General features: G+C 43.8%; 1 protein-coding gene across 1 annotated transcript; it reads left to right on the top strand.

Annotated features, from left to right (window-relative positions):
- The first annotated feature begins 35,257 nt into the window (after positions 1-35,257).
- PRICKLE2 (prickle planar cell polarity protein 2) lies at positions 35,258-143,737 on the top strand. Its single transcript, XM_069473778.1, has 8 exons — positions 35,258-35,314; positions 59,901-60,084; positions 90,734-90,847; positions 93,708-93,845; positions 96,373-96,576; positions 99,789-99,975; positions 105,184-106,056; positions 142,860-143,737. Exons 2-8 carry the CDS (start codon positions 59,941-59,943, stop codon positions 143,735-143,737), a joined length of 2,538 nt encoding a protein of 845 aa, XP_069329879.1. The 5' UTR covers positions 35,258-35,314; positions 59,901-59,940.
- Positions 143,738-144,179: the final 442 nt, after the last annotated feature.

Below are 144,179 nucleotides of genomic sequence, written 5' to 3'. Positions count from 1 at the left end.
TATACCTTGACAAAAAAAAGGATAGAAAAGATATATATCACAAACGGGACCACTGCTTCCCATCTCTACAGCTATAACATTAGTCCACGCTACCATCTCTTCCCACCTTGATTACTTGATAACCTTCCCAATCACCTGGTGTTTCTACAGTTTAAATCAGATCGTAGTCCTACCCTGTCTAACACCTCCAGATAGCTTCCCATTGCAATAAGGACAAAACCCAAACACCTTGCCATGACCTGTGATATGCTCTCGCCCCAAGAAGGTCTGGCCCTTGCCCAGTCCTGCAAGTGCATCTCCCTCTGCAGCCATCAGTACCTGTGTTCCAGCCACTCTGGCCAGTGAACCCCACAACTCCCCGCCTACCTCTGGGCCTTTGTATGTGCTATTCTTTCTGCTTGGAATGCTCTCCCCCTAGAACTTGCTTGGCTGGCAGCTTCCCATCATCAAAGTCTTAGCTTAAATGTCATTCTGTCAAGAGGACTTCTGTCCTAGCCTTGCTCCACCATCACTCCCCAGATCCTGCATTTTTCTTGGCCACGTTACCTTATTCCCTTTTCTCCAAAGCACTTCTCAACATCTGACATATTTCTTTTTAATATGACAACTCTCCGCCTGTCCCTCCTAATCCCTTAAAGGCAGGGACTGTGTCATTTAAATCCCATCTTCAGCGACAGTACCTGCCTCCTAGTAGGAGCTCCCTAAATAGTTTTGACTGGCTGACTAGTACCTGGGTCAGGGTCTGATACAGCTATTGCAAGAAAATTACTAGCTAATTACAATCTTTAAAATTATTCTTAATTACTCATTCTCCTATTCTCATCTCCCTCTTCCTTCCTGGAGGTTGCTTCTGAAACCCAGTAATTCCATGCACTTCAAACTTCTGAGCCTCAGGGTTTTTTAATTGTAAACGAGGTCAGTGATAGTTTCCACTGTGGAGGTCTCTAAACCCCATGGAGGGAGGTGTTATTGCAGTCCTCAGTACCAGTGAGGCATTAGTGTTTCATCACCTTTTAACAATTACACCCCCAGCTAATGGTTTTCTTTGAAGACTCCAAGCTTCTGAACTCTCTTGCCTAGGAGCCCTGATCAGACGCAGCTGTTCTGGGAATTGACTTGGGATCCAAATTTTTTTAAGATCAACTACAACTCCCACAAATGGCTTTGGAACTCATAGAGCAGTAAACACATGTATATATTTTAATCTGTCAGAGAAAAGCTTTCCTAGACGGTAAAGGTTGAACTGTATGTATAGTGCCCCAAACCTCTCACTCAATGTTATTGTTGGAGTCCTCATTTAAAAATCAGAGCAAAGGATTGCATGTTCTAGAAGTGGCAAAAGAATCAACTGATATCGATGGGGATGAGGATGTCCTTCCCTGGGCAAGGAGAGAATAGTAGAGGCATTTCTGAAAACCCACATGCCATGGTTTATTTATTTGGACTGTTCGTGGAGTTACTAGGATGGGAATGGTACAGAGGTTTTCCTTGCCTGCAGCTCTGGTTAAAAAGGAGTAGGGGACCCTTTCAGAGCTCAGGAGGACAGTGCTGTGGTTGATTAGCAATGTCTGCCATCGGCAAGTCCCACTGAACATAAAGAATTAGAAAATGCTAGAAAATGCTGGAAGGGCCTGTGGAGATCATCTAGTCCAACTCTTGCCCTGATAGCTACTGCACTGTGTTTTGGGGGCTTTAGAAAAATAATCATGAACTTGGCAAAGTGTTAACCCTTAACTTTTCAGGACTTTGTTCCCTCTCGAGTGTCTGTGCGTTTGGCATGACGCACTGTGGCTCTTTCTGTTGCCATTTGTAGAACACTTTTTAGATGATGCTGTAGGAGTCTTAGGTAATGGGGAGTATGTCCATTTCCTAGGGCTGCTGTGCCAAATTACCACAAACTTGGTGGCTTAAACCTACAGACATTTATTCTCTTGTGGTTCTGGACGCTGAAGTTTGAAAGTCAGGGAGTCAGCAGGGCTGTGCCCCTGCCAGAGGCTCTGGAAGAGAATCTGTTCCAACTTGGCTTCTGGTGGCTGCCAGCAAGCCTTGGCATTCCTTGGTTGTGGCTGCATCACTCCAATATCTGCCGCCGTCTTCATGTTACCTTCTTCTCTGTGCATGTGTCAAATGTCCCTCTGCCTTTCTCTCATGAGGATATTTGCAATGACATATAGGGCACACTTGGATAATCAATGATAATCTCTTCATTTTGAAACCCTTAATTATATCTGCAAGGACCTTTCCCCAACTATGTTAAGATTGACAGGTTCTAGGGATGAGGACATGAACTTATCTTTGGGAGGCCATTTTTCAACCTACCACAGGGCCATATTGACTCCAGAGTCAGGGGACCTGGATCATGTTCTGACTTTGCCAAGAGCCCCCGGTCACATGAAGAGGCAATGAGAGAATTTAAATCAGGGGTCAGGCCCATTTCTCCCTCCACCCCAGAACCTCAGGGTCTTCAGCTATCAAATGGGATATAATTATTCATCCCACATACTTCATGGGGTTATTATAAAGATTAAATGAGATAAAACTTACAACATGCTAGCACAGGTACATACTGAGTAAATATTGACTTATGATAATTGCATATTTTTACTATTGCTATGTTACTATCACATTCCTTTTCTTTGAATCTCATTGTCAAAGGAAGTGGTTAAAGCTTCTCAGGCCCAAGAGTGTCCAGGGTTCCTTTCACAGCTAGCACACTGTGGTTCCACATCTCTCAAAGGCTACATTGTATCTTTGAGATCTTTTCACTGAAGTACAATATATGCACGTAGGAGAGTGCACATATCTAGGTGTTCAGCTCAAGGAATTTTCATAAACGAAACACACCCTTGTTACCAGCACACAGAGTCAAGAAATAAAATATTACCAAAGCCCCAGAAGCTTCTCGTGGGCCACCCCCGTTCCGTCTCCTTAATGTTAACTGCTATCCTTATTTTTGACACCATAGACTTTTACCTGTTTTTATACTTTACATAAATGGAATCATACACTATGTACTCTTATGTATCTGGCTTCTTTCACTCAACATTCTTTTGTGAGTTTCAATCATTTTGTTGTGTATAGTTGTAGATCCTTCATTTTAGTTGTATAGTGTTTCATTGTTACACAGACTGTAATTTGTCCATTCAATCATCACTAGGAGTTTGGTTAGTTTCCAGTTAGAAGCTATTACAAAAAGTTCTGTTGTGAACATTCTAGTACATATCCTTTGGGAGTGCGTACAATGATGGGATGAAATTCACAATACTTTTAATCAAGAACTCTTCCCACCCCCAACCCCCAGTTGCTTGCTTTAGATGCTTTGCAACATGCGCAACTTCTCACAACCAAGGGTGCCTTAGTCCATTCAGGCTGCTGTAACAAAATACCGCAAACTGGGTGGCTTATAAACAACAAATTTCTCACAGTCGTGGAGGCTGAGAAGTCCAAGATCAAGGTGCCTGCAGATGCAGTGTCTGGTGAGGGCTCCCTTTCTGGTTCATAGATGGTGCCTTCTTGCTATGTCCCCACATGGCAGAAGGGAAGAGTTAGCTGTCTGGGGTCTCTTTTATAAGGGCGTTAATCCCTTCATGAGGGCTCTGTCCTCATGACTTAATCATCTTCCCAAATGGCCCACCTTCTAATACTATCACCTTGGGGGTTACGATTTCAACATATGAATTGCGGGGGGGATGCAAACATTCAGACCATAGTAAAGGTTTGTAGCTGATTTACAGGAACCATTCTCATTCCCTGGCCCACCCACCATCCGGCCAAGCCATTGGCCATGCCTGCATTTTCTTGATATGTTGAAATCTTTTTAACTACCACTCTTTCCAAAAGGCTTTCCTCTTGGCCTGCCTTCCAGCGGGTTGGGACTGGATGTGGTAATTTCGACAAAGTCAACGCCCAGTGAGAGACACAACTCCACCTCCCTGCATCCCACTCAGGGCCACCTCATTCATTTACTCACGCCCCCACTGCCAGTGCCAAGTCAGCCCTTTCTTCCACGGCTGCCGTAAGGACAGACACAATGGGCCACAAATATCCCTTTCCTTCTGCATCTGGGGCCTCCACTGAACTGGTCCTATACTCTCATTTCATAATCCCAAACCTGGTATTTGGAACAGCCCAAACTGTCTTATAGATTAGAGTGTGTCCATATGAGGGTTGGAAGCAGGAGGGTGGAGGGAAGAGTTGGCAGAGACCAACAGAACGATGTGGGCATGAGCCAGACACTTGGCACCATTGCCCAAAAAGGTTGCGAGCTGCTGGTTTAACTCAGCCATATAATTTTTCTTATCTTGGGAAAGGCTGGGACTCATACTACAACTGCTCCTGGTATTACACGCATGAAAGACTCTTCCAGGATCCCAGAATTGAGTTTGGTCATAGATGAAGCATTGCTACAATGTGGCAAATGATAGAATCATATGTATGTATATAGCTTTGCTCAGGGTTCTATTACTTTGTGATAGGTTGGCAATTCATACATGTCAATTCTGGATTAGCTGGGGAAATATATGATGGATAGTAGGCTGAGTTACCAAAACATTCTAGAGAGAGCTAAATGAAATTAGACTTGATGCCCCAAACCCTTTTGTCTTATTGATTTTGTCCCTTTTTTTGTTAGGTGAGCTTAAAAATATATCTATGACAGATGGGGTGGGGAGGGAGGCATGGGTGCAATACGTTCTAAGTGTCTTTGTTATGCTCTCATGGTTTTTTGTTGTTATTTTTTTTTATTATTATTATTATTTTTGCCTGATAACCAAGAATTAAGAAAGTGGAGATGCTTGGGAAGGGTGAGGTTGAGGAAGGAAAATTTTTATCTCTTCAAGTCAACAAAGAATGAAGCCATCCTTTTCTATAGGATTATGCTATCTCACAAAAATGAACAAATAATTGGGTAACTTCTGTGCTAGGCTCTTCTGGAGATTTAATTATAATAATAGCTGTCACTTACTGAGTATTTTCTTTATGACAAGCAGTGTATTGGGGACTTTTCTACATCATGAATCAACAAACTTGTTTTTCTGGCCAGTGAGTAAATATTTTAGGTTTTGCAAGCCAAGAGGCAAAATCAAGGCTAGTATTATATGTAGGTGCTCATATAATGAGAAAACAAATTTCCACAGGATTTTGATGGAAAAAATTCAAAATATAATGATAATCATTGAGTATAACTTCTTTGATGTGCAGGTCTACTAATGCAAAGAATGGAATCATTACAGTTATCATTCCCTGTCATCAAACTGATTGCAAATGTTCATGTGTAAAAGTCTCTCCGCACTCACGGGCCATCCAGAAACAGGTGGTGAGATGGTTTGGCCTGCAGGCTAGGGTTTTATTTACGTTGTCGCTGAGCCTTAAACATCAGTAATGGTTAAGCTGGGCTGCACAGAACAGTGAGAAACTCAACAGTGGCATGAATGAGTTAGGCCTTTATTTCTCTCTCTGTAAAAGAAGTTTGACGGTGGCTGCGCAGGGCTGGTCTGGCAGCTTCACTGAGTCACAGAGGCCCACGTTTCCTTTTCCCTGCCCTGCCAACCTCAGCATATGGCTTCCTTACTCCAAGCCACTCTGTGATCCCAGCTGCTGCCACTACGTCTGCACGCCAGGCAGCGAGAAGGAAGAAAAGGGGGAAGAAGCACTCATCTACTCTCTTTTAAGGAGACTTCCTGACATCCCACCCAATACCACTCCCATCTCCTTGGCCGGAACTTGGACACGTGACCACACATCTCTGCAAGAGAGGCTGAGAAATGCAATTGCTAACTCCCGCTGTGAGTGTCCTTAGATAGAAATTTGAATCCTGGTACTGAGAAGGAAGAGATGTTGGGATAAGTAACTAAAGTTCTTTGTTATTTGCAACAAGGTCAGAAGATGAGCCCCAGAGAGATTCCCATCTTCCCCAAGGCCTTTTGGTGGCAGACCGGGATTTGAACCAAGGTCTGCTCAACTCCAGTCTCCTCCCCCTCCCTCCCCCCCTCCCTGTGTCTGCCCTCAAGCATTGTGGCAGGTACACAGAATACTAGAAATGAGGTGTGGCCTTGATTTGTACGCACCCTTGCTCCCTCCAAAGACATTCCCAAGAAACCTCTCAGGATGACAACCAGCATCCTTCAGTGGAGAGTTCTATAAAAGCTGGATCAGGACATGTGGATGAGGTTGCAGCCTACATGGGGCCTCCTAATCCACCCCCCCCAACATAAATGCAAATCTTGAAAGCCTACCAAATCTTTCCAGTCGCATGGAACAAGAAACAAGTGCAGTGACCAACAAGCTCAGGCACGCACACAGAGAAAGCTGGCAGGCCTTGTTGTAAGCCCACTTACCTACGCCACGTGGAAGGGAGGACCTGGGAGTTAGAAAACAGTGCCTTGGCCTGCGACCTTTTAAAGTGATCCTAGTTGATCAACACAGGTCACAACATTTTATCCTAAATGGGAAGCTGGGGAAAGGTAGAATTGAGGTTTCCGGTTCCTTCTACATACACACATGTAGGTATATATCTAGCTATTAGGGAGGATATTTGAGTGCTTGCTAAGTACCAAAGCACTCATCTCACAAACTCTCACAACAATCCTGTGGAGTCCCATCATCATCCCATTTTAAAGATTAGTAAATACAGGTTGAGAGGTTAAGTGACCTGCCCAAGACCACACAGCTGGTAAGTGGCAAACCCAGGTAGTTGGACTCAAGTCTTCATTTTCAGCTGTGCCAGACCTGACTGTAATGCTGAAGGCACCCTGTGAGATAAAAGCTGTAACGGCAGGATCAAGAAAACCCACATGGGATTACAACAGAAGGAATGATTAATTTGGACCTGGGAGGAGGGATGGGAAAAGCTTCCAAGAGATGGTGACATTTGAGCTGGGTTCAAAGAATGACTAGGGCTGTGTGGGTGGGAAGAATTAAATTCCATGGAGACAAATTATTGTTGGTCAAATATATGATGTGCTATAATGATAAACAGTCCTGGCCGGTGAGGCGGTGAGACATGGATGCAGGGGGCTCTGTCTTTTGGCTCACCCTCCTCTGACTATCCCCCCATCACCATGAAGACAGCCGCTCCCTACCCGTTGATGCTGCTTCTCCACTGTCTAGCTCCGTTTCAGTTTTGTCTTGTCATGTTGGGAGACAGGAGCAAAACTCTTCCTGCCAGAAGATGACTTGCATTGAGTTCTGATGGTCGGGTATTGAGTTGTTTGTTCTTCTTCCCAGTGTGTTCATGACTTCAGTTTGTCTAAACCTGGCTGTGTGTTGGTGTGAAGGAATAAAGCTCATAAATAAAAGAGGAGGTGAAAGTAGGTTTTAGTAATGAGATTCCTGCTTAATCACATCGGCAAGCTAAGGAAGGGGCCATGAAATATTTATCGAATTGTTGCATTAACATTTTCACTGTGCTTGCTGTGGACACTAGAACTTTCTGGAGAATGCAGGAGAAGGGGACTGTGGCTGAACTGAAACACATACCTGTGTTATTACAAACCTCCAGCCATTTGAAGGCCCCAGGAGACTGCGTTAATAATCAGCAGTCACAAGAAGAGACTTTGTTGAGGTTAGAGAGAGTGGGACCGTCCACAGGCGTCGATGGAACACCAGCAGCGCCTCACCTTGAGAAGCCTCTCCTGAGATCGGCCAGCAGACCCCATGCACATTCCAGGCTGCCCTTTGATTTTTTCCAAAGTCACTGTTTCTTGAGAGTTTTATTTATGATTGGTTTAACTGTGATAAACTGTGGTAAGATGTAGGTCTTTGATTTTTTTTTTCCTTCTTAGTTTAAAAGAATTCTTTAAATGGGGCTGTGTTTGCCTGGATGAGAGATTGCAGATTACATCAGCAGATCCAGGGCTTGTCTTGTGGTTGCCTTCCAAATAAGGCATGCTGTAGGTACTCCAGCCACCGTAAGGTCTTGAGCTGGTCAGGGAATCAATTATTATGCATTAAAAAGCAATTTGTCTGGAGTGGTGAACTCCTGTGTTATTTTTAGGCCAACCTTTTAATGTATGAGGCATGCAAGAACAGGGTTTTCACGTAAACTTCTTGGGTATTCCTGGGAGAGTAGCTGGTGTGGGGTGCAGTAACCAGTGGAGGCAGGTGTCTGAACAACTTTGTGGTGGTTCCAGAGTTCTATAGTTTTGAATAAGGACTCTGGAGTCAGACAACCATTCAGATTCCAGCTCTGCCACTTATCAGCCGTGTGATGTTGAATGGATTCCCTAGGCTGCTGAAGTCTCAGTTTCTTTACCTACAAAATAGATTAATTATGATATCTACCTCAACAAATTGCTCTGAGGATAAAGTGAGATAAGGCACATAAAGCTATTAGCACAATACTTGATGCACAGCAATCAGTAAATGGTAGCTGTTGTTATTTACTGAACTTTGCATTTCAACCTGGAACTTTCTAGCCTTTAAGACTTTCTGTAAGGCCAGATGGGAGGTGAATCTTAAATAATCAAGTTATAGAAAATCAGAACTGGAAGGTACCAATAGGTCATCTAATCCAGAGGTCTGCAAATTATGGCTCTCTGGCTGAATCCAGCCTGCATCCTGTTTTTGCAAAGTTTGATTGGAATACATGCATGCCCATCCGTTTATGTGTTGTCTATGGCTGTTGTTGCACGAGGGGAGAGTTGAATAGTCATGACAGATACTACATGGCTCACAAAGCCTAAAATATTTACTGTCTGATCCTTAATAGTATAAAGTTTGTTGACCCCTGATCTAATCCAGTGTTAAGAAAACTGAGCCCCAGAAAAGGGAAATGACTTGCCAAATTGCACAACCAAGTCTTTAATGAAAGGTCCCTGACTCCCATGCCAGTGTTCCCACCATTGTGCATACCATGTCCTGGTTTAGTGGGAAGGGTTATGCAAACCATGGGGAAAAGCTCATGCCAGCTGTATGTTGAAAAGTGCTCTCAACCGGCAAATAAACCAATTTTGCCATGGAAGAAAACCACTTTGTAAAGGTAAAGGATCAAAGTGGAATGATGTAGGAGCATGCCAACAACTCTGTTACTACATCAGCTGAGAGCGTCTTGTCTCATGCTCAGTTTTCTCCAACCATTCACCCAGTGGGGAGGGAAGGGCTACACTTCCAACTGGCCCTTTTGGCATATAGTTGACCTGAGTGGCTCTGTTTAATGGTGACCAAGTTTGAACTTTCCTGGGAGAGAAAGCTGATGGGGGAGGTGATTTGCATAAACCTTTTTGCTTCCAAGTATCTCTCACCATGTTGATTGCCTCAAACTTTTAATTTTGTTAAGTTTCTTATTTGAAACACCTCATTTAACCCTCCCTGGATAACCTTATCAGGTAGGAAACTATGAGTGTAAGTTACGCCTAGTTCTTAATTTTTTTAAACCATCTTGGGTTGATTGGAATGTGTTCTTAATCACTTTGCTAAAATGTCTCCAGTGAGTCCCATTAAAATGTGAATTCAGCCATAGAAAAGTCTGACCAAACAGGCGGTAAATCGTGTCTATGGGCACAGTAGCAAGAGGCCCCCATCCTCAGATGGCACATCAGAGCAGAGGGCTGTGTCTCTTATGTTCACTGATGTGTCCTCAAAGCCTAGAACAGAGCCTGGCACAGAGTAGGAACTTAGTAAATATTTGTTGAGTATTTGATGAACTAGAGTTGAAGACATGAACTGTTCTTAGCGGAAGTCACCCGATGTAACTGGATTGCTCTGCAGCAAGGGAGTGCCCCGTGTAGGCCCAGACACGGAGTTAGTGATGGAAGACTCGAGACTTGCAAATCAGGGTGAAAGGCGTTGAGTGAGAGGCACGCAGAGGTGAGCAAGCCCCCGGGCTCTGATGTCTGTCTACATGTCTTCCCCGCCCTGGGTACAAAATAAACTCTCTGCTTCTCAACAAATACGTGAAGGAGACTCTCGGGACTGCTCCTCTTTCCCCACACTGAAATTTCCCCTTTCCTGTCAAAGTCTTGTGGTGTCAGGATTCGTCATTTCCTGCTCACTGATTTGGTGTAACGCGATTGTTTGGTAAGAACTTGGGCTTCTTGCCTCCGGGTCCCTCTGATGGAGGACCAGGGAGGAGACTGACGTGGTGGGAGATGGAAGGGGACATGTAGAAGTGGTGGCAGAGCAGGAACTGCTGGCTCCTGAGATTGTTTCTGCCCGAGTCAGATGCGCTCCTGATTTGAAGTGGGCTGTGATCGTTCCGTGTTTGCCTCGAGGAGGGACAACCTACAGCAGAGATGGTTCTGAGTCATTTTTAAATGTTTGAAATGGCCACCACCTGCAAGCCTTGTACTCACGGAAGACAACCAGCCTCCTTCAGACTGGGCACCACATCTTAGATTGATTCACTTATTCGTTCAATGTAAAGGTCTTCGCTGTGGTGTGCCCAGCACGTGAGCAATAGAGACAGAGTCCCTGCCCTTGCGAACTGCTCTGTCTGATGGGTGAAGACAGACTATAGGTAAATATATAGTAAATGTATCTATATATGGTGGCTGCCATGGTGCTGCAGGGCTAGGGGTGTCCAACAAAGAGGGTGTCCAGAGAAGGCTGCACTGAGTTTAGAGTGGGAGGAAGCAAGGCATGCTGGTATCTGGGCACGCCAAGCAGAGGGAGCAGCACGTATGTTAGCACACACAGAGTGTGCCTGGTGTGTCGAGAAAGGGAAGGCGGGAGATGCCAGAGGACATAAGACCTTGCTGACCTGGAAGAGGACATGGGCTTTCACTGTGTGCTGGGAAGCGAAGCCCACACTGAGCATCATACATTATAGTAGCCCAGTGGATGGGTTAATCAGGCCTGTCTGGGTTGCAATTTATTGGCTCATGGAACTGGGAATTCTGAGGGGTGAAGCTGGTTTCCAGCACCACTGGACAAATGTCCGTACATAGTCTCAGAGGGGCTCTCATCCTTCTCTTACATCTGCACTGCTTTGAACTGGCTTTGTTTCCAGGCAGGCTCTCTCTGCCCACCACCAAAGATGAGTATTGACAGCTCCAGACCTACAAAGTGCCAAGATCTTGTGAGTGAGGCTTTCTCACTCTTCCAGTGTCCTTATTAATGCCCTCCCCACCAAAAAGAAAAAAAAAACCTACTAATAAACCCTGCCTTGATGGCATGCACAGTCATGGACTGATCAAGGAGGGAGGGGCGATGTAGGATGCTCTGGCTGGGCAGTTGGGTCACGTGCTCACCTTCAGGATAAGTAAACCTGGCCTCTGTATAGCGAACTGGTGCAAACTCCCCTCACCCTCACCCAGACATGTGGCAATGTCTGGAGACATTTTTGATTGTCACAATTTGGGAGGTGGGGCTGCTACTTGCATCTAATGCGTAGAAGCCAGAGATACTGCTAAATATCCTACAGTACACAGGACAGCCCCCACAACAAGAATTATCCACCCAAAATGTCAATGGTGTTGAGGTTGAAAAACCCCAGTCTTACCCCATATGGTTATAACTCCACAAGGAGGGTGTGTTGTGCAGACCCAATAACAGGCTGACTCTCAGAGCCTTCTGTAGAACTTGCTAATTGGTGACACTGTGCTTGCAAGGTAAGACCAGTGCTTGCTTTGATGGTAAAGGGAAGGGGAGCAGATGTGGCATTTGATGTCCTAGGTTCCATTCTACCTCTGCTCCTTAAGAGTTTTCAGGCCTTGAGCAAGTTGTTAAGCTTCTGTCAAACCATCTCACAAAGTCTTTGGGAGGGTTGAATTAGAAGCTCCATGTGAAAGCAATTTATAAACTGACACGATGCACAAGGAATGCTTTCTAGTGAATCCAGTGAATAACCTGTTGTGTTCAGGATAATGTGCTAGGCACTATTTGTTCCATAAAACAGAGTCTCTCCTCTCAAGAAGCATCCATTGTAGTTTGGGAGACAGGAAGATACTTGAACAATAAAACAGCAAGTAGAAAAGTAGCCCTTGAAAGGTGGGAGGGATTCAGATCTGGGCAGCAGAATGTCTGGGAGTTCTGGAATAGAACATATGATCTGTCGAGTTCAAGGACAAGGGCTGTGCAATCCTCAAGGCATTGTAACTTTCCTCCATTTGGGGGGTGAGCCCTGCGGTAAGGAATGGTTGGCTGTGTGATTCACTGTTGCGTAATCTTTTCCACTGAACATAATCTTTTGCACTGAACCTCCATTTGACAAGACAATGACTGTTACTCTCTGGCAAGTCTACTACAGTTAATGTAGCTGCTATTTTTTTTTTTTTTTGGATTGTTAATGTATATATCTTACTTTATGGAATGGGAGAAGATTGTCAGAGTTTTAAAGGTAGTAAATCGTAGTGAAAATAATAAATCAGAGGTATTTACTTTAAAATACAGCCTTAAATTATGGCTTAGGGTGAAGAATCAAAAGGGAATTTCCCTTAAGAGTTAAATGATCAACTCATTTTTCAGCTTCATTTAAGTTCCATTACTAGCCAGGGTAGTGTGTTATCATGGTTTCTATAGAATCTGAAATTGCTTGATTTGGTTGCCTAAGAGTGTTCATTAGGATAAAAGATTTGCTACATTTTGCAATATGGAATGGTGGGAGGGGGTAAGTAATTTTTTTTTTTTTTTTAAAGGGCTGATACCTTATCAAATGAGGGGACAAGGTTTTCCAGCTGATTTTGTCGTACTAAGTTTCACCTCTTACTCCTTTGATGTGAATGGTGATTGATCTGTGGTTGAAGTCACCACCTTCTTGACAGCTAGAAAGGTTGACCTTTTTCAGTTTATGTAGTGGACTTTAATCATTAACCTGCAACTTACTGAATGTGTGGGCCTCCCGGCATCCACAAGCCTGTTGCACATTAATTAATTCCCTGATCCTTTCTGATTGGAAGCTTATTGAGGAAGCGAGGCAATTTCCTTTTGGAGTTGACTGGCAAGTTTTTGGTTTTTGCCTAATTATTTGCCATTTGCCCATTATTAAATGCCTTCCTTAAAATGAATAAGGAGGATTGAAGAGGAGTTAGATGAAACCGTTTTCTGCCAAGACAGATCATTAACAAGAAGTTAGTGGGAATGACTCACAAAAATTAGCTGATGTTAAGTGAATTATTACTAATGTGCATTTTAATTTTCATCTGGTGAGATAGTGGGCTGCCTTTTTTAAAAAAGAGATCTTATGTGTTCAACTTTCTACTGCAAAAATTTTCAGCGAGTAAAGTTTTGGTTATGTAAGTTTCATAGAGGGTGGCTGGGTTTTAAAGTTTTACAGATTGGGATGTGCCCAGTATGGGAAGAATGTCAGTTTTCTCACCCATCAAAGGAATGAATGGCTGATTTCATAGTTGGTGACAAGCTGGTTAAAACCATTCCAGACCCAAAGTCACTTTGATCTCTAAATGACTTTATATGGCCACTTGTGTCTGAGGCCCATTAAAAAATGAAATTTCATGCTGTAATTCCTAATTAAATTAATTTTCTTTATTAAGAATCAATTGAAGTTGTCAGCCCCATGGTATCCCCCATCAGAAAGCCTATTTCTTGTGAAGTCTTTATATCTCAGTGCATTGCTAAAGAAACTTCAGGCATGAGGGGTTTAATTTTCTCATATATCATGGCTATAGCCCAGGTTATTAGGTTATTTAAGGGATGACCTACAGTATTGGTCTTTGTACTCCTTCTTTTGAAATAATGTCTTATGAAGTAAAAGGAAGGAACTTTTTGCTTTGCTCCTAATTGCTGCACAATTTTGCATAGCTAAACAATGGATTCAAAAGAATCCACCTACAATTAAAGCCTGATTCAGTAAGATACAGGAGGTTATGTATGATGCAAGACAAAAAGATTGCAAAATAAAATGTCTTCATCCCCTGAGAATAATAGTCATTTTAGAGTGCTAGTTACTCTTTTAAGATCAGAATTCTTAAATGTAATCTGTAGCCTATAAATACATGGAAAGGTAATATAAATAGGATGGTGCTGCTTAAAAAAAAACAAAAAACACCTCACTTGTATCTTTTGTGCACATTAAAATGCATGCATAGTAATAGGTGCAATTATCAAACGATATTTTAGGAGGTTTCTGTTCAAATGAGAAAAAAGAATGATACAAATCATTAAAATGTATCATCTGATCTGGGAGCCTGGCCTGCTAGAGAAGGACTCTATTCTGGAAGCTGATCGGTCAAGAAGCCTAGATTCTACATGCAGCTCTGACAGTTTTTCCAGCATTGTGGCTTCAGACAAGTCACACAACCTGTTTTGGTTTCAGGATTTTCATCTAACAAAATGAGATGCTCAACTTTTTCATCCCAAATATGTGACTTTTACAAAAAGGACTTGGAATTGAACCATGAAGGCTGTGTTTTGGAGCGTCCTGTGTATGAGTATTGCTGAGGCCTGGAATGATGAGTATGGCTAGATCATGCGCCCTCCTCTGGGATTCCTCACTGTATTGGAGGGTAGGATAGTCTGGTGGACCAGAGAACTTGCTGGGGGTACTTTCTACCAGGAACTTTGTCAGAATGAAGGCAGAGGGGGAGCATTAGAAAGTCAAAGCTTTGACTGTGAACTGGACCGAACTCTCTAAGAGTGTCTTAACTTCTCATGCTTAAACATCTAATTTATTTGTCCTCAGAGTACGACCCCCAGATCAGCAGCATCACCTGGAGATTCGTTAGAAATGCAAATGCTCAGACCCACTGAAAAGCAGAAACTCTGGGGCTAGGCCGAGCAGTCTCTTCCAGATGATTCTGTTGCACATTAAAATTTTAGAACTCCCGATCTAACTGAACCCAGACCACAGGCATTATCAAGTAGAGAAACAGGAAGTTCAAAAAGAAAGAAAAGAGAATTTCATGCTTATGTTAAAGGGTGGGGGGGTGTGGAGGCTGTGGGTTGGGTCGGGGTTATCTGAGAAGATCACTAAAGTTTTTTCCAACTCCAGAGCTCTGTTTTTAATAGCAGCATCAAGATTCCTCAGACAAAGTTTGAAATGGTAACTATAGCAATGAGGTTTTCTAAGGAAAACGGTGTACACAGGAGGAATTTTGGTTTTTAGTCATATTCAGGAGAGCCCAAACCAACAGGAAAAGTCTCAGTGAATATCATTTAATAAGAAAGAACTCCATCTTTCAGTAAATAACTGGGTTATTGGCAAATGGAGAGCACATAGGTTATGGGTTATCTGGATACCTGGGCCTTTAAAGCCTGGCTTCTTTTAAACCTAAAAGCTCTGAGGCCAAGTTGGATTTTAAACTCTGAATCATCATCTAGACAGTGCTTAGCTGCCAGTCCACACTGGACTGAAAACTTTGTCAAAAATCATCCATTGGTACCAAAAGAGGAATCTCCCCCAAGCCTCTCTGCATTGCCCTAGATAGTAGTTATATTGCCATATTGAAAGCCCTGGCATTGCTCAATGCAACCTCCCCAAAATCTGTTTGAACACACATCACCTCTTGAAGGTTCTCATTTTCCTTTAAGATCTTCTGTTGTTATGAGGATAGACTCCGATTCCACACGGGAGCAGCAATCTTCGTGTAGAACACGGGTTTCTGAGTACTCTGAATGCTCCCTCTAAAACTAGAAGGATGTCGCTGGGAGGTGAGGGCTGCTAGCCTTGACTACAAAAAAGACTTATACTCCAGTATTTCCCACTTTTCCCCGCTTGAGAAACCCAGTTTACCCCCAGAAACAACTTTCCCGTCTTTCTTCATCTACCCATCTAACCCTTTTTGTTGTGAAACAGAATTTTTGGCAGGACATTTTAAGGGATTGGAGATGAACTTCATTTTTTCTTTTTAAAGCAAGCTTTGGAAAATTGGAAAAAAAAAATTCCAACATTATCTATCCAGTGAACACACAATTTTCCTCTTAGGAAAATTGACTTGAAATTATCCTATGCTTTTTACCTCTTACTGTTAATAATTCACCCCATTGACACCAAGTGGCTAAATAACTTAATTCCACATTCTTTAGGCTGGATATCAATGTTATAGTATATATCTATGGTCGCAAACATAATTTATACACATGGATCAAAATTTGGCAGCCCGATTTTGAAGGATTCAGAGTACATTCTTGTATGCTGTGACATAGTGGTTGAGAGCCTTTGATCTACCCACAACCATAATACAATCATACTCATGTATTATATATGAAATTATATATATATATATATTTTTTGAGCTATGAGCCACTTGATTCAAGAACTGTGCTATATTCCTCTTGTATCTTGATGAAGCCTAGATTGTGCTAAGGTGTGGTTTTCATATGAATTTACCCACTCTCATTCGTTCTCTCTGTCTCTCGTTCTCACTCTTGCTCTCTGTCTTATACACACACACACACACACGCACGCACACACACAATTCACTTTTTCTCATCTAGGTTTATCACCATTTTTCCTTTTATCTTCACCACCTACTGACCAACATCAAATTGTCCAACACATGTCCACTAAATCCAGGGTAATTGAATGCCAGCCCTGGCCAGGGAGAGCTCCCTTCTAAATATGACTTGGTAATTATCCCTGACATTTTCAAGTGAGAGACTAATTATTGCATCAGTTACTGTATGACTCCTCCTGCCAGCCAGCTCACCTCATAGCTTCCCTGAAAATGGCAAGGCACAAGTCAGGATACAAATTGGAGCGTATCGAGATGGTGTTTTTCCGTTTGAACTGAGATCCCAGGGTGTTCAGCCTTGGTTACTGGTGGCAGCACAAACATTTTCACTGAGCAAAATCAAGCAACATGAGGCGTTCCAGGACTGTGGTTGATTTCGGAGGAATATCAAGGCCACAGTACTGTAACTCCCCAAATGCTGTAAGGGTTGCCCTAGCCACTGCTGTGACTCCATGCAAGTTAACACCTCTATTCTTCCTGTTAGTTTTTGTGGGATTTTTTTTTTCCTTCTGGTCTTTGATTCATTACCACATCAAATGGGTGGTAGATCTTCCCTAGAAGGCACAGTTTTTCCCATTCCATAATTTGGCTGACAGGAGTTGGAATACTGACAGTCATGAGATGAAAGAACATGGGTGGTGTGTAAATAACATCCTAGGGGGCTCAAAGATACAGTTTTACGGGGGGAAATGATAAAGGGCATTGAGCACAGTGGCCCACTGCGTGTATTTCTTGGAGAAGTAGACTGGGTTCTAATCAAAATTAATACCTCCTCTTTCTGAGCCTCAATTTACTCATCTCTCAGATGAGGTGATTAAATCTGACACCTTCTAACATCTGTTTTTCTTAACAATAATAACTGACATTATTACTGCGCTATTACGGTGTGTCAGGAACTCTGCTAAGGGCTTCATCTGCATTATCTCCTTTAATCCTCAGAATATTATTATCTATCCTCATTTTACGCGGAAAGGCTCAAAGAGGGTGAATAATTCACACAGCTAGTAGGTGACAGAGCTGAGGTTTCTACTCAGGTATGATTGATTCCAGAATCTGTACTCTCATCCTCTACCTCATATGACCCCCAAAGAGGCTTGTTGCAAGGTAGGATTTCTAAACTCATTTTAGAGCAAAGGTTTCCAATGGGGACCATTTTGTCCCCCAAGGGACACTTGACAGTTTCTAGAGATAGTTTTGGTTTTCACAGTTTGCGAGAGGGTTGCTAGTGACTTCTGGTGGGTATAGGCCATGGATGCTGCTGACACCATCCATACAAGGCACAGACCCCAGCAACAAAGAAATTGGCACCAATTGTCCATAGTGCCAAGGTCCAGAAACAGAGCTCTAGGTCCAGCCTAGAAATGAGTAGATCATTGAAACTCCCTGTTTACCACTGTCCACAAACAATAAAAAAAAAAAAGAGGTTGTCTTTAAGGGAATGACATCCCTCTTTTTAGAGTTTTGCACACATGCACATCACAATTCAACCCTCTCAGTACATCGCTGCAACTAAGAGCCACAGGCTTTGGTACAAGACAGACCTAAGTTTAAATCCCTGTTCTAGCACTTTCTGTTTTTCTGTGGGGCCATAACTTAAACTCTGAGCCTCCTGTTTCTTGTCCCTCAGATGGAAATCATCATTCCCCATGGTGGGATGACTGGGACATAGTAAGTGTTCACTTAATCATCACTGCCTTCTCTTGTCAGTGCCTCTCTTTCCTGTTATAAATATCTCAGTCAGACTGTGCTCCCCTTAAACAGATGGCCACGTGTGCTCTCGGCTCTACTGGCAATGCTGGCAGGGGCCACACAGACTGTGGTTCTCAGACTGAGGCTCAGTGTCTTAAACACAGTCTTAAATACACAAGAGCTGGAGTGGGTGAAGTGTACCCAGAGAGAAGCAGCCGTACAGCAGTGACGGCTCAATGCAAGTGCGGGAGGAGGGGCGGTAGAAGCAAAAGAATCCAGGAATCTTGGCCCTTGGCCAAGACATCCACCGAAGTGGACTCTCAGGGTTGGCTAGTTTTATTGTAGAATAAATTGTTGCTCTAGAATGTAAATGGAAAGTTAACTTGTGTAACCAATCAAAGAATCTTTGTGATCGTTTGTGGAGCATGCCACCCAGATAAGCGGAAGATTTATATATTTTCTTTTAAAAGACCTTTTCTGGAGTAGACAGGGTGGGAAAGAGGGTATAAGTTGAAGAAAGGGGGTAGAGGAGTGGTTAGATGGAGGACTTTCCTTTGTGGAAAGACTCCCAAGGAAAATGTGCAGTTGGACGTGCTGCCCGTAGTTCATGCGACGTAAGTCAAAATGCAAGGCTCCAGCTGGACTGCTAAGAAGGTGACATTGAATATGCCCTTTTCCTTCTTTAAGAAAAGATCATTATCGTTATATGCACATTATTTATTTATGTGGGTTAGCGTGGGGTTGGGAAGTAGAAAGAAAACTCAATGAAGGTGGAAGGCTCCAAATAAGACCTCTGATCCCTTAAGCTGCTTATAGAAAGGAGAGATGATTAGAAAGGACACCTGGCACCCTGAGCTTCCCAAAGAACCCTTCAGCTAATCTGAGCACGACAATGTACATGGAGGGCTTTCTCTCCAGGGTCTCTCTCGTTACGTGTGAGATGGGAAATGGGAGGGCTGATGTAGGGGAGTATTACCCCCTTTGAAGGCAATGTTTAGATACCTGGTGTAGGAGGAAAATCAAAAAACAAAACCTTTTACTGTGTGGCCAATGCTGAAGGCATAATTGGGCTGCTGACAACGAGGCCTTTTTTGTGTTTCTTTCCCAGATAGTCCTTCTGGCTCGCTCTCACAGCAAGTCTGCGAAGGAGGCAAGAAAGGGATGATTTCTGCAGTTGGGCACAAGAGGAAACAGCCTGCCTCTAAGAGGGTCAAGGTCTTGCTCAAGTTACAAAGTCAAGGACAGATCAAGGGCTTGGGGCCTCACGCCTGAATTCTAGACTAGGCATCACACTATGGTGGTATTAAGGCACTTTAGAGAAAATTGAGGTGGGAGGAGGGAATCCACATAATACAGAGTACTGAGAGCTGGTGGGTGTAATATACACATACAGGCACATGTACACACATGAATACATGTACATGTTCATGTATATACACACACGTGTACATGCACATGCATTGATGTCAACATAAGTAGATAAATAAGAAAAATGAGCAGGATCATGAATGTGAACTGACTCTCTGCCCTGGTGTTTAGGAGGGAAGAAGTGAGGACTGGAACACTGGAGTGTGTCCCCAGCTAGAAGCGGGCTGCACCAGTCAGCTCCAGCTGATGGCTGCCTCTTGGGAGCTGGAACTCAGTGTAGTCAGATATCATGTTGGTGGTCTTGTTTTAAGAGAAGCTGTTATATAGACATAGAGTCAGCAAACTGCAACCTGCAGGCCAGATTCATCCCAGTGCCTGTATTGATCAATACAGTTTTATTGGAATATAGCCACACCCGTTGTTTTACATACTGTCTGTGAGGCCTTTTACACCATAACAGCAGAGCTGAGTAGTTGTGACAGGGACTGTATGGCCTTCAGAGCCTGACATGTATACTACTTGCCTTTTACAAAGTTTCTCAAGCTCAAGTGTAGCCTCAATAACACATGGCCCAGATTCCAGCTCCGGGCCACCCCCTGGCCATCCTGGGCCCCTCACCCTCGTGCCATTGCTCACCCCTTCCTCTTTTTGGCCTTCAACAGCAGTTATTGGGGATTACTTAGACCATTGGTTCTTAAACTGAAACATGCACGTGGAGCCCCCTGGAGGGCTCGGGAAAGCTCCGATGGGCAGACTCCACCTCCGGAGTCACATATTCACACCCTCCCGTTTCCCGGTGATGCTGAGGCTACAGTCCAGGATCACGCTTGGAGAACCACTGGCTCACACATTCCTTGCTGTTGGGGAGATCTCACAGCACCCGCCCTGTCAAGCAAGTGGCTAAGTTGCCCAAAAGAGAGGAATTAATTTTATAGAACCCCTGGGACCCACTCAATGAGGCATTTCACAGCCCACATGGGGACTTTCAGCAAAGAATTCTATGGATCCCCAGAGTCCTAAAGAGTTCCTGTATTTCCTCAATTTGAAGAGTATCCCTTGGGTTCCATTCAAGTCCAGCTCCATTTAGCGTGCCGGGAGCTCTAGCCGTATATGAAATACTCAGCATATCCCATCATCAGTGTTGCTATGCAGAGGGGCGACTGCTGGTGCATCCTTCATTCACTGACAAGCACAAGACACTTGACGCTTAGTCCTGGAGTACCCTGTTCTCCCGACTGTTTTCTTGGCCTGGTCAATCTCTTGGTGGTATAATGGCCTCCGTCACCTAACTGGCCAAACCCAAGTGTCCCTCATATAAATCAAGATTGACCCAAACCTAGGATAGAATGGGAAGAACAGATTCAGCAGGCTAAAAGGAAATTTTAAGAACACTAACAAAGAGAAGAAAAAGGAAATAGGTTCAGAAGTTAGATGGATGCTTGTACTTAGTAGTTATTTTGATTTCTCTGAGCTTCAGTTTCCTTGTCTGTGATAAAGCACTATGGGTATAACCTTGAAGCGTTGTTGTGAGGGTTGAGTTAGGTGTCCTGTGTGAATAAATGTCACTTACAAATCTGGCTGATAAATCTTCTCTCCTCCGATGCCCCCGTGGCCAGGAGCTCCTGATAGCAGTCACCTTAGTTAGAGGTCCCAGAGGACTGTGGGCCTTCGGAGTGTCTGTGAGTAGCACCTGGTGGCTCGGATTTGGCTCTGCCAGAGGATCCATCCAGGCAGCATCCCTGTTTTCCCTGGGCAGCTGTCTCAGCCCCTGGCGAACCGTAACCGTCTTTCATTCCTGGTGTTTCTCGTTGCCAGTATATGCCGCCCCTCTTCCCAGCTAGCCGAACCCCCTCTGTGTGTCTTCTTTTTGGCCAGGCTCCTAACAGCCCTTCCTTCCCCAGCCGCCTCAGCTGTGATGAGATGAGCAGAGAAGAATCTGCCAGCCCCCGGCCCCCCGGCATGTGCCATTTAAGGGAAGAGGAATGTGGCTCCCGAGACATGAGTCAGAGGCTGCTACCTCGCTGTGTGTGGAGCCGGCTGCGAGGTGCGTGCCTGGCCCCCTCGGAGGAGGGTGCTAAATAATTCACCACGGCAGCCTGCTCTGACATCCATCCAGGCCTGTCCCCTGGTGACCCTGAGGCTGCACCAGTGGGGTTCCTGCTTGCTGTGCCGTGCAGGAAGCATAAACAGGCAGCCTGAAAACTGCCCCGGCTGTTGGCCACTGCGCCCGCCCCGGCGTTGGGTGGACTGATCGGTCTGTGCCGACAGCCTCTCCAGTCTGAGGGCTTCAGATGCCCTTACTATACAGATGGATGATGTGTTTGCACTCAGACTCAATAAACATTTATTAAGCACCTGCTGTGTGCTTGGCAACTTCACCTGCATTATCTCATGTAATCTAGAAAATCCATGTGGCAGACACTATTAGATGAGGCTCAGAGAAGGAAAATGATTTGTCCCAATTCACACAGCTCATAAGAATGGGCCAAGTCAGGATTTGCCCTCAGCCCCCCTCCTGCGTGACATAGTGCTTGGCATCCAGAGGTCTCTGGCAGTAGGGACACTGGCTGTCTTGGTGGTTCAGACTCCTATATGTCAGTCCTAATACTACCAACTTCTCTCAGGGGAGGCATGTCGTGGTGCATAATTAAACCTCTCCTCCTGCTTATTTCAACTGTTGGGAATTCTGATCCCTGCTTTTCATAGTTTGGGCCCTGCTTTGGCCTGGTGCTCTACTGATCAAGATGGTGGCCGGGAGGTCATTTTCAAAATGATAGCCTTATCCAAGAACTTCCTGCCCTGAGGAAAAATGACTGTCTTCAGGCAGAATTCCCAGCCAGCCCCTGCGGGGTGGGATTTAGCCTGGGGGTTGAAAAGTGGGAACACAAACTTGGAGGAGGAGAACAATGAACCAGAAAAGAAATCAACAGAGAGGGGGCTTTTTCTTAGCCCAACAGGCCACAAGGACTTGGTTTTGCAGTTTAAGAAGGTAACTTTTGCACAATACATCACACAGAAATCTACCTTTATAGCCACCCTCTCGTTAGATGCAGAGATCACTCCAGCCTGATGGGTAGGCAGCTCTGTGATTATTACTGTTTTGCAGAAAATAATAGCACCTTACACTTCCTGAGCATCCTAGTGTAGAGTGTGTCCAACACTGTACAAAGTGCTTGTGAAGGTATTACATTTATCAGCATTATTCACATTTTTCAGAGGAGGCTTTTGAAGAGCAGAGAGTTTAAGTAACTTGCCCAGCATCACACAGACAGCAAGAGCCATACATAGCCCAGGATCAAAATACAGGCTTCTTAATTCTAATACTAGGGCTAGTTCCATCATAGCAAGACTGTCTTTCAAAGCAAGATAAATTACATGCCCTTTATAGCAAGCTATTTATAGGTGTTAAGGAATATTTAAGATGAAAAGGAACAGAGGCAGAATCCGGTACGGCAGGTTGAAGGATAATATGCCACAGCTATACTTCTCATTCTTTTTTCTCCATCCATCGCCTGATGACATTCACAGGTGTGACAGTTTCCTTGCACTGTGATCAGCTTTTGAGGAAATTGCAAACAAATGTTAAGTGGAAATAAAGAGTTGAAGTTATTCAGAATTGTCATAAATATGAAGAGAATATCAGCTGTGGTAGTTTATGGCTGGCCGTGGCAAACATAGTCTCTAGGCTATGGAGTCACGGACACTTCTTCATTTATTCATTCAACTCATATTTATTGAGCACCTACTGTGTGCTAGGCCTTTTTCTGGGCTCTAGAGCTGAGTAACACTGACAAAAATCCTGGCTTCACAATGAGACTATAAAGCAGCATGACAAGTAAAACATATAGTGGTTTAAGGATGCTAAGTGTTGGGCATCACCTTCCAAAATGGCAGTGCAAGGAGCATGGTAGACACCTTAATCAGCCAAACAGTCATTTGCTGAAAACTATTTAAAAAAATAAGCAACCATTTAAGGCTTCTGCAAATTGTCCCAAGGGCATGCAGAAAATGGAGAAACATTTAGTTAAGAAAAATCTAAATCTTGGTAAGAACAGTGAAGAGTCTGTGGCATTTGAGCCACCTTCCACTTCCGCCCGCCCCCAACAACACTGTGATGGAAACTCTACTCTGGGAGAGTGCAGCCAAGAAGGCTGGGCTTTCTCCACCTAGTTCCTAGTCCAGGGCTATGGTTTCACCCTGGGAGGGGCAGCCTCAAAGACTGGAAACACCCTGCCATTGCAAAGGAGCCCTGCTTTCATCAGATCAGACTGTGGAGCAATTTTTGCCAAAGGGTATTGTCAAAACAATAGAATAATCAGCTGGCATTAGTGGAAGAACAGCTGGGTGTGATACTAATAGGTATAGACCAGCCCAGTTGCTCGGGGAGACTGTGTTCATGCCCTCGGAGGAGCAGCAGCAGAGGCTGCACACTGCAGGGGAAATAGATTTCCCTCAACTTGCCTCCCCAGTCATTAAACAAATAAAGAGGCAAACAAGAAGCTGGGAGGTGGGGGTGGGGGGAAGGAAAGGCAGTATCCAGAATTGCTGTAATATAGTATCTAAAATGCCCATTTTTGTTTTTCTTTTCTTTTCTTTTTGGACAGGAAAACATGAAGGGTTTATTGCATAGATAAAAAAAAAAAGTATTAACAGATCCAGATGCTCTCATTTCTTTTCATTGTATCTTACATTAGCAAAATCTCTGGGCTAAAGGTACTATTTTAAGTGACACTTTGCAACAAGTTATAAGTATTATTAACTACATTCATGCAAATGCAACACAGAATCGTCAGTTTCGTAACATGCTCAAGTTGAATGATGTATTCAGTGTGGATTTGCCACGTCATTCTAAAGTGTATTGGCTATCGAAGGGACAGGTGTTAGTCAAAATTTTATCTCTGTGAGAACAGATAGTTAAATTTTATGAAGAACAGAATCAGCAGTGTGACTTATTGAAAGAAGGTTTCTATAGGAACGCAGCATTTCTGTGTGATATCATGTCAAATTAAAATGACTTGAATATTTCTTTGCAAGGTAAAACTAAGTCTATATATGATATGTGGCAAAGAAAATTCAAGCATTTCAAAAAAATTTTTGAGACATACAAAGAAACAGAAAAGTGTGACCATACACGGGGGTTGGGAGGAGGAAGTAACTGCGTTTGAGGGGGCCCAACTGTCAGACTTAGCAGACAAAGGCTTCAATGCAGCTATTATAAATATGTTCAAAGATCTACAGGAAACCACGTCTAAAGAATTAAAGGAAGACATGATGACAGTGTCTCATCAAGTAGAGAATACCAATGAAAGGAAATTGTTAGAAAAGAATTATAAAAATGTAAATGTTGGAGTTGAAAAGTATAACTGAAATGAAAAATTCACTAGAGGATTCAACAGTAGGTTAAATCTGGCAGAAGACAGAACTAACAAATTTGAAGGTTGGTTGGTTAAAAATTATGCAGTCTGAAGAACAGAGAAAAAAGAGTGAGGAAAATTGAACAGAGCCCCTGAGAAATGCAGGATACTATTAAGCACACCAACCTATGCATACTGGGACCAGCAAAAACAGAGAGAAAAAAGGAGCTGAAAAAAATATTTGAAGAAATAATGGTAGAAGACTTCCCAAATCTGATGAAAAATAGTAGTCTACACATCCAAGAAGCTGAAGCACTCCACACAGGTAAACTCAAAGAGATTCCGTCCGACCACATCATGATCAAAACGTTGAAAGAGAACATCTTGAAAACAGCAAGAGAAAACAACTTATCACATACAAGGGAACCTCAGTAGAATTCACAGAGGATTTTGCAGTTCTGGCAGAGACCTTGATGAATGTTCTTAAAAAGCAGAACTGAAGCACAAGGAAAAAAGGAAAAATAGGTAAATGAACTTCATCAAAATTAAAAACTTTTCTGTTTCAAAGGATACTATCAAGAAGTGAATACAGCTTACAGGATGGGAGACAACATTTATAAACCATATAGCTGGTAAGAGACTTGTTTCCAGAATATATAAGTAACTCTTGCAACTCAATATTAATAATTTTAAAAATGTATGCCAAATTTTAAAATGAGCAAAATATCTGAATATACATTTCTCCAAAGAAGGTACACAAATGGCCAACACACACACACAAAAAGATGTTCAACATCATCAGTCATTAAGCAAATGCAGATCAAAACCCATGAGATGTCACGTCATACCCCCTAAAATGGCTATAATCAAAAAGACAGATCATAACAAGTTTTGGTGAAGATGTGAATCAATGGGAACCTTCAGACATTGCTGGTGGGAATGTAAAATGGTATAGTCACTTTGGAAAAGTATTTGAGACTTACAGTGATCATATGACCCAGTAATTCCACTGCTAGATACACATCCAATACAATAAAAACATGTACCCTCACAAAAACTTATATATAAATGTTCATTGTGGCATTATTGATAATATTAAAAAAAATGGAAACAACCCAAATGTTCATCAGTTGATGAATGGATGAATAAAATGTGTATCTGTACAATGGAATACTATTCAGCAATAAAAAAGAATAAAGTTCTAATACAAGCTACAACGTGGATGAACCAAAAGTAATATACTAAATGAAAGAAGGCAGGCACAAAAAGCCACATTTTGTATGATTCCACTTGTATGAAATGCCCAGAATAGGCAAATCTATAGAGATAGAAAATAGAATAGTGTTTGCTTTGTTCTCCTGGAACAGTGGAGCAAATGGGGAGTGACCACTTTTTATTTATTAGATGGTTTATTTTGGGGTTGTGGAAAGTTCTAAAATTAGATCGTGGTGGTGGTTGTACAACCCTATGAATAGACTAGAACTATTTAATGGTATACTTTAAGTGGGTGCACTGTATGGTATGTAAATTATATCTCAATAAAACTTTTTAAAAAGTGTGGAGAAAAAGGAGAGGAAAGATCTGGCCATATTAGGAGGATGGGAGGGAGGACAATCTCAAATTGGAGGAGAAGACTTCACTGAGCTGACATTAGACTTGAAAAGGTGAAAGAATGAGCCACACTACTCTCTGTAGGTTAAACATTTCTGACAGAGGGAAGAGCAAGTGCAAAGACTGAGAGGCAGGGATGTGCCTGGTTTGGGTAACAGGAAGGCAAAGAGTAGCAGGAGTAGTAGGAGGTGGTGTCAGAGAAGTAATGAGATCTAGATCTCCAGGGACCTACTCTGAGATGAGCATCATTGGTGAGTCTCGAGCAGAAATGTGTCATGCTCTAATGTGTTTGTTTTCAGAGAATCTCTATGGCTGCAGTTTTGTGAATAGACTGAAAGGGGACAATAGTAGACTAGGTAGGAGGCAAGAATTGATGGTGGCTTAGACCTCCATCCAGGAGAGAGATGGTGGTGGCCTGGACCAGGGTGATGATAGTGAAGGTGAAAAATGTTGGCTTCCGCATACATTTTGAAGATAGAGCCAATGAAATTAGTCAAGGGTTGGAAAATGTTTAGTATCAATAACTAAATAGTAAACATATTAGACTTCGAAGACCATACGTCTCGGTCACAACTACTCAAATCTGCTGCTGTAGCATGAGGGCAGCCACAGACAATGTATAAATGAACAGGCCTGACTGTGTTCCACTAAAACTGTATTTGCAAAAACATGAAGTGAGCCAGCTTTGGCCTGTGGGTTGTAGTTTGCCAGCTTCTGGATTAGATGTCAGGGGTGAGGGGGAAAAAGTTGTGAAAGATGGCTCAAAGGTGTTTGTTCTTATCCACTGGAAGGCTGGAGTTGCCATTACCTGAGACAGCGAAGACTGCAGATGTTAACTGAGAATATTTTAGACATCCAGATGTAGATGTGACATAGTCAGGTTGGATTTGTAAGCCCTGAGTTCATGCAAAAGATATGGCCTGGAGTCATCAGCATAGAGGTGATATTTAAGACCCTCGACCAGATCAGAGAAGTGAATGCAGACAGAAAAGAGTAAAGGTCCCAGGACTGGACTGAGCCCTGTGAGTCTCCAGTGTCAAACTCTCTGGGAGATGAGAGTGAGCCAGCAGAAGAGACTGAGACGGAGCAGCCAGAGGGTAGGAGGGAAACCAGGAGAACGTGACATCCTGGAAGCTAAGCTAAGAAACTGTCCCAGAGAGCTTAACTCCATCTTTTCCTTCCCCACTCACCAAAGAATGTTGAGATGAAAATGAGCAGGGAGATGTTCTTACAGGAATAATCCTGGATTCCCTCTAATTTCTAGAGAAGAAAAATCATAGTCAAACATTCTATTCATTCAACAAATGTTCATCAGATGTCCGGCTAAGTCTAGAGGCTTAGACTAGAATGGTGAGCCAAAAAAGGCATTGTCCCTGCTCTCAGGTGGCATAGAGTCTAGTTAGAGAGGTGTTAGTCACATAAACGTTAACATTGTCCAAGGACGGATCGTAATAACTAACCAAGGATGTAGAACTATGGTCAGAATGAGACTTCTCATCCAAGAGAGCAATACTGTGTACTTTTCCTTCTGAGCTTTTCTCTGTTTTAATAATAAATAAATAAACTTCTGAGCTTTTCTCTGTTTTAATAATAAATTATTTCCAACATTTTACTTCCTGATTGGGACAGACCTGGTTTTTGAGAGGGAGGTTGAGATCCTTTGAATCAGAGGAAGGAATATAAGTTTTGTAATTAAGACTCAGGACCAAATCTCAGCTGTTGGACACTTGGCACCATTCTTTTATTCTCTTTGAACCGCAGTGTCATTATCTGTATGAGAGAGAGTAAAAAAAGGTACATTTTTGGATTATAATGAGAACTAAATGAGGTCAAGTGTGCAAAATACCTGGTACATAGTATCCTTCTTATTCCTTGAGAAAAACAATGTGTCAGTTTGTACATCTGTGACATTTTGTCTTCCAGGATAATTTCCAGGCAGAGAGTTTTTAGTCTTTTTCTACGGTATCTTTCATTTTGCCAATGTTCTCTCCCAAGAGAAACATGTAGGAACCTGAGTGTCTGCATTTAAGAAGTACTGGAAAACCAAAGCATCCCTGTGCAACTCTTGGTGGTTCTCCCAGTCCCCTACATAAAGAAAATTCAGGTTTCTACTTAGCTGTTTAATGAACATGAGTAGTTCCAAAAAGCTGCCATAATAAGTGCAGCTTCCTTTGTCTAAGACAAAAACGTTTGCTAGCACATCATGTCAATCTTCCAATATTTTCATGGAAATGTGCAGTGGTGAGCCTGATGAAATCATTGATGCAATTTTTAATCTTTTTGGGGGAGGGAGCAAAATCTTCATTTTGATTTGCACAGTCTAGCTTGTCCGTATCTCTCATTTTAATTAATGTAATTAAAGGAGGATAAAAGGCTGTGTTGAAATTTTGTGCGTTAGATTATTGGGATCAAGAATAATTAAAATGTATGAAATGTGGCAGATTCCTGAGATGATGGGGAAAAGGAAGGCCCCTTCTCTGGATTTAAAGTGTACCAAATTATTGTTCACAAGATTTAGAAATGTCCATGATCTGAGAAGTGTTTATGTTATGGAATCTTTGCAAATAGACAAGAAAGAAGGCTGTTGGGGGCAACTTATCCTTATGTTTATCATGAACAATTGTGTCATTTATGGTTGCAGCTCTCCTTCCTGCTGCCTTCTTTGAAAACTAAATGGGAAATTATATTGATTTAACACCTACTCTGTGCCAAGTAATCTACAACAGAGTACTTCATACACTTTAGCTCATCTAATCTTACCCAAACCTTTGACAGATAGATGTGTCCATTTTATATATGGCAAAACTGAGACTTAGAGGTGAGGTAGCTGTCATCTCCAAGCCACTAGGAGGTAATAGAGCCAGATGTAAATTCAGGTCTTTTTGTCGAGCTCCTTCAATGACAATACCCTGCCTGTTGCAGGAGGCAGTTTGTAAGTGTATTGGTAAAGTGCCTAGAAACTGCTGAGGTATCTCTTCTGAGTATTTCTTTTTGTGAATGCAACTCCACCTTTGTGGGTGCCTCACACATCCTGCATTCTAGAAGCTTCACACACATGTATTTTCTGTATGGCTACTTGTCTTGGATGTTGTTGCTTGAGAGTTAAATACAAATCTAGAATATTTTCTTTGTTTTCTCCCTTCTGGAGTATAGCAGATGCAACTTTGATCTCCAGTATTCATTTAGGACTACCATCTTTTTTTGATGTTAAACATCCCTTTGCTTGAAGACATTATGGGTTTAACAGACTGTGTTTTGTTTTTTAATGTCTTTACATAGCACAAATAAAAACGGACAGCTGTGGCAGACATTGCTGGGGGGTCCCTATTATCTGTTTTTCCTCTTCTATCTGTGCACACACTTCCCAGCCTCCTTGCAGTTGGGTGGACTGCAAGGAGGGGGCTAGTTTGACTACTACAAATGATACTGTTCATCTCCAAGCTAACACACCTAAAAGCTCTTCAGTTCCCATTTCTTCCTTTGCTGTGACTTGGAAATTATTAGTTGAGATCATAGAGGCACAAGAAGGAAGCAGAGTAGACCCCTGAGTCCCTGCTTGGAACAGAGGTACTTGGAAAGCCTCTGGACCTCCAACCAACTTGGCCTGAGTGAGAAATCAGCCTTTCTTGTGTGAAACAAGTGGCATCTGGGATTGTTTGTCACTGCACCATCACCTAGTCTGACTCAACTTCCGTGACAATTCTTTGTCAGCCTCCTTGCCTGCATTTACTTTGCTGGATTTTGAAATCTAAATGTCAGAGAACCGCTCTTGAGTGGACTATTTAAAACCATACACATACACAAATACACACATTTTTAAAAAATAAAATCAACTTAAATGAACCTTATTAGGTAGGTGGTTTGAGACTTTGGTAATATCTCTTACAGTAGTTAGGATTTCACAGTAGCAGGGCCAGAAGGCACTAATCTAAACCAGCGAGGATGGGGGTGATGTCTTCATATGTCTTTATCTTTTTGAAATTCTCCAAAAACCAGAACACTCTCATTTCTCAGAGTGACTCACGCCAGTCTCGATCATCTCAGTATTCAAAAGTCCCCCTTGGGTCCAAGTGAAATTCCTCTTTAGTTCATTTAAAATCTGCTCCTTCTAATTTGATGCCTATGGAAATGCAGATTTAAAAATTGTTCATTACAACCTTCCTCATTAAAGCCCTTCGTCTCAGAGGCCATGGCTCTGGCCATCACTTACGCTGCTCTTCCCTAACCTGACCAGCAGAGTTGCACTTGACCTTTCCCCCTAATCCTCTAACAAGATCCTGCCTAATGCTGGCTGGAATGGAAAGATGATTTGATTTTCCGGCCTGTATGGAACGACCTCTTTGTCACCACCTGACAGTGTCATGGTGGTGTTGCTTTGCTGCCTTGCGTCCATGCAGACCAGTCTTTTAATTCTGCATTTGTTCTAACACTTTCCCCTCAATCCGTGCTCTCTCTCCTGCCTGGAACACCCTCTCTAACTGCTAAAATTTGACCTTGGCAATTTTAGCAGTCTTTTCATTTATGGCCTCTGGATTTTGTGTCATGTCTAGTAAGACCTTCTCCACTCTAAAATTGTTTTTGGTAGATTCCAAAAAGTAAAGTTGTTTTTGACCTTGGGCCTGGCTCAGATTGTACTTTTTCTGATTCCTGATCCCCTCAGGCACAATTAGTCTTGTCTTCCTCATCCTTCTTCCTATATACAGTATACAGTTATGGTCATTTGTATAAATAACCCGTTGTCTCACCTAAATAGAAAGTTCTGAAGGTCAGCAGTTGTATCCTTGTCTCCCAACAAGAGGGTCCCCCATTTCACAGATCCCTAATCAATACTGGGTTGAGTGCCTCATCTATATTGCCTGTTCTTCCGTGCCCCCACGCCCATGAAGGGTGCTGGCATGAATGTTGAATTTCACTGTGTGTTTGTAAAAACCATGTGACTTTTGTCCCTATTTACCAGGTGTCTGAAATTTCCAAAGTAATTGTTGTCTTACCTTCTCTGATATCTAACAGCATAATTTCTAAAAAGTCTGATTAGAATAATCTCCAGGATGAAAATAACGATCACAGGGAATTAACAATCCGTGGATTTTGTTATGTTAATGATCTGTGCAGGGTGATGCCTAGATCTCCGGCTTCCTTGTCACTGAGCTGGGCTCACAGGGCACAGGCTGTCAGAAGGACTCAGGCAACGTGCTTTGGCTCTGTCCTCCTCCCAACTCAATCAGACTTTCGAGGACTCTGCACGCCCCCGTCATAACACACATCACATTCTACTCTAATTGCTTGCTTAATTGTCTTCCGCTCTCACTGTCAAGCTCTTTTAAGGCAGGGTCTATGTCTGTCCTGGTCACCATGATGTCCCTTAGGCCTAAAACAGTGACTGACAAGTAATGGGAGCTCCATTCACGAGTGAAGGGATATATGAATGAATGAGTGAAGCATCTGTTCATTCCAGAAATAGAGTTGTGTCATCCTGGTGTACAGTTTCAGAAGATGGGGCCCCTTGGTACCTCTTGGTCACTTTTACTGCTTTCTTTCCTGGTTTCATGGCAGGTAAAAGTGTTTGAGTTGTACCGTGTGGAAAAGGACACACCAGTGGTTCACCCACTGTAGATGGAACTTTGAGTTGTGCCCCCGGAGTGGGGATGGTTTTGCAGTCTTCTGTTCACTCACTTTCTCCCCACCTTTTGAGTGTTAATTGGTCAGTTAGCTGTTAATAACACATACCAAAGTTAACAGTGGAGGTATCATTACTTCTATTAATACTCCCAATAGCTGACGTTTATGGAGTGTCTGCTGTGTGCTAGGCTCAGTGCTAAATGTTTCACATTCTCATTTGACTCCCCCCACAGCCCTGCTGAGGGTAGGTACTGTTACTGTCCTCTGTGAAGTGTCAGAGCCAAGGTCTGACCCAGGCAACCCATTCTAGACCCCGTCTATATTGTTAGCTCTTATGAAGTTGGTAGTCACGTATCAAATCTCTTTTAACTTCTGTGTTCCAGCTGTCTTCTTCATTGCTTCGTTGTTGATCACTTATGAACTATTTCTCTTAATTCTTATATGCTCATGCTGATCATAGTAGATCAGAGAGCAGTATGTCCATTTTCAGATGAAGGAAGTGGGGCATAGGAAGTTGAAGGGACTTGTTCATAGCCACACTGGGGCAGGATGTCACTGTTTCCATGGGGACGTAGGTGGTCCCAAAGTGCTAGATTTGTTAATTGACTTTCTGGAAGATATTGAGGTCTCGGGCAACCATCTGCTTCCCGGCACGCTCTGAGTTCTGTGCAATGGAGACCAAAGGCTGAGTGGTTCTCATTTGCTTATATTCCATTTCCCTTAGTGAGAAGTTATTCCAGGCCTCCTGATTTTCACCATGAAAGGTCTCCTGTGAACCAGAGAGAAGCATTCTGAAAGAAGTTATTAAGCATTATTAATATAATTATATGTAACAAAAGACATAATTTAACTTCTCCACCTTCAACAAAGAAATTCATTTGAAGGTTCAAGAACTCCAGCTGGAAGGGCAGAGCTCATCAGAGTGGGTTCTCCAGGCAGGGGAGTGTGGGCAAGGAGCCATGCTGGCTGCTTTGTCCTTGGGGACACTTTATGTGCATGATGAAATACACCTCTCTCCCAGCCTCCCAGCCCTTCCCTCACCCTTCACATCCACCCACAGTGCTTTCTTATCCCAGGCACAGAGTCCACAATATTGCTTGTGCTTGCCTCCACCTGGCCCACCCAGGACACTGCACAGGCAATATTATCCAGAACTTTTTTTTTTTTTTTTAGAGACAGGGTCTTGCTCTCTTGCCCAGCCCAGCCCAGACTGGAGTGCAGTGGCACAATCATAACTCACTGCAGCCTTGGACTCCTGGGCTCAAGCAATCCTCCTCCCTCAGCCTCCTGAGTAGCTAGGGCTATGGGCACAAGCCACCACACCTGGCTAATGTTTTTAAAAATTTTTGTGTAGAGACAGGGGTCTCACTGTGTTACCCTGTCTGGTCTCAAACTCCTGGCCTCTAGCAATCCACCCACCTCAGCCCTGCAAAGTGCTGAGATTACCACCCAGCCTACAACATTTGATTTTAAACAATAAAAGATGGCCATGGAAATACTCAGAGGATAGAAACAATGACCATCCTAGTGAATGGAACACCTGGGTGAATTTTTCTGACTTCATTCAGAATATCTGAAATACTTGTTATTTGTTGAGCATGTGACATTGTGTTAGTTGTCACCATAGTTCTATTCAGTATTTTTACTTTCTTTTATTGCACTACAGCATAAGCTCCACGAAAGCAGAGGCTGTGTTTATACCCAGTTCCTAGAATAGTGCATGGCATAGAGTAGGTAATTTATTGAATGAGTGCGTGATACAGATGAAGTTGTTGAAGATCCCAAAAGTTATGTTACTTGCCCAAGGTCACATTGCTAGCAGGAAGCCAGGTCGGGATTTGAACCCAAGGCTGTCCAACTCTATTAGAGTTCCTTCTTCCTGACTGCTTGTGTAGGCCTCTGTGTGGTATAGTAAAGTGGAGATTAGAGACCGGAAGTTATTCAACAAAGCTCTAGTCTGAGGTCTAAGAAATGTGGATTCTGTCCCATCCTTGCTGAAAACCCAAGTGACCTTGGAAAAGCCCCTTCTCCACCATGCCTCTGTTTTCTTCTCTGTAAAATGAGATGGAAGCAATACTCGCTAAGGCTCTAAGGGCCCTCAGATGCCCCAGAGAGGTTTGTGCTTTGTCATCTCCCGTTGCACTTGGCGTTGGCCAAGGGGTGGGGGTGGGGGGTGACTAATTCACCACCCAAGCGAGGAAAATAGTTGTGTTTTATTGCGAGATACACAAAAACTCAACAGTGACATAGTCCCAGGCCAACAAACAGCTGACACCCTGAAATGAAAGTTGGAGAGGGAAAAGAAAGAAAAACAAAGTAGAGGTATTTGAAGGTTTGACACAGCTTTTGATTAAAAAGAGAGAGAGAGAGAGAGAGAGAGAGGGAGAACTCTAACTCCACTCCTAGGTTGGTGCAGCGTATAATCTGAAACAGGCGCTCAGGTTGATAATTGTGCCCAGATCTGATCCCTGGCACATAAGAGCACAGCTTTTAAAAAGAAAAAAAAAAAAAAAAAAAGTCATGTGCCTTTAAAGCCTCTCTCCTTATATGTGCTTTTTCTGTACTCATTTGGAGGTTGCATAGCCAGGTCTTTGCATCCAGCAACAGCTTTTTCCCCCCTCTCCCTGGCTTGGGGATTATTGATTTGGAAGGCGAGGCTAATTTACATGTAAATAAATCTCAGCGCCGGGCAGCGGGCTGGGACGTCCAGATGCCGTGACTGACTTGCTGACATCACGGCTTCATTAGCATGCGGAGGATGCGAGCACTGCAACAGCGACTTCTCAGGCACCACCGGCAGCACCACCGACAGTTATTATTATTTTTTGACCGAGCAGCACATTTCCTGGTTCGGTGGCTTGGGCTCTGCGAGCAGCTGACTGGTGGCCCCGGATTTGGCTCAGGATCAGTTGGTGACGCGGAGGCTGGGGTCTGTGACTTTTTTCAGACTGTCGTGAAGGAGGGGAGTTAAGAGGAAACTGGGGTTCTCAGGAAGGCGATCGGAGCGCTCAGGCGGATCCAGAGGAAGAGAGGAAGTCTCACTTTTTTCCCTGCTTGGTGGATTCCCCAGCAGGCTCTGGATCCGGCTTGAGCGGTGCTGTTTTCCCCCGAGGGAGTGTGGAGCAGCTAGCGCTTGAGCCTGCTGCCAGCTTCAGGAAGGGCTCAGATTCTGAAAGGGGGTTTGAGAAGAAGATGCTTTGGCTGTCTGAGGTCCTGCTTGCGTTCTTAGAAGTCAGACGCAGGGAGAAAGTGAACTGGGGCAACTGACAAGCTCCAACGGTCTGGCAGAAGCTTCGCCCAAGACTGGACATTCCATCCTCCCTGGAGGTGGGTAAGATATTTGCTCTAATTCACAGATTAAACAGCGGTGTGTTTTCGAGGGAGGATGAGAAAGGCAGATCTAGGCCCTTTACACTGGGGAGGGATGTCGGGGCTCCACTATCTTGGCCAGGTAGCATTTTTGGTGGCCCTCTGGCCCGCTTTGGGTTTTCTAGGCTTATTAGAATGCTCTATTGCAAAGTGATATGTCACAGGTATAGGGAGTCCTGAAGAAATGCTTAAATCTTGGTGGCAGTGTCTCCCTAAAAGTACAGCTTTCTTTAAAAAAAAAAAAAAAAGAAATAATAATACAGGAGGAGACAGTTAAAAAAACAAATCCCTGGTGGTGTTCGTGCCCACTAGTCATTTCAGAACATGATGTCAGACACCATTTGGGGATGTGAGGAATGAGGACTTAGCTGAGACTTCCAGGTAAAGAAATGGCTCTCGAATTATTTAGGTTTAATTTCAGCCACTGCTTTCCGGTTAGAAATGGTGACAGAGCTTCAGAATATGACTGCATAGCCTGGCTGAAACACACGATTTGGTTTGTTCTCTATACTGGGTTTCTCTGAGGAGTGTTCGTGGTTAGTTCTCCTCACTCTCGGTTTCCCGAAAACCAGTCATAGCATTACTCATCTGCCGTGGAGGTCTTGCGATGAAATATAGATTTTTAATCCCATTATTTTTTGTTATGTGGTCTTGGACTATGCTGGGGTCCAGCAGGACGTTTATGAACCATAAATAATCTGGGCTGGACCGAATCACACTGGGGTAAGTGATCCGTGCCAGATGCGATGCCATCCGCTGGTCCAAATGTGGCTGTTGTATAACTTAGGCACATAGATTATTTCCCCAGTGAGCGAGCTCTGCTTGCAATATCAATGCAGGTATGAGCACAGTCAGGGGAGGGCTCCAGTGTGCCGTAGATATGCAGACGCAGGCTGCCGCGTACGGAATCTGCAGCTCGAAGGCTGCGATTTGCTTCGCCTGCACATCTCCTCCCAAAGAGTGTTTTAAACCATCTCAGTGAGACTTAAACTAAATGAAGCAGCCCTGCCTCCTTGCTAGAGGCCGAATGGGCCGCTCTAATCCTGCTCCCCAGAAGGCTTACTGCCTGCTGATGGCTTTCACAGATGGGGCAGGGTGAGTGTCCCCGAGGGCTCCAGGGTAAGTCACAACTTCGACATAATTTCCATATTTTGGAAATTTGGATTTTAATGCCTCCTTGAGTGCGTGTAAAGGTTTTGCCTTTACATCAAATGCTCTTTCCCCTCAGGAGTTCTTTTTTAATGTGAAAATTAAAACAAACTGGCTTCGTCTCTGGCATTGCAGTCTGTAAAGAGTCATGGGACAGCCAGGAAGAATAAAAAGTGTCATTTGAAATGGCACGTTTGTCAAGATTGACCCATGCAATGTGGGGGAAAAAATAGACATGTAAGAATGACGATGCATTCATAGAAGCTTAAGGAATGAGAAGGGAACGCAGAGGCTAGACAATATGAGAGGTTATGTATCCAGGGCTCAGACTCTGGATTCAGAAGGAGCTGAAGATACTCACAGCTGCCTCTCTGAGCGATGATTTTTGTTGGTAAAATGGGGAGAGCAACAGAACGCATAGGCAGGGTGATAGGTCTAAGGATTTAATGAGATGACATATAAAAAGCACCTATCACAGTGCCAGTCATGTAGTAAATGCTCAGTAAATGTGAGCTATTATTGTTGTTGTCATTGTTACCTTTTTGTCATTATCATTATAAGCATTGTTGCTAAAAACAAAACAGTCTATTGAAAAGGCAGTACATTCCCATCCATTTTCCTGCAAAGAGATTTTGCTAGCAGAAAAGATGCCATCTCTAATACTGCTGTATTCAAATCATTCCCACTCAAAGAAACTTTCCCCCCTATGGATGGAGTTGACAGGATAAAGTGTATTATCCAGAACTAGTGTATTTTGCAGAACTAAAAGTGACCGTCTGGTATAATGAAAATCATTTAGTACTAGCTGGGGCTCAGGCACCTTTAAAGAAGGCATCCTGTTTTGGCAGCTGACGAGTCACATGTACAAAGCTGTGGGATTCCAGTTGGAATCGACGCATTTCTGAATTTTTCTTCGGCTCCAGCTATGCATGTGAGAGGCCATCCTTTTCTTTCTTCCTTCTTTTCAGTGCAGACATTTAGCATTTTCTTCTCCATCCAGGGAAGCCATTGAATGTGTGCTTCACCTGCCGGTTGGCTCCTCAGGAGTCCCAAGGCTGAATTTTTGTCCCCATCTGGGTGACTTCAGCTTATGGGTGGGCTGCTGAGGGAAGGGAACAGGCCTCCTCCGCCTGACTGTGACCTGACCCAGTGCTTTCTGCCTTTGTTTTGTGTCCACTGCCGTGATGACATCTTTGCCAGACTTGTGATCTCCCTCCTTCATGCCATGAGCACACTTCAGTCGCACAATTGGGCAGCTGTTTCTCCGTTTCCTGCCAACATCTTTCTTTCTAATTTAGGTGACATGGAACTTTGATACAGGGTCTGAGAGACAAATTTAAAGGAGTCATAGGAGTCTGGCATAAATTTTTTTCTCTCAAGAAACTCAGAATTGGGAGTTGGTGATTCCTGGTTGCCACGGATCTTTAGTAGGTTTGCGTGGAGAATGATATTTATACCTTGATAAATATCATTTATCCCACCTCCACTGCCTCCTAACTGTCTGTGTGATCTTGGGAGGGTTGCCTAACCTCTCTGAACTTTGGTTTTCTCATACGGATATTGGAAATAAATTCCCCTGAACGCATAGGATCGCTGGGAAGATAACAGCTGTGATGCGTTTGCTCAATCCCTGGTGCTGACCTGATGTTGGGCTTTAGTCCCTTCCGGTGCCAGTGACTTTTATATTTCCCATTTAATCCCACCCTGTGTCTGTCGGCATCTATTTGAGTGAAAAACATTTAAAAAATTAAAACAAAAAAATCGCAACCAGTGAACAACAGAGGGCAGTAGTTTTAATACTCGTTTGATAGAGAAACTGAAAGCCAAAGAGGCAAAATAACTTACCCTCAATGACACAGCTGGTGACAAACCCTGGTACCCAGTGTCTGCTTCTACTACAGATCGATTCCAAACGCTCTGAGTTTGGGGACTCTTAACCACCCGACTCCACCACCTGCCTTGAATTAGCAGAAACCTCTCTATTCAGTAACCCCCAAGCTATGGTCTTCTCTGTTTTCTTCAAAAGCATATGCGTCAAAGGCTCTGTCCCTCAGTTAGGAATTCTGGGTGGCATTTGGGTGAGGACATTCTCTAGTTCTTGAAGTCCCCACTGAAACCTTTCTCTGTGCACTCCCTCCATGCTTGTGGTGCTTATAATCAGGTAACCGCTGGTGACCACGAGCTATTTGCAAACTAACAAGGTTGGGGATGAGGCATTGGCAAAATCTGATTTCTGAGTTGATGCTTTTGACTGAGACTTGCCACTTTGTTCTGTCCCAGCCTGTAAACATTTTAAATGAAATGTTCTGGTTTCTATTCCATGTGTACGTGCCTGTGTGTGTGTGTGTGTGTGTGTGTGTGTTTGAATCAAGCAAGGGAGGAAATCTCCACTGGGGACTTGGCCAGTTGAGTTTGGAGACTTGGTTTTTCTTTTTTTCTTTGGCCTATTGTTTGAGCAGTTTGTTATTTGGAGTCTGAAAACCACAGGCTTGCTTGTTCTGTTATTTCCCTGGGGATAAGGCAGAGGGAGAAAAAAAAGCAAGGCTGGAGAGAGAGAGAGAGAGAGAAAGTGTTTGGATGGAGGAGTTGGGAGGAGGGCAGGGGAGGGGAGACAGAATGGGATAGCAGCTGGGAGAACAGCAGAGCGCTCTCCAATCCACCATGAAAGGGCAAAGCTGAAGGTTCTCTTTGGGTGAAGTCACAACTCACAAGGCAAGAGCCTCTCTGTTCTCCTTCAGCTAAAAACTCCTCTCCCCATCTGTCCTACAAAACTCATGGAGAAGCCATTTTTAATCCTAAAACCCTCCTTGTGACTAAACACAGCACATGTTTTCCACTAGAGCACCATGAACCATTTTAAAAAGTACACTCATTAAAAGGAGCACATTTTCAAGTACAGTATGAGCCTGCCTTTCCTTGGTGGGTGCAGAGGGTAGGGTAAACTTCCAGCACACGTTGGGCTGTGAAGTCTATAGCGATCAAGTTGGCCGAACTGAAGACTCAAACATGAGAGCTGGCTTGGAAGATGAAACGTAGCACTCCAGAGAGTGCAGAATCCAGAGACATCACTGGTTGGAAGTGGGGGTATGAAAGAAATGAGGGGTGGCCTCTTTTGAGAAAGTGTTACCAGAACAGCAGAGTGAACCTGCAGGTGGAGGGAACCATAGAGATTTCTGATACCCCCCTTCCTCCTGGTGCTAGTCTTTGAGCTGTGTGTATAAACCATCCTGGGGCCCGGAAGGGAGCACGGGAGCCCTTTATCTCTTAGGATGTGGAGCACAGATCGACACTGGGTTGGTATCTTTTCCACCCCGGCATCCGGCCTGTCGCAGCTGATGGAAGGCTGACTTGAGAAGCCTCCATTGCCACACTGGGAGTACCATTGGCCTCCAGTGCCCCTCCCTACCTTGGCTCCTTAAAATCAAACCTTATAAATATTACCCAGCCCCATCCAGGGTTAAGAGTAACCGGGACAGGAATTCTTAGCATTTCATTTAGACCGGGCAGGATGCCATTTTTCCAGCTCTTTTCTTGGCATCCATTCATCACTTATAAATGTCCTTAGAGATGCCTGTTCATGAAAGTTCCAGGACTCAACTGAGAAACAGCCATACTTTCTATGGTCACAAAATCTGATATGGTTTCAGGGTAGTTGTTTGTGTATATGGCAGTGTATATTTTGGGTGTCTATGTGTCTGTATATGGTCTGCATATTCGTGTGTGTGTGGACGTGTAGACAAAATAATAACTATCATAGACTGAGCACCTACTGAGTGCTAGCTGACTTGCAAGATGCTTTTATGTACCTGGCCTCATTAATGCTTGCACCAATCATACAGCTAAGGGGTATTAGTTCTATTTAATAATTGAAGAACTAAGACTCCTAGAGGTTAAGTAACTGGCTCAGGGTTACTTGGCAGTAAAGAGTAATGCTGGGATTCAAACCCAGGGTAATCCTAGTCCAAAGCCTGAATTATGTCCACTATTCTGTGCTTCCTTATACTTTTTTCTATAATGCCCTCTGGGGATGTTTTTTTTCTCTTCCTTCTAGATTGTCTCTGTGGATCCCTCATTTGAGAAACACCTCATAATTTAGCCGTCAAATTTAAATCTGTCTGGTTGATCTTTTGGTAAAATTGGGAACATCCAAGGGACTATGTCAGGCATAAAATGGAACATAGTGGTTTCTTCACCTACTGCTTCAAATGTGGCTTTAAGAACGGAAATGTGAGGTGCGTTGGAAGGTCAGTAAGATACCCTGAGAGGAGAAGGAGAAGTTGCAAGCCAGAAGAAGATGCCCATTGCTGGACCAGAGGGAGCATGGGGAGTTCTGCTGGGCCCGATTTGTGGCTGTGGGCAAACCAATTGGAGTTGGAGAGATGGGCCAAGCTCGTCACCCTTGATCCCTTGTTGTGTGCACCTCGGGCTCTACCTGAGATGCATGCATGTCCCCTTTCTGAGCCTCAGTTCTTTCCTCTCTCACATGCGGGTCCTGAATCAGAGGATCTGTAAGTTCTCTTCCAGCCGGAACCTTGACGAGTGTGAACTTTCAGAATGCATTCAGCCTTGTCAGGGAAGGGGTGTAATTTGCACTGCCGGCTGCTCTTGGTGGGGAACTAAAAGGTCAGGTTTTATATCAGGCCCTGGCCTCTCTGTGTGGTGAGTATGTGCTGGAATATGAGAAGCGGTAGCCCTCCAGAGAATGACGCGGAGCTTCCTGGAAGAACGTCTGACCTTTGGATGTTTCGCACTAGTGAAGAGGGGGCGGCGAGGGGCCGTGTGTTGGGGGTGCTCGTTTACTGTGGGAAGCTCTCCAGGGCTGTGTTTTTACGCAAGCATCCCACAGAGTGCCAGAGACCACGGCTGCGCAGATTGAATGTGCACGTACCTAGGGCTGTTGCTGAAATGCAGGCTCTCCTCCCTGGTGATGCTGAACCAGCTCCTCCTCCTCCTAAGCCACCTTTATCATAGGCAAAGAGGAAAGAAAATTCGACTAAATTCAGAAGGCCCAGGTTCTAGCCCCAGTTAGTCCTCATTTGAGTAAACCTCAAAGAAATCACTTAGCTGCTCCGTGATTCAGTTTGTCCATCTGCAGAGTAATAAAAATACTTAACAGCTAACATTTAATATTTGCTTAGTGTGTGCCACACTCTGTGCTCACGATTTTATGTGCCATATCTTATTTAATCCTCACCTTATGAGGCAGGTTCTGTTATCATCCACATTCTACAGCCACTAAGCACAGAGACGTTGAATAACTTGGCCAAGATCACACAGCTAGTAAATGACCAAATCATTGTTTGAATTCATACCATCTGACCCTGGAGCCTTCACAACTTAAAGACATAATAGATGTGAAAGATCTTGGGATTTATTGTGTGTATATGTGTGTCATTCATTTGTATGATATGTACTTATAAATATTTTGGGTACCTGAGATTATAAGAAGTAGATGTTTCCTAGCTGAGGTTGTATTGTTTTTAAGTAAAAAATATTTCAGTTTATATAAATTAGAGTCAAATACATTGTGAACTATTTTTGTTTTGTTTTGGTTTGACTTAAACCGTCCTAGCCATTGTGAGGTTTGGAAGAGCACAGGTGTTTGCTCTGTTGTCTTCGGTTCACCTGGGAGAGGGGGGAAGCGTTCTGTAAGAGGAATTCAGAAGAATAGGAGGTTCTGGTGAATTGAGTTTCTGGTTATTTAGAATGAAACCCCAGTTTATTTTCAGTTTTGGTTTTGCAAATTTGTACAGTATATCAGATCCCTTTCCTACCACAATAGGAAGAGCAGGGTTAGTCCAATGAGTATATCTTGTGATTCGGGGTACGGCAGCCATGCAAGTTATTTATCCTGAACATGAATTCCCAGTGATCCTACCTTGTAAGTGGACGTCACAAGAAGTTGGTTGTGACTATCATCTGAGTTGGATACTTGTCACCTCTCGGCACACCAGGCTGTGATCTGGCTGTAGAAACAGCTGCCTGCTTTCTTCCCTCACCCCTCCTTGTTCTTTCCCAGAAGCTTCTGTCCGAATAACAGAGGAAATCTTCTTCAGTTGGGAAAATTTTTCCTATTTGAATGTATATCCATGTTTGGACGCTACTCTTGGATATGTTCTGACTGTAGGATTAATTTGGCAGATACCTGGCACCTGCATCACCATGCCTCAATCTCCCTTGCCCATTGCAGACCTCACAAATGACCAACACATTCTTTCTGTCAAGCCCAGACACAACCTCAGAATCCTTCTCAACACAGCACTCCAGGCAGCCTGTACCCCTGAGTTGTAGTTGGCCCAGGAGACTTAACCAACATGCCATCTCTACTCTTGGATACTCCCTGGAAGTTGATTCTCTTTTCAGTTTAGTAAATATGTATCAAACACCTACCAATTGCCTAGGTGTGCTGAAATGAAATTCTATTTTCCATTTACTCTATATTTTATTCTTTCTGTTGAATGTGGATGATTTACAGGCTTACTGAAAGTTTTAGCTAGTTGAATTTTGGTTACTTAAGGTTTTAATAGGTTTGTTCCTCTTTCTCTAGGATATATATGTGATTAATGTGGTGACTTTTTTTTGAGACAGGGTCTTGCTCTGTCACTCAAGCTGGAGTGCACACAGTGGTGCTAACATAGCTCACTGCAACCTCAACCTCCTGGACTCAAGCGATCCTCCTACCTCAGCCCTCAGCCTCCCAAGTAGCTAGGACCACTGGTGTACACCATCATGCCTGGCTAATTTTTTAAATTATTTTTTGTAGACATGGGATCTTGCTATGTTGCCCAGGCTGGACTCGAATTCCCAACCTCAAACGATCCTCCTGTCTGGATCTCTCAAAATGCTGGGATTACAGGCATGAGGCACTGCACCCAGCCTGGTGACCATTCCTGAAAGTCCTGTCCCTTTTCATTTCCAGTGATGCAGCATCTTTATCCAGCTTTCCTGCTGAGATGCTCCCAGAGGAATCCCTCCTTTACAATAACCTGTTTTCTGTAGACATCCTCTGGGAAGTGCAGACATTGGTTAGGTAGCCAGTGCAGACATTGGTTAGGTGGCCAGTGCACATGGAGTGCCATCTCCTGGCTCAGAAACTACCTAGCCCTCGACTAAAGCCCTCCCTTCCCTGGCAGCTTATCCATCAAGACTCAGAACTTCGTTTAAATAGCTGCCTGAGTCTATTACTTGCTTTTGAGTTCATCATCTCCGAAGTTGTCAGGAAAGCCTGTCAAGACTAGAAGCTTGCCATGGATTGAAATGATGACACCCCCTGCTCCCCTCTTGCTGTGCTTCCTGTGCAGGTTGGGCCACTCTGAAAACACCTGCCTCATTAGAAAGCAGGGTGGAAATGCAAAGCAAAGAATGCAACAACAGGAGCTTCTGTTCTTGCTAGAATGGCTTCTGAAGGGAGACTGGGTGGAAAGCAACATAATCACTGGACATGATTGATCAGAAAGCTTGAACCTGCCTTGCTTTCATTATGTCGATTTGGCTGCCTAACCAACTGCCTAAACACCAATGTCATTTGCCCTTGTAATGCTTAAAAATTGTTTTAAAATCTGCATCACTGAATCACTAAGTTGCAGCATCCTGAACGGGAACTATGATATCATGTGCTATTTTGAATTTTTAAAAGAATGTTGCAGAGAGTGAGAAATAGCAGTTGAGCTTCTGCAAAATACAAGGCACTGACTTTGGCCCTGTGGACAGCTTAAAATTTCAGAGAAGGTCTTTTATACTTAACCGGTTTTCCAAACCAGATGTTTTTAGCTTGGGATCCATGAGCATCAAAGGACCAGAGACGATGGATAAACTTTCTGAAATTTAATGTAAAATTTTCTGTGAATGTATACATGTTCATTTTTTAAGGGAGAGGATCCCAGCTTTCATCAGATTCTTAAAGGCATCAAGTCACCCAAAAGGTTAAGAACTGCCAAATCAGATGGTAGATTGTTGTAAACTCAGCCAGAGAAATCTCCATAGGTTAATGTGTGGGACTGGAAAAAATATTCTTCTGCCATGTGGAAATGCAACATTTGTCTACATGACTACCCAGGATCTAACATGAAGCCCTGTGGAGCTGGAATTACCTGATTTTGTTCCATTTTACAGATGAGTAATTTAGGGGCTGTGGTCTCAGACACCAAGGCCACTGGAGTTCTTCTTTCTTCTGCCTCTCAGATTTTTTTTATTGATCATTTAACAATTTAACACTCCAGGCACAGTAGCTCACACCTGTAATCCCAGCACTTCAGGAGACCAATGCAGGAGGATCGTTTGAGGCCAGGAGTTTGAGACCAGCCTGGACAACATAGTGAGACCCCATCTCTTTAAAAAAATGTTTTTTTAAATTAGCCAGGCATGGTGGTAGTCCTAGCTACTTGGGAGGCCAAGGCAGAAGGATTGTTTGGCCCAGGAGTTTAAGGTTACAGTGAGCTATAATCATGCCTCTGCACTCCAGCCTGGGTGACAGAGCAAGCCCCTGGCTCTAAAAATAAAAAAAATAAAATTAATGATTTTTGAACATTTACTTGGGACTAGAACAGAGTTTTTCAGTCTTTCTAGACTCAAGGCATTCTTTCAAATATTGGTCATTGTGCAGTACAGTAACTGAATTAAATTACACTGTAGTTATAGTAAATTCTCAGCAGTAATACACCTTCCTCTACCTTAGTCTTATTCTTTTGCATACTTTCATTTACTCAAGAACAAAAAGAGTCTTTTTATTTTGTTGTGGTCTTGGTGAAACACTACTCATCATATAGTTGAATCATACTCTACAGTTTTGGCATCATTGTAACTATATATTCTCAGTTATTGTAAAAGTAAATATAAAAAAATAAAAATAAAATTTACACATTGATCATGCCTGTGAAGGGTTTGTAGCCCACTGGTTGAGAACTGCCAAATTAGGTTTTAGACTAGGTATTAGAGATTCAAAATTTCAAAGAGCTGCCTATTGAATGCTTCTTGTTCTAGATACAAGATAAGATCCTTGATCTTATAAACTTACATTACAGTGAGTAAATTATAATGGACACATTAACAAATAAAATGGCTTTTGAGAGTGACAAATGTTAAGAAGAAAAGATTTAAAGGATGATAGAATGGAGAGTGAATGAAAAAGGGAGGTAAGTTTTGTTTTGTTTTTTGAGAGTCTTGGGATAGAGTGGAGTGGCATCATCATAGCTCACTGCGACCTCGGACTCCTGGGCTCAAGTGATCCTCCTGCCTCAGCCTCTGGAGTAGCTGGGACTACAGGTGAGCACCATAATATCCAGCTAATTTTTCTATTTTTAGTAGCGATAGGGTCTCGCTCTTGCTCAGGCTGGTCTTGAGCTCTCAATCTCAAGTGATCCTCCCGCCTGGGCCTCCCAGAGTGCTAGGATTACAGGCGTGAGCCACCATGCCAAGCCAAGATGAGCTGTTTTTTATCAGGTCCTTGGTGGAGGTGCCTTTGGGTGATGACAGGAATAATGAAACACAGGCCAAGTCATGAACTACCGAGGGAAGAGTATTCCAGGCCGAGAAGAACAGCCACTGCAAAGATTCTAAAAGAGGGTTGGCCTTGGCAAATTCATGGGACAAATAAAGGTTGTTAAGGCTGAAGCATGGTAGAGAAGATGAGGAGTAGAGTGGAGCAAAATGAAGTTGGAGAGAGGGGAACAGGCCAGGTTATAGAGGGTCTTGTTGGCCATGGTCAGGGAGTTTGTACTTCATTCTCATTGCAGTGGGAAGTTAAGGGAGCATTTTAGGCAGGAAAGTTGAGTGGTATCATTGTTTACAAAACAGGCAGTGGTGGAAATTAGATTCTAGAAGATCAGAAGTAGAAGCAGGAAATTAAGATGTAGGCTGTTGTAGTAGCCCAGGCAGGAGGCAATGGTGAACTGGACTAGGATAGGAAGATAGAGATGGTAGGAGGAGGTCAAGAACACGTAACTAAGACTCATCCTATGCACCAAGGAAGTCCGCTATCCGGACTGTTGTGCACTGTATCAACTATGCCAAAAAATGTGCGAGCATTGCTATATGTAACAGGCTGGCGGCAGTGGACCGACGAGGCATACATCCTTCAACCAGCACCTGGTCAAATTCTGAACATAACAAATTTTTTTAATATTTTCAAAATCTTACTCCTGTAGACCATGTGAATTCAATTCATCAAGGGCTTCTTTCCAATAAAACATGAAACCAGGAAATGTTATTTTCTTTCTGTGTACTTCCCCCCTTCCTCTCACTGCTGCAGAATGAGGAAACAAGTTGTGGCTGAGAACAAACCACAGAAACGTTCCATAGATCCAGCTTGAGGAAGGGAAGCCAGCATCTTGCCTTTTTTTTTTTTTTTTTTTTTTTTGCCTATCCCTCCTGTGGGAAACCCTGAGAACTTTGTTTTGTTTTGCTTTTTTTCCCTTCGACTTGACTGAAGCCAGGTCTCTTCGGAAAGTAATGTCTTTCCCTGTTGTGTCTAACTCAATCTGAATTGAGGGGCTGTATGTCCAGCACTGGTATTTGGTAAACATCCAATTTCTTGATGCTCTTCTTTCGTAAGTCCACTGGGGTCGTCCTGAGCCTTTGGCCTTGTTCGCTGAGGAACGTGGATTTCTGGGAATTTTCTGCCTCGAGCCCTTCAGCACAGATATTAGAGGGCCCCTGTCAAGTTCCGAAGGGTGTGACCATTGCCAGAATCCCCACAAGCCAAGCCCCTGAGGGCTGCCTTTGCCAGCTGGCTCACGTCCACGCCAGAGAGGGCTGGATTTCTGTGGTTCTCTGTGTATGGAGCTGGCTGAGTGCCCCTGGATGAAAGGCGGCCTAATATAAACTGAAAATGTTATTAATAAGCAGCCACTTAAGAATTTCCTATGACTTGCCAGTGATTGGGGGCCTCTATGTGAACAGGGAGAAAAGCACAACTTGTTTTACATGGATTAAGGGACCCATGCAGTCGGTCTGGAGGGGCCTCCAAAAGGTATTCAGGTGTTTGGTGATGGACTTTGGGTAAGTTCCATAAACTCTTTGAGCCTTAGTTGTCCTATCTGTAAAATGAGGATAATAGTAATAATTCCCTTCTCATAGTGCGGTTGGGGGATTTAAATAAGAAATGCATGGAAAGTGCTTGGCGCAGAGCTCAGCACATACTCAGAAAATGTTTTCTTAAAAAGAAAAGTTGGGAAAGTAATACCCCAGAAATGAAACCAAACTGACTTTATGTCTCCTGGCTCAGGGAGAAGAAGGTAGATTTGGAGTTCCAGATACCTCCAACGCTCAGTAGTAGTAACCACAGGACTTGTCTTCTCCAAGCTTCCCTTAGTTCATCTGTAAAGAACTCCTGCTCTTCGACTAACCTTGTAGAGATCTTTATTGGCAATTCAAAAGTTACCTGAATTGAAAGTGCTTGGTAAGCTCTCAAGTCCTTGATTAGTCCAAGAGGTCATTAATGTCTAACCTGTCTGCTTCATTGTACCTTGGCATGAAAAGAAGATTACTCGTGTGATCTTGAAAAATTTAAAGCTTGGCCAAGGAATAAGTAATCCTTTGGTAGGGATAGTAATGAAATTACCTTGCTCAGTCTAGCACATCTTTAAGTATACACCATGTGTTTAATAAAGACTTAGAGAAATGAATTGTTGGCTATCCATCTGTTTTCCATTGATCTCTTTCCATCCTAACTAGAATAGATTAGCAGGGTCTAGATTGACTTATAGAGAACAAGCACCCCAACTGCATTTATTTGTTTGTTTTACTTTGTATCACTAGACAAAGCATTGGGCCTGGCCCACTAGCACATAGTCAAGTTTCATTATACCAAGCATGTTGTGTGTATTAAGGTATTTAATCCTAATGGCAACTCAAGGAAATGGCAGAGTTAGGATTCGAACCCAAGTCATTGTGACTCCAAAATCTAAGGTCTTAACCCACTGCACTATACTGCCTTTAGGTACTTAGGGGATGTTTAATGCCTCAAATCTTGACTATATGAGTTTAGCCAACCTCGTCCACAAAGGAGCTGGAGACTAAACAACCACTTCAGCAGATGGCATGGAAGGGAAGGCAAACAAAGGTATTTTGTGGAGTCGGCCCATCCTTGCTTTGAAATTTAAAGGTGAGGAGTATTAGAATTCAGTGTGCAGTCATTTCCTCAGAAACCGTTCCCCTGAAGGACTCATCTGGAAAGGAAGGGCTCTTGGAACTTGTTCTGCTAAGCGTCCAATGAGGCGAAAACATACATGCCGTAAAAATCACAGTTAACATGTGGACAAAGCAAAGTGGAGAAATTCATCCAGAACGAGCAACCGGTTCTATCTACCTTGGTTTATTCTTTGCAGAGCGGCAGGTCTGACAGGCAGCTGAGGAAATCAGAGCTTCTCTAGATACCCACAGCCTCGCGTGGGGTGCGCTGATGTAGGTAGCAGTGTTGCCATGGAGACACCATCAGTGGCCAAGCTCTTCTCCTTTGGGGGCTCACTCTGTCTACTCATCCTGATGCTGAATTAGCTCTCTATGTGCTTGGTAGGCAGATTCCTCACTGGCTTGTGAATGCTTTTAAAATGAAGCCAAAACTCCTCCCCGTGGAGTTTATGTATAGTTCACCAGCTGCCATCTTGTCACCATTCTAGACTCCTCTCAATATCTTGATGGCGGGCGGCATGTTCTCTCCCACCTCCATGCCTTTATTCACCTGTCAGGAATATGCTTTCCTTCTCTTTTTGCCTGGAAACCTCCTTCTCATCAACCTTCAGGTCCGGCTTCCTCAAAGAAGCCCTCCCTAACCTCTCATTAACCAGAAAGCCCCAGTAGCACAATGCCTGACACATTAATAACGTACGGCAAAAACATAAGTGCATAAAATCACAGTTAGCGTGCGGACAAGGTGAAGTAAGAGTCACAGATTGACAGTACTCTGTACTTTGTTTCAAAACTTTTTATTTTGAAAAATTGAAGTGTTATAGAGAAGGTATCAGAAGAGTATAATGAACTCCCATACACCCTTCTAAATTTTTCTATCATTAACCTTTTGCCATATTCGTGCTGCTTTCTCTCTACACCCCTCCCTCCACCCACATGCATGCACGCATATTATTATTTTTGTTGAGCCATCTGAAAATGAATTGCAAACATCATCATCCTTTATCTGTATGTATTTCAGCATCTCTCTGCTTGGAACAAGGACATTCTCTTAAATATCCTCACAAGCACTCTCCACTTTGAAATTTATGGTCTAGCTCTTGGTGGCTGTGTCATTGTGTCCCAGTCAGACAAGGACTCCTTACAGTTTGTTTTGTTTTAACTCCTTGCAACACCCACTTCAATGCCTAGTACGTAGCATAACAGATGTCCAGTGAGCTATTGTTTAATAGATGAAGCTGCCTGCGACAACATCTCCGCACGGCCCCCGTTCCCCCTGGCTGACCCGTCGTTCCCACAGCAGTAGGAGCTGCAGCTTGTTGCTCAAGCCTCCTTGACTTGCAACCCCAGGGGTGGTCCTCAACCAGTTGCTGCAAGGAATTGGTGGATAAGGACCCTGCCTCCTTGACTCTCAAGGGGAACGTATCTGAGGAAAGTTCTGTCCCATCTCTCATAGGTCCTCCACTGAAGTGAATTCTGGTTTCCCAAAGCTGCAACGCGTTCATTAGCTCACCCTCTGTTGGCAACCTTCCCTTCCGCACTGCACGTCTTCATTTCCCATTCAGGGCTTCCGGGGACCATCTCCGGCTTATCTCTATGTTCAGATAGCTTCTGAGGGTCTGATTCTAGGGAAGCCCAGTCTAAGATGTTGCCCTTCAATTACTGAGGCATCATACCCACAAATCAAAGTGTAACAGATCTTTAAAATGTGTGTTTCTGAGCAAACCATCCAGGAGGCTTATTTTTAGAAGGGCATGTGTTTCCACTGCTCAAAAATTACAAGATAAATTAAAGTAGGGCACTGTGTATACTTCTTCTTCGAAATATGAATAGGCATATTAACCAGAGGAAACAACTGCCCCTGAAAATTACCCTGTACCAACCTTAGCAACCCCTGGGAGAGAGACACTCTTCTCCGTGCAGATGGCCAGAGCCGCTGGAGCCCAGGCGGAAGGGAGGGAGTTGGACAGGACCAGGCAGCGTGGTTTTGGCACTCGGCACACGCCAGCCTCGTACCCAGCTGGCCCCGTCACAGTCTCCGCCCTTGAGCTTCTGTGTTTATTAGGAAACCATTTTTCCTTTCTCACAGAGATATCAATCTCGCTTCCAGACATGGCAAGTGTCAAGGTTTGTGCTTGGGTCCCTCATTCAGACTGAGTGTTTGCCAGAAAAGAGGAAAAGTGAAGTATTGTAGCTGAGGGGGTTGGCGCTGAGGAGCCAGTGAGGCTGCAAATAACAGGATATGCTGGCGTCTGGGCATCAAGACAGGGGGATATAGAAATTCCAAGGAGAAATGAACTAGGGAGAATGGAAGAACTTTCCTACGCCCACTAAGATGGCACTGTCCCCTGATTTCACATCTGTGGCTCAGCCAGTTTGGTCACCGTCATTAATGCAGACGGTGATGGAGGAGGAGGGAGGCCATGACATCACCTTCAGAGAGTGACTCATGCTGCACTCTTCCCCATCTCAGGGCCTACGTGCTCACTTTTCTTCTGCTTGGAAAATTCTCACTCTGGTGTTTCTTGTGGCTGCCTCGTGGTCAATCTTCTAGTCACTACTCAAATGGCACTTCAGTTCCTCTCTTTCTGAGTTCCCTGTTTATTTCTGTCATAACACTTACCACAATCTATAAATTGCAAATTTGTTCGTTTACTTGATGGTCTTCCTTGCTTGGCATGAAGCTTGGGAGAGTAGGGATATTGTCTGTCTTGATCACTGTTGTATGCCCAGCAGCTCAGTACAGTGTCTAGCCCGCAAAAGATGCTCAGTCCATGTTGTTTGGTCGGTTGGTTGGTGGCTGGTTGGTAGGTTGATTGGTTGGATGGATGGATGGATGGATATGGATGGATGGAAGGATATGGATAGATGGATGGATGGATGGATGGAAAAAGAGAAGGAAGGAATATTTGGCCACTTGACCTAAAACAAGGTCGTGGAAAGCACTGGTCAGGTGACACAGGTTCTAATTTGTGTAACTTCAGTCAAGTCACTTTTGAGTTTATAGCCTAAATTTCTATCTGTGAAATGGATAAAAATGCCAATGTTACAAGACTGCTGAGAGTGAGTAAACCAGACAAACTATGTGAAAATAATATGAATATTTATAAATCCTCCATAAATGTGAGCAATGATGTTAACAGTAGAACGTAGCCGCTGTGTTCACCCCTCACCTGCCATCGCACAGTGGGAACGTGCACGTTGGATGGAGCAACAGGAGTCAGGGCCTTGCAGTATGGAACCCTGATCCTTTGGAGCAGATATTTACCTCTTGGAACATGCCCCGTTTTATTTCAGGCCTGTCTCCACAAATATGTTTCCTCTCTCCCACCCTCCCTCCCTCCCTTCCTTCCTTCCTTCCTTCCTTCTCTTATCCTCCACTTGCGTTTTGTGGGGGATGCAGCCCTGGGTGTGTGGAGCACATGATAACATGACCCACGCAGTTCTTGAGGAGGACGGCGTGTGCTCTTGGTGAGAGCTCGGTTTTCACAACCCTGGCGTATTCAGGGCAGGATTGCCTCAGCGAGGTCTCAGGGCAGGCAGACCGTGCTTCCAGTTCTTACCGCCTCGGTTGAGCACTGCAGGGTAATGCCCTTTTTGCTAACAACACCCACCGTCCCTTTCTTTGCTCGTCTATTCTAGGCAGCCTGCAGTGCAGTGAAAATGCTCTTCACCCAAAACACTTAATTTACCTCCAGAAACCTGGGGAAGGTGTTACCCAAGGGCAGTAAACTTGAAAAGAAGTTTTGTCTCATTTTAGGCTGCTGTTGTGCATGCATGTGTAAGGCTGACGTGCTCGTTGCAAACTTGGGGGAAATGGGCAACAGAGCAGACAGAGAGAGCCGGGCCCCTGCCCAGCCCCTCCTGCGTCAGCCCTTCCCAGGGCAGATCCTTTATATGGTTTGAAGTGATGTAAGTTATCACAGCATTGGAGAGTACGCAACTGTTGTACAAAGACACAAGTCAGAGCCAAGTCTTAGTGGTTTTAAATTATCCATGCCCCATCTCTCTCCACTTGCACAGAAAATTGCAAGTTGATAGCTATTGAAATCTGGTTGTCAGATGTTTTTTATCTGAAGGACCTAACTTTTAACTCTGTGATACCCGCTGAGTATACAGTCTACGTAATTCCCACGTTGGCGGTATCTTTCAGGCTGCGTAAGTGAAGTCTTGATCCTGCTACAGGGCCCCACATCAGAGCATACCCACTTATCTGCATTGAATAACGCACGTCTATTTGCTGAGAGCCTTGTGTGTGCATGTGTGGGTGGCTCTGGCTCATGTCTCGTCATTCCGGGCCAGAGTCTTGTCCCCTGGCTCTGGCTGATGGGAAACACATAGAATGAAGTCTGGTCTCCAGTTTCTTAACGCTAATGGAAAAGAGGGTCAGCATCTGTTTCTGTTTAATGTTGATTATCTTTGGGATTGGGAGTGTTTTGAAATTTTTTTCTTCCTCTTGCTTATCTGTAATTTCTGAATTTTTTCCTACATCCATTGTGTATTCCTTTTTAAAATAAGGATAAGGCAGTAGTAACTTTAAATTATAATCAGTATCACAAGGAGGAAAATGTTTGCCCTTTTTTTCTTTATTACTAAGAATAAAAAGAGCTATTCTTTGGCCTTTAGTGAGCCGGAGTCATGGAAGAATTTAAATACCTAGGACACATTTGTTATTTGGCAAAAAGCTATGGAAGGCTTTGGGTTATTTTTGGCCTTTGTCTTTAACAAAAGCGTATTTTCCCACACCTGACCTTGGCTAACTGGGACGTTGCCATGCTGAGCCCAGCGTTGTGTGTTCCTCATCAGTCACTTGGTTTGTGCCAGGGCTGAGCCACTTTTTAAGCAGTCTGGCCCTCGACCCTGTGCATGGAAGTGGCCTTGTCCTGACCTGGCCATGGACTTGGGACAGAGGAGCCCAGGCTCCAGGGGAGGCGGAAGGCAGGAGGACAGATGGCAGGGCTGGCAGCCGTTCTCGTGGCTGGGGTAGTCTTGCCTCTCACCAGTGGCACCTTTTCACACGCCCGCCCCAGCCGAGTGGCAGTCGGGCTCCATGATGCAAGAGCATAAGACGTGGTGTTCAGGAGGGGGTTGGCATAGATCCCCTGGAACAGTTTGAAACACGCACATTGCCCAGAGTTGCAGAGACATTCAGGTGTATCGGTAGAACCCACACCAGTTTTTAAACCGCGCTCTGACATTCTCCTTTGTAACTAGGAGGCTGCTACAGGAGAGTGTCCTCCAGCTACAGGGGGACCAGCGACGTGGTGATTACCTGGCACACTGTGAAATGCACATTCCTGAGCCCGGCCCCAGACCTCTCTGATCAGAGTCGCTGCGTTAGCCCACTGTTCCCCAGGCATCTCCCTGTAATGTCTTGGCAACCAGATATACAATTTCCCACAACTAGGCCCGTTATTTATATGCAGAGTTGCATGATTAAGAATTATCTCTTAAAAGCCATCAACGGCCTCGTTTTTCCCTTCTTTTCATGTATCAAACTATCAAGCACCTAATTCATAGTTTGTTATGTGTTAGAAATGACAGCGATATCCAGGAAGTATGGTGGTTTTCAGGCTTGTGTCTTTGCCGCCTTGAGGACCGTAGGATCACGAACATGCCTGGGGTTTGGTGGGGACGTTGAGCTTCAGAGAAGTTGGGCGTGTAGTTGTCTTCTCCCACATCAAGTCGGGCAGCCCTATTCTATATTTTGAGTTGCCACATGTGCATTCTTTTGCAAAATATATTTTCCTCTCATTAAAAAAATGGAGGTGAAAGAGACAGAAAAGGAAAGAATAAAAAAGACTTAATGATGTTTACAATCCCATCCAGATTTAAATTTCTACAGTTTGCCACTTGAACTTGTCAGAAATGATGCCATAAAGGAAGATCCCTTTTTTGCCTTCATCCTATCACTTCTCACACAAAACAAGACCTTGTGGTTCAGGGTTCAATGTTGTAAATAACCTGTCAACATCTCAAGGGTGAATGTTCCCAACACCCCACCCTGTAATCTTTTTATGATGAATCCTTCCACATACTGGCAGGCGAGTTAATTGGTATAAATTGTTAGACGTTCTCTAAATGGTGAGGTCGTTGGTGCAGATGACCAGGCTACTCTGAGACAGTTAGAGAGGGGACCACCACCTGCTGATACTGTGTGTACCACGGAAGGGCCGATTATGGCTTCTGAGACATGGAAGCCATGAATTAATAGCTGCAACTTTGGGGTGGAGGAGTTTGCAGAGGTTGTGTCGGGGTAGAGGCAGGGAGGGAAGGAGAATGCAGACTCTCCACTCTCTGAATCATGGCTTATTCCTTGGAAACCTGTCATTCACAAACCCAATTATGTGCAGGTAGAATGTCAACTCTGACAGAATGAAACCAATGCACTCTTTGTATGTTTTATTTTTTTTAATGAAATCCTGCTTTACTAGCAGGTTCTATTTTCATAAATGTCTATTTAAAAAAAAGGCAAATCATATATTTCCCCACACACTCCTGAATATGCTTCATTCAGGTGAAAAGCTTTAATCAGTGTGTTGAAAGGGAGAGCTGTTGGGTGTTGCTGTGCGCATTTTGCCAAAGGGGGAGAGACACAAGAACAAGAGAAACCCTCTTGACTTTACCTCCCAACCTCTGCCTCTTTCTGAGCGTCTGGGCCTTGGGTTTCCACTTTGTAGGGGGAGGTTATTAAATGAGCCATTTTCAAAGGCTGTCACGGAATCACCCAAAGGTTGAAAATTCTTTGCAAATAAAAATGCCTTGGCACAGGAGTGCCTGTTAATTATAAATGAGGAGTGGAAGGCAGGTGGGTAGCAGGAAAATAGATAAGGTCCCCATAGGTTTGATTTACTATTTTTGTTTTCTCTCCTTTTTTTCTTTCTTGGTTTTGCTTTTGAGTTTGTTGTTCAGGAGTAAAAGGGTGTTCGGTGGTTGGAATAAGGTATGTTTTCTAAAGATACTACTTTGGGTCCCGGATCTGCTCACTGTTTAGGGTTTACTTGGAACAAGTTGCTTGACTGCCCTGAGCCTTTGTTTTCTTCTCTGGAAAGAGGGGATGATACCTCCTTTCTTGGAGGACTGGTGTGTGAATGAATGCTGTTCACACTGCTCGGTGTATACCCCCTGCCGCATCCTGACCACCCTTACCCTGCTTCTGTCTGGTTGGCCATGGCACTTGCCACCTTTAATATACTGTGTGACTGGGTGATTTGTTCTGTTTATTGCTTATTGTATGTTTCTCCCTCTGAAAATATAGGCTGAGAGGACAGGGATCTTTATTTTGGGTACCCAAGTGCCAGGAACAGGTCCTGGCATATGGTAGGTGCTTGATAGTTACGTGTTGAGTGACCCCATGGGGCACTAAGCCTTTTCCCTCTTCTCTATTTGTCCTCTACTTGTTGGCACTCATTCGACATCTGATTCTGTACACCTGTGTTTTGCTTTCTCCTTTTTATTCCTGGAGCTTCAGTTCATTAGATCACATCCATCCAGCATTAAATAGTGTGCTCTTCCCTTCATTGCTGAGTAAATTGAGTTTTATTGATGGCTACTCTGGAAACTGAACATGGTAAAATTCTTCTACATTTTGTTTTTAATGTATGACTTTCTAGCAAAAAGTATTAGTCACCAAAGAGCTTGCTAAATTTGCTTAAGCACACTAAAACTTTTTCCCCTTAAGTCACAAACTGGCATGAAAAGTTCTGGGGGAAGAAAATCTGACTGCTTTCTAACAGCCCTGACCAGTTTACAGTAGCCGATTAATTAGACAGTTACTGTTAAAATGAGCTCTGACTATTTTTAAAAGCAACATCCAGGGTTTGGATGGAACTTCTTTTTCTTTGGAGATGCAAATCAGATTTGAGGTGTGCATTCTGTCGGTGTGTATTTCGATTTGATGAAAAGCAGGATGTGGGAGAATCTGACAAGCCTGGCTTGGCTAGACTGAACTGATTTGGTTTCTTCAAGTACATATTTGTGTCAAAATTCAGGCACAACACATTAATAGAGTAAGGACAAAAGCAACTAATCATCTCAATAGATGAAGAAAAAGCATTTGACAAAACCCAACATCCTTTGTGATAAAAAATCAAAAATAAATAAACGTAGAAGAAAACTTCCTTAATCTGATAAAGGGCATCTACAAAAAAACCCCACAGCTAACACAATACTTAATGGTGAAAGACTGGATGCTGTCTCTTAAGATCAGGAACAAGACAAGGATGTTTACCCTTGCTACTTCTATTGAACATTGCACTGGAGGTTCTAGCCAGGGCAATAAGACAAGACAAAGAAATAAAAGACATCAGATTGAAAAGGAAAGGGTAAAACTATTCGCATATGACATGGTTTTGTATATAGAAAATCCTAAAGAATACACACACATACATACAAACTAGTAGAACTAATAAATGAGTTCAGCAAGACTGTACGATTTGACATAAATATAAAAACCATTTTTATGTACACTAACAATATGATAATGAATTTAAGAACAATTCCAATTATAATGGCATCACAAAGAATAAAATACTTAGGAATAAACTTAACTGAAGAAGTGCAAGACTTGGACCTGAAAACCACAAAATATCCTTGAAAGAAATTAAAGTAGGTTGAAGAAAATGGACAGGCATCCTGGTTGTTCATGGATTGGAAGACATCATGTAGTTTAAGATGCCAATACTCGTCAAATTGGTCTACAGATCCAATGCATCCCTATCAAAATCCCACCTAGCTTTTATTGTAGAAATTAACAAGCTAATTCTAAAATTCATATTTTATGAATGTCTATCCAATGGACCAAGAAGACTCAAAACAATTTTTTAAAAGAAAAACAAAGTTGCAGTGTCACACTTCATGATTTCAAAACTTACTACAAAACTACAATCACCAAGACAATGTGGTACTGGCATAAGGATGGACATATAGATCAACAGACTAGAATTGAGAATCCAGAAATAAGCTCCTACAGTTATGGTCAACTGATTTTTGATAGGGGTGCCAAGACAGTTCACTGGGGAAAAACTATCCTTTCAGCAAATGGTGCTGAGACAACTAAATACCACATGAGAATGAAGTTAGACTCCTACCTATGCTATATATAAAAATTAACTCAAAATGGATCATAGACCTAAATGGAAGAAGTAAAACCATGAAACTCTTAGATTAGAATATATGAAAGTAAATTTTTATGACCAAGGGTTAGGCAATGGTTTCTTAAATATGATTCCAAAAATAAAAGCAACAACAGAAAGAAATAAATTGGACTTCATCAAAATTAAAAACTTTTGTGCTTCTATAAACATCATCAAGAAAGTGAAAAAACAACCCACAGAATGGGAGAAAAGAATTTCCAATCATATATTTGGTATAGGACTGGTATCTAGAATATTTATAAAGAATGCTTACAACTGAACAATTAAAACACAAATAACCCAACAGAAAAAAAAAACAGACTAAAGATTTGAATAGACATTTCTTCAAAGAAGATATATAATAAGCACATAAAAAGATGCTCAACATCATTAGCCATTAGGGAAATGCAAATCAAAACCACAATTACATACCAGTTTGTAACCACTAGAATAGCAATAATCAAAAAGACAATAACAAGTGTGGCAAGAATGTGGAGAAAGTGGAACACTCATTCATTAGTAGTGGGAATGTACAATGGTACAGATATTTTGGAAAACAATTTGTCAGTTCCTCAAAATGTTAAACGTAAAATTGCCATTCTAGCAGTTCTGTTCCCAGGTATATACTCAAGAAAATTGGAAACATCCACACAAAAAATCTTTTCATAAACATTCAGAGAAGCATTATTCACAAAAGCCAAAAAGTGGAAATAGTCCAATGCCCACCAACTGATGAATGAAAAATGTGGTTTCCACATAATGGCATATTATTCAGTGGTAGAAAGGAATGAAGGATTGATACATTCTATAACATGGATTAACCTTGAAACATCATTCCGTATGAAAGAAGCTGGTTTCAAAAGACCCCATATTATATGATTGTATTTGTATGAAATGTCCAGAATAGGCAAAATCATAGAGACAGAAAGTAGATTAGTGGTTGCCAGGGCCTGGGAGCAGAGTGATATGGGACATTCCTACTAATGCTTCTGGGTTTCTTTTGGGGGTGATGAAAATGTTACAAAATTAGAAAGTGGTGATGATTTCACAACTCTGTGAATATATTAAGAGTCAGTGGGTTGTACACTTTAAAACGGTGAATTTTATGCTGTGTGACTCGTATATAACAAAGCTGTTATCAAAAAATTCAGGCCCATGTGGGGATTAGAATTCTAGGCTCTTTCATCACCTTTGTAAGGTGCTACTGAAACTAATAATAAAGAAAAGGGTACATATAAAATAGCTTATTTTCTTAAGATGTTCCTCCTCCATTCGTTTCTTCTCTTTTTATTTTATTGGTGGAAGCTAGAAATGTTTTTGTGTTGCTGACATCAACATATTTATTGCTTCATCACTGCTGTAGCCATGGATAAGGGAACAGATGGTAACCTTAAAAGAGAAATGTTCAGTTTGGGAGATTTTTATCTTTGGCTGCTACCTTTTGAAATAATTCACATGCATGATCTTTTTGTATATAAAAAAACCCACCAACATAGGAAAAATTTGGGTTTCTAATTAGAATTTCAAACCTACAAGGATCTTTAGTGGGGGTGAAAATGTCTTTCCTATGAGATCTTTTGAGCCAGATTTATTTAGTGGGGGGAAAAATACATTTGCTCTTCTTCTTAAGGAAAATTTCACCCATAATTCTTTCACAAACCACTTCCGTTTTCCAAGGCTTTTATAAAAACAGTATGTTGTCAGTATTTGTTAAATCTACAGGTAATATTTCTGGTCAGCATATTATTATGTATATTTAATTGCTGTTACAGTCAAGGAAATTGTGGTCATGGTTCATAATCCAGTGGTTTACTTAGTAAAATAAAAAATAGATTACCGTTTCTCTCGGGATATTGATTTAGAAGAGAAGATTGGGAACCATGTTTAAATGCTCTTAGCATGTTTACTTGGTGGCCTCTGACCTTTCATGCTGTTTTCACGTGTGTGTACCATGCCTTCTGCAAAGACAGGTGTGCTCTGGAACACTTCTTGAGATGCTTTGGTCAGAAGCTGGTTGCCAAGGTATGTGTTTATGGTTTGCAATCCAAGGGCTGATGACTAGCAGGCTCTTGAAGACATGCTTTTTCTTTTCTTGTTTTTTTTCCTTCCTTCTCACCTTCTACCTCTGCTGCCTGCAGGAAGATCTGCCTGCATTGCAAGTGTCCCCGGGAGGAGCACATGGTGACGGCGATGCCGCTGGAGATGGAGAAGACCATTAGCAAACTCATGTTTGACTTCCAGAGGAACTCGACCTCAGATGATGACTCGGGCTGTGCCCTAGAAGAGTATGCCTGGGTCCCGCCGGGTCTGAAGCCTGAACAGGTACCATCCCTGATGGGAGGATGTTGGTGGTTTGGGCTTTTGTCTTTGTCTTGCCCGGGCCTTCCTTGTCCAGTCTGGAAGGAAGGAGTCTTTACTGACTCAGAAAAGTGGTTGAGACTAAATGGGTTGAAGATGTCAGGGGTCCCCATGGGAAATGAGAAATTGAACCTTGAGTGATCCATTGCAAATTCATTCTGTATTGCCACTGTCAACTGTTAACGGGATTGTCTGAAGTGTCTCAAAAACGTTAACTTTAAAACATTACATAGTGAGACTTTATTTTAGGGGAGGAGAAGAGGAATTCTACATTGGCCATGAATCTTTAAAACATTTAACACGATTAAGATTCTTTAGAAAGGACAGTGAAGGATTCAGGAGTGAGAGGAAGCCTTATTCTTCCCAGTGATAAATGCTGTGTTTAAATTTTAAGTTTGACCTTGCTTTTACAAAGAAAGACACCGGCATTTCCTGACATACTTTGGCACTACCCAAAGGCTGTAAATATTATTGGCTCAATGAAAAGAACTTATTTTCTTTCTGTTTCACTGCATTTTTCTCAGTGATATACAGCCTTTGCTTTGCATGTCTCGGTACTTGGAATTTTCTCTTCCATCAGATCCATGTTGGTTTAGAATCATCTCTATAAGCCGGGTATTTTCATGATCTTCCCTGGGAGCTTTGAGAGACATCACTGCCAAAATCTTAAGTGTTTGACCACTGTTGCCTTCCTCTGACACATAAAATTTCTTTCTCTGGAGATCCTCTCTATGTTTTGAGTGTTTCAAAGTTTAAACAGCCCTTGAAATTTTAACTCAGGAACTTTACGTGTGATAATGCTTTTAGGAAAAGTTCTTTATCATAATTAAGGAAGACCCAAGAATTGGTAAATTAATGGTGGCGACTGGTATCATCTCTTTGATTGGCCATTTCTCATTGTCTTCTTCTAACATTGAGGTTGCAAATTGGCAGATGAAATCAGGCACACAAGTAGGATTTGTTTAGCCAGCAAGGTATTGTTTAAAAATTTAATTAGGTACTAATACTTTAAAAATACAAATATTTCACAGAAAAGTTCCTATTATGTCTTGAAAATTTAAGGGTCTGGAATCTTATTTCTACAAGGATGTAATAGGCTAGAGTTGAGTGCTGGCCATTCCTTGTAGACAAAATTCCATCTCCCCACGTCTCCACTCAGTCTGTCTCATCCTTTTGTGTTACCTTCCTGAACCCTACAGGCACTTTAGTTTTGTGATCTCTGTTCTAATTCTTACTACAGAGGAGAAAACAAATTAGAATCGAAACACTCACAAAAAATAATCTTCGTGAGAATTGAAGGTCGTTCTGTGCTAGGTTATTAGCAGGAAGAAATGAGTGCTTTCTCCCAGTTTGTGGGTTAAGGTCACATCTTTCCTTTCTTCTGTTTCAGTTAAGATCGCATTATTAAAGAATTAGTTTGACGAGAATGAGAGTATTGGAATGAGTGTGGACACTCAGATGAGGTTGTGGTTGACTGGATACCTTTGTTTGACATTTCCATTCCACCACCAGCACTTGAGCTGGGCATTTTCACACCTAGATACATCTGTGAGCTTGTTTCCTTTTCTTGGTAACCACATTTCCAACAACTTCTAAGCAGCCCATCTTTCCCTGAATCTTCCAAAGTTAAGCTGTTTTTAGTTCCCAGCTTAAGTAGATTCTTCTCTAAGACCATTGAACATCATTCTATGAGGTGCTCATCTCTACTCATAGTGACCCAAGAGAACAGACAATCGCAGAAGCTGGGGTCTTGATTAAATTCACCAATTCCAAAAGTGAGTGCTTATGGTATTTTGGAAGCCACGTGACGCATCTAAAAGGAATGTCTTTGGGAAGCATAAAACTGAAATTTTTTTAATTTGTTTTGAAACAAGATGATTAATGCTATTAAACAAGTGGTTTGAATTGTGCCAAATGAAAGGGTATTCCCACCTCTAATAATTCTATTGTTCTGTGGATGGTTTTCTCTATTCCCTATACTTACTCAAACCTATATGACACAGATGATTAGAAAGGGAAATTGCTCTCTGGAGAGAAACTATCTTCTGAAGCTATTTGAAGGATTTTATATTTTGCCTAATAAAATATGAGTCTATATTAAAGGTGTTTGAACTGGTCATGTTGCAGGAAAGAAATGAACTTTAAATTTTTAAATTATGAGATCTTTTAAAGTCTATTACTTAAAGAACTATTTATGTTAAAAATTTAAAGGTTTTTAAAAAGCTGTCTAGTATGCTTTAAGATTAGAAAGATTTGAATCCCTAAATGCCTTTCACTAATAAAAATTCTGATGTTTAATATCATGTTAGTTGTCCATGATTTGAGAAAAACCATTTTTCTATCAAGAGAAATTATAGTGAATGTAAAATTGCTTTGTGCTGGAGGCAAAGTATTAAAGACTAGTTAGGATTGAAAGTAATGTGCTTTCATTCTTCATAGAAACCTTTCCTTTTACTCCCTGATCCTGGGGTTGATAATATACCTTCAGGTGATATTATTATTCTATTTCTTCTAAGAAATGCCTTCAATTAAATATAATGCAAATGAAAGTGACAACCATTTAGGGAAGCATTCTTGAATATAGGCATTTAATTTTGTAAAAAACTCAACTCCAAAACCCAATCTTTTAAAAATAGTGTGAAAATGATAAATAATAGATGATACCAGAAAAGAAAGGCATTTGTCTTGTGATTTCTAATTACTGGATTGAAAACTAATCGGAAAAGTAGTTCATATCCTTTGCCTCTGCTCACTCCAAATAAGGTGCTTAATGTCATCCAGAGATCCCTGGTAGCAAAACAGAGAAATGTCCAAAGTCATTTTTTTTTCTTTTTCTTTTTTCCATTCTCAGGTGTACTGAAATTTTTTTTTTTTTTTCTTTTTTGAGACAGAATCTTGCTCTCTCACCCTAGCTAGAGTGCAGGAGTGTTGATCATAGCTCACTGACCTTCAACTCCTAGGCTTAAGCGATCCTCCTGCCTCAGCCTCCAGAATAGCTGGAACTACAGGCATGCGCCACCACGCCCAGCTAATTTTTTCTATTTTTTGTAGAGATTAGGTCTTGCTTTTGCTCAGGCTGGTCTCAAACTCCTGACCTCGAGCGATCTTCCTGCCTCGGCCTCCCAGAGTGCTAGGATTACAGGTGTGAGCCACTACACCTTGCCTGAAGTCATTTTTAAGGCTCTAATTTCACTTTGAACTCACACAGTTAATAGTGTATACTCTAGCTCTTAGAGAAGCTATGGTGATGCAATTACAGTAGACAATACTCTAAGAAGAATTAGAAAACTAATTAGCAAGCCATAAAAAGGCAAATAATGAGCAGGATTGGTCAACCTCAGCATTGTTAACATTTCAGGCTGGATAACTCTTTGCTGTGGAGCTGTTCTATGCATTGTGGGATGTTTAGCATCCCTGGCTCCTACACCCGAGATGCCAGTAGCATCTCCCAGTTTTGGTAACCACATGTCTCCAGACATTGCCCACTGTACCTGGGGAGTAGGAGAACCTCTGGGTGAAAGTGATGTTACAAGCTGGAGGATATCTCAGCAAAATTCTGACCCAATCAAGACAAAAAAGGATGGCTCAATTTAGCAGCAATTTGTTGAGCACCTACCATGTTCTAGCTTGGGTATGGCAGCCGCTGCCTTCGAACACGGCCGAGTATTCAGCAGAGCGAAAGGCGGTGATGCCAGGCTGCTCGAGCTGAGGCTCCTGCTCTCTGAGGCAGATCCTGCCACCTTCACTATGTCAAAACAAGAATGGGAGCGGTAGGAGGATCAGGCTCTGGCAGCTCACCTTTTTGCTCCCCAACGTGGGAATCGCTTTTTCCACTTTTATAAAGGGAAGACTTGCTCATTAAAAAAAGAAAGAAAGAAAAGAAAACGTGAGACCCCTAGGAAAGCAGGTAAAAATCACTCAGAATTCTACCACCCAAGGAAAATTGTCTTTCTGCCGTTTTGCATGTATATTCAAGTATCTGTGCACGTAGGAGCACATTTCTGTTTTTGTTTCAGTACTCACCACTTATCCTGACTTGTTTTTCCTACTTCATATATTGTGAAGATTTTTCTGCATCAATATATTTCAATCCAGGTTATCCTTTGTAATGGTTGGATAGTTCTCTGTTGATAGTTTCTAATCCGGACTGGTACCACCACCACCAGGGGGCATTTGGAAATGTATGTTTGGGAAGGGAGCAATCATTGTCTCAATGACTGGGGGACTCCACTGGCATATGGGTGGGGCCTTGAGATGCTGACCATCCTAAAAAGTGCCAGTGCCAAATGATCCTGCACAGAGGAGAACTGACCCATCCCAAATGTCAAGAGTACCATTAATGAGCACCATGGAGCTGAAGGTTTATTTTTGGCCATTTGCATTGTTGGCACTTTTCCTCTATATTTCAGGACAGCAACAGCTAACCCTATGTATCTTGCATCTTGTATATGTGCCTGCTTCTCTCCTTAAGCACAATTGCTAGAGGTGGAGTGGTCACATTTAAACATGGCTTTATGCCAAACTGCCCTCTGGAAAGGTTGTAACTAGTGCATCGTCCAGGTGGATAGCCTTCAGCGAATATGCATAGACATGTTTTTTCTATTAGTTCTCCTCCTTGCCACTCCATGAAAATCTGAAGAGGCCATCAGATTGCTTCTCCTGAGTGAATGTCCTTGACGTTTTGAATACTCAAAGTGTTCACGGAGCATCCTCAAATATCAATATCTCCAAATCCTTAGTCTCCAAAGCTTAGTAATTTTACCTTGTCCTTAATGGTGTTTTTGCACAGGAAAAAAAAAAAAAAAGTGGCAATTTGATTACTTGTCCAGAACACTCAACTGCCACTTCAAACTATCACAGGAAGGATGAAGAGTAGATGCCAGGAGTAATTGCCCAATTTTTGGCTTTCAAAGCATTCTCTCATATATGGTAAAATGGAACATCTGACACTACTCAGAGTTGGGGATGAATTAGTTGATTCTGAGCGTTGTGAAACTCAAATATCTCTATTGTGAGTATATAAGATTCTTTATTTGACTTTTAGTGACTATTACTCATCCATCAGGTGTCAGATTCAATGTATCTCCTCAAAGAATTTCTTTGGCCAGCCCCTAATATAAGATTAGGTCCCCAGTTACATGCTTTGTAGCAAACTCTGTATTTTTCCTTATTAATGCTTATCAAACTTGTAACTAGATACTTACTAGTATAACGATTTAACAGTTGGCTCCTCCACTTTACTTTAAGGTCCAGGAGGGCAGAGATCTTGCCTGCTTTGTTCTTCAGGAAACCCCCCAGCACCTAGCACAGCACCTGACACATGGTAACAAATATTTAAGAGACAGGCAGATGACAGAGATCCTCTGCAGAACTGGAAATGCTTAGGGTTGCATCACCCTGAAAAGACAAAAGTCTCTTACAATTTTTTCTACATTAAAGATTATTCGCTATCAGTGATTCCCGTTCCTTCTGCTTCTCCTAAAAGTATGTGTTCTAAGCAGATTCCCCTAACCATCTCAACTGCTTCAGAGTTTTCTTAGATTGCAGAGGGGTGGGAGAAGGTGGCATCGTGCAAAGGACTGTGCTCCAGTGCAAACTTGAGGCAACAACACCAGCTCCAAGACTTGGGGTCTGGAGCAGCCTGGGAGGAGCAGAGGGTCTGCAGAAGCCCAGTGTTTCCGAACCTGGGCACCATTTGTGTCCCAGTCCAAATCTGGGGAGCCCACTGGGACCACAGTATGAGGAGGAAGCAGTATGTCCCAGTGGGAAGAGCCCTGCTTCTGGAGTCAGGCAGATCTGGCCACTGTTTCATCACTCTGACCTCAGAAAAGTTGTTGAACCTCTTAGAGCCTCAGTTTCCTCTTAATGATGATGATGATGATGATGATGGAGAAAGTTATTAAACTTTCATTGAACACTATTTTTAACACTTTGCATGCATTATGCCAGTCAGATTGTTATAACAATCTGATTTGGTAGTTACTATTCCTGTCTCCACTGTAGAGGTGAGTAAAGCAAAGCTCAGAGAAGTTAAATACCTTACCCAAGATCACATAGCTGATCAGTAGCAGAGACAGATTCAATCTCAGACAACCTGACCCTGGAGCCCACTCTCTTAGACCTGGAGCTCACAGGGCTGATCCAGCCCCAGCTGAGGAGTACATTAGAGCTCCTGGTGCTGTGTCTATGCATGGAAGTTGCTCAATAAAGCAGTTGTTTCCTTCCCGTCTTTCTTGTGAGATAGTAGTAAGTGACTAGCTGATTACTATTGCCCTGAGTCAGCACAAAGAGGGGCAGAGAAACATTCAGCTGTGTGGGAAAGAGGGAGGTTAGGTGGGGATAGAGAAGCATAGGATTTTCCAGAATTCTAGATGCCTTCTCAGCCTTCTCAAAGGGTTTTAATAAAAGAATTTTTAGTTCTGCCAATATGGGAGGCTTTCTGTTGCCCAGGTTTTCTGCTGCAGAATTTTTATAAAGATGCAACTTCATTCCAATAAGGTTCTCCGGCTTCAGTGAGCTCGAGCAGCTTAGACATGGGTCCACACAGCGCCACCCGACTGAATTCTCTAGTGCCCCAAGCAGGCTTCGGGGCTGTCTGCCGAAGAACTGAGCTCCGCCGCCCACCTTCCTTGGTGCCCGAGATCTCCTGCAACATCACAGTTCCTAGACCTGGGAAGAGTGAGTCCCCTGGGAGTTCTCTGAGGCTGCACAGAGCACAAAGACAGTCTTCCCACAAAGAAGAACATTCTACGCATATCTCTTGGGGGATCAACAGGTCAGCAGGAGGCTCCTCGATTAAGCCTCTTTGCCACTTGGAGCCTCTTTAGCACCTGTCTCTAATGGCTGGGCAGTGGGCTTCTTGGTGGCATTCTACTAGATTTTTCCCCTAAGGATAGATAGTATAAGTGATGAATCAGAGAGTATGCTAGAAAATTTTGTGATAAAGGAATGGCCATTGGGCTTTTTTTGTTGTTGTTCACTCATTCACTTACTCAACAGATATTTATTGTGTATTTCTATGTGTCAGGCTATATTCTGAGCACTGGCCAGATAAAACAATAAACAAGGTAATTAAGGCTTTTGCTGCACTGTAGTTGTAAGGGGGGTAGAGACAAATAAATAAGGAACAAGATAATTTCAGATAGTGATTTTTTAAAAAAGTACAATGATATTAGCAATAATGATATAAACATTTAAAGAATTCTTACACGTGCCAGACATTTCCCTAGGTGCCTTGCAAGTTAAATCTCATTTAATCTATTCTATGAAAAAAAACAAAAACCCCAGCTTCTCAGACCATGGATGTGGACTGGGTGCAGGAGGGATTGGCTAATTTAGACTGATTGGTCAGGACAGCCTCTCTGGGGAGGTGGTATTTGAGCTGCTACTGAAGAAGCCTGCTGTGCAAAGATCAGGTTTGTTAGAGAAGTTAAAGTATTCATTAGAGCGAAGCTCAGAAGTGAAATGAAGTCAGTACCCACTTTGTATGCAAAGAGTTTAGGGAGAAACGGGTGGAGCCCATGCAGTGCCCTGCTCTTGCCAAGGCATCCATGGACAGGAAGGCAGGAAGGTCCCTCTGCCATGTTTGCTCCTGGGAAATCAGAGGCGCCCAGTTGCCCGTCCCTTTGATGTTTCTGCCTGCAGGCGCAGAGAGGGTGACACAGAGCCCCCATTCAAAGGAGACTAGAGAGGGACCTTCCATATGGTGAATTCATAGTGGGTACTCTCCATACATTCATTTACGTCTACCCCTTTTGTTGTCTGCCCTGCCTTCTAAAATGAGAATCTGGTAGTGGGAGACACAGGTTGCCTCGTTCACCACTGTATGCTCAGTGCCGAAAATTATGCTGGGCGTTCTATGCACAGATGTTATGTGAATAAACAATCATTTTTTAACCCTTGGTACAAGATCTCCCATTTTTCTAATGAATACATTGAGGCTCAGAGGGGATCAGAAACTTGGCCAAGATGCCCCAGTGGGAGAGAGGCAGAGCCGGGCCCTCTGTCTGACTCCAGTGTCCGTTTGGGCTCTACCTGCTCCACCCCTGCCTCTTCCACAGTGCTCCACCTGGGATGTCAGATCCAGGAGAGCAGATCTGGTGTGTGTAGGAAGAGGGGAGCAGCATGCGTCATGCAAGGCTCTTTCATTCTTAGGGGCAGGACATTTCTCCTAATCCGAGGTTGACCGTGGTGACTAAGGAATTCATCTTTTCCCCACCCCCGTTTCCCCACCACTGCAGGAAGCAGCAGGGCCCTGCCTTCAAAGACTTGTTTTCCCCATCAGTAATCCCTGCTTATCTGAGGCTCTTCTCACTCTCGCATCCTGGCTTTACAGTACTTCCTCCAGGGGCTCCCGTGTTCCTGATAGTGTCATGTACCTGGGCACTCAATAGTGAATTTCACTCAGCAAGTCTCGGGTGCTGACTCTGTGCCAAGCACTCCCCTAGGCACTGGGGCACAGCTGTGAACAAGCATACAAGTGCCCCTGCCCTTACGGAGCTGCCAGTCTAGTGGCGGATGCAGACAAATTAACAACTGAGTGAACAAGACACTTCAGAGAGTGACGTGTACTAGCAAAGCAATAAAAAGGGGTGATGTTATTGAGGGCAAGGAGTTGGCAGACTTTTTCTGTAAAGAGCCAGATGGTAAATATTATAGGCTTCGCAGATTATACAGTCTTGGAAAAATATCCAGGTCTGATGTGGTAGTGTGAAAGCAAGCAGTCATAGACAATAGGTCAATGAATGGGCAAAGCCAAGGAACAAAATTTTACTTACAAAAACAGGCAATGGGCCTGATTTGACTCACAGGCCCCTGATTTAGAGAATCTACTTTAGATTGGACGGTTAAGAAAAGCCTCTCTGCAATGGTGACCTTTGAGCTGAGTTCTTACGTGGAATGATGGTTAGAGGACCCAGATTTAATCAGCCTAGTCCAGTAGTTTTCAAAATGAGGTCCTGGTACCAGCAGCATTAGTATCACCTGGGACCTTGTTAAAAAAAAATAGAGATTCTTAGGCCTGGCCCCAAACCTATGGAACCAGAACTCTGGAGGTGGTGCCCAGCAATCTGTTTCAACAAAGCCTTCTGGTGTTTCTGCTGCATGTCAGCATTTGAGAGCCATCACTGTTGGGTAAGAGGAAAACCATATTGCTGGGAATACATGGGGCCACATCTTGACTCTACCACTTATCACCTGTGTAACCATGGGCACCTTGAGCTTCAGTTTTCTTATCTGTAAGATGAGGACGCTTATGCCCAAGCTACATTAGCTATGGAGAATAAGTGAATTAATCTCTGTAAAGAGGACAGGTGAATGCTGACACATAATAGGTCCTCATCCAGTGGCAGCTGCTGTCATCAGCACCATCCATCATCGTCTGAATCTTCACGACACTGAAGCAGATTGGCATGCAGATCTAATGGAGGGTGAGCCCCTGAAGCTGCCCCACTCCATCTGTGGCTTCTTGCCTGTCCTTCCCAGGACTGACACGCCCTGGCTATCACCTGAACAGAAGGCTGCTAAAGGAGAACTCAAGATGCTTTTAGAAGCCATTCCCTTGTCCTGCTTCTGCAGCTCCCTCCTGGGCCTGTTAACCCAGAGCAGGCTCTGGTGGCTGTTACTGCGGGACTGTGAATTATACAGCTGTGACTCACTACCCCTGGGCTGGGGCCACAGTGCCAGCCATCCGGCTTTACCATTCACTACGCGCTGCTGACAGTTTGCTCTTTTTATGTGAGAAGCTATTTATACCAGGAGGGACAGAGGCTGGCAGATGCGGGGGGAAGGGAGAGAAGAATGACAAAGTGGTTCATCTCTCAAGGCCTGCTGGGTGGTTTGGGCTCATAGGGAGGCAGTGCACAATCTAATGGCCCCTCTAAAAATCATCATTAGACTCACCAACTATTTGCAGAGTGTTGTCTTCATTTCATTATTCCATCAGCCCATGCTGAGCTCAAAATGGAATTTTATGGTGTAGCGAGATGCACGCCTCTCCATTTGAATTGGATTAAATTTCCTCTAAGCTGCATCTCCTAGTTAGCCTTCCCTGTCACCCACCCCAGTGTTTTCAATGCAGTTTGAGGGATGGGTGGAGAGGGAGGCAAAAAGGGGGCAGGAGGAGGCCCCCAAGCAAGCTACCTAACTGTTCTTGGGAAGCCAGTCACATGGACGACGCTGTGTTTATCTTGGCTCCAGAAATGCACTGATGTCATCAGATGGCAATGAGAAATATGCCTGTGTGTGCAGCATTCAATAAAACTTCCTGTTAATAAACTTGTTTTCAACGGAGCTGTCAGAGATGGGACTAGAACCTGGGTTCCCAGGCTTTAGGGCCTCTGCCAGATGAAGTCAGCAGCAACGTGGCCAGATTCCACCAGCAGGGACTTGTCAAGGCTCACGTGCGGAATGTGAGGCCTGGAGACGCCAAGGCTCATTTGCAAACACGGCAAGGGAGACCTGCAAGCGGAGCTCCCCGCTTTCAAGACAGATGGCTCCGACCTTTACGGTAAATTCACTCTGGGGTCCTAAAGATTGGGAGTGGGCCTCTGACTTGGACTTCCTGCATAAATTCACAGCTGCACACCCTTTCTGCCGACGGAGCAGTCTACACTGTAGGCCGGTGTGAGAGCTGATGTACTACTAAGACGATCTGCTCTGCCTTGTGACTCAGGAGATATTTTGAGTGATTTCATGGGATGGTTGGATGAATCCACCATCAAGTCAACAAAGGAAGGACGAACTTCCTTCCTCCATCTATCTACCTGCCTCCATTCATTTATCCATTTGTACATTCATCCATTTATTCATTTGACAGTTGTTTATTAAGTACCCATGTCCAGGCTGTTAGTATAGGTATGATTTCAGTGTGACAGTTTTCCAGGTCCAGAGGAAAACTGGAGCTTTCCAACACCAGTCTTTATATTTTGCTTCGTGTGGCCTGGAGTCATGCACAGGTAGTAGATGTAGAAAGTCTCTCTTCGTGGAAGACCCATGCAGACTTCCAGCTCTGTGCTGGCCTCCCATGGCTTCTTCTGAGGACCTGTCCTTCTGGGCTCATAGTGGTCAAGAGTGTAAGCTTTCATGATAACTAGCTCTGAGTTCAAATTTCAGCCATGCTGCTTTCTAATGCTGACCAAGTCAATTCACCTCCATGAGCTTTCATTGCATCATCTGAAAAATCATGATGTCATTACTATATTATAACATAGTTGTGAGGATTAAGTGAGACGAGGCTTTAAACATTGGGGCTTTAAAAGTGGCTGCTCTTCATTTTCTTTTGCATAGTCAAAAATTGGAAACAAGCCAAATGTTCACCAACAGGTAAATGGATAAACAAATTGTGCTATAATCACAGAGTGGACTGTTACTCTGCGGTAAAAGGGAACGGACCATTGTTATAGGCAACAAAATGAATCAGAATCTCAAAGTCATTCTGAGTGAAAGAAGCCAGACCAAATAAGTTCATTCTATATGATTCCATTTACATAGAACTCTAGAAAATGCAAACTAATCTATAGTGGTAGAACCAGATCAGTGGTTGCTTGGGGATGGAGGAGGTGGGAGGAGTGAGAGGGAGGAATGACACAAGAGCAAGAAAACTTCTGGGGGTGTTAAGTGTCTTTGCTATCTTGATTATGCTGATGCTTACACGTTGAAACTTATCCAAGTGTATACTTTAAATATGTGTGATTTATTATAGAGCAAATACCTCCATAAAGTGATTGAGAGAATGAATGAATGAAGTTGTTCTTTAGCAAACAGGAAGATGAGCATCTCCCCACCCCCATGTCAATTATGGAGTCTTCCTAGGGTTCCGTAAGTTACCTCAGGAAGTAACTAAGCCTTTGGGCCAATTACTGTCAGAAAGAACTGCTTAGTGTTAATTATGAACAATAAAAAGGATATTTAGGGCAGAAACTCATCAACATCCAGATGGATGGTGCTAAAAAATCAGTTCCACAGACTGGCTCATTTCATCATCTCCGTAAGTTTCCAAGTACGGCACCTAACATGTAGTTGGCACTCGGTAAATAACAATGACAGTTGTTGCTATGGCAATGAGCAAGACTGATTAAAACTCAGGGATCAGATCTTGCTAAGGGAAGCCAATGATTTCAGTGGTTTCTGAACCTGCCTTTCCTGATCCAAAGGGATAAGTTGATAGGCCGCTAGCTGGAAAAGGGATCAGGACTGCCACATGCAGTCCTACAGTCTGTGCATTTCACAAAGGTGCCTGGCCCAGTGATTGGAAGCTGATATTCACCTGAGCTCTGAGGACTCCAAGAAGAAGGAATACATTTTATTTAACATAAGGTGTCTTGCAGCTTACCTGGCTGTGATGCAGGACTCCATCTGCCTAGATTGGAGACTGACTCTTTCTAATTCGTAGTTGGGAGGTTGTCTTTTTCTACTCTAAGTAAAGGTACCAAAAAGTCTAGCAGCACCCTAGGAGGGTCTGTAAATACTAATACCTATAATCCAGGGGTTCTGGGAAACCTCTTTTCTGACTCCTGACAAACGGAGTTAGGAAAAAGAGGTGGTGTCTCCATCCTCAGTGGCATCGAGTATTTGGTCAGGGGTGCTGTGATTTCCCCAGGATTGATGGTCAGGATGGTGAATACTTTGGGCCTTTTTTGTTCTCTCCTTCCTCTTCCATCATTCTGTAAATCATTGCAAGCATCGTAGCCTTGGGCAGAGAGGCAGCCAGGGGAAGGAGCTGAAATGCCAACTAACTAATTTTCCCAACTACTTGACAACTCTATTATTCATGTTCATTGAGGAAGAGGGTCAAATGGTGTGGATAAATTTGAGGTTGGGCTTGTACATGGTTTTGAAACATCCATCTTCTCCTGGGTCCCATTGCTATGTGAATAGTCAAAAATTCATCTGGGTGGTGAATATGCCATGAGCAACTGCTAAAATATGGTCAATGAATGGTCCTTCCCAAGCAGAGCTTTTGCCCTTACTGTGGCATCAGACACACCTGGGACCTGATTCAGCTCTGCCACTCTCTGGCTGTATTTACAATTGGAGCCAGTTATTTTACCTTGGTAAGGTCATTCTTCTTCATCTATAAGATGAAGATAGTAATGGTTCCTGAATTATAGAGCACCTAATCAGTATCTGGCATTTCAAGAAACATTAGATATTTTTACTGACTATAAAGGCCAATTGTTGTGAAAACACTTTTCTTAGTAAGGCCTATCTGGGCAAACAAAACTGAGATCTAAGTCTGAAGTTCTTGTCCAAAGATAGTGAGGGCAAGGACTATAGAAATCTAGAATATAAGCAAAATAAGACAATACAGAAATTATCAAGGACAAACTTCGGATTTGATATTTAAGAAAACAATCTCAAAGAAAGTATAGACTTGCCCATTATTGCATAGAGCCAGAATTTAGAGAGCAGGTAATTTACTCACCACTCTTCTGCTTAAGACATCAGGGGAAATACCTCAGGAATGTAGACGGTGCAGATACACGGAAAAGGGAACATTCAAGTGTAGAAAGAGTTATGGATCAGAAAAGTTTGGTTTCAGACAGTGATCAAGTGACCTTGACCAGGTTGCATTGCATCTTCTAGCTTCTGTTTCCCATCTGAAATATAAAGATGCAAAATATTTTCTTTCAATTATAAAGTAAGAATAAATAAGGCAGCATTTCCAAATTGTTAGAGGAAAGATGATAGATTTCATGAGTAATAATTGCTATTGATGTGATATACTCTAGAGCCTTCATAATTTTTGTCTTTTTGATCTGTCAATGCCTAGTAGATACATCTTAAAATCTTTCACTGCAATTATAGACTTGTTTTTCCTTGTATTTCTGTTTTTGCTTTATATATTTGAGGCTATATTTTTGGAGGCCTACAAATTTATGGCTATTCTATAATTTTGATAGATTATTTCTTTTCTATTGTAACATCCCTTTTAATGTGTTTTTGCAGTTATTTTAACATGAAAATAATATTTACAATTCATGAAAGGTTTATGAGCAACTACATAAATATTTTCTAGGAGTACAAATAGTGAACTGGTGGCTATTAAAAAAGTGGTCAACAAATTGTATCACTAATAATTTTGAAATGACCAAAGATCTATTAATCAATTGTAACATCTGTTTTTTCCCCTCCTAATTATAATTGCTTAAATTCTGGTTTGTATAATATTAACATTGTACAGTAGCTTTCTTTAGGTGAGTAATTGCAAGACTACTTTTTTTATTCTTTTATGTTCGGCCTTTTCCTTATGGTCTTGTTTTAAGTGGGACTCTGTAAGCAACACATGATGTATATTATATTTTTCTTTTTAATTCAAATTGATAATCTATATTTTAATTGATAGGCATAATATATTTACATTTATTACGAGCACTTACATAATCATTCCTACCACTTTCTTTTCTGTTTGCTATCTTTTTTCCTATTTCCTTGACTTCTATTTTTCAATGAAGTCCTCCCAGTTGTTTTCATTTTCCTTTGCTTGGTAGAAAGCTGTAGGATATATTTCTATTCTCAGAGTGATTATCCACTATTTCTTAACATCTAGCCGCATTGGATCTTTTGCCACTTGTCTCAGTCTATTTTGTGCTTCCGTAACAGAATTCCTGAGACTGGGTAATGTATAAAGAACAGAAATTTATTCTCTTACAGTTCTGGTGTCTGGGAAGTCCAAGATCAAGGCACCGACATCTGGTGAGGGCTTTCTTGCTGCATCCTCATACAGTGAAAGGCAGAAGGACAAGAGAGGGAACGAATGCTATGTCGCCACATGGCAGAAGAGCAGGAGAGGGCAGACCTACTCCCACAAGCCATCTTTATAGCAGCATTCATCTGTTCATGAGGGGAGAGCCTCATGACCTAAGCACCTCCCAAAAGAATTCACTGCCCAGTACTGTTGCATGGGAGATTACGTTTCCAACATCCAAATTTGGTGCGGGACCCATTCAGACCATAGCACTACTCTTCCAATACCCCAGGCTTCCTCTAGCCTCAGGGGTTGTACACCTGCTATACTCAATGCCTTGCTTTCCACTTTCTTCATTTTAACAAAGCTCCAGTTTTTCAGAGTTTCTGTCTTCCATGTAAATGTGATAGTGATCTTATATGACACACTTTTTAATACCACGTCTTAGAATACTCATGAAAGATTTTTTCCTCTCATCTGAAATGTCCTACATCTCAGTATCCTTCTGAGTCACCTCACCTGACCTTGAGTTCATATTCACTAGAGCTGAAGTAAAATATAATTTTAGATAATTCTCTTTAAAGCAGAATCATATCAATAGTAATCATTTTAGGATTATTTTATGTCTATTATTTTTCACACATCGTTGCTCCCTTTATTTAACACACATAGGAACTGATTCTAAAACTCCCCATTTTCATAGGTTACTTCCTAAATATGTATGAATAAAGTTAAGATTTTTTTTTTTTTTTTTTTTTGCTTTTTCATCCATTTCCTGCCTCGTTCCAGAAAGAGTTTTAAAAAGCTTTCATAACTAAAACAAGGGTGAAGAATGCTATAGGCCACAAAGGGAAAGGAGATAATTATAACAGAAAACCAAGTCTAAAGTGTACTAGAACAGCTTGGCAGTGTCCTTGGCTAACCTCTTAATAGTTTATTGGATGAAGACCATGATAGCATGAGGATAAGCACTGTTTTAGACTAGATTTTGGGAATGTTGGGATTCTGAAGAGCTGCCTATTTTTGGGTCTGAACATAGTTGATACTGAGTTCTCTTCTCTCACGATGTTGGCTAACACATTTGGGTGCTGCTTACGCCACTTCTGGAGCGATCGGAAGACCCTGTTGTGAGCTAGGAAGATGTACTGGATAATAGGAATTCTGTGATCTGTGAGATATAACAGAGTTAATGTCCCGAGACTGAAAATTCAGAAGAAATAACTTGCCCAATTACCAGTGGTGATTTATCTCATGGGTCTTCTCAATGGAAATAAAATGAATAACTGAATTTTTAGATCCTTTCATTTGTTATATTGTCTAATGGCTGGGGCCAGCATCTCGCCTGTGATCTTTAATTATCTTATTAAAAACAGAAGGGAAATTGCTTATAAAAGGACTTACATGTAAGTATAGACATATTGTCCAACTCATTTTTTTCCCCACTGATTTTGACCATAATTTCAGAGAAGTGTTACCACAGAAGAACATTTGGTCCCCACACATAATAAAAATCACTCTCAAGTTGTCAAATTCATAAAGATAGGAGAATGGTGGTTGCCAAGGGCTGGGGAAGTGGGGAATGGGAAGTTAGCATTTAATGGGTACAGAGTTTCATTCAGTGTGGGAAGATGAAAAAAGTTCTGGAGATGAATGATGATGGTTGTACATAATATAGTGTACTTAGTACACTGAAAAATGGTTACAATGGTAAGTTTTACGTTATATGGATTTTACTACAAAATAAACACATACATAAAATAATGAAATAAATAACTCTTAGGAATTGGTGGTGTCCCTTCAAGGTCCATGTGGACTTTGTTGGGGATGAACCTGGACACATTAACTTCTCTCGAATAGACCCCAAGGGAAAAACGTTTGTCAAGCCTGAGCCAGTTCAGGTGGTCCTTGTGACATAATGTAGGCACACAACATTCAGAGCAGACACATTACTAAATAATGCACTTGGTCTCTGCTTTCTTTGGAGTTCCAGCTTACCCACATGGTTTTCACTGTTAAGCAGCCACGCTAGTCTGCTTATTATTCAAGGTTTTAGCAGGAACCACAAGCTTGAAGCATGAACTATGACTACACTGCTCCTTGATTCATCAAATACGTAGGGTAGACTGTAATCCTGTCACTAGTTGATGGAGACAGTGGGGTGAAATGAATTGAGAATGAGCTTTAAAGTCAGACTCAAATTTATATCCTGGCTCAGCCCTTTGCTCCTGAGCAGGTCAAATAGGTTCTAATTTATTTATCCTTATTATTCATGATTCTGTATTTTCAAATTCACCTACTTGCCAAAATTTATTTGTAATCCCCAAATCAATACTTGTAGCATGGCCATTAGCACAAGAGGGGTGCTAGCACACAGAGGGGTGAAAGATTTGAGTCACCCAATGCTCACATGGCCAGCTGAGATAGAACCAGGTGATGTTCTGCCTTCTTGTTTCAGCTCTCAGACTGAACAGAAAAGTGGTCTATTTAGTGCTACTTTTTTGCATTTTTTTTTTTTTGGCTTTTTGTTGGTGATTTCAGATGGTCCCAAGTATAGTGGGTCCCAAGTATAATGGTTTAAAATGGTCCCAAGTATAGTGAAGCACTGTCTAATGTTTTTAAGGGCAAGAAGGCTGTGATATGCTTTTTGGAGAACATGTGTGTGCTAGATAATCTTCAGTCAGGCATGAGCTAGAGTGCTGCTGGCCTTGAGTTCAATATTAATGAATCAATAGTACATATTAAATAAGTTGTGCTTAAGCAGAAACACACGTGAAACATGGTTATGGATTGATTCGTCAATGAAAATATTGTGACCAGAAGCTTGCAGGAACCTAGCCCTTGATTTCCCCTAGGAGCAATGCTTCAGTATTCACTAATTCGGTATTTGCTGTGACTTTATATTAATAAAACATAACTATGACAGATAAAGAGAATCAAGTGCACTTACTTGTGCAAAAGGTAGTATCTCACTCACATAGCACTCCATTCTTTCCCTATTGTGGCAGGGATGAAGGCTGATCACAAATGATTGGCTCCTTCTTCTTCCAGGCACAGGGGAGTAATGTACTTTCTCACCCCCCTTAAAGTTAGGGATGTCCATGAGACTTGCTTTACCCAATGAAATGTGAACAGAAGTCACATGCATCACATCCAGGTTTACCTGGAAAAATAGGTAAACCTGGATGTGATGGTCCAGCTCTGACCTTCTCTTTCTCTGCTGCCATCGTCATGGAGGCATATATCGATATGGAGCCTTCACCGCCTGGGTCTCTGCCTACCCATATGGGAGATATAGTGTGAGTGAGAAATAAAATGGTGGTGTAGATAAGGGTTTGATATCCAGAATATATAAAGAACCCCTACAATTCAACAACAAAAAGACAACTCAATTAAAAAATAGCCAAAAAGACTTAAATAGACATTTCTCCAAAGAAGATACACAAATTAACAATAAGCCCTTAAAAAGATGCCCAATGCCATTAGTCATTAGGATAATGCAAATCAAACCACAATGAGATGCCACTTCACACCTACTAAGATGGCTATAATATAAAAAAATGGAAAACAAGTGTTGGCAAAGATGTGGAGAAATCAGAACCTTTGTGCATTGCTGGTGGGCAATTCCTCAAAAAGTTAAACAGTATTACCATATGATCCAGCAGTTCTACTTGTAGATATATACCTAAAATAATTGAAAACAGAGATGCAAAGAGATTTACTGAAGCATTATTCACAGTAGTCAAAAAGTAAAAATGGGCCAGATGCAGTTGCTCACACCTGTAATCCTAGCACTTTGGGAGGCCGAAGCGGGAGGATTGCTTGGGGCCAGGAGTTCAAGACCAGCCTGAGCAAGAGGGAGGCCCCCACTCTACAAAAAATAGAAAAAAGATTAGCTGGATGTGTTGGTGCACACCTGTAGTCCCAGCTACTCCAGAGGCTGAGGCAGGAGGGTCACTTGAGGCCAGGAGTTTGAGGTTGAAGTGAGCTATGATGATGCCACTGCACTCTAGCCTGCAGGACAGAGTGAGACCATGTCTCAAAAAAAAAAAAAAAAAAGTAAAAATGACCCAAGATCCATCAATAGATAGAATGGATAAACAAAATGTAGTATATACATACAGTGGAATATTAGTCAGCCATAAATAGAAAGTTCTGACATATGCTACAACCTTAAAAACCTTATGCAAAGTGAAATAAGCCGGACACAAAGAACAACTATTTTATTGTTCCACTTATATTAAATATCTAGACTAGGTAAATTCACAGAGATAGAAAGTAGATTAGAGGTTACCAGGCTGAGGGGAGGGAGAAATGAGGAATTATTGCCTAACTGGCACAAAGTTTCTGTTTGGCATAATGAAAACTTTGGAAATGTTAATTGATAGTGGTGATGGCTACACAACCTTGTGAATGTACTCAATGCCACTAAATTACACACTTAAAAATTGTTAAAATGGCAAATCTTACACATATTTTACCACAATAAAATTTTTTTTATTTAAAAAATAACTGTGAGGCAAAACTAGTGATATTTTGGTGGTGTTTGTTATTGTGGCATAATCTAGCTCATCCTAACCAAACCTTTTTTTCTGTTTGTTTCTATAAAATGGCATAATACTGGGCATTTAGAGTGTTATGGCCATATGCAACATTGAACCCATGAGTCAAGGTATTACCTTCACTGATCTTTTGACCTTTTGGAACAGGCAAGACCAAATTCTTACAATTGTATCCATGATTCATTTGAAATTTAGTCGGGCAGGGCAGGTTATTCAGGCTAAAAGTAGCCATGAAGCTCAGAAACACATACTTTGTAATGTATAAGTGAGCTCCTTAGTTTTCATACTTTCCTGTAAGTTCTCAATCTTTATGTATTTTAATGCACAGAAATGAAAGTGCCTTAAGTGAACTGACTCCAAACAAAGATCACCTGTTTTTTAAAATGGATTTCCAACAATGTCCTGTGATCAGCAAGCTCCAGTCTCTTGAAGAAAGACTTCTTTCTTCAGATAGCACATCATTATGAATCACTTTGGACATTTAAAAAGTTTAATTGGTCCTAGGATTTCTTCTGTTGTTTTCTAAACTTTATTCAAACTGGTTTTGCATGATGGTTTGAAACTATACTTACTAATAATAAAGGGGGGAAACAGATTAATATATATGAAGTGTAGAATTAAAAACAATGATTGAAAACCCACAGAAATGATGCCTTGCAGGATACTCCACATAGGAAAGAGATAACCCAAAATTCAGATATTCACTTGGAGACACAGATTTTTCTAGGTGTCACCTACTATTAGTATCTCCTCTTTTCTTACTAACAGAATTTGATTTTATTCTGGGCAGCAATGTGTCCAGAATAAAATCCTGGTAGGGACTACATTGCCCACCTTCCCTTGCAGCTAGATCTATCCAAGGGTTTATAAATAGAAGTTGGTTAGTACCTCCAGTAAATCTCTTTAAATCTTGTTGATCCAACTAGGAGATGGTCCTTTTGCCTCTTACCCTTACCCATCTTCTGACCTAAAACATGGATATGGTACTGGAAGTCCAGCACCCATTTTGCAGTTTTGAGAATAGATGCCATGAACATGTAGGATGGAGAGTGTAGGATGGTAAGTATAGAAAAGATAGGAAGAGCCTGGGTGCTCTATGGTTTTTGCAAAATGCCAAACCAATCCTGCATCACTATACTCAGGTCATTATTATAATACTAGCAGCCCAATGCAATTCTAATTCCCAGTGTTGCTGTTATGTTCAATAATAATAATAATGCTGATCTTGCAATTATACTCATCCCTATAGTTCACAGTCTATTTTCATTCTATTATCACCTGCAATCCTCACAATAACTCTGTGACATGAATTCAATTATTTTGGTCCTAAAGTTGAGGACACTGAAGCCCAAAAAACTTAGATAACTTGGCCAAGGTTACAGACTTAATGTTTGTCATAGTCAGGACTCAAACACTAAACATCAAATACAATTTCTTTCTCCTCCACTGTAGGTAAATTTGAACTGAGCTAATGCCTTGAGTAGCTATCCCAGAAGTGGAGGATCTTTTTTTGTCTTTTAAGTAAGAACCAATGACCTACTAGAATACAGTTTGACAATTCTATACTAGCATAAAAGGAGTTTTATTAAGGTTTAGGGTGGGGGGTTTTGTTGATATTTTTCTTCTTTGTGGAGAACTACAATATGTTCAACTAACATCCTCTTTAACTTGAGAAGAGAGAACAAACACCTGCCAATACATTGCCAGTTTTGTGTTTTTCAGTTCTATATGATGCCTGGTGATTGAGAAAGGAAACAGGAAGGGATAAAAGGAAAAGACAGTCTAGAGAAAGCACAAAATTTGGGGGAGATGTAGGGAAGGGAGGTGGAAAGGACTAGGGGACTGAAGAACTGAATATTCTGAAGTGCATGTCAGAGAGGCAGATACCTTGGCTTAATGTGCTATTTGCTAGGACCATGGAAGACAGTGTTGGAGTTAGCAGATAAATTGTCATCATAGCACTTGAAATGTTCTTTAGCTGTTTAATCCTGTTTGCAGCTCTTGTCCAGCTCCTCTCTCTTTACTTTTTAAAACAGAATTTACCAGGGAAACTGACCATATAAGTTTCTGACAGCCATATACAGGAGTTCATACTGCCTTATAAGAGCCAATTGGTCAGTTTTCAGGAATTTTGTAAGTCAATTGTTAAATACAGCCATTATAAAAATCTAACTGTATAAACTTATGGGTAAATAAATTATATTAAAAACAAAGGTAAATACTCAAAATGTATCACTTCCTAATTACCATATTTCACAATTATCTGTGCTCTTGAGGTTTTCTTGTTCTATTATTTCTGTATGGTAGAAATACTACAGGATGGTGTCCTACTGTGTGTCTCTTCCTAATCCCACATCCAATAATACCACGTCGGTGGCTTGAAATCACACATAGTGGGATTGTGTGGCCATGGAAATGGGCAAGTACTATAAGTCAGTACTTGATTTATTGTTTTATTGAAACTTTGTAGTGTTTCTGTCTGCCTCTTGTGGGTTTTGCATTACTTTACCTTTGTATTGTGGTCATTTGTCTACTTGTCTTATCCCTCTACCAGAGTATAACCTTCTTCAATATCAGGTGGTTTCTCATTCATATGAGTGTCCTTTTCCCCAGCACTCGACAGCTCCTTACACATAGTAGATTGTATTAGTCTGTTCAGCTGCCATAACAAAAAATACCATAGACTAGGTAGCTTAAACAATAGGAATTTGTTTTTCTGACAGTTCTAGAAACCAGAAGTTTTAAGAGCCAGGTGCCAGCAGGGCTGATTTCTGGTAAGGACTCTCTTCCTGGCTTGCAGAGGGCCACTCTCTCACTGTGGCCTCACGTGGCGTGGGCACTCCTGCCTCTTCCTCTTCTTATAAGAACACTAGTCCTGTCAGATACAGCCTCACCCTTATGACCTCATTTTACCTTAATCACCTTCTTAGAGGCCCCCTTGTATAAATATGGTCCCATATGGGGATTAGGGCTTCAATATACGAATCTGGGGGTGGGAGGCACAATTCTGTTTATAACACAGACGTTTATGAATGATGTGTTAGACTGCTTCAAAGCTACGAAATATAGAGCCCTCACCATGTGCCTGTCTCTGTGCTAGTTATATTACATCCTTTGAGCCTCATAGCATTGCTTCTAAGTAGTTGTTATTGTCCCCACTTTATGCATGGAGACACTGACTCTCTACAAGAGATAAAGTAACTTGTCCAACTATGTACAGATGGTGAGTGTAAGATCCAGTATTCGAACCCAAACAATCTGACTCCAGAGTCCAAACACTTAACCACTAAGGAGACTGCCAACCTGCTTTGCTCGTAGGTATGGATGTGTGTATTTTGTCTAAAGGCAATACTGAAACTGTTGCCAAAAAAAAGTAAGCAACTGTTGGGAAATTCTGCAAAGAGTGTCTTGGTAAAATTGTGGTAGGGGAATCTTTGTATAATTGTAGCTTAAATAGAAAGTGTTTAAACCCCAAGTTCTTCCATTTCTGGGAACTTTTCTTTAAGACAGGATAAAATAAATAACTGTCAGATAATGCTACAAACTAAATGGAAAGTATTTTCTAACTAAACATTGAAGTTTACTATTCTAAATAAAAAATAAGGCCAACTAAAAAGGTTGGAAAGAGAGTGAGCATGTAAGAGCTAACAGGCATAGGAACAGAACAACTCATGTGATTTTGAATTAATATAATACCTGCTGGCCAGGCACGGTGGCTCACACCTATAATCCTAGCACTCTGGGAGGCCAAGGCAGGAGGATAGTTTTGAGCTCAGGCGTCCGAGACCCTGTCTCTACTAAAAATAGAAAGAAATTGGCTGGACAACTAAAAATACATAGAAAAAATTAGCCGGACATGGTGGCGCCTGCCTATAGTCCCAGCTACTCAGGAGGCTGAGGCAGAAGGATTGCTTAAGCCCAGGAGTTTGAGGTTGCTATGAGCTAGGCTGGCACCAGGACACTCTAGCCTGGGCAAAAGAGTGAGACTCTGTCTCAAAAAAAAAAAAAAAATATATATATATATATATATATATATGTAAAATACCTGCTTAGGATGTAATGTGATTATTTTCCTTAATTTGTTTGAACAAAGTTAACTGCACTTGAAATAAATTCTCTCAATTCTAACATGGGTATTGTTTTTGTCTCATCCTCTTAATGAAACAGTGCACTGACAGTCATTTCATGCATCCTTCCCTTAGTGTCCCCTCCACCCATCCCACACCAGTAATCGTGGTAAAAAAAAGCAAGTGCTTTGATGGAATGAAAGAGAAGCTTGGTGAATTTTACTCTGGTTCCTCCTGAAACCTCACCTGTGCATTCTCTTGCTGTATGTGCCTCTCTAAATCTTTTCATAAATCAGACAAGCAAAAAATGAGCATGCATGCATTCAGCACTTATTGAGTACCTACTGCATGCCAGATCCTCTTCTGGAGGTAGTGAACAAAGTCCCAGGTGCTCACATTCTAGAGGGAGGAGAGAAATAATGAACAAGTAGATCATTTGTTAGCAATTGATAAGTTCTTTGAAGAAGACCAGGTTAAGGGTTTATCAATTTCAGCACTACTGACATTCGATTCAGATCATTTTTTGTTGTGAGGGGCTGAACTGTGCATTGTAGGAGGTTTAGGTATAGTGAGGACTTTGGCTTTGAATCAGAGAGGTGTGGGAGATCGTCCAGGGTTTGGAGTGACGTGCCCGGGTTTATGTTTGAATAGAGTCGTGCTTGCTGGCAGATTGCAGAGGAGCAGAGGGGAAAGCCAGAGTGCAGAAGCAGCCGTGGCCATGGTTCAGACAAGCACCTAGTCATGGCTAGACTGGTCGGGTAGGGGTGGTGGCAAGGGGTTGGATTCTGGATCTCTCTTGAACCTACGGCTGACGAAGAGTTCCTATTGAATTTGACATCAAGTGCAAGCAAAAAAAAAAAAAAAAAAAAAAGGAGTCTTGAAAGATTCTTCTTTGAGAATACTCCAAATGAGGTTTTATTTCTGATTTTGATGCTAATCCTAGGGAAGTTGAGCATGATGGAGACATTGTTTAGGCATTAGGTAGTAGACTGTTGTTTCCTAAATTACTTCCTTAGTAAAACCAATTAAAATTATAATTTGGGCCTCCAGGAGAAAAGGGAAGAAGCCAAACTTGGTAGGATCTCACCTCTTAAATGGCACTTAACAGCACTTTGCTCCTATTGTGTGGGTAATGAAATTCTGGCAAGCAGGGGCAAAATGAACCAAGGGGCCCTCAGAAGCAGCCCATACCCGCTTGTTCATAGCTGTAATGGTACCTGATTGTCCTCTAGGTCCCCATTTGGGAACCAGTGCACACTTTTCCTAAAAAGCACCACGTGCTGCAAATTCAGGCAGCATCTTTCCTTTCTCTGCACAGCCTGCCTTTGAAGATGCTCGGGTGTATTCCAGATATTGCCTCCCCAAACTGAGGTAGATTAAATGAGGTTCCAAGCTTCTCAAACTGCAGGTGAGGGGGAACGTGAGAGAGAGGCCCAATCTTCTAATTAGTCTCTAGGTTAACATGGGCTTTTTAAAAAACCTTCTGAATATGTCAGCTCACATCTGAGATTACACTTCGGGAGTTTTTTCCTTTACCTGGTGGAGTCATGTCTGCCTTCTCCTTAAATCAGTGTTTCTTCTGGCATGGTGTGAGATGTTTGTTAAGAATGCAGAGTTTCAGACTCCTTTTCAGACCCAGAGGGATGAAAATGGCAATAGTGTTCATTAAGGGGCTCAGATGATTCTGGAGTATGCTGATGTTTGAAAGCCATGCCGTATCATTTAGGAATTGCATTCACTTCCTAGTAACAGACACTGTACATAAAGAAATAGTTTATTTCTCTCCCTGCTAAAAGAAGTTTCCAGATAGGCAATCCTGGGTTTGTCTAATGGCTCCGTGGTATAACTTTAAAAAAAAAAAAACAAAAAAAACCAGGCTGCTAACTTTCTGTCCTACCATCTTCAGCCCATAGCTTCCATTGTTAAGGTTACTTCCTGGTACAAGAAGGCTGCTGGAGCTCTAGCCATTCTGTTTGCATTCCAGGCAGGAAGCAGGAAGAAGGATAAATGGGCAAAAGGGACCTTGGCCAACTGCTGGCCTCTTTAAAAGAATTCTCCCAGGAGTCACACCCTTACATGTCATTGGCCAGAATCTATATGGCCACATGTAGCTACTGGGGAGGTGCCAGAAATATTGTTCTTAGCTGGGCATACTGGTGCTCTAAGTAAAATGATGATATTCTTGTTAAGGAAGAGGAGAAAAATGGACGTGGGTGGGCAGCTATCTCTGCCACAGCTCCCTAACACCATCATGCCATGGTGTAGAGGAAAGACTATCTCATTTGGAGAACATTTTTTACTTACTGTCAGGTCATTTTGGGGTTTATTCGGGAGCTGTGTGTTGGTTATGTTCTGGAGAATACCAAAGGAAAATGTATTCATCATTTCTGTGGTCAGCCACACAGACATATGGGAATCCACAATATCTGGGGTTTTTTCCTTCTTTCCCAGCCATCTACCTCTCTCTCTCTCTCTCTCTCTCTCCCACTCTCTCTCTCTCTTTTCTTGATAAAGAAGTCCAAGAATCCATGGAGAACAGAGAGGGAGGAAGAGGAAGCCAAATTCAAAGGTGGCTCTACCATTTTCTAACTATGTGATATACAATCTGATGAGTCCGAAATACCCACATCCAGGGTGTGGGGACGGTATGAAATACTGTATATAAAAACACTTCAGGCCTTACGGTCACTCAGTAAATAAATAGTTCATTGATCCCTTCCTTCATTTAGCCGGTGAATAACAATCGATTCTGAGATCAGGCAAGAAAGGCTGACTTCTCTTTTGTTGGCTTCCTACTCTAAGAAAATAAGGATGTTTTTCACTTGGAAAATGCTCTTACCCAGAAATGTGAGCACTTTTGCCTGTAGGATTTCTTGTTTTTGCTGTAGCTGGTGGAATCTTCTGCATAATTCCTGCAGATCATATTGGGCAGGGAAACAACAACAACAAAAAGCATTTTCTCCTTAATTGTATATCTAGGCTTGGAAAAGACAACTGAAAAATTGGGTGTGGTCCACCAAGTTCTCTCCCCTTTTCTGTGCTTCCTGGATCTCCTGGAGGAGATAGGCATCCTGTCCTTTGCCTGGCGACTGCCTGGGGTGGGTTGTTGAGGGAAAACAGTGGGATAGCTCTAAAACTCACAGTGTTGTCTCCAGACTAACCGCAGGGCCTGAGAAGGGGTTAGAAATGCAAATTACAGGGCCCCGCCCCAGGCCTACTGAATTAGAAATCTGTGTTTTAACTTTCCAGATGATTCTAATGCAAACCATTGAGAACCACCGTTCTAAATAAAGTGCTTTGCACACCTCTTTTATTAACATACTTTTTTAAAAATTATTTTTAGCACACTTTTCTCCCAAATGCAGAGTCATTGCCTCTCTCTGGCCTCTCTCTCTCTCTCTCTCTCTGCCCAGGCAGAAATACTATCAAATGTGCGTTTCCCTGTGACAAGCCCAGTCTTTCCATCTAGGTGAGGCCTTGCTTTGTAGACGTTGTTTGCACAGTGACTAAAGCTCTTACAATCCCTGTGACACAGACAGAAGTTGCTGCCAAGCTTCCCTGTTGGGGAGTAACACCTTAAATAAAGGCCTTCAGCTATTTCATTTTCATAACCCAGTTTATTGTGTTCAAAATGCTTTTTGTTCAGGGGAAGTATACCTAGTATGACTTCACCCAGGGCAGAATCACAGGACACTTTTACCTGGAAATGTCTAAATGGACCAAAGTTTCTAACATATTCAACAGACCCTACTTCTCAAGAAATAAGCTCAATACACACAGGATGAAAAATAAAATTATTAAGATACTAGGTCAGAGCTTGGTTATAGTCATCGTTGACAAAATTCTATTTGATTTGATTTTTTACTCCTAAAAAGGAACAAGTGAAATATGTTTGGGCTAAAATGAGCAATCTGCAGGATTTTCAGGGATATTGCCAAATTTGATTTTTTTAGTGCCAGAAAATATACTCAATATTTTCCTGTTACCGTTGGTTGGGTTGGTGTTTGTTTGGGGCCATACAGTAGTTTATTATGGAGAATGCCAAAGGAAAATGCATGCGGCATTCTCATATCCAGCCAGAAAATTCAGAAGACCTGTTTCTCCCGTACTCTCATCCATCTGCTAATCCCCTTTGCTCAATAAAAAACTTGGAAAGTCCAGCACCTAAACACCAGGAAGATACACAAAGCCAATGTGAGAGGGATCACTCTTTCACCTGGACATGAACAGGCTTTGAGGGGATTGGAAGTCGTGAAGGATTAACTCATCCTCCCTCAGAGTAAGCCAGATCACCTACCATGTGACAGGGAGGTGATTTGGTAGGTTGTTCATTCACATGAACTGATTTATTTTAATAATGGGGCATCTTGATACCTAGGTAAGTTTTTAAGTCATTCATCAAATTATTGACTGTCTTGTGAGAGAGTATTTTAGCACATTCTATATTTCAGGGATTATTGGAATACTAGTAGAAAGGATAATTTTTCACTGGTGATCAGTAGGTTTGAATTATAAAAGGTAACAAAAGATGTCCAGGAAAGGTGGAGCCGTGTCCTCAAAGAGTAGCCTCCATTGACTTAAGAATTCAGAGTATTTAGGATGGACCTCAGCACACCAAGGAATTTGTTGACTCTTAAGCATCTGTAGAGTTCTTCATCACTGCTGGCTCCACCTTCACCCAATCATTCCATGCTGGGATTCCTTTTCCTCTAGCCTTCAAATGTGTTGAACTTCTTCAATCCAATCTCCACGTGTGGACCCTGCCCAAGATGGGGTAATCAGGGCCCTTCTCTAGGGATTTGGGACTGAGAAAAGCCAGTCGGTCTAGGATAGGCTCTTGAGCCAAAGCTGTGCCAGCTCAAGTGCTGTGGGAAACCCTAAGCTGTGAGAAGGTGAGAAACAGATCTACAGGAAGAGGAGAGAGCAGAGGTGAGAGGAAACTGGGCTCAAAGACAGGAGAAATCTGGTGCAATCACCTTCCAGTGGCCGGTTCCATGTCTTCATGCGGCCCCATTATGTACACTGCTGGGTGTCTTAAGAAGACACGGTACCTTTACAACAATTTTCCATGTTTTCCCCTGAAATCAAATTAGCTGTTTAATAGCATTGTATTCCTTGCAACCTATTTTTCTTGCTTAGACTAAGATAGGCAGCTCCCAGGGTTTGGTCTCACTCTACAAGCCAACAGTGTTGCTACACATCTTGAAATGGAAGAAAGGCCAGGAAGCATTTTTCCATTAGGAATGGGCCATTTGGAATGGGCCAGACTGGATAATATAATTATTGTTATGTATTCATGTTACTTATTGTCATTGAGGACCTCATGATTTGCCTACACTCTCATTTAATTGTCACAATCTCCAGACGAGTCTTCTGGACAGTTCTGTAACTTGCTCAGGAACTTAAGAGATGGGAAATGGCAGATCCAGGCCTGAGGGTTGGGATCTACCTGGCCACGCTGTGGCAGGTGCAGGGAAGATTCCACCATGGGTCAGCCTTATCAGAGAGGGCTTGGTTCAAGGTAGCAATTCAGAAGGGCTCTCAGGGACGGTGGGCAGAGGGATGTGTGAGTCATGACAGGTGATTGAGAGGAGGGTGACTCGAGTTCAAATTAGACTCTACATTATCAAGCATCCACAGGGATGCATTTCATATTAGCAATGGTCCCTAACATTCTATAACTGTAACGGGAGTTGTGAGAATGACAAGGTGATGTTGGAACCAGGCTTTTCTACAAGCAGTCTTCTGAGACAAAGTCCATTCCCCAAGACACAGAGTCCAATGAGGTATATGGTACAGCGACTCTCCTGGGGACAGAAAGGTGTACCAGTGTCCGATGGGAAAATTGTCAGCTTCTAACCCCAAGCTAACTTATGATCAGGGCTTTTGTTTCTTCTCAGAGAGTGCTGGTAATCTGCAGGCGGCCTTCAAAACCCAGAGCCATTCCTTCCCGTCCCAGAGCGTGGCTCTCTGCCAGGTGCCTCTAGGGAGGGGTTCCAGGGGCCCTGCCTTCGGAAAGCCTGCTAGTCCATGACAAGCATTCTGTTTATGGTTGCCTTTGGGATTTGATTAAAAGGATGATAGGCACAGGATGGTGCATGGTTACCATCATTAGTTAGGAAAATAAAGATGGCCTTCACATTTTTTAAGGGCTTGTCATCACAAAGCCTTTATCCCCCTCTCTTCCAACACTTATGACTTAGTTTCTAGAGATCAAAGTAGACAGGGCTTTCGCAACTCTTCACCCCAGCATTCCCAAAACATGTGTTCACATCCAAGCCTCCCTAAATGCAAAGGAATTAGACCACATTTGTGGAGTATAACAAACTTGATGGATTTGGAGCCCCCAGTCTTCCACGTTCTCCATTTTGTTGAACAAATGCCTTGTTTTGCAAGAATTGGTCATGATGCTAGGTAAGATACTTGGAAGTATTTTCCATGATGTCATCTGAGCTTGTGGGTTTGTTTTGTTTTTTTTTTTTGTTTTTTTTTTTTTTCCTCTCTTATATGATAGCATACCTTCTGTTCTGGTTAAGTTTTTCTTTCTCTAGTTTTGCATGTAGCTGGATGATAGAATGTCTGTTTTCTTTTCCCAGGCAACATTAGGTGCTTACTACTCTCCCCCGTTGTTAGGGTTGAGTGAGCCTCATAAAGTACAGGAATACGTCTTAACAGTCGTCAACAGGAATGTTCTAGGATGTGCACAAATCCTCATGTTAATGACAATGTTTAATTACACGCTCTGCATCCCAGATTTAGTGAGTTTATTTCTGACGGATGTCAGCTGCTGCGCGCCTCACACATGGCTCCAAACCTGGAGGGCTTTTAATGTAGGTGGAGGCTGAGGTACCCAGGAGTTTGCCAAGTGCCAAAGACTGGCTTTGACTCCATTGCCGAGGCAGGTGCTGACATATCCCCTTGGCGAGGGAGGCACGCTGCACGCCGGAGACTAACAGAGAAAATGGTAAAGCCAGCTCTCAGGGGAGTCTGCCGAGAAAGCCCTACCCTCCGGGTTCACCAGCGTGTTCGCTGAATTCTCTTTCTCTAGGAAAATTTACTGGCTCTATTTTCCCCTTGCAGAGAGAGGGAAAGGCCCAAGATGTGGGTGATTTGCCTGAGTCTTTCTTTAAGGATGAATTTCTCTGCTTGCCATAAGAAACTCATCTGCTTTGCAGTTTCAGGAAGGATGAGGGCTGCGGAAGTCGGTTGCGTCCTGCTGGGGGAATCGTCTTTCCAGTAAGTGGGAACAGGCACGTGGTTTGAGTGATGGGCGAGTGATCTGCTGTGCTTTCTGTCCTCAGGTTCACCAGTACTACAGCTGTCTCCCCGAAGAGAAAGTCCCTTATGTCAACAGCCCTGGAGAGAAGCTGAGAATCAAGCAGCTCCTACACCAGCTCCCGCCACATGACAATGAGGTAAGGGGCTAGACAGGGGCTCATGAAGACTTCTTTTAGAACCTTCTGTGAATTGTTACCTTTTTCATAGTCAGAAGGCTGTGATCCACGAGAATGCCAACAAAAAACTCTGGTACTTTATTTTAGGTTTTAGCTTTCTTAACTAGAGCCAAAAGCAACTGGTCAACTCCTTACTTCGAGAGAGTTACTGAAAAAGCAGAGTCTCATTATGAACTGGACTAGCCTCTGTGCTATTTGGGAGTAACCAGGGAGCACTACGATTTATAAGCTCAAGTCCAAGTTTTCTTCCTTGAAGAAAAATGTCCACGAGGCTTGCCTGTGTATATGTTTGAAATTCCCTAGGCCATTTCAAGCCCTGCAAAATCTAGGTGACTCTCTTGAATTTTCAGCATCATTTCATATTAAATGAGTGTGCAAGTTTTCCACATTGCATGCAGTAGAAGTTACCTGTCCAGATTCACAGCTCTAAACATCTGTGTTTATCATGGTAAAGTCCAACTTGTCTTTTGTACTGTTGAAAGTGTGGCTAGCAGACTGTCCTTTTTTTCTGAACCCAGAAACGTGGCACAGTCAGCAGACATTTCTACCTTTGAAATCAAATTGATCCTAAAGGGAAATTTGTAAACATGCTTTTCAAAGATCATCACGCTGGAAGGGATTAGGTTTATAAACTAGAAATTAATTTGTGAGTATCAGGTTTTTAAGGTGGAATTGAACTGTCTACTTTCACTGTATTTAAAACACAAATGTAATTTCACATTGAAAGGAGAATAACCCCTTTAGAGAGCTGGACACCAGCTTTCTACCAATTCCTTCCATCCACAGGCTGGATCCCAACACCTCAGTCTCAAGGGAGATGAGTGTTCTTTAGTCTTATCTTTCCACATTTGAATAAAAGGGGATCATTTGAGAGCCTCAAAAATAAATTTGAGTAAGCAGAACAAAAACTTAAAGCAAATCCCTAGAAAGAAATCTACAATCCTCTTTCCTGCTGCATATTTCAGACTTCGTAAAACAAATATAAATAATGCTTTCTCCTTTAAACTTGAGAGCAGGCACTGTAACCTGATGCCCAGTTAACTAATTTGGAAGTGAAAATGCGGGCTTTTAGAAGCAGGAGGGGTGTGCCTGCCCTTAAAAATATGTTCATAAAATGTCAGTGGCATAACCATATATTCTGGGATGTTCGGGTCACTGCAGTTCTCTCTCTGGGATATTTACATGAAGACTTCTTTTCTTTTCTTTTTTTTTTTTTTTAACTCTTTTTACTTGATAGAGGGAAGCGATTGGCTCTTCCCTGCTTTTAGTGGTTTGTTCTGCATATGGTTAACTGTGCTTTCATGAAAAGAAACACCATTCAAATTACAACTTCCTATTGGTGGGAATTCAGTATGTGTGACCCAGTGGGCAGATCTGATTATTTGATATGTCCCTTGTGAGGATAAAGGGTGATTGTGATTCTAAAGTAAATATTTGATCACCCTCTTTTTCACCCAGATAAGACAATGTTGATATATACAGCTGCACTGGTTTTCAAACTAGGATGCCACAGTCCTAATTCAGAGGTTTTCCCCTAACCATCTGTATGACAAATTATCTGAGCAGTTCAGTTAACCTTTCTGACATCCAGAGTACTCCAAAGACAGACAGGAGGTGGAACTAGGACCAGGTTTCCTAAAGCATGAGATATACATGACGTTGAGTGGGACATGAACATGGCAGAAAATAAAATCAAACCACGTAGTGAGAGAGTTACTCCCTTTTAAATTATATTTCACTCCTTGTGATAGAGTGGTTGAATAACCAAGGAGGAAATTTCAGCCTAGTGCTAGCAGGTATCTCACCTCTCTAACTCATACCAGTCTCCACTCTAAAGTAGGAGCATCAGGGAATCTCCATTTCAGGATCTCCTGCAAGCAGAGTGGCCAGCTAGAATCTAACAGCATGGTTGCATTCTCACTCTATTTGATTTTATAGCCACCTTTTGTTTTTTGCAGGTGATGTTGGTGTTCCATTTATAGTCATAATATACTTCCTTTTTAAATAAATGTATTCAAGTTTCCAAAACAGTGAGTCAGTACTAAAAACAGCATTAAGTAAATAATAGTTCAAGACTATAGCACAATTTCCAAGGTGTGCACAAATAAGGGGAGAGAATGAAAAATACTGGATTTAAATGTCTTTAGTGTTCCCCGCTTTAATTCTGTGGGTTTCTGTGTTTAACAAGAAGGAAAATATCTTTTGCTTTGAGTTGGCTCAACCAAAGCTCAGCAGGCAGCCCCTTTCCCTCTCACACACAGATGAACACGCGGGAGCTTCCGTGCAGCCCCACAAGTGCCTCTGGACCAACTCCGCAGGCTCATGCCTTTGTTTCCCTATTCTTCCAAAATGGGACCCGAGAACAGAAGCTGTGAGCACGTGGACAGCTGTTCCGACTCACTGACCTAATGTCATACTGGGTGTCAAAGATCATTTATATGGGCACATGCAGAGGAAAGTATCAGGTCTCTATATAATCAATTTGGAAGAAGGGGAGCATCCCAGATAATTATTGGCACCAAAGCCACCCTAGAGGATTTGATGTTAGTACGGTGAGCAGAGTGTGGCAGTAAGGGTGGGGACCCTTTAGCCTGCCCAAGGCTGAGCTCCAGAGTTCAGAGCCTCTAGTAAGCTCTTTTGGCTGTGAACAATCTTACTAGAGACTCACCTTAAGTGTCTCCAAGGCTGGTGTTGTTAAAGTTCAGGCCAAGGCTATAAAAGCAAATGGGATCATGTTTAATGAGAAAACTCAGAGCACGGGCTTCAGGAATCTCAAGGAGCAAGGGCGACTTCCTCCATGCTGTTCTCGGTGTCTCCTCAGGTTCGATACTGCAACTCCCTGGACGAGGAAGAGAAGAGGGAGCTGAAGCTGTTCAGCAACCAGAGGAAACGTGAAAACTTGGGCCGAGGGAATGTCAGGCCCTTCCCAGTCACCATGACAGGAGCTATTTGTGAACAGGTGAGCATGCATTCAGGAGAGTGAAGGGGCATTGTTCTGGCATCCTGTCATTCATTTATTCATCCAATGATTGTTTTATTGAGTGCTTACTATGTGCCAGGCACAGTCCTAGGCCTTGGAGATACAGCACCAAACAAAAGACACAAAAGCTTAATCTTGCCCTTCTAAGGAGTTATGTTCTTAGGGGAGGAAGTCAGACAATAAATTTAATCAGCAAAATAGAAAAATGTACAGCAGGGAATGGGGCTAGGAGGTACTGGACGTGTGGGGAGGCTGCAAGTGGGGAAGACCCCACTCAGAAGGTGGCATCCGAGCAAAGGCGTGGAAGTTGTCCGAGAGGAGGTGAATCATGCAGATCTTGGGGCAGAGGGAATGGCCAGCTCAGAGGCCCCGAGGCAGGAGATGGTCTAGTATGTTCAAGGAACAGTGAGCTGGCCAGTGTAGCTGGGGCAGAGGGAGTGAAGAGAGAGACTTAGCAGGTAAAGTCAGAGTTTGTGTAGGGCCGTGGGAGCTACTGGAAGGATTAAGCAGAGAAATGACATGATGCGTTTATATTTTAAAATGAGTCCTTTAGACAATAGAGTTTGCCCAGGCCGTGGGCAAGCTCCCAGGGTCTTCCCAGGACCTGTGCCATTTAAAGGGGGTGATAAATGATCTTCTCCTGGGGTTTGAGAGTTCTTTATCTAAGCGCATGCAGCCCAGTGCATTCTCCCTGGGACCTCCCTGAGTGGAAGAGTCTAGATTTGCTTTTTCTCCTACCTGTAGAGTGCTCCAGGCACAGTGGGGGAGGATTTTAAAGGCAGAAGGGTGGGAATCCAGCTCTCCAGGGTTCACCCTGCCCCACCTCTCAGCTGCCAAAAGCTTTCTGGTGTTGATTGTCATTTTTGGCACTTCTGTAAGTCCTGCTGCTTTTTGAGCAGCCCCATCAAACTCTGTAGGCTCTGGGTAGACTCATGAGGTGCTGAAGATATGTCAGCTGGATCAATGAAGAGGGCACAGGATACTGCCCGAGGGGAGCAGATGTCATTTGGGGCCCTTTTTTGAGATTTCAGCAGGGTAGGGTGAGAAGGTTCAGGTGGGAAGGAGAAGCTACTTGACCAGAGATTTGGCAGTGGGGTCTTCGTTCATTAAAAGCACCCTTGAGACCTACTGTTGAGATGCAGGTGGTCAGTGGTTATGACGCGAGATTCACTGTGATCAATTCAGGGCCCTCACAACTATCTAATCGGTCCCGGGAAACCAGGCAGGCTGGACTCACCCAAGGGGAAAGGAAGCTTGGGCAGTCTGTGGGCAGATGCTAAGAGTAGGGTATAGGAGTGCCAAGATTGTGGAGGCAGAGAGACCTTTCATAAGTTTTACCCATGTTCCTGCCAGACGACCTTGACCATGTTACTTTCTCTTGGTTTTGTCATCTACACAATGGGGACAACAACCCTTATAGAGTTTTGTGAGGATTAAATGGGATTATGTATTCATACTTTAGGATTATTATCATGGAAGGAAGGGATGGTACTTTCTCTAACACGATGCCTTTCTTTTGTCTGGTCATACACATGACTGAGCTCCCAGAGACTATTCCATGAGGACTTCATTTTCCATGATGCATTTCAACTCATACCATGTCCACAGCATGGGAAAGGTTTGGAGGCAGCTTCTCCGCTCTTTCGACATTGTCCCCAGAGCTCAGCCACTCACCTGGGACCCTAGTACTAGACTCAGGCTATGAACGTCATGGCCTGTGCCAGGGTCAACAGAAAGCATCTCCCTGGACCCACTTCACACTGTGTTCCTCCCTCAAAGACCCTCAAACCATATTCTTTTTATTCCAACCCCAGTTGTAAGCATGGGTTATCAGTGATTCTGCCTCGTTTCTTTCTAGACAGAGGAGGAAACTTGGAAAATGAGTGAGAAACCAGGGAAGGGATCTGAAAGAAACCCTTCCCATAGTCTGGCCTTAGAAGCAATGCCTGTCAATCAAGACTATGCAGAAAGATGTTAGAGGAGGCAGGCTAAAAGCAGGCCTGAAAGGCACACAGAAAGTAGTTAAGGGTGGGCATGCTTTGATAGACACCCCCTCCTATCCCACAGTGCAGGCTCCATCCCCTCCAGTGCCCCCTCTAGTGCCCCCTCCCCAGCCTGTTCCTCCTGGGGTTAGACTGGGCTATGCCTCTGCATGGAGTTTGCAGCAGCTAAAAGATAATGAGGCCTTCGCTCTGTGCCAGGTTGCCTCCTGCCTGCAGAGCCCTGTACGTTATTACGCTAAAAGAGCTTTTTAATTCTTTCCTATCTTTCTGATTCCTTATTCTCCCAGTTACTTTATCTCTATCTTACTTGTGGGCCTTCGGAAAGGAGGGTTGGGGAGGGCAAGAGAAACCTGCTCTCCCATGCGTATGGAGCAGGTAGCACAGTGACTCCTTTGAAAATCAGTGCTCAGCGACCAGCTATGGGTGCTGGTCGTTTGTCATTTACGCACAGCACTGGGACATGAGGGCTGGTGCGCGTACTGATTCTTCTGTTTGCCTTGCAGTGTGGAGGCCAGATCAATGGTGGGGACATTGCTGTGTTTGCCTCCCGCGCCGGCCACGGCGTCTGCTGGCACCCGCCATGCTTCGTGTGCACTGTCTGCAATGAGCTCCTGGTAGATCTGATCTACTTTTACCAAGATGGGAAGATATACTGTGGCAGGCACCACGCCGAGTGCCTGAAGCCGCGCTGTGCAGCCTGTGACGAGGTCAGAGCAAACTCCAGCAGGCTTGAAGCCCTGCCCGTCACCCCCTTGGTTGCGCCATAGCCAACACATGGTCCTGTGGCTTCCTGCTCAGAGGGAAACCATAAGCCACTCCACCCTCTTGCATTAACCCTTGAGAGAGAGGGAAAGAGAGAGAGAGAAAAGTAGAGAGAGAAGCCCCACGCTGGCTGCTGGAGTGTCTGGGTTGTGGCCTGCTTTCCTGAACATGACAGTCTCATAGTCTCCTGGTGGGAAGGCTGTTTCTATAGCCAAGGAGATCACCAAGTAACATACAACTGGCACTAAGTCAGTTCAGAACCCTTAAAAAAAAAAAAAAGACCTTGTGCAACTTTAGATTTCAGCCCTAATCCCAGGGCATAATCTTCAGTAACGGAGTGCTGCTTAAATCTTAAAATTGTTCCATTTTTCAAGATTCAGTGGTGCAGGTTGGTTAGAGAAGAAAATGGGTAGCATTATTATTATACAAAAGTTCTGAGTGAAAATTCAGGAGGCAGATGGATGCTCCATTCGGATGCCTCTGCCCCATGCCCTAAGAGGTATTTGAATGTACTACCCCGGGTAAGAAAGCAGAATAGAACGGAAGCCCCCTGCCTGGCATTCTTTCCCCACCAGACACGCCCTATGATGATCTGTAAGCTGACAGCTTATAAGGCCTGGTTTGGCTTTGTAAGTTGGGGGCAGAAAGAATAATGTTCTAAACCTGACCACTGTTATGGGAATAATTTGGGGAAAGGTTTTAGCCGGGCGTTTCCTCCTGTGCAGAGGAGTTTGGGGTCTGTCTGACCTTGTATACAGCAGTGTGGGAGGGAATACTCCTCTTTTTCAGCCAGAGTCTACACTGTCACATGGGGTTTTCTCTTTTACAAACTGCCTATGAGGGATTTACTCTCCTACCAGGAAGCTGATTTGACTTAATTAATTCTAATGCAAATAGTGATATTCTAGACTAGAGAGACCCTTTTAGGTAGATAGCTGGAAAACTGAATTCAGGTCCAACTCTGATGCATGCCTCAGTTTCCACATCTGAAAATCAGTGCTCATAATACAACTTGGTGTTCTCCAATGGCAATAGACTATGAGGATTGAAGCAAGTGTGCTTTGGAATCTGTGTTTATTGAGATAAAATTTGCATAGCATTAAGGCTCACCCTTTTACGGTATACGGTTCAGTGGGTTTCAGTGTATTCACAAAGCTGTGCAGTGATTACTGCTGTCTCGCAGACCACTTTCACCAACCGAGGAGAAACTCTGTATGCATAAGCAGTCACTTCCCTTTTCCCCCTCTCCCCAGCCCCTGGCAACTGCTAATCTCTTCTGTCTCTGTAGATTTACATTTTCTGGACATTTCATATAAATGAAATCATGTAACATGTCTGTCACCTTTTGAGCCTGGCTTCTCTCACTTGCCATGATGTTTTCAAGGTTCGTCCGTGTTGTAGTATAAGTACTTCATTCCTTTTCATGGCTGAATCATATCCACATGTATGTATATGTCACATTTTGTTTAGCCATTTATCCATTGATGGAAATTTAAGTTGTTTCCACTTTTTAGCTAATACGAATCATGCTGCTTCAGGCACAAGTTTTTGTGTGTACATATATTTTTAATTCTCTTTAGTATAAACCTAGGAGTGGAATTGCTGGGTCATATGATAATTCTAACTTTTTGAAGAAATGCCAAACCATCTTCCAAAACAGCTATACCATTTTACCTTCCTGCTATCAATGAACAAAGATCCCAATGTCTCCACATTCTCACTAACACTTGTTTATTGTCACTTTTTCATCATAGCCATTCTAGTGGGTAGGAAGTAATATCACATTGAGATTTTGATTCACGTTTCCCTAACAGCTAATAGCATTGAGCATCTTTTCATGTATTTATTGGCTATTTGTATATCTTCTTTTTCAGAGAAATATCTATTTAAACCCTTTACCCTTTTTTCAAGTGGGTTGTTTTTCTTTTTTATTGTTGAGTTGTGAGAGTTGTTTACATATTATGGATACTAGTCTAAATATATGATTTATCAGATATATGGTTTGCAAAGATTTTCTCCCATTCTATAGTTATATTTTTTGCTTTCTCAAGATGCCCTTTGAAACATAAAAGTTTTTAATTTTGATGAAGTCTATTTATCTATGTTTTCTTTTGTTGCTTATGTTTTTAGTATCATATCTCAGAAACCATTGCCTAGTCCAAGATCATGAAGACTTATATGTGTGTTTTCTTTTACGAGTTTTATAGTTTTTTGCCCTTACATTTAGGTCTTTGGTCCCTTTTGAGTTAATTTTTATGTATGGTATGAGGTAGTTATAAAGGAAATTTATTCTTTTACATGAGGCTATCCATTTGTTGACAAGACCTGGCTCCATTTGTTGACAAGACCATTCTTTCCCCATGGAATGGTCTTGGCACGCTTTTTGACAGTTATTGACCATATATGTATGGGCTTATTTCTCGACTCTCAATTTTATTCTATCAATCTATGTATCCATCCTTATGCCAGTACTACACTGGCTTAATTACCTTAGCTTTGTAGTAGATTTTGAAATCTGTGATTTGACATTTTAAAACTTGATATCAGGGGCCAAAACACAAATGCTTTTGAGGGCCAGGCAGGTACTATAAATGAAGGTGACCCATTTTCAGGCAATAGGGAAGGGTGAATAATATCGCAAATTAGAGAACCCGACACTCATCTGAATGCCACCATCCCTCTTCTTAGCTCTGACTTACTGCTGCCACACAGGAATGTGTCCTGAGCATTGCCAAATGTTATGTTTCCAAAAGAGAAATCGGGATTCCAGGTGTTTATATGATGTTTCCCACTTTTTAAAAATACTGTGTACAGGACAAATGAAGCAGATATGTATGTCCAGTGTGCCTATGAGCTGTCAGTTTTTGATCTTGCTTTATATTCTTTGGGGTAAAACATTCTTTCTCTTATTAAAATGTGGTTAAGTTAATCACTGGCCAGGATAGAAACCATGTTTAATTGTGTTTTAGGCAAATCTACATATAGGAGCTGATACAGATATAGAATTAATATATGCATATAGATTTCTGATTAATAATTTATGAGTGGGACCTGCTTCCTTACCCTTCTAGTTTGGGGCTCCCATAAATGTCTTCCTTTAAAGGGTGTTGTTATGGCTGGGTCTGAAACACTGACCATTTGGCTTCCCCATGTCCAGATTATCTTTGCAGACGAGTGCACAGAAGCTGAGGGGCGCCACTGGCACATGAAACACTTTTGCTGCTTCGAGTGTGAGACGGTGCTGGGCGGCCAGCGCTACATCATGAAGGAGGGGAGGCCCTACTGTTGCCACTGCTTCGAGTCCTTGTATGCGGAATATTGTGACACCTGTGCCCAACACATAGGTGAGACGATGCTTCGCACTCAGCGAGATCCTTCTGTGCCTGGATCGCCTTTGCGTCTGGTGTAGTTAGAATATCTTTGGTTGCAAGTGGTAAAACCTGATTTATATACCAGCTTTGTGAAAAAGGGAATTTCTTGGATCACATTACTGGAAAGGCCAAGGAGTAGCTGGCTTCAGGTAGGGATGGATCAAGGGTTCAAACAAAATCTTGATTTTTCCTCTGTGTCTCAGCTCAGGTTGCCTTCTGTTGGCATCATTTGGGAACAAGCTACTTTCACATGGTGGCCAAGATGACCCACTAGTTACACCTAGTATTAGTACTTATATTCTGAAAAGGAGAGGGACTCTGTCTCTTCCGGTTTCCAGACAGGTCCTCCGAATAAGAATCTTATCAGCCCTGCTTTAGTGATGCACAATCCCACTACCAAGGGTAGAAGCAGTCTCAGAAGGAAAATATGAGGGGACAGTATAAACTGATGCCTTCCATAGCCTCCTTGGAAAAAGTCAGGGAGCAGCAGAAGGAAGAACCAAAGAGGTCCTCTTGGTAGCAAGAGACAGTCTAGGAAACCAGATGGCTTCTGCTAAACATGCCTTTTTAAAAAAAATTAGCAAAAGCTACCCCAAGCAAATACAAAGCAAACAGACCTCAAATAGCTTAAAAGCGCCCCTTCAACGCTGTCCCAGATCATACAGCGTTGTGGCTTCTTCATTCAACTTGCCTTTTCTGGCACCTTGGGAATGAACCAACCTTTAAAAAAAAAAAAAAATGTGGATCATCCCATGGCTTGTGCAATCCCAAGAAGTATGTTCAGGTGCTGCCAACTTCTTACCAATAGTGAGATGTGGAGATAATCTGTTTGGTAGCCCATTTGGTCCCGCTTAAAAGCGGGTCTCTTTTATTGAGACCAAAAAGAGGTGGCTTTATCTGCCTGGTTCATCAGGGGTGATGTGTTCAAATGAACAATTAGTATATGGAGAGCTCTGGGTGCTGATCCAAAATCCCATTTTGTGGAAAAGCACCTACTGTGTGCTCAATGGTGCTTTTTCATTAGGCAATCCTGTCCCAACCCCTCAGGCATGTTCCTGTGAGGCCATTCTGAGCTAGAGTTCTTCAGCCCAGGGCTAAGCTCTGCTCTGAAGACCGTAGGCCAGCTGTATCCTCCTCTGGGGGTTGGTGATGGTCAGTCCCTTTCCCCCTGAACCCTGAAAACCTCACCCCTCTCACAGCCTGATGCCTCAACTATGTACCCAGGAGCTTTCATTTCTCACAAAACAGTCAAACAGGTAGACCTTTCGTGCTAAGAGTTAGGAAAGGGGGCTCGATTGTGCCAGGTGGCGGACACGTGAGGAAGGGGAGGGAGTGGGGCGGTGTCAGGGACAATGGTGCAACCTGTTGCCCAGTACTGCTCACCCGGTGCTGGATTCCAGCGTGCAGGTAAACGCTTGCTCGGATGCGAGGGGCTGCGTGGGCAGAAACCTAGACCATGGCAACGATACTCCCTTCCCGTTAGTATTTCTCTTTCTTCTGTCTCTTTCTATGGAGGCTAACGGCCTCTCCAGAAGCTGCCACTTAGAGATTTTGCTCAGCACTTGGGAGAGAGAAAATCTGTCTCTGTGTGTACACCTCAGGTGGCTCCTGGTTTCCGTCTCTTTCTCTCTTCTCCTGTCTATCCAGGACTGTTATTGGCATTCCCTTCTCCTTTCCTCTTCCATGCAGAAAAAGGCATCAGTGTTTTATCAGAGAAGGGGACCGCTGTGGCCTGCGGTATACTGCTGCTGTCGTTCAAATGCCGTCCCTACCGTTTGTTTTACATCCACTTTTCCGTAAGACGTGATTTCCTGCGACAGTGAAGGCGTGTGCTCCGTCTGTCATAGATTCCTCAGTCGCTAGGTGCTTTACCTCGGACCGTACTGTGCAAATATTCCGTATTTATACAGTGGCTCGGAGCAGACCCTGCAGCGGGCCGCCGTTGCTAGAGCAACGGTACTTGTGCCTGCGCACGGCAGAGTAAACAGCCCCATAAACAGACCGAGGCTGCGGCAGCAGTAGACACACTCGCCCTCCGAGAAGTACTTAAAGGGCTTAGAGAGGGAATAAAAAAGGAACGCTTAGATGTCGGACAGCAGAGCCCTTTTCCAGATGTCTAGAGTTCAGGGGCAGTTCAGGGGACCATCTGACATGGCGGATGCTTATCAGGGGCCACGTTCGGCTGCCTTCCCTCCCTCCACTCCCCCCGCCCGCGCCCGTCCTTCCGTGGGGCCCCGGCCCTGGGAACCGGGCCCTGCGGCTGCATGTGAGCGTGTTTCCTTGCCAAAGCGTGGGGAAGCAGCTGGTGGCAGGCAGGCTGCAGGGACTGGACTTCCGGTGCACCCCGGCAGGCAGTGGGGAAGGCTGTAGCTGCCTGGGACTCTGTGCTGAGTAGGGACACAATGAGGGACCCAGGGACGCCAGCGTGAGCTCTCTGCATTCTTGGCACGTGAGAGAGAGAGTGGGGAGGAGGAGAGGGAAGGTGGGAGAGGGGAGGGGACACTGAGCAGCCTCCTAGTTCTTTCTTGGACTGCATATAGGCAGGGACCCTCGGCAAAGAGGGCATGGCCTTTCAAACCTCATACAGAATAGTTCGCAGGCCCAGGTCTCAGCACTCTCTGCCTATTAACTCGGTGAATCTTCACAGCTACCCCGAGAAATAAGTACTGTTATCATCCCCATTGGACTGCTGAAGAGACCAAGCACAGAGAGGTGAAGCCACGTGCCTAGGGTCACACAGCTAGAAGGCACCAGAGTCAAAATTTGAACACAAGTAGATGGGCTTCAGCATCTCTACAACCAGCGGGAATGGGATAGAGCTGGGGTTTGAACCTGTGTCTGCCAGAGTTCTGACGCTTCACTTTTAATTACTGCAGAATCATGTGTCCCTGTGCTGTCTGCCCCCGCTTCCTCCCGGGGCCTGGGGAGGAAGTGTCCTTCGGGCCGGCCAGTTCCTTCTCACCCCGCCTGGGAGCGCAGGTGCTACTAGGGTGGAGTGGATCCATACAGTGTTCCTCTCGCTTAGGGAGCCCCTTGTGGCTGCTCCCGTCCCTATAAAAATTGCCTCGTATTCCCCCAGTACAGTTTCAAAATGAAGAGAGAACCCCTTAGTTTGGAAAAGAGCTAAGAAGGGAAGGATTTATCTCATGCCTCTCTCTCCTGGGCTCAAGCGACACAAAAGTAATCCGGGAAAGAGACAGGGGAGGGGAAAAAGAGCTGCCTTGGCTGTGGCCTTTTGTTCTTGCAGTTCTTTTTTTCCTGCCCAGTTTCTTGTTCACTGCCTCTCTAGACAAGTCCCCAGAGGTTATTCCTTGAAAGTCCAAGCTCAGGAACTCTCAGCCACTGAAGGTGGAGGTTCACATTAGCACTCCTTTCTGGGAAGCCTATATTGTTCTACATCAGGACCTCACAGAAGTCCCTTTCCGTCCTACAGTCATCACTTGAGACTGCATTCCCTGCTGGCTCTTCCCAGGGGAGGGGGGCCCCCCCAGCTCGCAGCTTCCCTCCTGCCAGTTTAGCAACTTCGGTAAACAGAGAGCCTGCTACGTCACTGCCTTAGCAAAAGTCCAGGTGACCCTCATTGGCCTAGAGTAGGTCACATGCCTCCACTGAACCAGTCCCTGGGGGCTGGGAAAGAGGGATTATTTACTGGGCAGTGCTGGGCCCAGGGATGGCTTTAGCCTCACCCACAGCTTGTGGCCTGAGGATGGCAGGGAGATGGTGTCCCACAGGGAGAGCCTCAAGTCCTATAACCAGAAGAAGGCAGATGATGGAAACCAGGACCCCAGGGGACATGGGAGGCTCCCTTAGCACACAGTGTAGCCAGATTGTGGAAACCAAACACAGGGCTGCCACAGGAAGGACTTGTGCCTCTTCCCTTCCCCATGAAGTTAAGCAAGAGGCACGTGTGCTCATGCAGGGGCAATGTCTTTTAAAAACCACCTCTAGCTTTTTCCTTACCGAGAGGTGAAATCCACTTTTTTCTTTTCCACTATCTTAGTCTGTTTGGACTGTTGTAACGGAATACCACAGACTGGGTGGTTTGTAAACAACAGAAATGTCTTACTCACAGTTCTGCAGGCTGGGAAGTCCAAGATCGAGGCCTCCGTAGATTTGGTGTCTGGTGAGGGCCCATTTCCTGTTTCGTAAATGGTGCCTTCTTGCTGGGTCCTCACACGGCAGAAGGGCAAACAAGCTCCCTTGGGTCTCTTTTATAAGGGCGCTAAGCCCATGCATGAGGCCTCCACTCTCATGACCTGATCACCCCCCAAAAGGCCCCATCTCCCAGTACCATCACCTCTGGGTTTAGGATTTCAACTTATGAGTTTGGGGAGAGGCACAAACATTCAGACCGTGGCATTCACTGAGCTGCCACAGTGGCTTGCCCATCGGAATGGCACACACTGGTGATGGGATTCCATCCACCTGTCCATGCCATATACAAAGAGCCCCTATCATGCACCAGGCCACATTCTAGGTCCTGGAGATGCCACAGAAACTTAACTACTATGTCCTCATAGCACTTCACTTTTAGTGAGGCAGGTAAATAATGAACAGATGCACGCATGTACTGGTGCGATGTGAAGCAGTATTAACGCCATGAAGAAAATGCAGCAGGGTGGGCTGGAGCATGGTGGAGAGCCGCTGTCAGGGTGGATGGGAAGACTGCTCAGAGGAGCTGGCTTTGGAGCAGACACTTAATTAGAGTGAAGGAGACAGTATCGATGTCATAGTTGGGAACAAGACTTCCTAGGTGCAGACCTCGTGTTTGATTCCTCCTTATATTAACTTAGGCAAGTTACTGAACCTCATAGACCTCCATTTTCTTATGTGAAAAATGGAAATATTAGAAACCTACCTTAAACAGTTGAGTGATTACATGAATATAAACTGCTTAAAGCAGTGCATTATCATATGGTAGTAGTAGTATTGCTGTTTATCTGGGGGAAATGTGTCCCAGGCTCTAGCTTCTCTGTGCTGGGAGCAAATGAGTGAAGAAGGAGCTTGCTGGTAGAACAAGGGGTTCTCGTAGCAGGACAGGAATCCCATTTATGTGGGGACCTGAGTGTTGATTTATCGACAATTTATTCTGCCACATCTGGAATTCTGCTGTGTATGTCATGTCACAATGCAGGGCCCTGAGCAGCTCACGAGCCTCTTCCATGTCTCTTTTTCCCACAGGGATTGACCAAGGTCAGATGACCTACGACGGCCAACACTGGCACGCCACCGAGACCTGCTTCTGCTGTGCTCACTGCAAGAAATCCCTCCTGGGACGACCGTTCCTCCCGAAGCAGGGCCAGATATTCTGCTCACGGGCCTGCAGTGCCGGGGAGGACCCCAACGGCTCTGACTCATCCGATTCAGCCTTCCAGAACGCCAGGGCCAAGGAGTCCCGGCGCAGCGCCAAAATCGGCAAGAACAAGGGCAAGACGGAGGAGCCTATGCTGAACCAGCACAGCCAGCTGCAAGTGAGCTCCAATCGGCTGTCAGCCGACGTGGACCCGCTGTCGCTGCAGATGGACATGCTCAGCCTGTCCAGCCAGACGCCCAGCCTCAACCGGGACCCCATCTGGAGGAGCCGCGAGGAGCCCTACCACTATGGGAACAAGATGGAGCAGAACCAGTCCCAGAGCCCCCTGCAGCTCCTCAGCCAGTGCAACATCAGGACGCCCTACAGTCCAGGGGGACAGGGGGCCGGGGCCCAGCCCGACATGTGGCCCAAGCACTTCAACAACCCCAAGAGGAGCTCGTCACTGGCCATGAAGGGGCATGGTGGCAGCTTCATCAAGGAGTGCCGTGAGGACTATTACCCGGGCAGGCTGAGGTCCCAGGAGAGCTACAGCGACATGTCCAGTCAGAGTTTCAGTGAAACCCGCGGCAGCATCCAAGTCCCCAAATATGAGGAAGAGGAGGAGGAGGAAGGGGGCATGTCCGCTCAGCAGTGCCGGACACGTCATCCAATCAGTTCCCTGAAATACACAGAGGACATGACACCCACAGAGCAGACCCCTCGGGGCTCCATGGAATCGCTGGCCCTGTCTAACGCAACAGGTAGGTTCTGTTTCCCTGGAAAACAGATAGTAAGGGGTGATCTCTGGGTGACCGGATGCTGGTCCTCAGGATCTTAATGTTGTTCCTGCCACGCGCCCCACTCCCACAGGCTGCTGAGGAAGGCAAGCCCAAGCTTTGGATGGCTTCTGTCTTTGATGAGATTCCCCGGAAACAAAGCCAGAGACAGGGGTCTGGATGCTCCCAGGAGAAGGGGAATAAGAGAAACAGGACAGGGCAGGGGGAGGTGCCAGGTGAGAATGAGGTCTCCGTTGGAGTCTGGCTTCAGCCTGACCCCACAGAGGGCTCTGGAGGAGGCATTGCACCGTATAGTTGGTTTCCTTTTGTGCTGGAGGGGCAGGTGTTTTGTACCCCCATGCCAGTTAGTCACTGGCTTTGGGCTGCCAGGGAGCAATGGTGGGATGAGGTTGGTGGCTGTGGGCTTGGGCAAAGCAGCTCCAGTTGGCCAAAAGCAATGTTCAGGAGTGAAGTTGGAGCTGTGAGCTGATAACAGTACTCACAACACCTGGGGCCTAGGTACCCCAGCCTGGTGCTGCTTGGGACACCAAAGTATCCATGACAGTTTCTGAGGCTCTTCTGTACCCCAGTTTCTCGTCAGGGAACTGGTTTTAATGTGCAGATAAAGACACAAGAAATGTGTGGCTAGACAAGGAGAAGGCAGGCTGGCTGAAAAGGACGGGAGTGGAGAGAGAGACAATCTCATGGTTTCTCTCTCAACCAAGTTGTCCAGCTGGTTTGTGTGCATGTGAAGACTGACATAGATCTTCTCTCAGATGGTGCTACTCAAAGTGCAGTCTGAGGATCGTGCTGGCCAAGAGCTATTACCCATCAGCAATGAGATAAGTACTGAAATTGAAAGTGCTTAGGAACTTTTAGAGCAGTTCAACATTGCTGCAACATCCAAGTGCATGTTCAGTGGGCTCGTATTATCAGTCAAGGTATAGACCAATCAGGGTGTTGTAGAACTCACGTGATGAGTTGTTTGTGTAATGTGCTATGGACCACGTGTCAGTACACAATGGACTGAAAATCAAAGCAAACTGGTCCTTCACCGCTAATAGCTTGAAAAGTAGTGCTCTAAGATGTGCTAAGTATGTCTGCCCCTTTGTGGGCAGGGTACCAGAGAAGGGAGACATCTGTCTACCCCTTATAGCAGGGATCCCATAGTCAAAGGTATCTGGATGGAGACTGTGATAAGCTTGTGCATGTCAGCCCCATTCTAAGGGGACAGCCACCACCTAGCTCCAGCTGCTTGTTGCCATGTGCAGGGATATTTACTTATTCAACTAACACTTACATAGCTCTTACTGTATACCAAACATTGTTCAAAGCACTTTATAAATATTAGCTTGCTTAATTAAATTGTCCCAACACCATGAGGGAAGTATATTATTATAATTCTAATTCTAGAGTTGACGAAACTGAGAAACAGAGAGGTTGAGGGACTCACTCAAAGTCACCCAGCTTTTACATGGTAGAGCAGGGATTTGAACCTGTGTGTATGATTCCAGAACCTTGCACATAATCGCACTAGGCTGCCAACCTAATGAGCCTCACCCTGTCATAACTTCTAGTGTTTCCAGAGAAGTTTAAAAATGTGAATTATTTTAAATGTAAAATCCTGAGATATGTTCCTTTTATGCCTAGTTTGTTGAGGGTTTTTATCATGAAAGGGTGCTGGATTTTGTCGAATGCTTTTTCTGCATCTATTGAGATGATCATATGGTCTTTGTTTTTGCTTTTGTTTATGTGGTGAATCACACTTATTGATTTATGTGTGTTGAACCATTCTTGCATCCCTGGGATGAAGCTCATTTGGTCCTGGTGGTTTATTTTTTTTGATGTGCTGTTGAATTCAGTTTGCTAGTATTTTATTGAGGATTTTCACATCTATATTCATGAGGGATATTGGTCTGTAGTTTTGTTGTTGCTGCTGTTGTTGTGTCCTTTCCTAGCTTTGGTATCAGGGTGATCCTGGTTTCGTAGAATGAGTTGGGGAGGATTCCCTCCTTCTTGATATTATGGCACAATTTCTTTATTATGGATACTAGCTCTTCTTTGTAGGTCTTATAGAATTAGGCTGTGAATCCACCTGGTCCAGGGCTTCTTTTTTGTTGGGAGGTTTTTTTATGACTGTTTCTATCTCAATCCATTTAAACTCTCTGCTAGACAAACGAAACATGGCCCTGAGTTGTAAGATGTCTGTGCAGGGCATTTTACCTTCTATTCCCCTCAAATACTTTCACATCTGTATTCCCATTTGTCTCAGGACGAAAAGCAGATATCCTTACCCCCATGTTTCAGATAAAAAAAGAAAAAAATGAGGCCTTGGTGACTAAGCGCCTTGCCTGATGTCGTAGAAGTGAGCAATTAGTGCAGAGCGACGACTGCCTGGCTTCCAGCCCAGGTTGTGTTATTCTCAAAAGATTTATATGCTATAATTATTTTAAGAGGCCAGCAGATATATACTTCAGCCTCTGAAGCAGAGTTTCTCAAAGCTAGACCACCTGAATTGGAATCACTGGGGTGTCTGATTAAAACACAGACTCCTGGGCCTTCCCCAGGGTCCCTGCATCAGAACTCTACAGAGGCGGAGCCTGGGAATCTGCGTTTTAACCAGCTCTCTGCTGATGCCGATGTGCACCATTGTCTGAGCAGAACAGATGCACCTGGGTTTGTCTGTTCTGACTGTCTGGTGTTCACGTTGCGGCTTATGAGGAAATCAGGAGGCTGGAGGCTGGAGAACACTGGAAAGGCCAAGTGGGGAAGAATGGAAGGTGCAATTTCCACTCCTGTGGAAGAGATCTTGGGAGATTTAGTCTCATGACTTTCTATGGATCCTTGAGTAAAGCAACTAATGCCTCTTTGCCTCAGATTTTTAGAAAGCAACCCTGACTGTGTGTGACAAAACTGCGGGACAAAATTCCTAAGATCAGCATTGTCCAATACGGTAGTCACTGGCCACATGTACCTATTGAAATTTAAATGAAATGAAATGAAAATTTCAGGCCATCAGTTGCACTCACTAGACACATCGAAGTGCTCAGTAGCAATGGACTGAAGTTTAAATTTCATTTAATCTTAGTTAATTTAAATTCCAATAGCCACAGGTAGCTGGTGGTGACCCTGCTGGATGGTACGGATGACAAAGTGATCCGATAGGATGGGCATGATGTTAGCCCATCATTAGTCTCTGGAAGTCCTCACCTGAGCCCTGACTTTTTAGATTCTCAGTTGATGATTAGGAGTACTGGTTCTGGAGTCACATTCCCTGGGTTCCCTGGGTTCAGATCCAGCCTTCATCATTTAGGAGTTATGTGGCCCTGAACAGGTCACTTAAACTCTGTAAGACTCACTTTCCTCATCTGTGGAATTTGGTAAATAATAGTACAGAAATTCCTTTGTATAGTTTTTGTGAGGATTAAATGGCAAAGGCATCTAAACTCAATAATAAACTCTTTGACACATATGACCTTCTATAATGGTTATCTGATACTTTTTATTATTATTAATTCTTTCTCCTTTTAAACATGCTGGTCCATAGTTTTGGCCTCTCACTGTGTTTGGGCTACTAACTCCCAGCATCCACCAGCTGTGCAGGTTTGCATTTAAGTTTGAAAATGCTCCCGTGGACTCTTCTCTTTTCCTAGCTAGCATGAGAAGAGCATGAGAAACAGGGAATTAAAGAAATTCATTTTGTGTCCTGGTGTTTCTGTGGACCTGTCAGACACGGCAGTGTGGAAGAAAGATTGTGCCTGATATTCTAAGCACAGCTTGGTCGTTCTTCACTGGTGCAGACCCTAAGTAGCCTTTCACATCCTACACTGCACACACATACTCCCAGGACTAGACTTGGAAGCTTGGGATTTTTGCTGCTGTCCCTCACTGTTGCATTTGAATTTTGCTAGGGAATTCAGTGGTCTTTCTGAACCATCTGCATATCTTTAAATCCCAGAGCCACAGTCTAAATACCAGTTATAGCCCTCAGAAGTCTCAGTGAAAACACCTTGATCCTTCAGCTAAAGCTAGATTTCAAGATAATGAATTTTTTTTCTTCCATGGTCAGTGACTTCTGTTATTGAGTAAGTCTGCAGTGTTTAATCTGGCATGAAGCATGATCTTTTCGTGGGCAGCATTTCTCCTCAGAACAGATCTGAAAAAAACAGCGTCGGTGACTTGCCAGCCTCAGATCTGGGCTTTGGCACCTCCCGGTTTGTTTAGAACTGGGAGTGTACAGTCCCTTCTCCTCAGAAAACACAATCCATCCCTTATGTTCACACAGAGTGAGTCAGGCAGGCTCAGTCACCATTTACACCGCCACAATGTGGGAGCCTTGCAGGACTCTGTAACCCCGCCCTTCCCTGCACATGCCTCCAAAGCAGCTTGCAGCCTGCGTGATCATGGTATTGGAAACAAGGACAATAACAACATCAAGGACAACTAACATTATTGCGTGTTTAGCATGTACTAGATACCATTCTAAGCACTTCACATCAACTAACTCAATCCTCACAACAATCCTATGAAGTAGATACAGTTGTTGTTCCCATTTTACAGATGATATAATTGAGGCCCCAAGAGGCTGAGTAGCCCAAGGCCACATAGCTTGGAAGTAGAGGAGCAGGATTTTAACTTGGGGATTCTAGCTCCAGAGCATGTGCCCTCAACCACTGTAGTGTGAGTGAGTGAGTGATGATCGTAAAGATGCTGCAGCTGCTAATGATGGTGATCGTACCTGATAATAATCATAGGAGACCACTGACTATGACCCGGCCTGCTAATGACTTCACGTACAACATCTGTGTAAACCCTTGCAACAGCCCTCTGAGACAAGTCTGATTGTTATACCCATTTTACAGATGAGTACACTGGGTTCACAGAAGTTGTGATCCCTCCTATGGTTGCCACAGATGGCCAGGACTTGAACCCAGGTGTGACAGACTGCAAAGCCATGCCATTAACCGCTCTGATATGCATCTCACGAGAAGGATCATGATCACAGTCAGGAGATTTGCACAATGACTCTATCTGAAGAAACAAGAACTCCCTTTCCTGTTGTAGCTGGCTTGTTGATGTGTCTGTTTGACTCTGGCAATGCTGAGAGCACGAGTGTGAAATGACAGCTGAATGAAAGAGACAAAAGTGGCAATCCAAGATGATGTGCCAGGGTCAGGGGTAGGGAAAGACAGGGAAGACAAGCGCAGAGGTCCAGGGGATGGTGCCTGGGCAAGAGGCACCCAGGGGAGAGGAGAGCAAGGCTGTAGCTGTAAGTTAGGGGGCAGGGCTGGGCCCAGGTGTATCGTAGAGTTGGAAATGGGACTGGCTGCCTCAGGCAGGGCCACACCGCAGGACAACTGGAAAGCATGAGCTGGTTCCAGTGGAGGACCCTGGTGCAGAATGAGGAGGCCGGGACTATGACCATTCCCTGAGATATAGATTCACTAAGGGGTGGTTGGATCAGAGTTGGGACCTCTAGGAAGAACATCCAGATGTGGATGGGAGTAAAAGAAAGATAATTTCTGTTCACTTATTGATTGATTCATTCATTTGTTCATTCAGCAAATATGACTTGAGTGCCTATCATGGGAGTTACAGCAGACTGTATGAGAGTGTGGGCCGTGGACCAGTCTGCCATGGTGGGAAATTGGATTTTGCGGTTTAATGGCTGTGGGACCTTGGGCAACTGACTTATTTATCTGTTCTGTGCCTCAGTGTCTTCATCTCTAAAATATAATGACAATAGTGTTCTACCTTGCAGAGTGGCAGTGAGAATTATATTAGTTCATTCATATAAAGAATTTAGAACAATGCCCAACACCCTTTCGTGCTCATTGAGTATTAGCTGTTACTAGTATTCCTAGGTGCCACAGCCCATGCAAGGCGCTGGGGATGCAATGCTAAGCCAAACTGCATGTGGGCCTTGCCCTCCTGGACCTCATCGTCCAGTGGAGTTAATAGACAGTAACCATCCAATTGTACAATAGAAACTGGCATCTGTGGTGTGAGGCTAGGAGGGCATACAAAAGGGGTATGGCTGACTCAGGGAGGTCAGAGAGGGCATCTTGAAAATGTGATGTTTGAGGGATAAGGGAAGGGGCCTTCCAGGCAGGAAGAGCAGCATGTGCAAAGGCCCTGTGGTAGGACTTTATGGCAAATATGAAGAACTGAAAGAAGGCCCTGTGCCTAGGTAGAGTACAGAGAGTAAGAAGACTGGGATGGAAGGCAAGGGCCAGATAAGGTAGAGCCATTTAGGTCTGTTTTAAAGCTTTAAGCCTTTCTACCACGGGCAATGGAAAGCTCTTAAAATTATCAGGCTGAGCATGGAGGGAGGTGATGTGATCCAGTTTGCATTTTGAAAAGATGGCTTCAGCTGCTACATCAAGAATTGATTAGAAAAGAGCAAGTGCTGATGCAGAGAGACCCATCAGAAGGCAGTTTGGGACTGTGCAGCCCAGGCTAGAGGTGAAGGTGAACAGCATCCAAGGTATAAACAGGGTGAAGGCTAAAATAAGAGGATCGATATGACAGTGACTTAGCAAAGGAGACTGGTAGAAGTGTACAGTGTCCCAGGAGAAAGGGTCCTGGGAGACAGAGGATGACACATTTGAGAAGCACTAGAAACGTATAAAGGTTTGCCTACTCTGTGATTTTTGACTCAGGACAGCATCAGCTAAAAGTGCCTGTGTCATCGGCCTGCATAGTGGAGACAAGCAAGTCTAAAAGGGCTTCCTGCCTTCTTTGATCAGTGTTGCCTTGTTGCAGCAAGTCCACGCCTTTAATATGCATCAGCTATGCGGCTTGGCAGGGGAAATGGTTGTGCAACACCCAGCCAATGCCGTGATTGCAAGGAGGTGACGAGGTAATGCTTTAGCATTGCTGGCACATCGGAAAAGAACCAGAAAACAACAGTGTGAGGATCTGAAGCAACAACTGGAACAACTCAGGGATGTCTGAAATGTTTTTTAATCCTTGTAATGCAAAACATTTCTATATTTAATTTGGAGAAACAACATTTCTCCTCCTCCTCTGCATAACTTGGACAGCCATCCTCTAACCCAAATTTTATTTAAATAGTTGGGTAAAGCCTCCTAGCCAGCTGGTGCCAGTTGCTTGAGTGGCCACACCTCAGGTGTGCTCGTGAATTGTGTGGCCCAGATCTTTCCATTCATCCCTTCACTGGGGAAGATGTGCAGCCCAGTCCAGAAGTACAGATTTAAAAACCTAGAACTGAAATTAAATCCTATCCATTGGCCCCACAGCCAGCCCGGGGTATACTTGGGAAATGCGTAGGGATTGTCCTTGTTCATTGGATTGCAGAACTCTTTTGTTTGAAAATGTCAGAATCTCAACTACAACTGGTATAAACAAACAAAATTTTTTTTGATCAAGTAACAGTGAACTTCACAGATGTTTAGTTCCAGGGGCCCAAATGATATCGTCAGGTTTCAGTTTCTTTCCATCTCTCAGTTCTCATTTCCTCCACACTGGCTACACTCTCAGGCAGGCTCTTCCCAGGTACAGCAAAGACGGCCATCAGCTGCTCCAGGCCAACATCCTTTAGCATCTGGTGAAGGAGAAAAAGAATTGCTCATTCCGAATAGTGTCACCAAAAGTCCCAGAATTGAGTCCCAGAATTTGCCTGCCTTGCGTTCCCTAACAATGCTTAAACTAACCTCCATGGCCAGGGGTATGATGGCTCTGGTAGGTCAGGTCTGAGTCTTGTGCCCATCCCAGGAACTAGGCAGTAAGGTCAAGCTCATCAACACTGCAGGGCTGAGAATGGAGAGGGAGGGATTCTCAAAGGGAAATCAAGGTTCTCAAAGGGAAATCAAGGTTCTCAAAGGAAGAGGGACTGTGCTGCAAGGAGGTAGAACCACAGGCGTCTGCTACTGCACCGTAGGTCTCCTGCCCATTGGGGCTGACCTCTTGCTCTGAGCCCTTCCTCCAGAAGCCCCGCCATGTTTGAATTTGACATCAAATGTCCCTTATGTAATTTAGCTATGGTTTTCTCTAGACAAAGCTGATCTTTGGGGTATGGCTCTGTGGTGATTTTAATGTAGGGGTTTCAGGCCAATGAGGAGATATTTTGGCAGGGGAGAATGGATGGAGCCCAACTCTCTCGCTCAGTGTTTAGGATGTCCTGAGGAACACCTTCCCACTGGTCTCATGGGGTGACGTCCTCTGTGATCCACAAGGAAGCTGTGCCCTCTTACTGGCATTTCATGGCTCTGCATGTCACCCAGATGAAAACCAACACAGTGAAAGTCATGAAAGAATCATTTCTTTTCCTGGTTGGGTTTTCTGACATGTGGGAAAGCAGAGGACATTCTCACAGCAAGGTGGGATAGGACAGGAGGGGAACAGAGCCCAGCCCAGAGCGCCCGATACACCCCTGCTACATGTCATGGTCTTGCTGACATTTTCTGGGTCCAGAGAAATTTTTCCAGTGTCCTGGTTTTTGATAACTGTTCAGGAGGCTTATTTATAACCTCCTTGGGCGTGGGCAGTCATCTATGCCCGGAGTCAGTAACCATGGCTGCTGAAAGGGAGAAAAGATTGCTGATTTTATTACTGAAAAGGCAACACTGGAAAAATGGGTCCGGTGGGAGGCTGGCGGTGGTGGTGTGGGGTGTGATGGTGGGCTCTTCAGACTGGTGCAGGATTTTACAGGGTGAATTTTTCAAGAATATAAGCACATTTCTTTTGGAACATTTGAATTTGGCAGTCTCACCAAGGAGAATGAGATGGATCTTATCTACTTGTAAGTGGCTTCAAAACTTAGGTTTTCATGATTTATTTTTTAAAATATAGACACTAAGGAAAACAGAAGAGAAAAATTCAGGAAAAAGATAGAAACAGGGAAAAAATACCCCAAATCTCATCACTTCACTAGTGTTCACATTTTAGCAAATTTTAAAGTCTTTCCCCTACATATTAGTGCATTATTTTTTTCCTAACTTGGTTGTAAATATACTGAATAGGTTGTGTCCTGAATTTCGTTTGCATTCTATCATTAGCTTATTTTTATGGCTTTTGTAACCGTCATTTTTAATGACTATATTATTCAACTGAAAGGGGCTTATCACACCTCCAAAATTGGACATTTAGGCAGTTTTCAAAATGATTTATATTTACATCTTGATGTCCTTTGACTTCCATCAACAAAATGTACTTTTCTGACCCTCCCTTTTCTTATAAAAACCTTGTAAATATCTTGTCCCAAGGCTAGCCAGATTCTTGACCTTCCAACTTGGCCACTTGGAAAAGATTCTAGCATCCCCCTCAGAGTGGTAGTATGAGGCCTATTAGCGATTCTGCATTGACCATCACCTGCCTTAACCTCCCCTCCTCTGCCCATCCATGAAGTGCCTCCCCAAGCAGTGGAGAACTAACATCATTAAAACCCCACTTCCTAGTGCAAGCAACCTAGAGCCAGCTTTGGGGAGTGTATTTCTCCATGTAAACAGTCAACCATCCACTCCATCAATTCAAGTGTTCCAGGGATCACCCACATTATATTCATCTGGGATGCTCATCGATTATGCAAATTCTTGGGCTCCATCCCAGACCCACAAGCAGAATCTCTTTGGAGTCAGACTCAGGAATCAGCATTTTTAAGACGTGCCCTAAGAGAACTCATAAGCCCACTAAGTTTGAGGACCACTAAGCCAAAGAAACCCAGACTCCTCATTTTATATCTGTGTGATGGACCGACCATACTTACCAGATTAGCTATGGTGAGAACTTGCTTCTCTCCTACAAAGCCCCTTTGCCTCCTCCCTTAACTCTGAGTCCAGCCTCCTCCTGAGACAAAAACAATACTAGGTCATTCTGCTTCTCAGAAGTTCTGAGGATGTCCCTGACATCAAATAGCTCTTGGTATAGTAAATAGCATCTCAGGGAGTTAAGAGCACATTATCTGAAGCATATGAATGGTATATTCCTTAAATACATATCATGGATTAAATACGAAAGAGGGTAATACTTGGTAAGAGTATTTAGTGATTTTGGTATCATCAATGAATACAGCAGAAAAAGTAGATAACAAAACACTCTAATCTTCATATAGGACCTGTTTCAGCTCTAGAATCAATGAGAAAACCAAAAGGTCATGAGACCAAAGTTTTGATAAAACTTTAATGTTGGTTGGTTTGTTGTTTGTTTGGTTGTTTAACCTAGAGTAATTTTCACCAGCCCTCTACAATTTTCTACCAGCATCACCTTGAGCACTGAGGTAGGGGTGTGTGTGTGTGTATGTGTGTGTGTTTGTGTTTGTGTTTCCAGCCCTGTTCTGCCAGGTGTCTCCTCCAACCTGCCCACCCCAAGCCAAAACCAGACTATGACATATTTCTGGGAGGCAACAGTCACAAATCGGGCTGAGCAAAGAGGAGGGCCACTGTTTAGATGATAAAGTCTATGTCTTCTACCACAAAGTCACTAGTATTCTCTTTGGTACAAAACCTTTTAACAGCTTAAAAATGTCATGCTTAATTCCTCATCCACTTAACTAAAGCAGGTATATTTCTCCCATTCTTTCTCTCTGTACCATAAAATAGCCTTTCTCAACTCTTGGCTACCCAAGAATTTGGTGTTCTAATTTGCAGATGACCCAGACCCTGTCTCCTATGTTATTTCTTATATTCCCCACATACAAGGAATGAAGGCAAAAACTTGTTCATTTTGCTTTTTGCCCAATGGAGTAGAGATGGTCCTTCTGTGCATTTCTGTTCTCCGGAGCCTTCCCTTGAAACGAATCCTTGACTCTTAGCCATGCTAAGGGTTTCTTGCTTCCTGTAGTCACTTGTCCAGCCCAGTCAAATCTGCCTCCGTGAGGGTGTTATCAATCCAAGGACACCCGTGGGGATTTGCTCCTGATTCTGACATTGTGTTTTTGGTGAGAGCGTCCCTGGCCATGATGCCATACTGCCTAGCCGTGAACAGTCCATACCCTAACAAGGTTTCTCATCCTGGCAGGTGCAGACATCCCAGTGGCTGCCTTTGAAATCAGAGGTGCCAATTTTAAAAGGCAGAAAAGTCCAGTTCAGACTTTACTTGTGTCTTTTCCTTGGGAGCAGATTGAGCTCATAGCTGGAAGAGAAAAGAGGAGACTGGAATAACTCACCATTTTTATTTCTTTCTTTATATTTGAATATTGGGTCCCAAGGAGAAAGATCAAGCAGGAAACTCCCTTTACCTGAGATACACACTCATACGCAAACACTGCTCCAGTGGGAGCAGAGGGGTCAAGAGCAGTGGTTCTCGGTGGAGGTGGATGGGGGTGGCTAGGGTTGGTGATTTTCCCACCCAGGGAACATTTGGCAAGTTTGGAGACATTTTTAGCTGTCACAACTGGGGGTGCAGGATGCTATGGACTTCTAGTATGTAGAGGTCAGGGGTGCTGCTAAACATCCTACAATACATAGAACAGCATGCCCCTTACCTCCAACCATCAAAGAACAGTCCAGCCCCATGAGCCAGTAGTGCCAAGACCATAAGAAAGCCTGGCCTAGACACAGGGAATTCCATTGGAAACCCTCAGGCTCTATATAAGTCTTTCTGAACCAGATCCGAGGAGGGCATGATGTCACGTGGAGGGGGCCCCCAGCTGGGCATTGCAGAAGTTCTCTGCAGCTGAAAGAGCCCTATTTGCTTCTTGGTCTGACCCAAGCTGCAGCACACATTCAGGCTTAGTGTGTAAGGGTCAAACTGACCTGGTTGAAATCTTAGCACCTCTCCAGCTGTGTGAACTCAGGCAGGTGGCTTCAATCTCTCAATCTCTCTGCTTCCTGAGTGAATGGAATGTCTGCCGTGTGGGGTTGCTTGGAGGCGTGAGGTCGGGAGGTGGTATGCATGATGCATGATGCATGATGCATGATGCATGATGCATGAAGCCCTTCATCGCCTGCCCGGCACATGGCAAACTCACTATTTGAGAGTTCTTATAGGCACCCAGGGTGCAACCTTCCCACCACCTTCCTCTTCACTGTCTCGGCCCGTGGCTCACTTAACAGGGAGAAGGAAGGTTGACAGGAACTCAGGAATCATTCTAACAGAAACGCATAGCCAGCGAGGGCAGGAATCAGTGGATGAGTGTGAGGTTTGGCTATTCTGCAGATTTCGATGATCCGGACCCATGCCGATCACCACAACGGGGAGCACTGTTGCTTGGATTTCCAGGAATGCTGCAGCCAGAAAGAGGAGCCTCTTCTCCCTGAATCTGATTCCCAACCTTGTCTGAGCTGAAAGAGGCTACCAGAATCTGTGGCCTAATTATGCCCGTGTAACACCTATTAACTCTAATGGAGCTCAGCCTTCCTGCGCTGGTACCCCCCAGCCCTCCCAGTATCAATTAACTTCTCAGAGAATTCCCATTTGCCACAGCTTAGAGGAGTTAATTTGCTCTTTGAGTCTGTGGCTGAGAAGCAGGCGGGGCTTGGGGCCCTGAGCGAGGAAGACAGTGAGGGAGAGAACACAATGGAAGTTTTCCATTGAGATCACTATCAGCTGCAGAAAACAAGCCCAGCCAGGCCCTCGGCTGCGGGTCTGTTTCAAGCTCTGGCCCTTCTGCAGGGAGAAAATGCCAGCTGGGCCTGAGCTTCTTATCAAGCTCCCCTTGATGAACCCCGAATCTCACCATCCCCGAGGGAACCATGAGCTGTAGAAGGCCAGGCTGCGTTCACCTGGGCATCACTCCTTGTGGCACTTTTTTGGGTTAGGACTACCCAAGAAGCAGATGGCTCCCTCCGTCTCTTTCTGCCTTCTGAAGCTGTTTATTGTAGGGGAATTTTGGAATAGAGGTTGACACACTTTTATCTGGCAATATTAGATGGAGCACATCGGATCAAAGGACATATTAAATATTTTATCCCAGCTTTCCTCGAAGCCTGAGGATGCTGCAAAAGGAGGATTCTAAACCCTCCTGGTGGGTTCAGAGAGTGCCATCCCCACCCATTTCCACCCCCATTGTCTTCCAGAGCTGAACTCAAAGCCCTCCTTGGAGGATGGGGTTGTAAATATCCCTGGCTGTCAAGGCAGCCCCTAATGTTATATATGTCAGTTGCAGAAACTGCGTAAGATGCCACATCCTTCCACACAGCTTCCCCCCAGACATGTCTGTAATGTGCTGGATTTCTAGAGGTGCCATTTAAGAGGGCGCTGTGCTGGCTGGTAGGCTGCCCCACCCACGCTCCATCCCAGCCACCCTGTTGTATCTGTTTTCTATACCAGAGTTTGATGCGAGATCTTTTTGGAAACAGAAAGAATGGGGAAGAAAAAGATATTTTAAAAATCTTAATTCTGAGTAGTTTTGTATTCATTTATTCAACAAATATTTATTGAATGTCTACCACGTGCCAGGCACTCTGCTAGTTGCCAAGCATACACTGGTGAATAAGTCAGCCCCAGTCCCAGGGTGGGTCAGGGCCCCAGCAGGGAACAGATGGCACACTCGAGGGGTCATCACAGCCTAATGAAGGAGAGCGCCAATGCACAGGCACCGAGGCCTTAGGTAGAGAGCAGCGGCCGAGCTGTACCCTGGCGGGAGGGAGCCCGGGCAATAAATACTTTGACCTCTCTCACCTTCTGCCCTCTGCTCTTTTCCCATTGGTCAAACCCAACTAGCAGCCACTGATGCAGCTTTCTGGGCAGAGCAGGGGAGAGAATGGCTTAAAATCTATCAGGGGATATACAGGCACACAGAGAAGATTGTGACCAGTGCAAAGAAAGAAATGAGCAGGGAAAAGCATAGAGAATATTGAGGGTTAACCACCTAAAAAGAATGGTCAAGGAAGCTCTCTGAATTGATATGTGGACTAAGACTTGGGTAAGGACTTGGCCTTGCAGAGAAAGGGTTGGGGGGAGGAGGTTATCAGCCTCACATGCAAAGGCCCTGAGGCAAGAGCAAAATTGTCCAGTCCCAGGAGCTTAAAGGAGGCCAGTGTGATGAGAGTACAGTTGTCCAGAGGAGAGAGCTATATTTGGAGTTGTGAAGCACTCACATTTTATTGCTGGTTCAAATGCAGCCTCCCGGTATCCCTCTGAGAACACTGCCCTGGTCCCCTTTTTGAGTGGAGTGTCTCAAAGTAGAAAAGTCAGATGATGTGCAGAGGGGGTTGAAAAAGCAAAAGCAAGACTACAAAGGAAGCAGTAGGTCAGAGATATCATGTGTATTGAGAAGTAGAGGGCGGAGAACTTGCCCTTTAAAACGGAAAGAAAAAAAAAAATCTGTGAACTCTTTCTGTTGCTTTTTCTATTTTTCCTTTCAGGGCTGATTTCTCCCTGAATTTCTATCCTGGATTTCGTATACACAGTACATCTGAATTTTACCCCAGGTATCCTGGCTTAGCCAAGCAACTAATACATAAATCTGATAAAAGCAAAAGCCTTTCCTTAAGTAAACAGTAAGCCTTGAAGACATATGGCTAAACAGAAGTATAATTCACAAATCCCCTTATTTCTCTTCTTTTCTTGCACCCATTAGCCAGTACTGGCCATGGCAGACTCCAGGGCTGTTTGGACACATCCCTTGGTCCTCAAGAAAAAAGATGGAGCAGTTGTCATTTTCCCCAGGCAGATGTTGGTGCCATAGTTACAGAAGGTTTTCACCTGTCTCTCAAATATCTATATCTTTCCACCTTTCATCAAAATCCCATTCTAAGGCCAAAGTCCAGAAGTTCAACAGGAATATTTTACATTATTGGGTGGAAATCATCATGGGACGTTGGCATCTTACAATCTCATCACTTGTGATGAAACAGGAGATGAAACCAAGTGAGCTCACAATTTAGGACAAATTCAGTGACTGGTGACCAAGGCTCAGCCTTAGAAATCTTAAGAGCCATGACATGTCTGAGGCCCTTGGGAGCCAGTATCTCATGAGAATTCCTACCTGAACCTCAAAGGGTTTAGAGTGAATATTTAACACTCTAAAGAGTCACCAGGTCTTCTCCTCTCTTGTAAGAAAGAGTTTACTTGGGCACCCCCTGGAAAGATGCAAGGCAGATGCTAAAATACTCAGGCACTGGTTCTCAACTTTGGCCACACATGGAATCATCTGGGGAGTTTAAAAGAAAATACCAATGCCTAGACCCCACCGCCAAGACTCCCAGTTTTACTGGTGTGGTGTTTGACCTGGGTGAGGAACTGTTTTAAAACTCTCCAATAATTCTACCAGGCAGACAGGATTGAGAACCACTGTATTAAGGCAAATCCAAATTCTTCATTAGGTGCCTTTGTTTCTAGTTTCTGGGATAATTTGTGGTTAGTTCTGTTTCTAGTGCCCTCGTTTGGTTCTCTCTCTCTCTCTGTCTCTCTCTCTCTCTCTCTTTCTCTCTCAGCACACATCCTAAGAGAAAGAGAACTCATTTATGAGCATACAAAATACTCCCTGGTAACACCTTTGCTCTACCAAATACTACCCAAAGCACCTAGAAGTTGCAGAGGGTGCAGCATTACATTGCCATTGAGGTGATGGTCTTGAGAGTTAGACCCCTGTGAACTCTTGCTTCCCTCTGTCCATTACCAGCTCTGTCACCTTGGGCAAGTTCTCTAAATTCTTTGACCCTGAATTTCTTCATCTCTAAAAACTTTCATAGGTTTAAATGAGAAAGCAATACAATACCTAGATCACGGTAAACACCTAGAAACATTTGTTGTTTTTATCATCAACAGAGATACGGAATACTCCCAGGACCTCCAGATGTTGATATTGTTAGAGGAAAGCACTGAAGGGGAAAGGCCAAGTGAACTACAGTAAACACCAGCCACAGTGGTAGCGATTATCCCCATCTTGGAGATGAGGGAAGGAAGGATCGGAGTCCAAGGTCAGGCAGCTAGTGAATGGATGCGTGGGGTTTAGAGCAGTTTTGCCAGTCCACACTTCGAACCGCTACTCCACATTTCTCTCCATAAAATAAAAGCTCTTAAGAAGGAGTGGTTTTTTGGTGACATCAGCCCTTAACCTTAAAAGAGGCTTGACGTAAACCTAAGTCTTTCTGATGGGAAGGGCTCTCCAGAGAGACCTCAGCAGAGGAAGCTAGAATGGGCTGGGTCCTCCGACTGCCACAGGCACCGCCAAAATCATCCTCCACTCCCTTTCCTTGTGGCTCTCAGCCCATATGGCACCCCTCAGCAGCCAGGGCACGAGCCCTGGCCTGATAGATAAATCTGATTATGTATTAGAGCCCAGGATCAGCCCAGACCACCTCAGCCGCCGCCAGTGCAAGATTAGACTCCCCAGCTGGGTGGGGCTCCCCCTGCCTGCTCCTTCTCGTCACCTTCTGTCGCTCTAGTAGGAGCAATGTCCTCTGCAATTCTCCTTTCAGCAGCAGTGGTTCCGACCAGTGTTTCTCAAGTCTTTTCTTAATAAGACATTCTGTCTTTTTAGCATACTAAAGATGGGACTCTCACCCCCTACCCCTCGAGTTCCTGATTCTTTGCATTCCTACTCTCTTGTCCAGAGACTGTCCTCTGTCCATCCCCAAGGTGACAAAGATCTACTGTCACAAATAGATCTTACAGCTGTGAAGCCTTAGAAGTGGGACCCTGTGTTGACTACTAATGTGTAGTGATCTTGGTTAATCTTTACAATAACGCTGTGGAGCACATATATCATATCGTCTCCATTTTACAGATAAGAGAACCGAGACTTGGAGATGGCAACATGTTCAGGATCACAAACTAGCAAGAGGACCAAACCAGACATCTCAACACTGGAGTCCTATATTTTTAACCATAACCACTAGATTCTCAACCTGGGTGATTTTGCCCCCAAAGGGGACATTTGACAATGCCTGGAAACATCGGTTGTCATAAGTGAGGGTAGAATGCTACTAAACATCCTACAATGCACAGGACAGCCCCACAGCAAACAATCACCCAGCCCTAAATGTCAACAGTGCTGAGGTTGAAAAACCCTGCCATAGTCCTAAACTACTAAGCTGCCTTTTTGGGAAGGTTGTGTATCATCAAAATAATGGTTATTTTATCTTTTAAAATACACTGTGGTATTCTAATATTGAATATGCATTTTAAAGTGCCCACAGCCCTTTCCCACCCTGCAGTTCTCCCTTAATCAGGGAAGCACAGCCGTTCCTCTCCCCACTTTGAGACTCCTGGTTTTGTCTTTGACAGAATCGCTACATTATGTTAGCTGCAAAGGCTGAATCTGTTTTCAGATGTTTCTTTTTGCCCCTGGAGAAGCTCAGTTGCTGTGCTGCACCCGCTGCAGGAGTTCAGTTGCTCCGGGTGTGGAGAAAGCAGGTGGGCGCTTGTCACCTTCTGGATCTGCTGTGGGCATTCTTAGACCGGTCCAGCCCTCCTGCCCCCACCGTGGTCACTCTCCTCCTCCCGCTCCCCCTCAGCCACCCCCACCCCGACACCATCTCCTCTCCGTAAGGCTGGGAGCTCTTTCCATGGGAGCAGTCCCAGCTGTCGCAAAGGGCAGTGAGAAGAAGTGGAACTTTTAAAATTGTATGTAATAAAACATGAGGAAATCTCCGGTTGCTTGACCTCCGCTGTTCAATTAATATGCCCCGATCAACCCCCACTCCCCGGTGAGGGTTCCAGTGTGAGCAGCGCCTGCTGCCCTCTTGCCGTAGGGGAACTCATTTAAGACAGGCAGCTGAGTCTGTGTGACTGGGAGACGTGAAACCACAAATCAAGAGAATCAAGAGAGAGAAAACAGGTGAGGCTCCAGGTCTGCCTTTTCAGGTTGCCTGGAGTATGGTGGCCTGGTGTAGCTCACCAAGCAGGAGGTGGCACTAGAGGGCACCGCGGGCTGACAGCCCAGGTCCTCAGGAAGAGCAGAGGCTGCCCTGAGCCGGACACCAGCTACCATCCTGCTTTCGGGCCTGGGAGGGGAAGAGCTCCACTGCTGAGAGCTTAAGCCTTCAGTCGGGCTAACCAGGATGTGAATGTCCCCTGTGTGATCTGGGCGACCTCAACTCCTTTGAACCTTAGATTCCTCTTTTGAAAAAACGAGAGTAACAATACCCACTGTTAGGGGGGTTCACGAGAATCAAATGAGGTTGGATATGTCAAATCGCTCATCACCATCGCTTGCCCATGGAAATATTGACAAGGGTGCCTCTTGTTAAATACCAATGGAGGAAAACTCACAGAGGACCAGCCTTGGCTGCGGGGATTGGGGGGAGTGGGGAGGCAATGCACAATGGTGGTGGTGTTGGTAATAGTGGTATTACTATGGGATGGGGGCTCTCCCAAGAGCATTATCTCATTGTGAAAGGGTGGGTTCTCATTCCCTGAGTGTACTCCACTGCAAACCGCTCCTCTTATGTCTTCCCCACCTTATTTTCTCTATGATGCTTAGCACTATTTGGCGTAGTATGTATTTCACTTATTTACTTTGTTTGTTGCCTGTCTCCTGTATTGGAATGAAAGCCTCCTGAGGGCATGGACTTCCATCTGGTTTTGTATTGCTGCTGTGGCCCCAGCAATTGGAGCACTGCCTGACACATAGTAGGCATTTGATAAACCTGACCCACGGTGGGTATTCCTGAACTGCTTGTTGAATGAACGAGCATCCATTTTACAGAGGAGAAAACAGAGGCTTAGAGAAGTTAAGAAATCTGCACAAGGTCTTGTGGTTAATGAGAGGCAGCCCAACTCCAGAGCCTTTAACCGCTTGGTAAACTGCATCATGCAGTGTTGTTGGGCCAATTCTGATGACCACAGATAAACGTTGTGGCGTCTGCTTGAAACCAGCTGCAGAGGCAGTGAGTCCTTTCTTTGAGTTCAGAGCCTTGAGGTGGAGGTGTGGGTGGAGATGGGATGGTTTGAGAGGCCTGCAAGAACTGAAACCACACTCCCTGGTTTCTCATAGCTCCCCATGACCTCCAGATTTTCAGTCGTGAAACAGCTCTGAATAACTCAGCACAAGATTTGGGGAGGAATTTTCCTTCGCCATACCTCACAGTGTCCCAGACACGATAGACCTTGTCCCAGACTCAGTTTCATCCCCAGAGAAACATTCTAATTCTCTTGGGAAATAGGCCAAGGTGAAACTTGAAAAACAAAAATAGCTTGTAAAAAATTATAAAACTACAGAGATATATAATGTATAAATTGAAATTGTCCCATAATTTCCCTCCCCCCACTGACTATTCCTTTGGTTTTTGTCTCTGGGCACATGCTGACAATTATATAATTTTAAAAAATCATCATAATGTTTTACAATTTGTTTTTTCACTTAACAGTATATATTGGTTGGGCATCCCTTATCTGAAATGCTTGGGACCAGAAGTGTTTCAGATTTCAGATTTTTTTGGATTTTGGAATGTATGCATACCTTGGAGATATTGCAGGTCTGTTTCCAGACCACCACAATAGAACAGATAGCACAATAAAATGCGTCACACAAACTTTTTGATTTCCCGGTGCATATAAAAGTTATGTTTACACTATGCTGTGGTCTATTAAGTGTACCATAGCATTATGTCTAAAAAGAAACCCCAATATACATATCTTAATTTAAAAATACTGGCTGGGTGTGGTGGCTCATGCCTGTAATCCTAACACTCTGGGAGGCCAAGGCGGGAGGATCACTTGAGCTCAGGAGTTCGAGACCACCCTGAGCAACAGACAGACCCTGTCTCTACTAAGAATAGAAAAAATTAGCTGGGCGTGGTGGTACACACCTCTAGTCCCAGCTACTTAGGAGGCTGAGGCTGGAGGATTGCTTGAGCCCAGGAGTTTAAGGTTGCTGTGAGCTAGGCTGATGCCACTACACTCTAGCCTGTGTGACAGAGCAAGATTCTGTCTCAAAAACAGATGAAAGAAAGAAAGAAAGAGAGAGAGAGAGAGAGAGAGAGAAAGAAAGGGAAGGAAGGAAGGAACAAACAAAAGAAATTTTAAAAAATAAAAATATTTTATTGCTATAAAAAAGGCTAACGATCATTTGGCCTTCAGTTGTAATCTTTTTGCTGGTAGAGAGTCTTGCCTCCGTGTTGATGGCTACTGACTAATTAGGGTGGTGGTTGCTGAAGGTTGGGGTGGCTGTGGCAATTTCTTAAAATAAGACAACAATGAAGCTTGCCACATTGATTGACTCTCCCTTTCCTGAAAGATTTCTCAATAGCACAAGATGCTGTTTGGTAGCATATTACCCACAGTAGCATAGCTTTTAAAATTGGAGTCGATTCTTTCCAACTCTGCCACTGCTTTATCAACTAAGTTTATGGAATATTCTAAATCCTTTTTTGTCATTTCAACAATGTTCACAGCATCTTCACCAGGCGTAGATTTCATTTCAAGAAACCACTTTATTTGCTCATCCATAAGAGCAACTCCTCATCCATTCAAGTCTGATCACGAGATTGCAATCCATCACATCTTCAGGCTCCACTTCTAATTCTAGTTTTCTTGCTCTTTCTACCACATCTGCAGTTACTTCCTCCACTGAAGTCTTGAACCCCTCCAAGTTATCTGTGAGGGTTGGAATCAACTTCTTCCATACTCCTATTAATATGGACACTTTGACCTCCTCCCATGAATCACGAATGTTCTTAATGGCATTTAGAATGGTGAATCCTTTCCAGAAGGTTTTCAATTTACTTTGCCCAGATCCATGAGAGGAATCACCGTCTATGGCAGCTGTAGCCTTACGAGATGTATTTCTTAGGTAATAGGATTTGAAAGTCGAAATTACTCCTTGATCTGTACAGAATGGATGTTGTGTTAGCAGGCATGAAAACAGCATGAATTTCCTTATACATCTCTGTCAGAGCTCTTGGGTAACCAGGTACATTACCAATGAGCAGTAGTATTTAAAGGAATCTTTCTTTCTGAGCAGTAGGTCTCAACAGTGGGTTGAAGATATTCAGTAAACCATGCTATAAACAGATGTCCTGTCACTCAGGCTTTGTAGTTTCACTTATAGAGCACAGGCAGAGTAGATTTAGCAAAATTCTTAAAGGTGCTAAGGTTTTCAGAATGATCAATAAACATTGGCTTCAACTTAAGGTCACCAGTTGCATTAGCTCCTAAAGAAGAGTCAGCCTCTTTGAAGCTTTGAAGTCAGGCATTGACTTCTCCTCCCTAGCTATGAAAGTCCTAGGTGGCATCTTCCTGATAGAAAGCTGTTTTGTCTACCCAGAGAATCTGTTGTTTCATGTAGCCAGCTTCATCAATGATGTTAGCTGGATCTTCTGGATAACTTGCTGCAGCTTCTCTACCAGCACTTGCTGCTTCACCTTGTACTTTTATGGTCTAGAGAGGGTCTCTTTCCTTAAACTTCACGAACCAACCTTTACTAGCTTCAGACTTTTCTTCTGCAGCCTTAATAAAATTGAAGAGCGTTAGTGCCTCTCTCTGGATTAAATTTTGGCTTAAGGGACTGTTGTGGTTGGTTTGATCTATTCATGCCACTCAGATCTTCTGCATCTCAGCAATAAGGCTGTTTCCCTTTCTTATCGTTAGTATGTTCACTAGAGTAGCCCTTAAATTCCCTTAAGAACTTTTCTTTTTATTTACGACTTTAGCTAACTGTCACAAGAGGCCTAGCTTTTGGCCCATCTCAACTTGCACAATGTCTTCCTCACTAAGCTTGATCGTCTCTACCTTTTGATTTACAGTGAGAGACATATGACTCTTCCTTTCACTTGAATGCTTAGGGGCGATTATAGAGTTATTAGTTGGCCTAATTTCAATATTGTTTTGTCTCAGGAAATGGGGATGCCTGAGGAGGAGAAAGAGGGGGAGCAGCTGGCCAAAGGAGCAGTCAGAACACACACATTTATTAAGTTTGCTTAATAAGAGTGGACACAGTTCATGGCACCCCAAAACAATTACAATAATAGCATCAAAGATGACTGATCACAGATCACCATACTAGATATAATAATAATGAAAAAGTTTGAAATATTATGAGGATTACCAAAATGTAACACAAAGATACAAAGTGAGCACATGCTCTTAGAAAAATAGCACCAATAAACTTGCTCGAAGCAGGGTTGCCACAAACCTTAAATTTCTTTAAAAAAGAGAAAAACACAATATCTATGAGGTGCAGTAAAGCAAAACACAACAAAACAAGGTGTGCCAGTATTTGCTTTATATTACCAGATAAGCAACAATAACCCAAAAATCCAAAATGCCCCAGTGAGCATTTTTTTTAAGTGTCATGTTGGCACTCAGAAAGTTTCAGTTTTGGAGCATTTAGAGATACTCAACCCGTGCTTTGTTCATCTTTCTCTGTTGATGGATATAGCTCTAAGTCACCTGAAGTTATGCGATATTCCATTGTACCCCGGTTCTTTTAACCCATCCCTTACTACTAGACATTTGGATTTTTTTTCAATTTTTCACTGTCACAATTTGCATTGTGGTAAACAATTTTTTACTTGTATTTGTGTGCTTGTTCAAATTTTTCCATAGCATAAATTCCTAGAAATAAGATTGTCGGATCAAGGGGCGTTGCACGTTGTGAATTTGTAGAGATAATACCAAATCGTCCTCCTAAAGGTTATGTGGATTGGATTGCACTTCCATCAAAAGAGTAGGAGCTCTGAGTTGGGTGCTTGACAGGACCAAATCCTTCTGAGGATGAGGGCCACACAGCATGCCCAGAGCAGTCACCCACCTGCTCTGATAATTTGGGGTTTTAAGTGCTCCCGGAGCAGGAACAGCTCTGATGGCCAAGAGTTGAAGACAGACCAAGCCAAGTCCCTCCCTCTCTACCAGGTCTCTAGCATCCTGTTGGGTTTCTCAGGTGCCAGCCATCTGAACAGGTTCCAGGGGAGCTGGGTTGCCGTCCACCCTGGCTGGGTTGGCACAGGGACCACACTTAGTGACAGGAGCCGGGGAATTAAGTCATCAGTCTTCACCAGCCAAGATCGGGCGGGAGGAGTAACACAAATTGTCCTGGAAAGCCTGCATCTGATGGGGCTTGGCAGGTCACAGAATCCTCGCACGTTGCTTGGCGCTGGCGAGACAGTTACGTAACAGGCAGTTTTTCAGACTCTGAATTCCAAGGTCACCTACAAGTAAAAGAAGCTGGTGCTGGGGACCTGATCATTTATTCACACCCACATGACTTCAAAGCAGTGGTTTTGGATCTTAAAAGGCATCAAATTCAACTGAAGAACTTGTTGAAAATGCAGATTCTTGGGCCCCGCTCCCAGAAGTCTGGTTCACTAGGTCTGGGACAGGGCCCAGGAACCTGCATTTGAACAAGCATCCCAAGTGCTTCTGACGCAGTGGTGGTGCCCAGACTATATCCTGAAGTAAGCCTTGGCCATTGAGTATTGAATTTCTGGGGGCAAAGTACAGCCTAGCAGGTACACCCACGTTAGACCTGGCAGTAGGTTTGGACTAATGTATGATGACGAAGTAGACAAATCTTGGGTTTAGGTTTCTCTTTTTCTTTTCTTCCTGTCAACAAACCATGCCCCAAAATGTTTCGTGGCTGTCTAGGAACCTCATAAGCATTTTCAATTCTGACCTCCCTGGCAGCACCCCACAACTCTCCTATCTCTCTCCCTTTCACCCTTCTATCGAAACTTACTGTGCCAGGGACCATTCCCTCAGGGCCACGCTCTGCAGAGATTCCTCTGCCGTCATCCTTGCTGATCTGATAGCAGGCGGTATCTCGCTTAGACAGTGGAATCAAAACCGCAGAGGGGAAGGGGAAGCTTGGGCTTCTCTGGTAGAGGTTCAGAAGAGAAAGCCAAGGCTCAGAGGGGAGCAGTGGCTTATTTGGGGTCTCACTGGCATTTTACACCAGAGCTCCCTGCTTTCCAAGCCAGTCACTTTTTCCACTACCCTGGTAAGCACAGTTCATAGTAAATACACAACACATGCAATTGCACGAATGAAGATCAAAGATTCGATTAAGGTGGAAGGCAAGTGGGCTGTCTGGCCAGCCTGGGACCAGGGGGAGGCAAATGAGACATCTCCCCATGGCTACGTAATTTAAAAGAGCGCCAAAAAGTTCAGTAATCAAGGAATATTTTAATGCCATATTTTAAGAGTCAAAATTCCTGCAAAAACATCCATGATTAACAAAATATACAATTTGTAAATAAAAACAGGATCCGCTTTACTGATTTTTTTCCTTTTTCCTCAGGCTCCAGTTTGGCTCCGCACAGCCAAGTTACAGTAACTGAGACAGAAATTGTAAGCAGATATGTTTGAATTTTAACAAGAATCAATGCTGGTAAACCAGCATTTCCCAGAACACGTCCTTTGAGTTAGGGTGGGACTGGGTGGGGAAGGGGTTCTATTTTCAAAGTATGGAAAACAATGCATTTTCTATCTTCTTTCTGAAAATCATATTGCTCTTAAGCCAGTTTTTGAGAAGTGCTGTCGAAATTTCCAAACTTAATTGCCGACACAATCGTTTTTTGCATAATCCATAAAGGGCATTTTGGAAAGACTTTCTTAACTCGCAAACTGGATCTGTGTGGAGGTTTGCAAGTTGGGAGGAGAGAGAGATTTGAGGGCCCTGGAGGACTCTCCAGGTACTCGGCTCCCACCAGGTGAGCAGCTGCTCATTCCATCTGTGCAGAGGCTGAGCCCAGCCAAGCCCACGTTGCCTCAGGAAGCCAGGCGAAGGGCACAGGCTGGCTGACACAGAAATCAGAGATCAAGAGCAGGGAAGGAAGTTTCCATTGCCCAGTTCAAGATCTTTATGCTCTCCAAGAACCCAGTCCTGGCTTTGTTGTCTGTTGACAGATGCAGGATAATGGGTTGGTGGCAGCTTCACTTTTGTTGACAACAGGAGAAGGAAGACACAAGACAGAACAAGGCTATGCTTTCTCCCCCTATTTATGAGGTTCTCTGACTCCTGGCTGGAAGCCTGGGAGGGGGACATGCTCAGCTACAGTGCCTGGCTGGTCTCTATGATACACACCCTCCTGGATGTGTTATGAGAAACAAGGGGAACCAGGCTTTCTTTCCAAACTCATGAGATAAAAGAAAGCACCCCAGACCCTTGCTGTTCCAGATGTCGTCTGTGGACTAACAATATCAGTGTCTTCTGGCAGCTTGTTAGAAATTCAGAATCTCCTCTGGGAGGCCGAGGTGGGAAGATTTCTTGAGGTCAGGAGTTCGAGACCAGCCTGAGCAAGAGCAACACCCTGTCTCTGCTAAAAATAGAAAAAATTAGCCAGGCGTGGTACTGTGCACCTATAGTCCCAGCTACTCGGGAGGCTGAGGCAGGAAGAAAGCTTGATCCCAGGAGTTTGAGGTTGCTGTGGGCTATGATGATGCCACTGCACTCTAGCCAGGGAAACAGAGCGAAACTGTCTCAAAAAAAAGAAAAGATATTCAGAATCTTGGGCCCACCCCCAGATTTAGTGGATCCAAATCTTCATTTTAAGAAGATCCCAAGGGATTTGCATGCCTGCTGGAGTTTGAGCAGAGGCTGCCTCAGGAAGTCTGGAGATCTGGTTCCATCCCTGCCTCCATCACTGACTTCCATCCTCATCCATGACCTTGGGCAGGTACTTTTTTTTTTTTTTTTTTCTATTTTGAGTTCCTCATCTGCCAAATGAGGGTATCCCTACTGCCCTCTCCAGATTTTTGGAGGCAGCAATGTACTTTTATGCTCTTGAAAAGTATGAACAGTTCTATAAGTGCAAATTAATAGTAGAAGCAGCAACGATTACCTGAAAACTTAATTTGTACCTAAGAACCTTATTGCATAGCTGTATTTTATGCACTTGAAAAGTATGAAGAGTTCTATAAGTACAAATTAATAGAAGCAGCAACTATTACCTGAAAACTTAATTTGTACCTAAGAACTTTATTCCATAGCTTGTATTTTGTCAGGGATTGACTTTTTTAAGAACCCAAAACCATGTACAGAAGGAGACTTCTGTACATGCATCACTGTGGTATCCATGTATTGATTAATTCATCCATCCTTCCATTTATTCATCCCTGCCCTTTCGGCATCCATTATACCATCCACCCATCCATGTAAGCACCATTCTATCTACCCGTCCATTGTATCCATTCATCCGTCAGTCAGTCCAGTGATGGGCTCTTTTGTGCATGAGGTCATGAACTGTTATGCTGAGGATGGCACTTCGTCAGCCCTCGGCTATAGGAAAGTAGGATCTTGAGAAGCAGATCCCAAGCTTAGAAGAGCAGATTGTATGCTGCCTCGTAAATCCAAAACCACTCTCATCCAAACTTCTAACCTCCCATATTAAGCCGGCTGACACTGGGGAAAAATGTGTATGTCTAAGCAGGAGGACAGCAGGTATGATAAATGTGTAAATTTGGCCAGGGGTAAGGCCATAGGTGGTGAAGGTCCTTTTGCCTCTCGATTTAAAAAGGAAAAGGCAAGAAGGAAATTTAACTCATGAGACCAAACAAAGCCTAGTGTGTTGGCCACACCAGTTGGAGCTATGTGTACGAGCCATACAAGTCTAGTTTGCTAGACATGCTGTTGAAGATGTGTGTGTGTGTGTGTGTGTGTGTGTATGTGTGTTGGGATGGGGGTAGTGAGTTTTGCATATTTACCTTTTAAATTGTCATTAGTACATTCTTGCCTCTTGATGGTAATTTCCAATAAACATTTTCTAGATGTACAAAAATATGCATACATCATAAGTTGCAGCTCAGTGAATTATTACACTCATGGTACCAAATCAAGCAATAGACCAAAACCAACACCCCAGAAGCTGCCCCATGCCCCCTCCGCTCCCTGTCCCTCCCTCCTCTCCAAAGGAAGCATGTTTCTGACATCTGACAGCATAGATTGGTTTGGGGTGGCTTTCGATCTCATACAAATAGAATCATACTCTATGTGTTCTCTTATGTTTGGCATCTTTCCATTTATGTTGTGAGATTCATCCGTGCTGTTGTGTGTAGCATTTATTTGTACTTATACAATAGAAAATTACACATTAATACAACGGATTTTTTTTAATTGCTGCTGCTGATAAGAAGCTAGGGTATCAGTGGATCTGTCCTTTTCTGTCTACTTCCTGCCCCTGAAATCCCTGACCACCAGCACTCTGGCCACTTGCTTTTTAATTTTTCTACTCACGATAGTTAAAAGGCAGGAGGTAGAAGCGTTCTCAAGTAGCTGCTATGTGACCTTGGCCAAATTATTCCAACTTTCTATTACCCACTGGAAAAAAAATTGCATAGCAATGCCTGCCTAGCAATTTCATATGTGACAACATGCATAAAAATGCTTTAAAAGTGACAAATACAGAGTGAAGGACCATAAGAAGATTAAACATTTCATCTGGTGCCACTGCACTAGCCCTGTTCGAAATACTCTGTGTATTAACCCATTTACTCCCTTCTCCCTTAGATTGCGTGATTGTTCCCGTTTCACAGATGAGGTAACTGAGGCACACAGTAGTCCAGGCTTGCCTGAGGAGGCACAGCTATGAGGGACAGAGCTGGAAGGTGAACTCCATGGCCAATGCTTTCGCCACTCCCCTCTGCTGCCTCTCAGGTGCTTTTATTAATTTTACCCACAGCACATGACAGACACTCTCAAACCCAAAGTGGCCAATGAAGAACCTGCTTCTGACTCCTGTTCACCTCCTGAGCCTCATCCCTGCCGCTCTCCTGTCTGCCATTTCTTAGAGCATGTGGCGTCTTCTCCGGTACAAAATGTTCTTGCTCCCTCTGCCTAGAACACTCTTCCCTGCCCTTGGCTGGGCTGGCTCCTTCTCATCCTTTAGGTGTCACCCTGGTTCTCACCAGCACAGCTTCTTTGCCAACACTCTAAGTAGGTCCTGTCTTACTCTCTGTCGTGGCATTTCCTCTTTTTCCCCCTTAGTGATTATGATCTGTGATACTTGTGTTGCTGTGCTGATTTCATTATCTGTTTTTCCCTGCACAGTGTAATATCCCTGTGGGGTGTTCCCCTAAGGAGCCTTGTTCACAGCTGGGCTCCCAGCGCCTGGCGATGGCAGGGCTTCGTCACTAGTCTTTGAAGAAACTAAATGGGTCCCCAGGCCCTTGGCTGCCGGCTCTCTGCCACTGGGGAGCCATTTAGCTTTTGTCCCGTGTAGTCAAGTGTCTCGTGAGCAAATACAGTGCGTCTGCTTGTTGACTCAGACTAATGGGTTCTAGAAAGCAGCATGGGGTCAGTGCAAGCCCAGAGCAAACTCTGGCAAACAGTCTTCAACTGGTTTGAATTTTTCGTGCGTCCTTTCAATTAGCACTGTGCTCTGTGGCAAGACAACCAGAACCCCCCGCGGAGCTGACGGGTAGTAGATAAAATTGACTCCACATGTTGCTGGAAGTTGTCTCTTCCTGGTTGTCTCCTTCACTTTCACAGCGGCATCTCTACTGGGCCAACTGGTTTATCAAGAAGTTAACAGGGAGATAAGAAAGGTGACAGAAAGTAAGAAACCTCCATTCCAGGCTTGTCTTTGGAACTGTGCTGGGTCTGTAAGCCGAGGGATTTTATTCCTATTCTAACACTTACCACTTCCCGACCGCTGGTGCAAGTCTCCAGAGTGAATGCTGCTAAATATCAAAGCCTCTATTGTTGGGAAAACTAAAATCAGCCATGACCCTCCTCAGAACAGCTGGTTGTAAGGGGGCTGTTTTTTTAATTTGAGCCTAAACACCCCATCCCCGAGAGGGAAGACAAGCCCGCCCTGGGGGGTGGAGGGTGCAGTAAGAAGTACCCTCACTCCCCCGGCCCCACTCGGCCTGCCCCTCCCCCTTCCCAGACGCAGCTGATGAGGAAATCGGGGCACAGTCTGCCAGCACAGGAGCAGATGGCAGACGCCTGACTGCAAGCCGGCTTATGACCTGCTGGTCACTTGGGACCCACTAGATAAGCCAGTGACCAGAGTAAGGGAGTAAAAAAGATGCATCCAGAACTCAAGATTTCAAAAGTTTCACACTAGCCAGGAAATTAAGACATTGACGTCTTTATTAACTCCAGAAAATTCTTAAAGCCCACTGAGGGAAAGACAAGTAAGTTTGTGGGAAGGAGTTTAGAGAGAAAACAGCTTTGCAGTTCCCCCATTTTGGACGCATACCACACCCAACCCAGCGGAGAGGTTAATCCTTCTTTCTAGAGAAGGAGCATCAGCCCTGCAGCGATTCGGCTCATAGGCTCGTGTTTGCAGTGTGCAGTGAAGCAGGCTTAACCCACTGCTGCTCTCGGACGGGCACACCAGGAACGGATCTGTTAGAGCAATGGCTCTCGGCTGGGGGCAAGTTTGCCCCCCAGGGATATGTGACGATGTCTGGAGACACTTCAGATTATCACAACCAGAGAGGTGTGCTACTGACACTAGTGGGTAGATACCAGGGATGCTGCTAAACACTCTAAAGTGCACAGGACATCCTACTCGACCAAGAATTTTCTGACCCAAGATGTCAATAGTGTTAGTTTCCCGGAAGCCACCTTTAGTTGCAAAGAAAATTGTCCTGGAAACTCCCTTCATCTTGAATAATGTTCCTCTAACTCTCCTGGGCAGGGAATCGCCAGGGGATCTGTTCAAAGGCAGGTTTGGATTCTGCAAGTCCGGTGAGGGCCTGAGAGGCTGCAGTTTCAACCAGCTCTTAGGGGACGCCAGTGTGGCTGGTCCACAGATCACACTTTGAGCAGCAGGGCGTTTTGATTGTGCTCAGAGTCTCCCACTCTTCTCTCTCTGTCCCCACTCCTCCAGCCTTCTTTGTCGTACTCTGTGTGAACCATTCCATGCCCTGTCACCAAGAAACGTGCAGGAGTGGTTCAACTCCACTGCCCAGATGACAATTTCTCTCCAGCTGTTGTCAATTTGAAGTTCAGCATATTGATGAAATCAATTGACTTAGCTGGAAAAAGGATCCCAAGGGGCCTGATCAAGCCGTGCACACACACTTCTAACAAACCAACAAATTTGTGCCTCAAGACATCTCTTGCATGGTCTGAGACACTTAGACCGTGTAGAGCCTGTGACTTCGGTGACGTGCAGGCTTGCTACAGCATGCTAAACCAAAGGTTGAAAATCTGTTTCTAAATAGGGCCAGAAAGTAAACATACTATGCTTGGCAGGTCATACAGTCTCTGACACAACTACTTAAATCTGGAAAGCAACCATAAGCAATATGCAAATGAATTGTGTTCCAATAAAACTTTATTTACAAAAACAGGCAGTGAGCTGCATTCGGCCCACTGGCCACCACACTTTGCAAACCCCTGTTCTAAACAATACCAATTTCTTCATGTCTCTGCCTCAAGGAAAAGAAATTCATATAGGGAAAACCCTACTGAAAGGGGAGCTGAATCATTGGTACGAGTGGTAAATGTCTGAAGGGCAAGGATGAGTAGATACTAGTTCTTTAACTGCAAAAAATGTGAAATGTGAATGCATCTTTAAAGTTAACAGACAGCTCTCTGTCTTCCTGCACTCTTTTTTCTTTTAAGGAGTGGGACATGACAGGACAATAAATAAGGACTAGAAAGATGTGCCAAAGGTCTGCAGTTCAATTCAAGTCTGCATTTTCCTCTTTATGGACTGGAGTGCACACCTTCTGCCCTTACAATACCTGGGGGAGGGGAGCTCGGCAAAGGTTGCCTTGCTCTTCCATCAGACTCGGAGCATTCTTTGAAGGGCATTGATTTTTTCTTTTCGCAGTCACCAGTTTCTACGAGACCTCCTGTCTGTAGTGAGGGAAATACTGCTCAGACAGTGATGCTGCTGTTGCTTAGAGCACCCCAGCTGCACCTTCACGTCGGCAGTTTAACCACAGAGAAGGGCAGGATGAATTCGATACTGACCTCCCCTTGTAGGAGCAAGGCCGCAAGGTCCTGAGGGAATCCCTCGCCCCGGCAGTGTGTGGGCATTGGTGCAGCTCCCAGCCACGCTGACCCCTGGGGTAAGGATAAGTCAAGGCCTTTAACTCTGCAGTTACCATCTAGCTCTTCTCATAGAACCTGTATTATTTGCAGAGGAAAAAACCCTGTGTGTTTATTAATAAAACAGTTCCACGTGAGAGGAAAATGACCTGGCATCTGTGTCTCCTTGCCATCATGTGGGATTCTCCTGCCAGGTGCTCCAGAATGCGTTAGGGCACTAATAATGCCCCAGACTGTGTGCTGCAGCCAGAGCTTCTGCAAAATTGAGTTTGCAGTCCCCACCTTGCCTGTCAGACGTGTACTTGAGCACATGCGTGCACACAGACACATGGCTTGAGCTGCAAGGAAAGTGCATTTATTGCAAGGGGATAGAGGGGCATTTTGGAGTCTCATTTTGTTGGACTGTCTTGATTTGCAATATTTTGACACTGAGTCTCATTCTACATAGACAATGGAATAAAGAGTTGAACTTCATCTGTGTAGAGAAAAAATCCCCAGCCGCGGTTTGGTGGCACAAATGATTTATAACAATGGCTTGTATCAAGTGAACATCACTATGTCAGGCCCTGTGTGGGTCATGTTTTTGGATTCATTCATTCATATATATAATCATGCATTCAGCAAGTATCTGTTTGCCTTTGAGGTTGGCTGGGTGTAAAATTCTTGGGGCATGCTTTGTTTCATTGGGGACTTTTAGGCCTTACTCACCTTCCTCCTGCATACTGATTACCAGGTACTAAGTTCGGGGCTAGCAAACAGGAGCACGGTTCCTGTCCTCCTAGAGCTTATAGTCTATCAAGAAGACAGAGATGAAACAGAAGCTACACAAAGCCATTACAGTAGTGATGCATCTTAAAAACGAAAAGTACCTTTTCCCTCCTGTAATCATCACTACTGCTTTAATACTCAGATGCTAGTGTTATGCCCATTTTACTGAGGCAGCTCAAGAGGTTTAAAAATTGCCCCGAGTCACTTAGCCAGAAAGTGGCGCTCCAGTTCTGTCCACAGTGAGAGAGGGAGGGAGCTTCTCAAGTTGGAATGTGAGGCTAGTACAGTTCCATCTTGGGGACATGGGAGCTGCTAATTTAAACGGATCTCCAGAGCTGTGATTAATAAGGTGACAACATTTTTGCAATACAGAGAGAGCTAATTATAAACCACACATACTTCGACTTTAAAATTGGAGAAGCCCCAGATGGTGGGCTGTATGATGAAACTCCAGAGACAAAGAGATTGACAGGTGTGATCATGGTATTTTGCTCCTGATGTTTGGAATCCCACCTGTCTGAATTACAGCACTGGCCCACTCCAGGTCAGAGGGTGGTTGTTGCTTCTTTCCAAGCTGTAGGCAGCATGAGAATTCATTTACCTTTATCCACAAATATTTATTGAGCATCAACAGTGTGCTGGTCACTGCTAGCTCTGAATGGGTGCAGTGAACAGAGGGACAAGATCCCTGCTCCCAGGGGATCCATTCAGCTACAGACTTACACGCCAACTTAAGAAAATAAGTCAGAGTGAGTAGTTTAAAAAAAGCCTCGAGTGCAAGAGTGACTGGCTGGCTGGGGGACAACTAACTCTGCTGCTTTAGAAGGAGTGGTTGGAGTGTGCACCTCCCAGGGGGTGACATCTGTGTGAGGACTGTCATGACAGAAGAAATCAGCCATGCAAGGGGGAGAGTTTTCCAAGGGGGCTGGAATGAGCTTGCTGGTGTGTTGGAGGAAGAGGAGGAGGAGGAGGAGGAATGCAAGCACAAGCTGAAGCAGAGTAAGCACGTTGGAGTGTTCCGTGGGTGATCTTGGAGAGAGAGGAAGGAGCCAAGTCACGCAGGGCCTTGAGGTCTAGGTAAAGACTCTAGATTTTGCCAGCAATGAAATTAACCCCAGAACCACCTTTTCTAGAGGCAAGTACACAATTATTGCTCATCACTGGGCAACACTGCCCTCTCTGTTCATGTCCTGTGTGCAAGAAGACCCTAGAGGAAAATCTGAGTTAATGAATCAGGAGAGAGGCGTTTCTCTTCTCTGGAGTCAGCACGTAGCCTTCCAGTCCCACCCACGCATCCCCCAAGGGACGAATAGTTTACGTTTAGGTAAAACTGAGAGCAGAGGCCGGGCTTGCGCAACAGGGCCCTTCTGCTCTGACCGAAGCACGATTCCTTTCCTTGGGGTGGTTCCTGGGATGCAGAAGCATGTGACGGGGCAGCGTCACCTCCCAGCAGAACGGAAGCCTCTCTGCACGTCCACCTCCTCGTGGAAATACGAATCTGTTCACACGCAGGATGTCCTCGGAAATGTTTCCCTTCCGGGCTCATAAAAGACAGATTCGGGAAAGCAGCATGTTTTGGAGTTTATAGCAGTTGCTAGGTTATATTCATGCTGACCCCAGTTCTACTCAAGAGCTTGGGTAGAAAGTGCTGCAAAGGTCGTGGCACCCACCTATGTATGTAGTTTTTGTTTCTAGACGTGATTTTGAAGATGTTTTCTTTCCTTCCTTACTAGAGTTCGTCGGCTCAGACTACTCATTCATCATCTGAGCTTGTTATTATCCTCTCCTCTCCGCCTTGAGATTGGGGAGGCTCTGGAAGTGATTATGCTGTTGTAAATCAGCTTTTATGATTTGTATGTCAGAGATAAGCGGCAGAGAAAGCAGCAGTTGGAGGACCCAGCTCCTCCTGCCCTGACAATTATCCCAGTAATGAAATTAAAAGAAAAAATTACTGGAGGCACGATATTTGGCAGAATAGTTTCTCCATAGTCATATCCAGTGTTAAAATTGGGCTGCTTAACAAACATTGCTTCATTTTTGCACCCTTTTTTTTAGGTGTAATTACATAAAGTAAGGCAAACAAATATTAAAACTACACTTCAGTGAGTTTTTACATGTCTATTTTTTTATAACCACCATCCAGATCTAGCTATAGAACAATTCCAGTGCCCTGGAAACTTCTGTTGTGCCCCCTTCCACTGCCCTGAGCTCTGTCACCATAGATAGCCTTAGCCTGTTCTTGAACTTCATATAAATGGGATCATACAGCATGTACTCTTTTTGTGTCTTCAAGCATTTTCTATGAGATATATCCATGTCATTGCATGTAGTTATTCATTCTCTTGGTGTAGTATTTCATTATATCAGGATTTCTCAACTGTGGCACTGTTGACATTTTAGGATGGATAATTCTTTGGGGGGTAGGGAAGCTGTGCTGTGCATTGTAGGATGTTTAGCAGCATCTCTGGCCTCTATCTACCTACTAGATGCCAGTCGTACCACTTACGAGTTGTGACTCCAGATATTTCCAGATTTTCTCCAAAATTGAAAACCATTGCATCCTATAAATATACTACAATTTTAAAGAAACTTTTCATTTGGAAATCATTTCAAACTTGTTGAAAAGCTGCAAAAATAGAACAAACAACACCTATAATGTACTCTTCACCTATATTTACCTACTGTGAACATTTTGTTCTCATGTGTTTGTTCTCACGTGTTCACATGCAAACATGCACACAAGCACAATTTACCTCTGAACCATTTGAGGACAAGTTACCTCCATCCGGGCCATTTATCACCATATCCTTCTGTGTATATTTCCCAAGAATAAGCATGTTCTCCCACATTATCACAATTATCAATTAACCATGGTAGATTTAGCATAATAATTTTATCTATTGCCCATGTTCCAATTTTTTCAATTGACCAAAAATTATCCCTTATAGAATTGATTTTCCATACAGAGCAGGTTCCAGTCCAAGATCATGTATTATATGTAGTTACCATGTTTCCTTAGTACCCTTTAATCTAGAACATTCCCTCAGCTTTTTTTTTTCTTTTGTCTTAAGACTGCAGTGTCTTTTTTGCTTAATAGAATATTTCTCCTCTTGGGATTAGTCTAATATTTCCTCCTGCCTACATTCAGGACATGCATTCTTGGCTGGAATCCTACAGAAGGTACAGTGTTGCTCTTCTTAGGACGTCCTATGTAAAGGTGCACGATGTCCAGTTGCACCTCATCTGTGATGTTAAATTTGAATTCCAGGTCCAGGTGTTGTCTGGTTTTCCTATTGTTTAATTACTAATGCTTCCCTTACAACTAATAGGCGATATATAGGTAAACACTTTAAAACCGTGCTCACCTTTCCATTTTTACCCCCTAAATTTATCATACTTTTTGATGATCACATGAAGCCCTCTTTATCTCCAGTGATTACAAAATGATTTTCCAATCTGGCCCTCTCTCCCTTCTCAGGCACTCACTCTGCACCCAGAAGTCCTCTCTTTTCTCCCATTTATTTGTTTATTTATGTTTTGATCTGTTATCAGTATGGACTTGTGAATTCCTATTTGTTTCAATGGAACTGCCCTTCAATATTCTAGTACTTAAATTGTTCCTATTTGGCCACTGGGAACCCCTTCAAGTTGGGCCCTGTGTTCTTCTGACAAACCCTCATCACATTTTATTTTTAATACTCCCATTCTTTTTGGTTTAATATGATGTTCTGGGTTTATCTTTTATGTTCTTTTCTTTATCCTGGAATTGGCCATTTTTCCAAAAAGCCTTGGTTCTTTTTACTGGGGAATGGTAGTAAACACCAGAATTTATCCATTTTTCTTCTAATTGATACTTGAATTTTTTCCAGTTCTGGGATATAATGAGAGAAGATTTCTCTGAATACTCTTGTACATTTTTTGGACCTTTGTACTAACTTCTGTTGGGTATATAACCAAAAGTGGCCATGTAAAGTCATAGGATCTCCACTCTTGGTTATATACCCAATAGAAATGAGTGCATAAGTCCACAAAAAATAAACAAGGATATTCAAAGTGGCTTTATTCATAATTCCTATATGGATATGCAGGCATATTTAGCTTCAGTAGATATTGGCAAATCATTTTTCAAAGTGCTTGTAACAGTGCTTTGGTTTTGTTGGGGAAGAGGAAGTCCTCGGCCCCAGCAGGAGGCAGGAATAATCAGTGCCAGGGGTGATAATGGTCCATTGCAATCCAAAGATGTGTTGTCCATGACCAGAAATGGCTAAATTGCTGATCCTTTCAATGTATAATGAGTGGGAAATGCTGAGTCTTCGCCACCTGGCCCATTCTTGAGTATTTCCTTAGACAGGTCTGCTTTAAGATGAGCAGAATGGAAGCTACTGAAGTCACTATGTCCCACTACCTTCAAAATAGTTTTCATCTCAGGGATGCCGGGAGCTCATTTGACAGCACTTAGGAAATGGAGGTCCATTGCTAAGAGCATCTGCTGTTAGAGAGCATTAGAGCCACTGCTTTATTTTTTAAAGTGCTTCCCCAGGGGATGGAGGGGTGTCCCAGGGTTTCACTCACTCCTTCTGGCTGCTAGAGACCCATTTATAACCCTGGAGAATTCACTAAATAGGCTGGCAGAGTAAATATTCCTCTAGCTACACCTAGGGAGTCACTTAGTGTCCAATCCAAGGGAATTTGAGATAGAGGGCTCCTGCCACTTAGGGACAGCAGGCAGAGCGGGAAACTGCTGCAGGCTAACAGAGAAGTAAGCTGGTCCAGTATCATGGAACTAGTGTTCAGTGTTGCCAAGAACAGCATGGACATGGCCCAGCCTCTACAGCTTAAAGTTTCCTCATCCAAAATACCTGTCCTATAGAGTTTACAGTGCATCATTAGAATCAGAGAAGTAATTGAAATACTTTGTAAAATGAAACTCTAAGCAGAGAAAACATCATGCATGAGATACACAGTGGGCTCTTTGTAACTTTGATGAGCCTTTGGAGGAATTAGTAACTAGTAATATGCATCTTCGTGGATGCATTTTAAGCCAGTGCTCCCTCTAGGTGGACACTGCCCTGCAGTGGAGTGGGAAGACCCCCCCCCCCCCCCACATACGCATGGGCCATCTGAGAGAGCCCTTGTGCAGTGCACAACACAACTGTATGTAACGACTCCCCTGCTGCACATTTGTGTTAACCTCTGTGGTCCTCTCCTCTCTCCCCCGCTCCAGGCCTCTCCGCTGACGGTGGTGCCAAGCGCCAGGAGCACCTCTCCCGATTTTCCATGCCTGACCTCAGCAAAGACTCTGGAATGAATGTCTCTGAGAAGCTGAGCAACATGGGCACCCTTAACTCGTCCATGCAGTTCCGGAGCGCAGAGTCCGTGCGCAGCCTGCTCTCTGCCCAGCAGTACCAGGAGATGGAGGGCAACCTCCACCAGCTCGGCAACCCCATTGGCTACAGAGACCTGCAGTCCCACGGAAGGATGCATCAGAGCTTTGATTTTGACGGGGGCATGGCGGGCAGCAAACTGCCGGGGCAGGAGGGCGTGAGGATCCAGCCGATGAGCGAACGCACCCGCAGAAGAGCTACTTCCCGCGACGACAACCGCCGCTTCCGACCTCACCGGTCCAGGCGCTCCCGCCGTTCTCGCTCGGACAACGCCCTCCACCTGGCCAGCGAACGCGAGGCCATCTCTCGGTTAAAAGAAAGGCCCCCTCTGCGAGCCAGGGAGGACTACGACCAATTCATGCGCCAGCGGAGCTTCCAGGAGAGCCTGGGGCACGGCGGGTCCCGCAGGGACCTGTACGGCCAGTGCCCGAGGACTGTGTCGGACCTGGCCTTGCAGAATGCCTTCGGGGATCGATGGGGGCCCTACTTCACCGAGTACGATTGGTGTTCCACCTGCTCGTCCTCTTCGGAGTCTGACAATGAGGGCTATTTCCTGGGAGAACCGATCCCCCAGCCGGCCCGCCTGCGGTATGTCACGAGTGATGAGCTGCTGCACAAATACAGCTCCTACGGCCTCCCCAAATCTTCCACGTTAGGTGGCAGAGGACAGTTGCACAGCAGGAAAAGACAAAAGAGCAAAAACTGTATCATTTCTTAATGTGATTGGGATCAGGGAATGGGGGGAGATGGGAGCTAAGAATGTAAATTCAGGAACTTGCACTGTTTTAAATTTTAAAGCGCTTTTAGGGGTGGTTGGTGCGGGAGAAAAGGGAAAATGCTCTCAGTTGATGGAGGCGAAGTGACAGATTGGCTAAATAGGTAGTCACAGTTCTTGGCATGTTGAATATTATTTGCACATTTCACTTTGGAAACACAGTAGACTCTGTCGAGGCCAGGGTTGGTCACCTCCTTCCCATCGGTTCTGTGTTGAGTTGCCACTCACTAGATGGCAAATTGTTTCCTGCTCGCTTATATCCTCTCTGGTTCTCTTCCTTTTAGGACCCTTTTTTTCAGTAAGTAATTTGTTTATTAGCCAGGACCCAAGACTAAGTTATTTACATGTCCATTGTAAATGCAATGTAAATGAGAATTCTGATAAA

The sequence above is a fragment of the Eulemur rufifrons genome, chromosome 7 (assembly GCF_041146395.1).
Source record: "Eulemur rufifrons isolate Redbay chromosome 7, OSU_ERuf_1, whole genome shotgun sequence".
NCBI classification, from domain to species: Eukaryota; Metazoa; Chordata; class Mammalia; order Primates; family Lemuridae; genus Eulemur; species Eulemur rufifrons.
Note: the sequence above shows the minus strand (reverse complement) of the source record. Positions and strands in the feature narration are given on the sequence as shown.

Bases quoted from the DNA above. Each gene is read 5' to 3' on its own strand.
- PRICKLE2 (XM_069473778.1), top strand. From the start codon at position 59,941: ATGGTGACGGCGATGCCGCTGGAGATGGAGAAGACCATTAGCAAACTC. The intron at 60,085-90,733 runs GTACCATCCCTG...TTCTGTCCTCAG, and splicing joins CGGGTCTGAAGCCTGAACAG to GTTCACCAGTACTACAGCTG. The intron at 90,848-93,707 runs GTAAGGGGCTAG...GTGTCTCCTCAG, and splicing joins TCCCGCCACATGACAATGAG to GTTCGATACTGCAACTCCCT.